At 41.1% G+C, this 132,724-nt stretch overlaps 4 protein-coding genes and 1 long non-coding RNA gene across 5 annotated transcripts; 2 read left to right on the top strand and 3 right to left on the bottom strand.

Annotated features, from left to right (window-relative positions):
• Nucleotides 1-62,219: 62,219 nt before the first annotated feature.
• Nucleotides 62,220-63,164, bottom strand: LOC121683445 (olfactory receptor 52N5-like). The gene is made up of 2 exons (XM_042063081.1): nt 62,972-63,164; nt 62,220-62,701 (listed from the first exon to the last, which is right to left on the bottom strand). Exons 1-2 carry the CDS (start codon nt 63,162-63,164, stop codon nt 62,220-62,222), a joined length of 675 nt encoding a protein of 224 aa, XP_041919015.1.
• A 3,647-nt stretch (nt 63,165-66,811) lies between these two features.
• LOC121683444 (olfactory receptor 2C3-like) lies at nt 66,812-78,948 on the bottom strand. The gene is made up of 7 exons (XM_042063080.1): nt 78,877-78,948; nt 77,423-77,482; nt 72,153-72,920; nt 71,882-71,925; nt 68,335-68,696; nt 67,043-67,155; nt 66,812-66,946 (listed from the first exon to the last, which is right to left on the bottom strand). The coding sequence occupies exons 1-7, from the start codon at nt 78,946-78,948 to the stop codon at nt 66,812-66,814; spliced, it is 1,554 nt and encodes a 517-aa protein (XP_041919014.1).
• Nucleotides 78,949-98,761: 19,813 nt separating this feature from the next.
• LOC121683443 (olfactory receptor 2J2-like) lies at nt 98,762-100,113 on the bottom strand. The gene is made up of 3 exons (XM_042063079.1): nt 99,685-100,113; nt 99,226-99,495; nt 98,762-98,776 (listed from the first exon to the last, which is right to left on the bottom strand). The coding sequence occupies exons 1-3, from the start codon at nt 100,111-100,113 to the stop codon at nt 98,762-98,764; spliced, it is 714 nt and encodes a 237-aa protein (XP_041919013.1).
• Nucleotides 100,114-104,378: 4,265 nt separating this feature from the next.
• On the top strand, nt 104,379-123,688 carry LOC121683244. Its single transcript, XR_006022711.1, has 3 exons — nt 104,379-104,532; nt 116,455-116,460; nt 123,678-123,688. It is a non-coding gene; the product is annotated as an uncharacterized LOC121683244 (long non-coding RNA).
• Nucleotides 123,689-125,893: 2,205 nt separating this feature from the next.
• LOC121683442 (olfactory receptor 52L1-like) lies at nt 125,894-126,851 on the top strand. The gene is made up of 2 exons (XM_042063078.1): nt 125,894-126,334; nt 126,524-126,851. The coding sequence occupies exons 1-2, from the start codon at nt 125,894-125,896 to the stop codon at nt 126,848-126,850; spliced, it is 768 nt and encodes a 255-aa protein (XP_041919012.1). The 3' UTR covers nt 126,851.
• Nucleotides 126,852-132,724: the final 5,873 nt, after the last annotated feature.

Genomic DNA, 132,724 nt, shown 5'->3' with positions numbered 1-132,724 from the left:
GTTCATTCCCAAACACCCATATACTGTAGGCTACTTCAATCCTCTATTTTCAAAGGTGATTCAAGTAAGAAAGAGCATGGCTCAAAGTAAAGTAACTGAAACTACATAAATTCGTCAAAGTGAATAATTTGTGTCAACTCGCCGCAATGTAGATTTATTAACGCACCCGTGATCTACATCTCCAAAATGCGTCAGCCTAATGTAATGTACATTTAAACCAGATGTTTTAGAGCGCACGTTGAGATGTATTCAGGGCAGGGCTGTACCTACACATATTTGTTGCATGTGCTACAAAAATCATTCTTTGCGATGGATGATTTAGTACCAACGTTACACCGGTCAGATACAGTTTTGCCTATGGCTATACCGTGAGACTGAGGCGCTTTTTGTTTGTTCGAAGTGCGTGTTTAGGGTGTGAGAGGGGAGTCGATGTGCTTTGATTCCAGCTTGGTAGTTGTAGTCTATGCGATTAAAAACACGTGTGTGTGAAGTATCTAAACAATGATAACGCTTTAATTATGGCTGCTTTAGCCACAGACCTTGAGCTACTGTACAGTGGGTTGGGTTCCATTTAGAAGTGTCCACTTCGTTCACCCTTTCCGTGATTCACACAGCTACGTGAATGTATAAGCCTACTACTGATATGCAAAACTATTAACTTTCCGCCAAGTGGTGGCAGCTTAAGTCCGCTTGATACTGTAAGCCATTGGTTCCCAAAGGAGATTTTCTTTGGGTCGCCAGCATAGCCTAGTGACAATTTGTGTTGTGTAATAGGCCTAGCATAGGGCCTACCTATAGCTTATAGTTTGTTAACAGCCACAGTTTTGTTCCTCTATGCATTTTTGCATTTAGAATAGGTCTGAAACCGGGGGGCGAACACGTCGCAGGGGGGGCGCCAGTGTGTGGATATCTCAATCGCAAAATTAAACAATATTTCTATCGGGCGCCTACCATGGAGTAGGCTGGGTGAAAATCAAAAGATTGCGTCAAAAGATTGAGCTTGGTCTGGCGAAAGCCAGACTAACCATGGACCTCACAGTTGCAAAATGCAAGGGAACATAAATCAGCATATTATTTGCACAAACAATAACGGACAGTAGCTCTTCAACTTGGCCCGTTAAAATGTGTATGAACAGTCTCACAACTCATTTCATGAAGGCCCTTTTGGATATGTCAGTTATTTGCACCACTGGGTAAAACGGCATTTTGTTTTAGACTACTGGTATTTAATTTGTGCATTGACAATAAAGCTGAATATCATGTGAACTAGATGACTAAACTTATGAATATGTAGAAGAAGAAACATTCACAAAAATCCATGACATGACCTCTCTTCTTGATAGCTGTTGAAAACTGCATGGAACTGACAGGGATTGTTTTGTTTAATAATTAATAGATAAATAAATAAATACATACATACATACATTATGCTGCTACCTCTGCTTTTCCCAAATACAATGTAGCCTACAGGTGTACCTTTCATCAGTCCAGTTGCAATGGATGGACTGTGATGAACTGCCCTTGTGACTTGTGATTAAAATCTCTAAACAAAGGTTTTATAACAATGCTACAAATTTTTTGGCAAGTGCTACAAATCTATTCACCTTTGCAGCGCCAGTGCAAACACACATTCCAAACAAGCATACACAAAAGTTTCAAGAGTGGGGTATGGAGTAGAAGATGGAGACAAATTCATTAATATGATTTATTTTCGCGGAATGGATGTACAGGACTGAGCGGCGGTCATATTTTGTACCGCTATGCGGTACATCTAGTTAATAAAGTAAGTGAACATTGTAACTTTATTTTGGCATTTTCTAGAAGAAACACTACTTTTTTCTCATTCAATGAATGTTCCTAGATCAACTTTAGCTTGTGTGAGCAGCTTGACATAAAGAGGAGTCTGTGTTCACCATACCACCCACAAACAAATGGCTTGGTGGAGAAGGTGAACGGAACCATTCAAGGGTGAATATGGACTTATTTCATGGTATATCATGTCATATAATGTGTATGCGTTCTATAACAATTGTTTTCGATTTCAGAGCCTTGAGGAAAATGGTGAAGGATCATCCACATAATTGGGACCTTTATATCAAGCCCACAGTTTTTGGGCTTTGCACCAAAAAGCAGTGCACGACAAAATACGCCCCATTTTATTTACTATACGGGAGGGAGGCTTGTTATCCTCCTGAGATACCAGACAAGTGGCATGTAGGAGCATTTTATTTCTCTTGCACCAGTTGCCAGTAACCAGTTTGTTTTTCACAATGTTATTGTCATACTTTTGCAGATAAGCCACGACAAAAGGTCTATCCTAAGGTCAGGGCAAATATAAAGGCTTCCCAAGACCGAGTGAGGAAGAAGAAATTGTCTGTGGGAATGGATGACTAATTTCAGGTTGGGAACAAAGTCCTCCGGAAGAACATCCGTGAAGAGCAGCGGAAGGGAGGGAAGGTGGAGAGTGAGCTCCTGGGGCCATACACAGTCACAAATATTGAGGGCAAAGGTGTAGACCTGCTGGCCTCCAATGGGAGAGAAATCAAAAAAATAAATCTGGACCAACTCAAAAAGTTTATTGAGCCCCAGCCACGGATCCCGCGTAAGTGGGTCTCCAGTCCACAGCCTGAGCCCTACCCTCCATTCGCCAGTCCTCAGTCCCCCTTGTCTGCCAGTCCTCAGCCTGACCCCATCCTTCCATTCGCCAGTCCTCAGTCCCTCCCATCCACCATGCAGTCCTCACTCCCCCTTGTCTACCAGTCCTCAGCCTGACCCCATCCTTCCATCTGCCAGTCCTCAGTCCCCCTTGTCTACCAGTCCTCAGCCTGACCCCATCCTTCCATCCGCCAGTCCTCAGTCCCCCTTGTCTGCCAGTCCTCAGCCTGACCCCATCCTTCCATCCGCCAGTCCTCAGTCCCTCCCATCCACCATGCAGTCCTCACTCCCCCTTGTCTACCAGTCCTCAGCCTGACCCCATCCTTCCATCCGCCAGTCCTCAGTCCCTCCCATCCACCATGCAGTCCTCAGTCCCCCTTGTCTACCAGTCCTCAGCCTGACCCCATATAATGACCCCTCCATCTGCCATTCCTTAGTGCCTCTCAGCCCTCGGTGTCTCCCCAGAGGAATGTAAGTATATATTAGTTGTACTCTAATTTGTGTTATTTCTCCATGCCAAATGCATAACCCCTTCTAAATATCAGTGAATGTCGGATATGTGACTATATGCATTGCAAGCTAAGGTCATAAACGACAAGGTGTGCTGTGGAGCAAGGTGGGGCCTTATAAAATCTTCTCCAGGGATCTGAGCAATCTGGCCCCAGGAAAGGAGGTTGAAAGTGAGGTAAATGCATGTGTCAAATGCAGTGTTGGGAACGTTACTTTAAAAAAGTAATTAGTTATAGTTACTCACTACTTGTTCCAAAAAGTAACTGAGTTAGTAACTGAACTAGAAAATGTAATTTCGAGGAAATTACCAGTGCATGAAAATATAAACATACTGTATACAAACAAACTTTTATTTGGAAACAGTTGGCAGGAGTCATAGTTGATAACAACTGACAGTTGAAATGGCTGAACAGTTAAATAGTTGATTGTTTAAATAGTTAAATTATTTTGAAACAGTTGTGGGCAGAGGAAATAGTAGTCTTAAGAGAGCCAGATTGTATGCTTAAAGCCTGAGACAGAGTATATAGTTTAAAAGTTGAATGTAGAAAGTGTAATGGATGTTGATAGACAGAAAGTTGAATGGATGTTGATAGGCAGATTGTTTAATGGATGTTGATGGATAGTTTAATGGGTGGATGAGTGAATGGTTTGAAGAGGATGAATGGATAGAAAGTTGGATGGAATGTGCCTTATATCCTTGTAGAATGGAGAGACACAGAGAGTTGGCCTAGGTAAGCAGAAAGCAGTTGATACAGGTGCAATCAGTTTAACTGGCCCTTTGATGGTCCTAGTTGAGCAGCTGGAAGTTGATACAGGTGCAAATCAAGTTAATTGGTCCATTGTGATGTCATAGTGCTAATGTAAAGTCTATGGGGAAAAATAAGCTTGTTTTTTGTTAATATCTCAAAAAGTATAAAGTTTACAAAAGTGAAAAATACATTCCTCAAGTGTCCTTTTCAAGACCTAAGTTACAAAGTTTGAACGAAGTTTCTACGTTAAACGGTTGAAGCTGAATTAGACGCAGAAATTTGGTGGGAAGAATAACTAGAAATGCAATTCCAAGGAATTACCAGTGCATGAAAATGCTAAAGTTGTGATGTAAAATATCATGTATAGTTAAAACATAATACAGAGATGGTTACTACGGTGATGCTAGGATAGACATGGTGGTTGCATAGCTTAATAAAAGTTTAAAAGTAGACTGTTTAAAAGCTGAATGTAGATAGTTTAAAAGTTGTTGATAGACAGCTAGTTTAATAGATAGTTTAATGATAGTTTAAAAGTAGACCGTTTAAAAGTTGAAGGTAAATAGTTTAAAAGTTGTTGACAGACTGGAAGTTTAATGAATGTTGATATTCAAATAGTTTAATGGCTGTGTATAGGTAGATATTTGACGATAACTGAAAGTTGGAATGGCTCTAATGTTTGCTAGCAGTTATGCTAAGATTTTTAATTCTGCTAACCATGCTACTTAGCTAATGTCTTATAGCAGTACTAGCAATGCTAACATGCTAACCATGCTACTTAGCTAACATTTTCTAGCAGTTTTGCTAAACATGCTAACTATATTAGCAATGCTAACCATGCTACTTAGCTAACTTAACTAACATGTTCTAGCAGTTTTGCTAAACATGCTTACTATGCTAGCAATGTTAACATGCTGACTATGTTAACTATGTGACTTAGCTAACCTAGCTTATCATTTTTAGTAGTTATGTTAACTATGCTAACTAGCATGTTAACAATGCTAACATGCTAACTATGCTAACCATGTGACTTAGCTAACCTAGCTAATCATTTTTAGTAGTTATGCTAACTATGCTAACTAGCATGTTAACAATGCTAACCATGTGACTTAGCTAACCTAGCTAATCATTTTTAGTTGTTATGCTAACTAGCATGCTAACTATTCTAACCATGTGACTTAGCTAACCTAGCTAATCATTTTTAGCAGTTTTGTTAACAATGCTAACATGCTAACCATGCTAACTAGCTACAGTGGGTAGGAGTCATAGTTGATGACAAGTGTTGACATAGTTGATGACAAGTTAAAAGTTGTTGATAGACAGCTAGTGAATGTATATAGTTTAAAAGTTTAAAAGTTGAATGTAGATAGTTTAAAAGTTGTTGATAGCTAGTTTAATAGATATATAGTTTAAAAGTAGACCATAGTAGTAGTAGTAGTTTAAAAGTTGAATGTAAAAAGTTCAGTAGTTTAATGGGTTACATTGTTTAACAGTGGATTATTGTAGTGAGGACTTTTATTTTGAAACAGTTTTGGGCAGAGGAAACAGTTGAATAGGATGTGTAGTCTTAATTGACCCAGATTGTATGCTTAAAGCCTGAGGCTGCAGGTGGCCTGAACACCTGCCATAGGATTCTAATTGCTTAATGGCCGTATTATGATGTCATAATCGGCAATGTTAAGTCTATGGGGATTTTTAAAAAGTTTTTCTTTAATAGTTTAAAAAGTATAAAAGTTTCAAAGTTGAAAAGACATAGCAGCTTGTTCCGTTTGAAGACCTACGTTACAAAGTTTGAACGAAGTTTCTAAGTTAAACTGTTCAAGAGAAATTGCGTACGGAAAAAGTGGTAGCGGAATAATAATAATAAGTTGTTGTTGTTGCCTTGGAAGAACAGTACAGTGCATTTTCATGCACTGTAATAAGAAGAAGAATACTTCGGATAACAGTAATTACTCTATGATAAGAGTAACTCGTTACCAGGGAAAGTAACTATTTGCGTTACTGTTACAAAAAAAAAAGTTGCTATATGTCAAAGAATTTGGATTTTTTTGAGCAGTTTTGAGCAGCCAGTTGAAATGAGTAGAACAGACAGGTGTTTGTAGGCTACATAACTTTCAATATTTATTAGATAGATAGATAGATAGATGCTTTATTGATCCCCAAGGGGAAATTCAAAGATATTGCACATCCACAGACGTACGGTTGACTTCAGCCTGTGTCATAGGTTTCTGTTGTGAGGCAGAAAGATCTAGTTTTTGCTGCTTGGAGGACTTTGCTCCGAGTCCTTCTTTGCTAGTGGATGGCGAGCTATCATATGTGGTGGAGGTATCGGTGTTTTTGGCCACTAGCTTTAGATGCGTGTGTGAGATGCTTCATTAAATTACGGATTACAACGGATGTCGACAAAGTCTTCGCTTCGACATAATGTACACATTACATGCACGTTCTTGCCTTTGACCAGAATGAATTTGAAGTAGTGCTTATATCTCCACCTTGAAAATGCCAACTTTTCATCGTCGGATTGCTCCTGACCTCTGCTGTTTCGTCGAATCTCTTTTAGCTGTTGCGTGTGTGTGGCGCGTGTGTTGGCAAGTGTGTAAAAACACTGGCTCTGATTGGCTATCATGAAACATGACTCTGCCTTAGCCAATTATAATCGCCTACGTCGTTATTAACCCACCTCCTCACTAGCTGTGAGCCAGGGGTGCGTTCCATGGAGGTATTATTTATAACTGGAGAGAGTGACTAAGTCCCGCCCTCCATACAAATGAATGGTGGAGGCTAGGCTAGTAAATCCGGCCAATTCATAGTCAACGCCATCTTGAACACTGGGGTTTGGATCCAGCGCCAGTCTGCTCTGACCATGCACCAAGTTACAAAGCTGGAAATGACGCATGGACCAACGTCGATTTTTATTGGATATTCTGTAAAAAGAATGTCGTCCTCCAGTAAGAGGGTGGCGATAATGCAAATAAAGTCCTTGCCTCATAAGAAGAAGAAAAGTTGCTCGGAAACGCGCATGGAGTCCGAGTGGAGTCGCCCTGAAGCGCAACTTAATTTCATTGGATTACACAGCGGCTCTAACTAAGAGCGGTCTGCCTGCTGTCCTGCTGCAAATATTCATTCGAACATGACATGAAATATCCGTAGTCGAACTATACATAAACTATTCAGTTTTTAGTGCCAAGTGTAGCGCATTTTTACAGTCTATGATTAGTTTGTTTTTTTATTTTATTGTTTGCCATCTCATAGCGGGTGCTCTAAACGTATTCTAGCGTTGGCCCATGACCAAATCAAGCCAATAATAGCCAGTAGCCACAATAATGACTGGAGCCAGAGCCCTCAATAGCCACCCTGTTTTGAAAATAATATTGAAGATAGTATTGAAGATAAAGCACAGAACGGTCAGCCTGAGCGGACAATTACGTCCCCAACTCATCTAAAATGTGGTGTCTTTACTTTGAGTTGTACACCGCAGATGGTAACGCATAGCTGCCAACTCTCATGCATTGGCCGTGAGACACACGCATTTGATTAGTTTCACACACTCACATGCCACACCCCCGATTTCTCACGCTGAAGTGTCAACCCGGTCGGTCAGATGCCTGAAAAATGAGTTTAGCCTATCTACAGATCTACCTATTGAGCCAACGTTATGCTTTCAGAGACGGGGAGAGGGTTCAAGAGCACCCCCTGTCTGTGGAATTTTCTAAATTTTCTCTCATTTGCGATGCTAGGCTACTTCAGAAGCCATCCCAGGAGTGTTTCAGGTAGTGAGTATTTGAGTATTTTTCACGCTGAAGTGTCAACCTGGTAGGTCAAATACCTGGCAGATGAGGTTCAACTCAACTAAACCAAAGCAAATTAATAAAATAAATAAAATAAATACGAAACCAAAACGTGGGTCATAGTTGTCTAAGCTCGCGTAGCCTGTTAAAAACGTCGCCAGATAGTATTAAATCGGCAACAACATTGTTTTCTGCAGAAGCCTACCCAAGGCTACAGATTAATTCTGAACAGTTATTTCTCTACTGGCTCAATTATCACACCACTGTTTTGATTTGCGTAGTTGCGTTAACCCCAACACTGACAATAATGTAGACAGCAAATTTCGATTTCGATTTTCGTTACCACCGTGTAGTCAAGCCTTAAGCCATACCCAAGTAGCCTAAATCGAGGTAATGTTTAATTATGCATGATTTATTTTGTTATTGAATTCGTAGGCTGGGATTACTCTCGGCAACAATTATGTTTAATGGTAGATCCTGCTTTTTCAAAAGGGACGGCAGGCAGAGCGATGTACAGTGGCAGAGCGACGCACAGTGGCTGAAAGTGGTACTAAAGCTTCATGCAGCTTCACGCCGCGTAATGCGCGAATGAAGTGGTCATTTGAAAGCGATGCCCACTGTATACATATGATATCACACATCATGCGAACGAGCGGAATCTAAGCTTTCCAATGATATTAGTGCCAAGTTGCTGTGATAAATGGTTCGCGAGACAATTATAATTGAACCGACGTGCAATTTAGCTAATCATATTTGCATTTTGCACACAGTGCACACCCATTACTCTCGGTTTAATATCTCACTAACCCTTCACACAACACGTGGCAAACCCAATATCACTCACAATAAACAGCAAACCATACCGAATACGAGGATATAAAGCATGCCTCTGTGCAATAAGTGGTTCTTGAGTAATCCGGTTTTGAAATTGCAACACATTTCTACATAAGTATAAGTATATATACGTATAAGTATAAGTATATATACTTTTTTGACCAATGACCAATATATTATCTTAAATGAACTAGCTGAATAACACAGGTGACCACTTCTGCATAATTTCATGGAGTGCTGAAATGTACACACATTTTTGAACATTTCTGAACTGTGAAATGTAGCATATGTTTTAGTGGTTGTGAACTTATTGCAATATCACCATAACTATTCCACCTGTGAATGTATGGTTATAATTCTGAAGTGCAAAATAGCTTAGGCTACAGCACAAATATTTCCATATATATATACAAACATTTCTTAAATTCTTACAAAACACCCTAACCTGGCAATAGCCAGATGAATTTCGCTCCGCCTAGCTCCACTCATCCATCTGGAACCGATCCAAGTGTTGCTTCAGAAGGCTGGGCCTAATCAAAAAATGCTTGCATATGATTGAATAAGCCACTTGTCCGTCATCTATTGACGTGCTACTTCAACCACTCACATCGAAGCCAACCCATGACGCTAATAACAGACTCACAGTCGCTTCTACGCTATGTCACATCTATGAAACTCCCGCCAATCAGGACGCCCTGCGTCCTGATTGGCTAAACCATAAAGTTGGTTGGAGAAATCACTCTCAATGGAAGAGGTCCCAGATGGATGTGAGTGAAGCTAGGCGGAGCTAAGCGGAACGACATTCATCTGGCTAGGGTCAGGTTAAAAACACCCACCAACTTTTTAAAATTGTTAGTTTGGACCCCCCCACTTTTGCCGTGCGAAATACCAGTGCTGTTTTCAGCATCTGTTTAGTGCTTCATTGTCATTTTCATTGGATTCTCCCATTTGCGCGTAAATCGCTCATAAACTTTTTTTTTGTTACACGCATTCTCCCATTCCTCTTCTGTCACACACACAGTGACAAGCGCCAAATCCCCCACAGTGTTGAAGAGATCAGTCGTCCCCCTCACTTTTGATGTAGGTATAAGGTAAGGTAAAAAGCCTTATAGGTACGCCAAATAAATAATAACCTATAGGTTTACGCTAGGCTATGTAAAACTCCCCATTAACAGCATCACATCACTAACCACAGCGACTGTTGTTGACAGCACAATCTCGTATTCACTCTGTTGGATATCTGAAGCCAGTTTGTCTGCTTGGATACTGTAAATCCTCAAATTATGGCCGGGGTCTTAAGACAAAGTACAGGCCTTTAGGGGCAGGATTGTATTCGAGACAGCTCTTTATTTCTTATGCGGGGCTTTTTTTGAGACAGGCGTTTCTTGGAGCGGCATACTGGTAGGCCTTCAAAAGCATGACATTTTCGGTTTAGTTTGATATGTAATTTACTTTTGGACTGTTTGATTATATTGTTAAATGTTGGGACTGATGGGCACTGAAATCTGGGGAGGTATTTGATGATCACTATTACATATGTAGTTGAAAGAGTGTTGGGATTTCAAACAAACCTTTCATGCGTTCATTGAAGGTCCACGGTGCTATAATGGAAACCTTATTGCGTAGCCAAGTAGCCTATATATTGAGTTATTTTTAAATTATGCATGATTTACTTTTTATTAATTTCGTAGGCTGGCTTTATTTTGTTATATAGAAGTATCTAAATAACCTGTTAAAATGTACCAGAATTCAGGAAATTGCATCTAGTCCAAAAAAAAATTTCTGGGGGAGGACCCCCATACCCACCCTCTGAAATGTCCCACCCACTTTTACAATGCCTCTGACGCCCATGGTCCTAGTAGTAGGCTAGATCCATTTGATACCAATGTTCATTTAACTCTGGGACCCTGGTCCCAGGGATGGATTACTGCACGGGCCTTCCGGGCCCGGGCCCAGACCCAGGGGCCCAAGGTGTCAGGGGGCCCTGAAGCCCATGCCTTTGCATGGAATCATTGCCTCAATATCAACACATCAGGATGTAGGCTATGAATCTGATTGAATTTATTGGCCAGATGTATTGGCCATCCCCAAAATGCTAGCCTGACGAGCCAGACCCACATTAAAATGTAGGGTCTGGGCACTCACCGTTCGCAGTGCTCAGTCCGAGGGGCGGGATAATCGGTTATCTTTCAAATTCCCTCTGCACGCAATAGGACAGCACTGAGTCCCATGCGTTTTCCCACCAGCGGAGCTAGTTGGCTAGTTCAAACTTTTGCCATCTCAAAACAAGCTTAACTCGCGTCACACTGTTGGCCAACAGCAATATCCATCTTCTTTGTTTTCAAGTAGCAGGGAATTCAAGCCAAACCGTTGCAACTCTGCCATCAATCATTATGTTATGCCCCCCTAACGACTCTATAGACGATTTGATTGGCCTGATAGAAGTTTAATTTTTCGAGCTCACAAGCCAACAGAGAGTTGCTAGACTAGCCCTGGAAGCAAATGTAATTTGCTGCCGCTAGGGTGTGTCTAGATTTCTAAGCTACCGAAATGCAGCAGAATACAGGAAATCACATCAAACAAATGAAAAAAATTCTGGGGGAGGACCCCCAAACCCCCCTTCCACATATGCGACAATTAGTGGGGAGCCCTTAATACATGTGGGCCCAGGGGCCCGAAAGTTCATAATCCGTCCATGCCTGGTCCCTACACCTGAGAACTACTGCTGTACGTTTTTTTTTACTGTACGGTATAATGCTGAATGAGCCAAACAAAAATTTCCGCAGCAAAATTTTGGTTGGCCCCACCAAATCTCACTCCAAGGTTTTTTGAAAAGTTGGCAGCCCTGCAGATAAATGGATCCCGAACCCACAAAAATGAGCAGTAGTCCTCCTTAAATAGGATGCAAACTGGTTCATCAGCGCAGACAGGTGATCTGCAGCTGATTGTAGGAGAGAGGAGAAATCAGTGCCACGTGCATCACTGATGAACTCGGCAAGGCTCGGGAACATTTCACAGTTACCGTTATTGATGCAGTCATGCCAGAGGGCAAGTTTTTGAACGAACGCATCCAGTCTGTCTGCAAGGAGCAAGACATTTGAATCTCGGCCTTGCAAGGACAGGTTCAAGCTATTCAGTCGCTCAAATATATCGACCAAATATATTTGAAGAAGCTATAGAAGCTAACCACAGAGTGTCTTCAAGGTGCTTTGCCAGTTCTGATTTCATTTCAGTTCAAAACAATTTGACCTCTTCGCGCAGGCGCGTAGCAAGCGTGGGGGATGTGGGTGTTATAACGTACACACTTTTGCTGGAACACGATTCTATCCCCCACACTTTTTGACAGATTAAAATGAAAGTAAAATATGGAAATAAACGCTCCCGTAAAGAGTTGGAACGGTATCTACCATAACACACACACAGAGAGACACAAATAGGTCTGTTGATTTGATTGAACGGTCATCCAGCCAATCACATCAAGTTAGCCAGTGAAGAACCAGAGCCGCTCTGATCAAATTCAAAGTGTGCGTCTTTCAAGGCTGTGCTGCTGCTTGGGTCTGCATTATAACATCTGCAGTGAGCAGATTTCAGGTTGAATTGAAATGATAATTGTTACCGCATTATGCTAATTTAGTAAACCAAAATTCACTGTCTGACTGACAGTTTTTGTCACAACGTAGAAATGCAGGGAGTCAAAGTGAAAGCGGGGGTGCGCGCACCAAGGCTTGTTGTTTCTGCAAAAAGACCTTTGGCTACTGTTCTCAGAGCATTATGCTTTTTCTGTCTATGATCTACAGCTTTTCTCAAACTATGGGCCTCCTCAACAATTAACACAGCCGCGAAATTAAGTTATGCCCGGTGCTTCACACGTCTGATCATTTGCAGCAAGATGGTATGGAACCGCGGACGGGAAAAAAAACTAGGCTAAAAGTTTCCCCAATCAGAAATACTTTTGGTGTCATCAACTATATAGAAATAGCCCAGTCAGCACACATACATCTCCAAGACGTTTGGAAAAGATCTGAACAGCTTAATTATCGCGTTCATCTCGTTCCATTTAGAACGTCTTATTTGATCTGATCACAAACGTCGGCGGCATTTCACTGTCAGTGTGTGTCGTAGTGCTACATCTATCGTAATATCTTAAATATATCTCAAATAGAACGATCGCGTTCCATTTAGAACATCTTAGAACTAAGATTTCCAGCATGTAGAACTCAAATAGTGTCATTTACATTTATTTAATAGATATTAGTGATACCTCGAAATTAGGCTGCTGTCTGTTAGGACAGAGAAGCTAACCACAGAGTGTCTTCAAGGTGCTTTGCCAGTTCTGATTTCATTTCAGTTCAAAACAATTTGACCTCTTCGCGCAGGCGCGTAGCAAGCGTGGGGGATGTGGGTGTTATAACGTACACACTTTTGCTGGAACACGATTCTATCCCCCACACTTTTTGACAGATTAAAATGAAAGTAAAATATGGAAATAAACGCTCCCGTAAAGAGTTGGAACGGTATCTACCATAACACACACACAGAGAGACACAAATAGGTCTGTTGATTTGATTGAACGGTCATCCAGCCAATCACATCAAGTTAGCCAGTGAAGAACCAGAGCCGCTCTGATCAAATTCAAAGTGTGCGTCTTTCAAGGCTGTGCTGCTGCTTGGGTCTGCATTATAACATCTGCAGTGAGCAGATTTCAGGTTGAATTGAAATGATAATTGTTACCGCATTATGCTAATTTAGTAAACCAAAATTCACTGTCTGACTGACAGTTTTTGTCACAACGTAGAAATGCAGGGAGTCAAAGTGAAAGCGGGGGTGCGCGCACCAAGGCTTGTTGTTTCTGCAAAAAGACCTTTGGCTACTGTTCTCAGAGCATTATGCTTTTTCTGTCTATGATCTACAGCTTTTCTCAAACTATGGGCCTCCTCAACAATTAACACAGCCGCGAAATTAAGTTATGCCCGGTGCTTCACACGTCTGATCATTTGCAGCAAGATGGTATGGAACCGCGGACGGGAAAAAAAACTAGGCTAAAAGTTTCCCCAATCAGAAATACTTTTGGTGTCATCAACTATATAGAAATAGCCCAGTCAGCACACATACATCTCCAAGACGTTTGGAAAAGATCTGAACAGCTTAATTATCGCGTTCATCTCGTTCCATTTAGAACGTCTTATTTGATCTGATCACAAACGTCGGCGGCATTTCACTGTCAGTGTGTGTCGTAGTGCTACATCTATCGTAATATCTTAAATATATCTCAAATAGAACGATCGCGTTCCATTTAGAACATCTTAGAACTAAGATTTCCAGCATGTAGAACTCAAATAGTGTCATTTACATTTATTTAATAGATATTAGTGATACCTCGAAATTAGGCTGCTGTCTGTTAGGACAGAGAAGCTAACCACAGAGTGTCTTCAAGGTGCTTTGCCAGTTCTGATTTCATTTCAGTTCAAAACAATTTGACCTCTTCGCGCAGGCGCGTAGCAAGCGTGGGGGATGTGGGTGTTATAACGTACACACTTTTGCTGGAACACGATTCTATCCCCCACACTTTTTGACAGATTAAAATGAAAGTAAAATATGGAAATAAACGCTCCCGTAAAGAGTTGGAACGGTATCTACCATAACACACACACAGAGAGACACAAATAGGTCTGTTGATTTGATTGAACGGTCATCCAGCCAATCACATCAAGTTAGCCAGTGAAGAACCAGAGCCGCTCTGATCAAATTCAAAGTGTGCGTCTTTCAAGGCTGTGCTGCTGCTTGGGTCTGCATTATAACATCTGCAGTGAGCAGATTTCAGGTTGAATTGAAATGATAATTGTTACCGCATTATGCTAATTTAGTAAACCAAAATTCACTGTCTGACTGACAGTTTTTGTCACAACGTAGAAATGCAGGGAGTCAAAGTGAAAGCGGGGGTGCGCGCACCAAGGCTTGTTGTTTCTGCAAAAAGACCTTTGGCTACTGTTCTCAGAGCATTATGCTTTTTCTGTCTATGATCTACAGCTTTTCTCAAACTATGGGCCTCCTCAACAATTAACACAGCCGCGAAATTAAGTTATGCCCGGTGTTACTTTTGGTGTCATCAACTATATAGAAATAGCCCAGTCAGCACACATACATCTCCAAGACGTTTGGAAAAGATCTGAACAGCTTAATTATCGCGTTCATCTCGTTCCATTTAGAACGTCTTATTTGATCTGATCACAAACGTCGGCGGCATTTCACTGTCAGTGTGTGTCGTAGTGCTACATCTATCGTAATATCTTAAATATATCTCAGATAGAACGATCGCGTTCCATTTAGAACATCTTAGAACTAAGATTTCCAGCATGTAGAACTCAAATAGAACGCTTATGAGCGCTCATGCAATGTGTGCGTCCCTGCAGCAAGTGAAACTGGAGGTAACGTGGACTAGAAGCAACAATAGTTTAAACAACAACGTGGCTTTCTGTAACTATCAATGAAAAAAGCATAGAAACGGCTAATCATAATCTTTAAATTTACATTAAGCTGGCTATATGCAACACAATTTATTTATATTCCCTTTGCATATGTTTGGGTAGACTTCAAACATTTTTGAATTTGAGCTTACAGTTCTGTCACTATTCTGTGTCATTTACATTTATTTAATAGATATTAGTGATACCTCGAAATTAGGCTGCTGTCTGTTAGGACAGAGAAGCTAACCACAGAGTGTCTTCAAGGTGCTTTGCCAGTTCTGATTTCATTTCAGTTCAAAACAATTTGACCTCTTCGCGCAGGCGCGTAGCAAGCGTGGGGGATGTGGGTGTTATAACGTACACACTTTTGCTGGAACACGATTCTATCCCCCACACTTTTTGACAGATTAAAATGAAAGTAAAATATGGAAATAAACGCTCCCGTAAAGAGTTGGAACGGTATCTACCATAACACACACACAGAGAGACACAAATAGGTCTGTTGATTTGATTGAACGGTCATCCAGCCAATCACATCAAGTTAGCCAGTGAAGAACCAGAGCCGCTCTGATCAAATTCAAAGTGTGCGTCTTTCAAGGCTGTGCTGCTGCTTGGGTCTGCATTATAACATCTGCAGTGAGCAGATTTCAGGTTGAATTGAAATGATAATTGTTACCGCATTATGCTAATTTAGTAAACCAAAATTCACTGTCTGACTGACAGTTTTTGTCACAACGTAGAAATGCAGGGAGTCAAAGTGAAAGCGGGGGTGCGCGCACCAAGGCTTGTTGTTTCTGCAAAAAGACCTTTGGCTACTGTTCTCAGAGCATTATGCTTTTTCTGTCTATGATCTACAGCTTTTCTCAAACTATGGGCCTCCTCAACAATTAACACAGCCGCGAAATTAAGTTATGCCCGGTGCTTCACACGTCTGATCATTTGCAGCAAGATGGTATGGAACCGCGGACGGGAAAAAAAACTAGGCTAAAAGTTTCCCCAATCAGAAATACTTTTGGTGTCATCAACTATATAGAAATAGCCCAGTCAGCACACATACATCTCCAAGACGTTTGGAAAAGATCTGAACAGCTTAATTATCGCGTTCATCTCGTTCCATTTAGAACGTCTTATTTGATCTGATCACAAACGTCGGCGGCATTTCACTGTCAGTGTGTGTCGTAGTGCTACATCTATCGTAATATCTTAAATATATCTCAAATAGAACGATCGCGTTCCATTTAGAACATCTTAGAACTAAGATTTCCAGCATGTAGAACTCAAATAGAACGCTTATGAGCGCTCATGCAATGTGTGCGTCCCTGCAGCAAGTGAAACTGGAGGTAACGTGGACTAGAAGCAACAATAGTTTAAACAACAACGTGGCTTTCTGTAACTATCAATGAAAAAAGCATAGAAACGGCTAATCATAATCTTTAAATTTACATTAAGCTGGCTATATGCAACACAATTTATTTATATTCCCTTTGCATATGTTTGGGTAGACTTCAAACATTTTTGAATTTGAGCTTACAGTTCTGTCACTATTCTGTGTCATTTACATTTATTTAATAGATATTAGTGATACCTCGAAATTAGGCTGCTGTCTGTTAGGCAATTTATTGTAGCCTGCTAACCCATATGCACAAAACATAATTTCTGAAATGATTTCTTGATTTATAACATGAGATATGTCTCCAGGTAGGTATAGTGTCAAATAGTGAAGTGATAGCAGGTAGATCATGTAGACCTACATGTCACATGAGCCACACATATAAGGGGCACTGCTTCTTCTGTCCCTCCCAAACAGGGATGGATTACTGCACGGGCCTACCGGGCCCAGGGGCCAGGGGGCCCTGAAGCCCAAACCTTTGCATGGAATCATTGCCTCAATATCAACAAATCAGGATGTAGGCTATGAATCTGATTGAATTTAGTATTGGCCATCCCCAAAATGCACCAGAATACAGGAAATCACATTTTCTGGGGGAGGACCCCCAAACCCCCCCTCCCACATATACAACAATAAGTGGGGGGGCCTTAATACATCTGGTCCCAGGGGCCCGAAATTTCATAATCCTCCCATGCTCCCAAACTGCATTAAAATGGTGTGTTTAGCAATCAGAATTTCATTTTTTTTTCGGGGGAGAATCTCCCGGACACCAATGTAGTCCGCACCCCTCTCAGAAAATACTTACAATGTCCCTGTAGGGAGTTATTTATAATTTGGCCGGATTGTTTCATTTTCCTATCCCACAACCCCCACACTTTTAAAAAGCTTGATACGCCTCTGCGCGCAGCTCATACAAGCGCTGTAATGAGAAAAAAATAAGAATAAAATTCTCACTTTAGAAGGTTTTTTGAGGGTTTTTGTATAGTCAGATTTTCTAGTTTATGTGTTGATCATCTTGGTCTCTAAGTTTCCCAGGTAAAACTAACATGGTCTCCATAAAAGTCAAGACATCACTTTGTTTAACACTGGAACGTCAAAAAGATGTTCTAGAACCCTAGACAACAATCAACAAGGACAAGGGAGACACAGCCACAGGTTCGCTTTATTAATAATAATCCTGGAAAGGAGCAGGCAGAATAAGGAGGTTCAAATGATGGTAATAACACAGTAATAGTAAGATCCTAATAAGGTAATACACTAGTAATACACTTGTAATTACACAGTAATAGTATGATCCTAATAAGGTAATACACTAGTCATACACTAGTAATTACACAGTAATAACATGATCTTAATACGGTAATACACTAGTCATACACTAGTAATTACATGAGGTGTAAATTACCATTTTTCATTTAAGCCCCATGGTTCAATTGTGTTAAGTTTTAACATCCACCTACGTTCAACATTCAGTCTATGTTGCTTGGTCCAGGAATGGTCTGATTGGAGGCCCATGATTCTAAGCTGATCAATGGAATGGATTTGAAAATGGTTGTACAGGTGTTGTCTGACTCGTATTTTCATGGAATGTTTGGTTTCACCAATGTATAGGGCACCACAAGTCATGCATTTAATGGCATAGACCAGATTTACAGAGTCAGGTTCAAGGCGTCTAACAATTGGCGCACCTTTCCTGTGAGGGAGTTAATTATGTAATGTGGGAACAGAAAAGGCCCATTTTCCCGCTGAGGACGGTCAAAACGTGTATGGACTAACAAGTCTTGTAAGTTCCTGTTTCTCCTATATGCAGAAACAAGGCGGAAGTCTTTGAGATCAGGAAGTTGGTGTTGTACTTGATTAAAGTGATTTTTTAATGCTCTGTTCAGACCTGACAACTGTGTATGAAAGGTGTGAACAAAAGGAATTAAGGTGGTCTGCCCAGAAAAATCTCTACGCACCTCCTGGTACCGATCAAAGGAACGCCTAACCTCAGACTTGATACCCCTCAAGAATCTCCTGCTATACCCACGGGGACGAAGAGCAGCAAAGAGCGTTCTAGTGGCCTTATCAACATCCTCCTCCAAGGAACAGATCCGTCTAAAGCGTATAATCTGGGATTTTATAATACCCCGAAAAGTATGTTTAGGATGGAATGATGATTTATGTAAGAGGGCATGTGTATCAGTACTTTTAAAGAATACACGGGTGGCCAATTTTCTCCTCCCCTCGCCCCCATCCTCAACCATGAAAACCTCAGTGTCCAGAAATTCTAATTTCTCGGTCTGAACATTGCTAGTAACCTTAATAGAAGGATGGTGTGTGTTAAGAACCTGTACAAAGTCCTGAAAAGCAGTCAAACCAGAGACCCCACACATCATCAAGGTACCTAAAGTACATATCTGGTAGGAAGCTGCACTTGGGGAAGGCCGTCTCCTCCCAAGATGCCATGTAAATATTGGCATACGAGGGAGCAAACGTCTTGCCCATTGCTGTGCCATGTATCTGTAAGTAATGTTTACCATTAAAACAAAAATCATTTCTAGTAAGGCCCAATCATAACAACTCCAGCACCGCTCCATCTGGCCGGTCAGGGTCAGGATATTTCCTAAAGGCCTCTTGTACAGCTATCAAGCCCAATTCTGTATCAATGTTAGTGTACAGTGATGTAATGTCAATGGTAAACAAAATAGCATTCTGCGGAATAACCAAGTCCCTAATCTTTGACACAAAGTCATAAGTATCTTTAACATAGCTTAGATGACGTTGTAAAATAGGATTAAGAAAGAATCCTATATACTGTGCTATGTGGTATGACTCTGACCCGCAGTCACTTACAATGGGACGTCCCGGAGGTATCCCTGGAAGAGGCCAGGTGTCTAGCTTTTTATGGACCTTGGGTTGACTCATCTAATTGCAATGCATAATATGGACTCAGTTTTAATATGGGTTATTAATTGCTCTTTGACATCGCTGGCCAGATCGGAAATTCTCCATCATATCAGTTGGTTTATCTTTTTTTTGTCGAACAAGGAATTTGTCCATTCTGTTTTGATGAGGTGAATTCAAAATTAATAAAGTTCTAAATATTAAGGTGTGTGTATTGTGTATGTTAATTTAATGAACAAATTAGAGGCTATTCCTTGTTGTAATGCTAGCTCAGAGACGATGGAATGAATGAATGAATGAATGAATGAATGCAAGCAGACAATCCAGGGACAAGCTTTGTTGAAATGAGTGGATCGGTAAGATATTGGATAAATGTGTGTTGCAATACGGTGTGGTTGAATCCTAAGCGTACGAATAGACAAGTATTAAAGTAAGTACAGTAGGAAGGGAAAAGGTAAGGGTAGGCTACAAGCAGTAAGAAGGGAAAGAAGGCAAGCCAGAAAAATAGGCTAGCATACTGCAGTTGCAGCGGCAAGAAAGGCACGCTTAGCAGGAAGAGAAAGAGGCAAATCTATTAAATTTGAAAGTAAAATTGAAAACAGAAATATGTCTTTACAAAGACAAAGCAATTTACTAAAATGGAACACTGAGATAGCCTTTAAAAAGGCTGTTGTGGTCAACTTGAAAACTGTCGAAATGAACGTGATCAAAGTAGGCTACCAGGCTACAACTTCATATGTTGCACAGTGGTCTGTGCAACATATGTCTGAGTGGTCTGTGCAACATATGTCTGCACTTTCTTATGTCTGCACTTTCTTAAGTACGTGTGGTGTCCGCGCCTTAAGGTCATCATTTGAGATTTCAAATGAATTGTAGTTTCTAATTGGTTGCCGTGAAACTGAATGTGTTTGTGATTTGTTGGTGCAGCTGTAGCCCACCCCCTTCCGTATTTTTATGTTTTTTTTTAGCTCCATGAGCAGCCAGTGACTGGTCCGTGACACGCCCGCCGCCCCGCCCCCCAAGCCCCCCCCCCCATGGGGTTTGTTTGCGCCCCCCCCAGTTTGAGAACCACTGACTTAGACAAACAGAGGGAGGATCCGACAAAGGACAAAGAGACAGGGGGGTAGAAATACACAGACCAATTAACAGAGAGACAGAGGACTGGACGAAACCAACGAGACAATAATGGGGAACAGGTGTGGAAGCAGAAAGGAGGGAAAACTAACAAGACAGGAAGCACAGACCAAATAAGGAGATGGGGCGGAGACAAAGACAGGTGACAGGCAGGTAACACAAAGCACATGGGGAACAGGCAAAAACAAACACAGGACAATACACAAAATGGCCACCAGGGTGGCACAAACTCCAACAGTCCGGGCCAGATCCTGACATTAGTTGCAATAAGCCAACATAACTCAGTCATAACAGATACAGTAACTTTGTTAGGTACCTTGATTTACACATGTGGGCTATAACATAAGTTCAAAAACGATAACCAAAATCAATTTGAGAAAACAAGGCTCCAAGTAATAGCAAAAGGAAGTTAGGGCCTACTGAGAAAGTGTGCATATGTGGCTCAACTTAGATTTGGCCATTTCTTAAGATTGCAGAATAAACTGCAAGCTAACTTTTTTTTACTGTAACTCAAGCTCTTAACTCTACATTCAAAGTACAGTAGCAAAGGCATACACAATGTCACTGTGCATGTGTGCACGTTTGCATCTTCATTGTTACTATTGTAACTTGATATTGATACTGTTAGCCTATCTAAGTATAGCTTACTGGAATTTGGTTATTCCAGTTAACCCATAGCTAAAAGGGAGCTATAAGCAAACTACTGTATGTCTCTGTTGCAGGGGTCTCCAACCTTTTTGGGAATGAGGGCTACATGAGGGACCCAAAATCATATGGAGGGCTACTCATTTGAGGCACCTCATCCCTTTTTTGTGAGAGTAATCCTCCTAAATAATAGGCCTATGTGATTTTGACATTTAAAATATAAATATTACGGTATGTAGGCCTAAAAGCCTTTATATATTAAGCAACTGTATTTTTTAACTGATTCTTCAATACTTCAATATCGATATGCAACACTACCAACAATTTTGTTCAGTTTGTTCATTTCAAAGTTTGCATGGGGAATCTAATCTAATTTTTCATGTGATTTTTACATTTAAATTATAAATATTACGGTATGTAGGCCTAAAAGCCTTTATATATTAAGCACCTGTATTTTTCTGATTCTTCAATACTTTAATATCAATATGCAACACTACCAACAATTTTGTTCAGTTTATTCATTTCAAAGTTTGCATGGGGAATCTAATCTAATTTCAACAAAAAAAGCTATCTTTTGTGCAATTAATAATTTAGATTACAATTTTTAGGACAAAACAGCAACCTTCTCACAGAATTTCCAATAAAGCCCTGCAAAAAGCCCAAATAAAAGCCCCAATAAAAGACAAACTCCTATAAAACAGCTCGGAATGCTAATTTAGTCCCAAACGTAAAAAGTGTCGTTATTTGCGCTCTTTGCTAAATGGAGTTGGCATACCACAGCAGTTAGCTAACTCACGAGTCACGACTAATCGTTAGTTAGCGTTAACTCATGCTGTGAACGTTTACAAGTCAAATACATAACATTAGACTAACATTAGCCAACTTATATTCAGTACGCTAGTTCGCAGTGTTTTTTTTTTTGCACTACAACTTTTGAATTTTTTGAACAAGAGTTATGTTGGTGCTGTAAAAGAGTAAACAGGCTGGCCTTTCATTTTGTATAACAGTACAAATGTTTTATTTATTTTATTTTGTGTAAAGCAGAAGTTTTTTGCTGTGCAAAACTGTTTATTAGTGATAATTATTTGGTATTTAATTGAGATACATTATGGTTTTTATTAACCAAGCAACAGAAAAATAATCATTAGATTAATCGTCTAATTAGACGTTAGATTAGTCGACTAGACTACTCGATAAAATAATCGCCCGATTAATCGTTTAATAACTAATCGTTTACCCCCAGGCCTACTACTTACATTCTTAAAATGGTTCTGGTCTGCAATTAATTATCAGGGTTTCCCACAGCACTTTGCAGTCAAGGCGGCCGCCTTGGCAAAACAAGCCTGCCGCCTTAACTACGTCGTCAAAAAAAACAAAAAAAAAAAACACGTGTTCTTTTTTCTCCCTTTCATTCCAAACTGTGACCAACGCCAATCTCCCTTCTCCGCAGAACGCATTAAAAATTACGTGTCATGAATCGAAAAATAATCAGATTTTATAATCTTTACATATGTGATATGCCTCCGAATCAGAGCTAGTGAGCGGAGCTGAGCGGTGCAAAAATATCGCTCCTCGTTCTCAAGAATCAGTCAAATCACGAACAGCCACAACTCGTTTAATTGTCAGGTGTGATGAAATGTGTTCATATTCCACTTTTTATGTCATAAACGTTGCAGGCCTATGGAAAGGTTTAGTGGTAGGGTTGTCCAATGATCAAGTTGTTGCTTCAATTCGTGTTTTAATTTATGCGATGCACCGATGCTGGGTTCATCCGTTTGGCGAAGGTTTAAAATATTTAGCCGACTGCGTGATTTGTCATTTTCGTTCTTTTGGCAATTAATCCCGACTGATCCCTTTAGTTAACGTTGCCAAGCTTGTTTGTCTTTTAAGTCTTTTAAAATAAATGTTCTGAGTGAAATATATTGCCGTTGCTCTTAGTTCAAGCGCGCAAGACTGACGATAGACGGGCCTAGGCCCGTCCAGGCCCATCCGTGCCTACGCACATGCTTTCTAAATTATTTAGCTAACTCCATCCCCATCAATGAACTTAGGCTATATGGCCAATATCTTTGAAATTTAACGGTCTTGGTTTATTAGTGGGCATGACTCAGACTCGTGGTGTGAGCGGTATGGGAGCGGAACAGAGCGGCCACTCCGGCCTCTAAATTAAAAAGCGCTCCGCGCTCAAATTCCATCCATATTACACAAAACTATAAAATGATCTAAACTTCATTCACTCTCGGTGTATAGATCAGGACAGACTTGCGGAACAGGCTCCAGGTCAACAGTCTGACAGCCTGCATGAAGATAAGCATTAATGGTCCAATAGTAAAACAGTGCAATTACCAAAGGGCCCTTGAAATGATCTTTTTCAAGCCAAGGAGGATGGCTTGTAACCATGCTAGTTGTCAGCTCTGCCATAAGTAGTACTTATACTGATCACATTTGCACATTTTGTTGTTTTGCACTTTCTTTTGCACTTGTTCTATAGTTTGTAATAGTCTTTGTTAAAATTGCACAAATATTTTGAAATATTTGTATACTATTGTTTAGTTTGTTTGGTGTTGTTACTTTGGTCTTTGTTAACTGTTATTTTGAGAAGCTAGTTATTTATTTATAATGTAGTGTTTAATAAATAATTGTTAAATATACAGAGTCTGTAGTGTATCACACAAACAAGACGCCAACACCCACACCCCCCTACCAACGCCAACCGATACAAGAACCCCTCCCCCCCCCCCCCCGGGAACACATTTCCTGCGGGAAACCCTGAATTATCTATTAAAAACTTCACAATGGAGGATGTTTTTACAGTGTGATCTGCAGGCGACTTTTTGACTATTTTAAGAAAATACGCTGCGGGTCATTGGGTCATGCTCAAGGTCCAGAAGTAGAGTGCTCAAAGCCCGTCAATGGCCTTGAAAGGCAAAGTATTTAACCAACTTTGGCTCCTTTATTCAGCCTATATTAAAATCTGCCTGGACTGTCTTTTGTTCAATAGAGGGACTCAGGAACTGGGAGCGTTAGACAGGTTGCTGTAAATGACACCTTTCAGTAAATTCCTTTGAAACCACTCTTGATCAAGGTCCTAGAAATGCCAGGCATATTACAGGCCATGTTGTCATGGCAGCAAATCTGCAGTAAAATGGTGGATGCAGTGGTGGAGTCAGCTGTTAGGTGAAGTCTGTTCAAAATGTATTTCCATAGACATTCTATGTAAATGAGCTTAAGGGGAGCACACTGTACCCTTTAAGCTCTTCACTACCATTAAATGTGTTAAAAATGTATGAATTGTATGAATGTATACTATATGCTTTTGCATGAACCGCTTCTGGATCCCAAGGGGGGTGATGTGTACCTATATCAGAATTTGAGGTAGATCAAACATGACTTTTGTTTTGACCAAATGTCATGGAAGCAGAAAGGGTCAAACTATCATAACATCAAAAAATATGGTGGTAGAGTGCTAAAGCGGTACTTTCACATTAGGACAGTGCAGTGTGACAAGGGTTCGTCTGAATTCAGAAAGATTGTGTTTTGTCTTCTGCAACCAGGTAAAGATACAAATCTGGCAAATTTGTATCTGATCTACTACTTGATGTGTCCATGTATGTGCCAAAGAAGCCTAGCAATGCAGTCAGATCGGATGTTCATTCCATCCAAAAAGGAGGTATTTTCAGAAATCCTTCAAAATGACCATCCATCGAATATATACTGATCCACCTTCTCTGGAGCCTCCAGTGGTAATGTAGAGCACATGCCTGTGAATAGCCCACGTCACCTCAAAGAGGTCAAAAACACTGTGTATGCTAGCACAAGTAGAGTCAGAATTTCACATGATAAAATGTTCAGTCTCCATGAGCTGGCATACCAGCTTCCAGGTTTTGTTTGGCACATTTCAAGCTTTCCAGACCTTCTGGTTTTTCAGGGATGCTAGAAATGATAGATTTAGCACGCACCAACGTGTAACAGAGGCGAACTGAGCTAGCATGCTAGTTGCGCGTGTAAATCCTCACACCCCTAACCTTTAGAATGCTTCGAACCGCTGAATTGGAAGCCTGGGCTTTTAGCTCAGTGGTTAGAGCATTCAACTCCCATGCCGGTGTGTGTTGAGGTGGCGAGTTCGAGGGCCGTGAGCGGCGGACGAACCTACCTCTGTTACAGTGGTGCCGTAGACCCGGATCATGGGAGGTGAGTGTAATGGAGGTGAACTGAGCTAGCATGCTAGTTGCGTGTGTCTCACCCTAACCTTAAGAATGCTTCTAACCACTGAGTTGGAAGCCTGGGCTTTTAGCTCAGTGGTTCGACTCCCATGCCGGTGTGTGTTGAGGTGGCAGGTTCGAGGCCCGTGTGCGGCAAACAAACCGACCTCCAACAGAAGCAATCAATTGTAGCTACCCTCAAATGCTGAGCTATGACACCACATTTCAAATGGGAGTTGTAATAACACCTCATCATGTAATAACACATTTTCACCTCCTCATGTAATAATTGGCACATTTTGTAATAATCTGCCGCATTCTGTAATAAACTTTGAATGCAATATGTAATACATTTTTAGTTGTTATTACAAAATGCAGGTGTTTCAAATGGATGAAAATGTAATAATATGGTGCATTATGTAATAATCACAACAGCCACAACTGCAACATTGTTACTAACGCTGACCTGGATTTCCTTATGGAGTCCAAATAATTTGTTGCAAATTCAACATCAGTGTTCTATTCTTTCCCCCTCTGTCGAACTGATATTACTAGAGCCCGTCTACAGTTTAATATCCTACAATTGCAGTGTTTAGTAGTTAGTTAATATGGATATAAGGAGCTATTTTTTTTTTGGGGGGGGGCAGCCAGTGCAAGAAGAGGTGGAGGGTGAGACATCATTTCCCCCAACCCCTGATAATACTTCCATCAGCTCAGGTTCATGAAAAAAGCAGTCAGTTCTAGCTTTGAATTAATGGTATGTATTACCAGCTAGCAAGCCTCTGCACCTTGTTAACTTTAAAGGGGTGGTTCAGGATTTTGGACATAGGACCTCATTAAGTTAGCAAGTGTGACATTTATCAGTGGAGACCATTTTCAACATCCAGTCCTTCTAGTTGCAGAGTTCGCAGTTGCTAGGCTAGCGCAAGTCATCAGTATGTGTTAGCCTGCCACTAAAAACAGTCTTACCCACTCCAAAGTACGCCCGAGGCAAATAAATAACGCCAGACAAACGATGCAAATGTCTGTGTTGATGTCAGTGTTTGTGTCAAGCATCTGATTATATTTGATCATGGAACTGTGGGCCGAAAGAAAAAAAAAAACGTTTCCCTAATCAGAAAATAATTCCTAATTTGGTGCCATCAAACATAGAGGCATAAAATTAAATGGTAGTGGTATGAGCATTAATTTAATGTCTGCATGATTAACAAAAACAATAAAAAAACTGAAACCACTATCACTAGATATCTAGATCAGTGATTCATGCCTATCTGCTCCGCCGTTTAGCCTACCATACACAAAAGCTGGTAATGTGTTTCCTAAATTTAGGCACAGTGCTTTTTAACAGACTTGTTAGCCTTCATATCTTATGCGCTTTGATTTAAGATACTTTTTAGGAAATTTGCTTTTTTAGAAATTAGTTTTTTTTTTTTCACAGAAACATACAGTTTCAAACAGAGGCAAACAGTTCACAAAACAAGAAGTGACTCCAGGATTCATTAGAGGCAAGTAAAGCACAAAGTAGTATGCAAACAAAAAAAAAACCCTCTAATTTATCTTGAAAATGCAAGTAGAATATCATTGAGTAAATTAAGGCTTTCTATTTTTTTATTTCCTTGATAGTAATAAGAACATTAGGAGGCTAGTTGTTTCTAAGTACAGCACCTGTATTGTCCCTCAAGGATTAGCTCCTGGCATTAATGTTTGTTATTGCAGGAGCCTTATGTGCTCTCTAGGGAATGCCTCAAAATTGCCCATCAAGGAATTACGCCACATGCAGTGGACTAATGACCTACCCCATAGGCATCACTGTCTGGATAAACAGATTGGTGTTTACTCAGATGGATATGTCTATCATTGTGTACTAGGCTGAAGTCCAGTATACCGCAATAATGATTGGTTAACAACATCAAAAACTTTTCATTTTACATCATACAAAAGTTTCATTGTATCGTGCTTAGCAGCCAAAGGCTGTATGAGGGTAGGCTTTTGATCATGTGATTTGCAAACATATTCAAACTGTAATAAATGCATTAGGAAATGCTACTTATGACAGCACTGGCTGCTCTTTATACAAGCATCAGTATAGTTTTCAAAACTAGTTAAAACAGTACACAAAATCCTTCAGACACCAATAACCAGAGGTGGTGATCCACCTGAAAAGACTATTGCTGCATTCCTGGATGTCGGAGGTTGTACTTTTAAGTCGGGATAGATCGACTTGCCCCAAGCTTAGAATTCGGAACACCGAGTGCAATTCTGTTGTAGCCTACTTTTTCCCAGTAGGTCAGAATCCTTCAGACACCAATAACCAGAGGTGGTGATCCACCTGAAAAGACTATTGCTGCATTCCTGGATGTCGGAGGTTGTACTTTTAAGTCGGGATAGATCGACTTGCCCCAAGCTTAGAATTCGGAACACCGAGTGCAATTCTGTTGTAGCCTACTTTTTCCCAGTAGGTCAGAATCCTTCAGACACCAATAACCAGAGGTGGTGATCCACCTGAAAAGACTATTGCTGCATTCCTGGATGTCGGAGGTTGTACTTTTAAGTCGGGATAGATCGACTTGCCCCAAGCTTAGAATTCGGAACACCGAGTGCAATTCTGTTGTAGCCTACTTTTTCCCAGTAGGTCAGAATTCTTGACTTCTGACTTTGTCATGTCAGTAGTCTCAAACTCCCAGTCTGTGGGTCAAATCCTGACCACTAAACATTGTGTGGTACCTTGGTTGATTTAACAGTCTCTCCAGGATTTTGCAATGTTTCAGTCGCAACAAAGGACTTTTCTGGTCTGTCAATGATAATAATAAAAAAAACAATCAAATTGCCTAATTTCTCCTTAAGCACCTCCAAACAAACAATGGCTCTGGTGGCGTGTAGATATCAGTCACAGTTGGGCAATACAGGGTTTGACATTTGAAATTCACTAATAAGAATTTTAGGCCATTAAAAAGTCATAAAAACGTACAGATTTTCCCTACAAGGTCATAAATTACATTTAACCATTCATTCATTCATTGGTTCTACCCTGCCTTTTTCGGTCTCGAGGCCTTACATTCTCATGTTTGATAAAAGCAAAACAGAAAAAAACAAAAAATGGTGTTTTTTTTGTTGTTCTTTCTGTAAAACCGAAATGGGGGGAAAAAAAAAAAAAAAAAAAAAACTTTCGGTGTCTGTTTCTGAAATCCGAAACGGGATAGTTTTAATGAAACAATGTTCGGTCGCCTAGGAGATGACCGAAACATTCTGGAGTGCGAGGTCAAGTCATTCATTCATTCACATCAATCAGTCAGTCGTCTGTCCCTCAGTCATCAGACAAATTAAACATTGTGAAATGGACAGCTACCTGCGAAAATTGACAAACATGGCGGAGTCTTTTACTGCCTATGGCGAAATGGTGAATAAAAACTTTCTAGACGAACATTGGTACTTGTATCAACAAGGATTGTGGTTTATATATCACACGAACTTAGTCAGGGCCAATACACCTTCAAATAGAACACTGGAAATGCTAGTTTGAACACTTAACTTTTCAGTTAGCCGACAGGCTAATCATTAGCCTTTCAGACATTAGAATGTCATTATAATGCTGCTAACATTAGCCTACATACTGCAACACAGGTATGAAATATATTATGTTTTAGTGACCTTGTTGTTTCTATGAATATGAATTGTTGTTTATATGAAACATCAACTTAGTCGAGGCATAAAAAGCCCTGTATATCCCCATTAAGTACTTAAACCTTTGAACTAGCTAGCTAGCTGATAGCACAGGCTGGATGCTACCACCGGCTAGACACTGCAGTAAAATGGTTAGCAAACCGTCCATGCCCCCGTGAATATTTCACTGTTTCAAGGACGAAATCAAGAGTGTCCAAAGGGGTGAAAACCACTTTAAATCGGGTCACATTATTGACTGTTGTGTGTCGAGGGTCAGTTTGTGGGTTTTATAAGGGCCAGCATGAGGGACAAGACCTATCAAACCTACGAAGTTGTGTGGCGAGTTTTGCAGGAAGGTTGGTAATGCTAGTTAACATTAGCTAGGCTACTGTAGCCTTCATACTGTACGAGCCATATCATCAATCATTAACCTAGAAATACTTCTTCGTACATTTAATGAACATTTTGTGTAATAATTCACAGCAAGTTGTTAAAGTGAATATGGTGGTCCAAGAGCAGACCATGCACCGGTCCATGCATCAGGATAGCAGTCAGATATGAAGCACTGCACAATGTTGCTAACGTTAACGTTAACCGGTTTCACACACACACAATATAAAATACACGATGGTAAATATAACATTCAATACCAAAACACTATTATTTACACGATTACTCCTGAAATAACTGCTATTAACTATATCAAAATCATTGTTTGGAGGAAAGGGTTCGCGTGCTGCCGCCGGTTGGAAACATGGTTGGAAATGATTTCGCGCTGGTTCGTGCTGCTTATATATTTTTCAGTGAGGCGCAATGGTTTATGGGATGAGTAGTTCCTTCGCTCGGAAATAAAAATATGTACACAGTCTTGTACCTTTGACTTTTTTTGGACTTTCTCTTCGAGTTTTCCAAAACGTCAATGGGAGAAATGAATGGGAAATTTACTTCCGGAAACTAAGCTCTCTCGGAGGAGGGGCGGGACTGATGCTCTATTGACCTAAAGTGAAGCCTGGTCGTTACCATTCTACGTACTTCAGCCCTAAATTTGATTTAGGTCTCGCACGTAGTCTGGCCCAACCCATATTATACGACTCGCGTGTAGCCGAGCCATTCAGCGAACTTGCCTGCCGAGTTGCTTGTAGTCCAGCGAAGCTTGTACAGTGGGCATCGCTTTCAAATGACCACTTCATTCGCGCATTACGCGGCGTGAAGCTGCGTGAAGCTTTAGTACCACTTTCAGCCACTGTGCGTCGCTCTGCCACTGTACATCGCTCTGCCTGCCGTCCCTTACATAATTGTTGCCGAGAGTAATCCCAGCCTACGAATTCAATAACAAAATAAATCATGCATAATTAAACATTACCTCGATTTAGGCTACTTGGGTATGGCTTAAGGCTTGACTACACGAAAATAGAAATCGAAATTTGCTGTCTACATTATTGTCAGTGTTGGGGTTAACGCAACTACGCAAATCAAAACAGTGGTGTGATAATTGAGCCAGTAGAGAAATAACTGTTCAGAATTAATCTGTAGCCTTGGGTAGGCTTCTGCAGAAAACAATGTTGTTGCCGATTTAATACTATCTGGCGACGTTTTTAACAGGCTACGCAATAGAGGCTTAGACAACTATGACCCACGTTTTGGTTTCGTAAATTAATTTGCCCTACTTCTTGACTGCAATGTAGTCAATTGACTGCTTGACATGTCATTTTTATTTTTCTGTACGATAAACAATTACATCTGCTTTATGCCGCAGAATTACATTCATATTTGGCTGACTGCAGACGCGCCACTTCCCTCCCCATATTCCAATATTAAGATAGTAGCCTATACAAAAAGCACTTTATACTATCATTAAAAAAAATAGTTAAAACGAATAGCTATTTGCAATTTGACAAAACACTGGTCCTCATTTTGCAAATGCGAGGACGATATGAACCTGTTGTCTTCCGATGATGACTGACAGGTGACAGGTCGGAGAATGCATGCGCTACACAAGTAGTGCGAAGGAAGGAAGATGATTAATAACTGAATAAAAAGGCCTAGCCTAAATGAATAAAGAGTAAGGCAAAACAAATAGTTTAGTAGCCTAATGAAACATAGGCCTATGGATTGATGCAGTAGCCTACCTTTGCAACATTATTAAATTAATCTGTCACCATATCCCTAGGCTACGTTTGCAAAGAGGAGAACATTTTAATTTGATTCACAATGAAACGTTACATTTCATTTCCATGTTAACAATGAGTAGTTTGTGTTGTTGTTGGTGGCGTTATTGCATCCCTTTTATGAATGCAAAAGTGTTCCCTCGCGATTGGAAGCTCCTGTTGCGTAGGCTATTTCAAAACATCGCAACGTAAAATGCCACAAAAAAGCTGTTTATGAATAGGTCTTAGTGAGTTAGGAGTCCTCTCGACTTAAGCTGTCCCAGACTTAGGTGCTACTTTTAGGTCTAAAATGCTTCGTGAATTACTTTTTGTGAAAAAATTAGGAGTCCTAAAGTTAGGAGTTTAGGAGTTGCTCCTAAATTCGCCTAAATTCGCCTAAATTCGCCAGTTAGGAGCTACTTTTAGCCTTAAAATTCTTTGTGAATATGGCCCCTGAATAAAAAGGCCTAGCCTAAATGAATCAAGGCAAAACAAATAGCCTAGTAGCCCAATGAAACATACGGATTGATGTAGTATCTTGTAACATTATTAAATTATTCTGTTACTATGCCTACGTTTGCAAAAGAGAACATTTTAATTTGATTCACAATAATGTTACATTTAATTTACATGTTGACAATGATTAGCCTAGTTTTGGTTGTTGTTGGCGGCGTTATTGCATGTTAGTTATGCCTACAATGCAAAATTGCTTCCTCGGGATTGGAAGCTCCTGTAGCTGCATAGGATTTCAAAACCGCAGGTTTGTGAATAGGTCTGTGAGTAAGGAGTCCTCTTGACTTCTTTTAAGCTGTCAGAGGTGGGAAGGTGTGATTTTTGGGGGGAAGGGCCGGATTAACTGGGCACAATTGTCTGATGGCCCCCCTTCCCCCCAGCCAACGTGAATCGGGTGGTTAGTTAATAGGCCTATCGTGAAGATTTTTCCTGCCATCTAAGGCACGAGCGCATCTGTGAGGCCAAGCCTCACCAAGTAGCTCGTTTGTTTACAACTAACATTCCATTTAATTAAACTGCTTTATATGCTATGCCGAAATAGTTTTCAACATTTTGAATATTAGTGTCGGGTGAATTGAAATGTTCTCAAAGTAGCCTTATGGCTGAAAGCTGCTTGGGACACCCCCCCCCCCCCCTCCGTCAAGCAATATAACCATACAAACGCGCTTCCTGCACTCATTGTTTCAAAAGGAGTAATTTTGGCTTTGTCAGAACTGAAGAGCTGTGGACGGCACGGCACGGTATGGCCAATGAAAATAAATTAACGCAACGCAACACAACACAACACAGACCCCGCTTCTCTCGCGTCAGTCACTGACATGAACGAAACACAGAACCCGCTTCTCTCACGGCAGTCACTGACAGTAACCTAGAATAAATGCATGGGGAAAAACACTTCCCCATGACAAAGACATCGTAAAACACTGAAAGTTAATATTTTGTCACTAGCAACATTCATCTGTCCTTTGTCAAATGTATTATGTTCCAAGTACCCTATGCGTAATTCTGCTTCATAAAGTTGAACAAATACATTTGTTTATTTCACAGAAAATATAAATAGCCAGTCTACAGTGCAGAGTTGGTAAGTTATGGTAGGCCAACTTGCAGTGAACATACAAAGAGGGGAAATTATTTCTCTTGCAGCTGAGTAGCCTCAGGTGCGCACGTAGACATAAGGCCGAACATGCAAGCGCCAATGAATCGTGCTCTCACGGCAATCGCGCCGTTAAACTTAAATAGGTTAACATCACTCTAAGTTCGCCTTCAAGCAAGGAAAACGATGATTTGAAGACATCTGTTTCGTTGGAAGGGCAAGGGGTAGCAACAGGGCAACACAGAGACAGGCCCGATGGCAGGGCTGTTATGAGAGTATTAAAATATAGGATATTCTACGGGAAAACATTAAAACGGCAAGTTAAAATACGTGATAAACACGGAAAAAGTTGGCATGCATTGTTTCGGTCCCCGTGCACAGGGATTATTTGTCATACTATTAATCACATATGATTATTTGTGAAATTGTGCAAACAGGCGCAACACATTTGAAAAGGAAGGACTGGTAGCATGCAAGCTCACGGGAAAGATTGATTTAAGAATGTTATCACAAAGTGTGTGGTTGTGGCGCGGGCGGAAGACAATTGGCAGGGGGAGGGTCATGTCTTTTTTTAACAATTCTGTCGGAGGGTCATTGAACAATTTCTAGCAGGCAAGAGAGGGTCATGCAACTTCCAACTGAAGCACTCAAAATTCCTCCGGTGGCCCCTTCAATAAATAACGATCAGTCCCTAGATTGCTGCTGGGCTATATGTCTTGGTTCTGTTAACAACTTATTGTCAAACGCATAGCCTATCTCGCGGTTGCATCCATTACAAACAAACATGCAATGTGAACGTCTGGGATTGGGGAGAGCACTAAATGCTCTACTGAATAAGCACGAAGTCAAACCTTTAAATGAAAAACACTCTTTAATAATCCAAAAAAATAAACCGCTAATGAAGTAAACTTGTGACCATCAAAATCGTTTATCGCTCGTAACTCCGTGACACCAGGACGTAACAGGAAGGCATTTGGCTGAGCAACGGAGGTTAATATGCTCCATGTTTTGTCCAAATGATGACTGTCTATCATCGTTGCACTCGGAGAAAACCGGAATGTTTCATTCGTCCCCGTTTCAATCGTCCCGGTTGTACCTACTCAAAACGCAGATAGAACCTTATTATTCTAAGGTAGCGAAATAGCGTTTAGCATGATTCATGCCCAATTAATTCCCCCTGTTAAAGTGTTCGCCTTTGTAGTTTGGTTTCGTGATAGCCTATGATAAACGGCTTATGGCCAAATATGTGAAAACGTTAAAATACAGTAGGCGATAAACCCGGAAAAAGTTGACAGTGATTTTTTCATAATCACTTTGGAGGGTCATAGAAAAATGTATTGCTGGCGAGGGAGGGTCACGTCTTTTTGGACTAATGCTCCCCAAACTCCTCCGGTAGCCCCTTAAATAAATAACGAACAGTCCCGTAAACTTGTGACCATCAAAAATCGTTTATCGCCTGTAGGCCTAACTCCGTGATAACAGGACGTAACAGGAAGGCATTTGGCTGAGCAACGGAGGTTAATACTCTATATTTTGTCCAAATGATGTCTGTCTATCATCGTTGCACTCGGAGAAAACCAGAATGTTTCATTTGGTGACGGAGGAAGAGACGCTAGAAGCTATCCGCGAAGTTGTCGCAACTCTCGAGGGCATCACGCAATTAAATCAGGAACAAGAGGCTTGTCTTGTCAATTTTATAAATGTCAAGGACGTCGTATAACTCTCCTTCCAACTGGCTTTGGGAAAAGTTTGATTTAACAGATGGTGATAACTAAACCTAAATGCACAAGTGTACTACATGCATCAGTACTTATCATGTTTTCAAATAAACGTTTGCTGCTCGTTATTCTCCCCCCTACTCTCAAATTACCTTTACAAAATCAATGCGGCAATGTTAGGCCTACTTAAGGAATGGAATGTTAGCTACTAGCTAGCCTACCAAGCGGGGCTCAAGGCGAGGCGGTGTGTCTTGACGTAAGCTAGCCGGTTACCGAGCGGGGCTCAAGGCAAGGCTGTTGTGATTGTGCTTGACTGGGACTAGCGGTTACCGAGCTGGGCTCAAGGTAAACCGCTCCGTGTTTGACAGACTGAGGCTAGCCTGTGGCCGAGCTGGGCTCAAGGCGAGGCTACCGTGCTTGTGGACAGTAACGTTAGCCACCGAGCGTGGCTCAAGGTGAGGCTGCGTTGTTTTATGCCGAACAACTGTTATTTAACCTGGAGCTTGCTCGGTTAAACTAACACGTAGGTCATCAGTACAATCCAACTTATCCGAGAGTGTAGTCTCGTGAGTGAAGTAAGCTCCGTAGCTCCGACGAAGTCACCGGGCTGCGTAAAACAACAATCGTCTGATAAGCGGAAAGAAGAGATAACTGGCGTGTGACAAGAGCCGATATAATCTCGGTGACGTGACGCTTTTGGTATACAACTGTCTGTGGCTGACTGAGCCTGAACTCCGGCGCACAGCATATGTCATTACCAAACGTTGCTGATTGGTTAAAGGAACTCCAATGATTTTAAACCTCAAAATAAGCATCCACCCATTACGGAGACAGATTCTTATTACATTGTTCCAGACTGTATGACGAAGAGAAACGTAGTCACAGGTGGTTAGGACCAGGCTACCTAAAGTGTGTTGAAACATGATACAGAGTCTGATCTTAAACTGATCCTGCTTCGGTCGGCGGGTAGGATACACCGAACTTGCAAGTGGGATATTCTTCCTACAGGCAGTAGGGGCGGGCGAGAGAGCCTTCATTCGCCCCGTAATGTCATTTAACCATATACCGACTTACGAAGATGATTAACACGAAAACGTTGCCTAGTGTCCCTTTAAAACAACCCTTAACATTCTTTTTCAAAACTGTGCAACTCACCGAGTGGTTAGTGGTGTTAGTTGGTTATTAAAATCAAATATGTCGGCGCAATGTATGATTTCCAGCCGTCTTATTTGCTATTGTGGAACTATTTTTTCAGGACACCTCACCAACCGCATATAAACTTATACTTATACTGTGATATCATAAGGCTACACGGCTCTCAGCGGGACAGTTCAGCAGTGCAAGGACACAATGTTATAATATAACGAAGGTTTGCATAGTCCAGGATGACCAGAATGTACTGATGTCCCCTGGAACTCTTCGGTAAGGGCCCAACGATGTCCAGTCCAATCCTCTCAAACGGGGTCTCGATAATGGGCAAGGGAATGAGCGGGTTTCTATATGTGGGCTTTGGCGCCACCCGCTGACACTCAGGGCAACCACGACAGTAGTTCTCGATCTCTTTGTGCACTCCTGGCCAAAAGAAGCGTCGCAAGATTCTTTCTTTCGTCTTCTCCACCCCTAGGTGAGCCCCTAGCGGGTGGGTGTGTGCTAGGTTGAGTACGGTGGCCCGGTGGGGCTGTGGTACGAGGAGCTGTTCATGCACCTCACCATTTTTCCGTACCACCTGATACACTAACCCCCGGTTTACTGCAAAATGGGGGTAGGTAGGGCTTGTCCTATCCCCTAGCACCACTCCCTCTATCACCTGCACATTTTTCAAAGCATTTGCAAGAGTGGGATCTTGTAACTGGGCTGTACCATACTGGCCTGTGAGAGGGGGAAGCTCTTTGGTGCCTTGGACGTCTTCCTCGCTTGAGATTGGAGCACTTCCTGGGACCATGTTCTCTTCCCCCGTGTCTGGACCAGTCTCTGAATCAGCCTGGGCACCTGCCATCCCTGCAAGAGCACAGGCTGGAGTGAGTGGTTCTGAGGGTTGTACTTGCGTATTCTCAGGATACGTCTTACCTCTCCGCTTCCGAGGTACTCGGGTCAGCCTCTCCTGAGTCTCCCTACACAGTGGGTGAAAGGCTGGGCAGTCTCGTCCAATTAGGACAGGAACAGGTAGGGAATCAACCACACCCGCCGTCGTGAGGATGGTTCCCCTGGTGGTGGTCATTGCGAGTTCAGTGGTGGGGTAGTCTCTGGTGTCTCCATGGACACAGGAAACCGTGAGGACTTTCCCTGGGGTCAGACACGATGCATCCACCAGATCCTTACGCGCCAGGGTGACCCGGCTACCGGAATCTAGCAGAGCTTCCACATCATGGTGATTCACAGTCACCGGGCAGGTGGGGGGTCGTTCTTGGGCGCCATCTACGACTCCCACGAGCGAAGCAAAAAGGTGGGCGGGTGGTGAGCTGGAGGACTCATCAGTGGGCATAGGCTCACCTGCCGGTTTCCCACACTGCCAGGAGATGTGTCCCATCTCCCCACACCGGTAACACTGTCGGGTTTCACTCTCCCGGTGTCCTCTTCCTGGTGCCGGCTGGTCTCTGGCTCCCCCTGGAGCCTGGACAGCTCCTGAAGTGGCTGGGTTGGAAACCCTGGGGTTCTTTGGACGGGCTCCTCCCGTCTGTGGCGGGGACGCACTCTGGGGCTCCTTTCTGGAAGCCCGAAGCATCTCTGCTGTGGCCTGGTACCTTTCCACAGCTTCCACGGTTAGGTCCGCTGTCGTCAAGGCCTGTTGACTGATGAGCCGTTTTGCCTCATAAGGCAGGGCCCGTAAGTACTTGTCCACCACAACGGCCTCCACTACTGCAGCTGCCGTACTCTTCTCCGGGTCCAGCCATTTCCGCGTGATCCGGACAAGTTCGTGCATCTGTGCACGAGGAGGCTGGTCTGGTTGAAAGGTCCAGCTGTGGAAACACTGGGCCATGCCAAACTTGGTGAGCCCACTTCTGCTGAGGATCTCCGCCTGGTCCCGGACAGCATTCAGCGATTCCCCCGACAGAAAGGGGGCTAACAGTCCAACCCACTGTACCTTGGGCCACGCTTCCCTAGTGGCTGTAGCTTCAAAGGCGTGCAGGTACGCCTCAACGTCATCTGTGGCCCCCATCTTAGATATAAAATCACTCGCCCTTATTGGGCGGACATTACGAACGGCCAACTGTCTCTGCAATTGCAGTTCCTCTGTCTTCAGGAGGTTGGCTCTCTTTTGCTCCTCCAAGAGAGCCACGTTCGCTTGCGTCTGGGCTTGCTGGCCAGCCACCAGGGCTTTCAAAATGGCCTCCATTTTGTTTTGTGGGAAGTCTACGGCCAATTTGGAAAATTGGGATATCAACTGTTCAGTGTCCTCCTCTGACATGCACTATTAGCGCTTGAACTATGCCCGCATTCTCCACCATATGTGATATCATGAGAGGCTACACGGCTCTCAGCGGGACAGTTCAGCAGTGCAAGGACACAATGTTATAATATAACGAAGGTTTTTAATAAAGTTCTTGGGAATTAACAAAAAGGTATGCCAAGTTTAAAAGGGTAACTAAGGATAAGGTTGATCTTTCAACAGTCAAAAACGTAATGTCTCTTCAAACGTGAAATCATAGTCCCATTCCCTCAGGAAAATATCTTCTTGGAAACCGGTCTTCAGCTTTACTTTAGTCAGCGCCGCAGCCCGTGGCCAATCCAGCGGTAAGTATTCCAGTCTTCAAGTACTTCACGTGGAAAGTGCTACTTCGACGGTCTGTAGCTTCTCTGAGCGCACAACTTGGAGCTTGTCTCCCAAACCCCAATCTGACGCCAACTGTGTCTCTGCGCCTTAAAAAGCCCTTCAGCTCATCAGGCCCTGATCGGTCTCAGGTGTGTTGGGATCTCGTGTGTTGAGGGGTGGAGTTTCCAACTCCACCAGCAGATGGAGCCAAAGCTGTCCGTGACTGCAGCCATCTCAGGGGAGTGTAGCGCCCCTCCAGGACGCAGCCTCTCGTGACATCACAATACTATATTATACTTAAAGGTGCCATGTGTAATGTCTGGCAAAAAATCAATTCATACTCCACATTCCATAAAAGATGGGGCAGTATACCTCCAGAAAGTGAGTTTGTCTACCCTAGAGTAACAACCGAGACACGTGTATTGCAGTTTGGCTGGCGGTTATGTTACCCGCATACTGCCTCTCATGGCTGAAACTGGTATTATGACACTTGTCGGGCTGTGGCTAGTAATTTAGCATGCTAATTCAGGTTGATATCTCTTCAGCACTATACCTTGTCATTTTTTTAATGACATCATCACCCTTATTTCCTTGCATTCTTTTGATGCGTGTAGCTCATTTTTTGGATATTTTTACCTCAATTCTTACACATGGCACCTTTAAGCCTGAAGCATAGACGGTGGCGCAGTAATATCAACGTGCAATGAGTCTTCCAACAGAAATCAATGGGATTTTACAAAATGCCAAATAAAACACGACAGAAACTGTATTTCGCTACGCTACTTGTTTTGGAACATCAACAAACACCACTAACCACTCGGTGAGTTGCAGTTTTAAAAACGAATGTTAAGGGTAGTTTTAGGACATGTTTGAGCATGCCTGTAGGCAGCCACTCTGACTAGTCAAAGGCGATTCAAAACGAGTCGAGACAGGAGAGAGGAGAGTTTGCCATCGTTGCGAGAAGTTTTTGTCTCACGCTTTGTGCTGCTGCAGTCAGCCTGGGCTAACCGAAGGATAACGCGAAGAGAAAACAGAAGTCGCCAGACACACGAAAAATTCGCCAGATTTGTGTCAGTCGCTAGATAGATTTAGGTAATCTAAAGTGTAGACTGTAGCTTGAAATAAAAATGTACAAAGTAGACACTTTAAAAAGTAAAAATGCTTTTTACTGTTTCCCTAATTTACCTTTATTTATCTAACAGGTCCTGCATTCACAGCGGCTCAGTGAGCCTCCTCTTACTCCATAGGTGATCTTAACACCATCGGGGCAAGTGTGTTTGGCTCACTGCACCTGTATGGCCGGCGTAGCGGAGTCGTGCACCCACGTTGGAGCCCTGCTCTTCATGGTCGATGCCTGTGTCCGGCTAAAGGAGAAGGCCAGGGTCACAGATGAGCCGGCGTACTGGAAGCTCCCAAGCAGCATCAACAAGGTGCAACCAGAGGTTGGTCACCAGATCAATTTTATATCTGCAGCAGCTGCAGAGGTGGATTTTATCATTCGTTCTCATGACACTGTTCGCGTCGTTCAGTTCGCCAAGATGATTCGTTCTGAATTGTTCGTTCGGTCGCATTTACGGTACAACGTAGTTCAGCGGTGAATCATGGAATGCAGGGGCCATATTACAGAAACTTCCTATCTTAAAGGAGCGATTTGTAGGTTACCGAAAGTTCTGTAGGCCAAAATCAAAACACTGGTGAACGTTCTCAAGACTACCAGACGCGAGCCTCTTCTGGGTTGCCAGATGTAATTAAGACTTAGCTAACGTTAGTTGACCTGCAGCTGCTTTAACGTTTCTCCAACCATGACCCAGCTACACATTACGGAAACAGTGAAAACAAAAAATACCTCTCTAACCAACGTAACATATTTAGCTGAAGTTAGCGATGCAGATGAAGTTTAGCCTAGGTTACCTGTCGTGGAGAAATATGGCCAGACTTGATATTCTTCGTTTGACGAAGACGTCGCCATATCAGGAAGCTCCTCCGATGTCCACTCAATTTGTTTCTTGTTTTAATTTTGGAAATTTGCCTGCCTCTCGTATAGGGCTGAATGATTTATTGCATTTGCGATAGTATCGCGATATGATGAAACAAGATTTTCAAACCGCAAAGGCTGCGATTACGCTTCGTAATATGTGACATCACCAAAACGCATTTATACTTGCGCTTGCCGACGCACCACTGACTCTTCACACCGACCACTGAAGAAGCAAAAAACGTAAACAAGAGGACCAGCTAACAGTGTCAAGAAAGGTCTGATCAGTAGAGCTACTTTTAAAAATAAACCTCTGGTTAAATGGTTAAAAATAAACCTCTTCATTACCTTTTTTTCGAACCTGTCCCTGGTTCTAGTTCATAATTCCCCTGTGCTGCTACTCTGGCTGGAAACTTCGTTCACTTGTCCAGCTGACGATTAAAACTCCACGACTGTTTAGGCTGCACAGCAGCCATTCACCTGTGCACTAGGGACTTTGTTTATTGGAGTACAGTGACAGTGAGGCATTTGCGATATCCAAGGGGGTTGGCGGCGCAAACATTTCATCTCACAGGTAAATGAATTGATGCATAAGGTTATCCGCAAGTAGTTGACACAGCTAACCACCAAAACCCCAGCTGTTCTAACATTAGCTTACCAGCTAAGGCTCTAGGTTACATACACATGCTGCTAACTGCTGATAACTTTGCCTGTTTAAAGAGTTTTGTCTCCGCGATTGGCTTTGTGATATGAACAAACTAGTTAAATTGCATGCATGTGTATTGTGCTGCGGTGTTGATGATGCAAACCTTTAGTTAACAGGCTGGAAGTTCAACAAATATAGGTCTACTAATGTGGTTAAAATAGTTAAATAAAAAATATTTCATTCATCAATCTTATTCAATGACCTAATGCCATCATAACATAGGCCTGGGCTCCAGGAAAGAACAGTTTATGTTTAACTTATGTAATTTTGTGTTGGTCATACTATAGAATAATATATTGCTTGTCTTTGTTGAATAAGACAGAAGATAAAGAGCTTAAAAATAATCGCATATCGCATCGCAATCTTGGTAAGAAAAATCGCAATTAGATTTTTTTCCAAAATCGTTCACCCCTAGCTTTTAAAGGGGTGATATAGGGTATTTTGTGCTGGTCCTTAAGGTCTCTGAATAGGGTGTGTAACATTGGTTGGGCTGAAAATGGCATATGTGCTGTTCTATGTGCCCTAATGCAAGCCTGGTTAAAAGCCCTAGAATGAAACGAGAGGTTTTATTTCTTTTATGGTATGCTCATAAATATTTAGATGAACTGCGTGCTGATTGGTTGGTTTACAACGAGCGAAGCTCCAGAGCAAAGATGCAAACATGGCCGACAGCACTCACTGAAACAGCCAAGGTGGAAATAGGCCTACTATGGAGACATAGGTGTTGAACAGCATATTTGACCCTGAATCAAAGGAAGAATCTGAAATAGAGGAGCAACCAGTCGCCCATAGATTGGAAATGACTACTTCAGAGTGGTAAGTTTTGTCATTTACTTGAGTTTGCCACACGTAGCCCAGTTAACTAGCTGTAATACTAGTGCAATACTCGCACGTTAGTGTCATAGACTAAGTTAAACATTGTATTAGGTTCGTTTTTAGCATTGTAAGCAACAGAAGTTATTAATTTGCACACAAACAAATGTTTTACAACTTGTACCCTTGTGCAATTTTTGTCAAGATGTCCAGTTAGAAGCTAGCTGAAAAGTTTGTAGCCAGTCGTGGGCAGTTCAGGCTATTCTGTAGTGAAAGGAGTGCTGCTTGCAAGGAAAGTAGCTGCTACTCGTTTTAGTCAGTAAGTATATTCTCCTGCTGAATAGGTCATCTGATTAGGAGTTACATACATTATTGTAATGGTAATATGCGATCTTACAACAGGACGTCCAGTTAGCTGGGCAGGAGCTCTGTGCAGTTCGTAGGCTATATGGCTGAAGTGAAACGAGTAGCCTACTGTAAACTTGATGAGTCTCAATTTGTGATGGGGCACTTATTCTTAGGGCCATTTGAGTTGCCAATCCTGTTATCTGCACTCCTGATGGGGAACACTCAATTTGGAGTCTCAAGTTGCACAGTGCATCCCGCCCCAACAGGTTGACAGGTGTGTGCTCTGCTATCAAGACTGGTATTCTGATTTCCTTGTCCTCTATTTGAACTGATACTGGGGCTGTCATTGGTATCAGCTGCGTTTTTCCCGAGAAACCCAGTCTTCATACATTTTCCTGAGGACCTGGGGAGGTGTTGGGCATCTCTTGGGTGAAGACAAGTGTACGTTGCCCCTGTATGTACTAAGCATTTAACTTTGATACCCTCTATCAGAACCTGCAGCATCGGCTCTGTGTCAGCTACCCTTGTCAGGGCGGGGAACTGACCCTCCCCTGGGTTTCCTGGGCCTCATCAATACCAATTTCCCCCATAGGGCTGTGGGGCTCCTCCTTGTTGGGGAACATTATTTTCCTCTTGCACTTGTCCTTGGTATGCTCGCCCTCTTTGGTTATTCTGGCCTCTGGATCTTGTTGGGCATTCCCTGGAGACGTGTCCTGTTCCTCCGCACGTCCAACATTGTATGCTATTTCCTTGATTCTGTTGGTCTTGGTACTGTCCTCTTCCATAACCTCCTCTACCTTGTCCACCTCTTCCTGGGCGGAATCCTCCTCTGCCTCTCGGTTGTTGCCACTGTTGTTGTGGGGGTTCATATGGCATTCGTTGCCATGTCTGCATCATGGGCTGCACAGGTTGTGGTTGTATCCCCGTGGGCTGCTGTGTCATAGGCTGCTGCACCATTGGCTGTTGTACTATTGGTTGTTGTACTGCTGGCTGTTGTGGCTGTGTGGCAGGAGCCGTGGCTTGCATCACTGGAGCTTGGGTAGCTGCTTTCTTTGTATTCTTTGCTTCCTGGAGCTGCACCTGGGACAGCTTACGTGCAACCTCCTTTTTCTGTTGGTCCTCCTTATCCTTTCCTTGCCTATACGGAGTTACATAGTGTGCCACTGCCAGCCTGAACTCATCTTTAGTCATGATTCCCAGATGCCAATCGCTCTCCAACTGCGTTTTAACTGTCTTTGGCAGCGCATCCATGACTGCTTTCCTAAAGTGCATGGTGTTGGCACCTGAGTCCTCCGGTCTCTGTTCCATTCTTATCGTCCATTCTGTGCTGCCTTTTCCACGAAGGCTGCTGGGTTTTCATCATCCTTGAGTCTTTCTATCCAGACGGCTGAGGGGCTGTACTGGTTGTGATAAGCTGCCCTTAGGGCCTTCCATATTTTCACAGAACAGCAGTGCTTCTTCCAGTAGTTTCCCTGTTTCTGATGGCTCATCATCTTCACTCCTAGGAGTGTTTACCTGCTCCTCTTCTTCATCTGAGCTGGCCTGACCGTACTCTTCATCTGTGAACATCTCCTCTTCTTGTTCCGTCTCTGAACCGGGGTTTACCTCAAAGGTCAATAGGCATGGCTTTCCACCCTTTCTTCTTTGTTCCAGTTTGGCGAGGGTCTCCTGCAGGAGTTTCCTGTATTCTTCCTCCATTACGCCCCCATTCTTACAGTGAGACAGGCGACTCTTCCCCTAATTGCCGGTTCCTCCTCGTAAATGATCTCTCACTTGCTTCTTCTTTTCTTCTCATCTCCCATTGTCTTTTCTGCTTTTCTTCTCTTCTGATATCCTCCTCTAATTCTCTCCGCAGTCTCTCCTGGTTCACCCTCATTTCGTTATGCTCCAGGATTTCCATCATTTCATCTTGCATTCTCTTGACGAATCTTCTACACTCTTCCCTGTATTCTGCGTGCTCTGGGGTGTTATCCCCGTTTCCTTTCTCACTTATCCATACCCTCATTTCTTCCAGTTCTTTCAAGATTCCTTCTGCCAGGACCCTCTGCTCTGACTCAAACTGTTTGGCGGTTTTCAACTTTTGGACATTCTGTTCCAATACGGTCTTCTTTTTGTCATTCCATTTCTCAACCTTTTGCTCAGCTTCTCGCTTGCTTTGGTGCATTTCCATAGCTTGTCTAGTCGTTTCCTCTATCTCCTTTTCACACTTCTGGATGTGTTTCATGAACCTCTGCCAGAGTTCTCTGCACCTTTCCGTCATTGGTTCTTCGCCTGCCTGTGACTTTGCCCACGTCAAGGTCTCTAGAGCCACCTTCCTTTGGCTCTTCTTTTCCTCTTTTTCTGTTGCCTTACTCCAACCTTCCATGACTGTTTCTATGTTGTACCTAGGTCTATGCACCTTTCTCTCTTTACTTCTTCTCCGTTGTCTGGAGTCTGTTCCACTTCTTGGTCCTCTTCGCCCACTCCTCCTGGGACGGTCGTGAGGAGTTTATCGTTTCTCCAGTGGTACCTTCTGGCTGCTTGGTGCTTTTCCACTACCTGTTCCTCTGTGTCTCTTACAGCTTGATCCCCTTTGTTCCCTTCGCCCTGTGTACCCTAGAGGGAGTCCTGGGGGCGCTGGCTCTGTGGGGGATACCCTTGACAAATCGATGAGGGATGATGTTGATTGCACGGACGCCGGTGAGGGTGGTGGCGGCCCCGGCCGGGGGTTAGCCTGTTCCCTTCTGATTCTCTTCACTTCTTTCAGCACTTCTGCGCAGATCCCTTCCAGCGTGATTCCTCTGATCACCAGTGGGGCTTGCACGGCCAGGGGTACTGCCGGTGCCTCTCCTCGTGGCACTTCAGGATACAGCTTGTCCTTTTCCACATATGGAGGTGGACGAGTCTTCTCCATGGGTGGAGCTCCTGGTTCTGGTGTTTGGGCTGAGATGTCCTCTTCTTTTCTTGTGGGTGGTGAGGGGGCGATGTGTCATTTTTGTCAGCCCTCTGTTTCTTCTTTCTCTCAGATATTTTGGCAAAGGCTTCCAAAACTTTCAGTTCCTTTTCTCTCTTCTCTTGCCTTTGTGTGCTTTCGTCACAGCCCTTGTAATTCATAATTTTCTCCTTCATTAGTGCAATTGTTTTTGGGTTGAATGATCCTTCTTTTGGCCATGCCGTGTGATCTCCCTTATATCTCAAGAACCACTTATAGTTGATGTTCTTTATATCCTTTTCTGCAATGGCGTTCTCCCTCGCCACTTCCTCCAGGGGTGTCGTCACCCTGGTTGCCATCCTTCTCAGAAGTTGTCGCTGTTTGCGGGCGAGCCTCTTTTATAATCTTCTCCATAGGTCTCGCAAAACCAGTTATTTTCTAGTTCGTCTATGTCTTCTCGGGGACTGCAGAACATACGATAGTGCTCTTCAAAGTGTCTGTCTCTTTCCCTTTGACACCTGTTCTGATCCTTTTCTTCCCAGTCCAAACGCAGGTCGCTTGTTGTGTATAGTATGGCGTCCGCTACGTCTCCCCAATCGTCGAGGACAGTATTCAGTTCAGCTCTTCTTCCTTCGAATGCCTCTCCCTTGTCATTTACAGCGCTCACGCTCCACCTGCTATTTCCGTGTTTGTTGATCTTTATTGTCCACCTCTCCTTTATTTCCGGATCGCCAGACATTCCACCATCCTTCCACCAGGGGAAGTGTTGCCACCATGTCTATTTCGTCCCGGTATCTGCACCTGAAAGGGAAACTGCACCCAAAGGGGTACCGACCCACGTACCCCACGTGTTCCTGATCTCGGTTTCTGATGCTTATTTCCCAGTCGTGTTCGTCGTATTCAGTAATATCTATGGTCCAGATCACGTTCTGTTGTCCCTGTTCCATATACTTCTTTTAAAATCTCTCTTGGTCCTACCTAGTTAATTTCTGAGTCTTTTACTTTCAGTTCTTTTCCAACTACTCCGATGTATCGCTATCGTCACATCTTGTGTCCATAGGTGTCCCTAACACTGATGGGTAAACTCATCAAGTGCCCTACCTCTAATAATTCTATATAGTTATCACACCGATAGAGACTACCTACACGGCCCTCTGAATTTATTGCATAAATGTACCATCTATTCTCCTGCAGTTGGGTGAAAACTATATGCCAATGTCCTTCTAGGTTCATTCGCTATTGGTGGGCCCTATTGTGTTAATTTCCCTCTCTCTTTTCTTTTTACTTTTATTGTTTTATCACTTTATTTTAGGTATTGTCCTATTGATAGTACTTTTGTGTCCCTATTTTTCTTTAATACTGTCTCTTTACTTAAAATTACCTTTTAACCTTTTATTTCAGTAAAGTATGTTTATTGGTTTTATTTTTCCTTTATTTATTAGAGCAGGCACAATATTTTATTTAAGCAAAGTTAGCAGATTACAGTTTTATTCATTCAGCTATTTCTTATGTTCAAGCCGTGGTTATATTGTAATTTCCTTATGAATATTGCGATGGCGGTTTCCCCGTCGAGCTTCTCAATTTCAATTGTGTGTATGCGCTTTCCTGGCATCTATTGTGGGTCCATGCCCATGCAAAAAAGAAAAACACAGCGCACACTGTTAGTTATTACAGAAACAACAGATTACCATAAAATATATTTTGTTCATTACTCCTTGTTCAGAACAGTTTACACACTTAACTCACAGTTACTATTGTAATTCACTTATTAGCTCATTTTTACACATTTGAAAAATACAACACTATTTTAGTTTTCTCCCATACAAGAGATCTCGAAAACTAAGTACGACACTGTTTCAGGGCACCGCATGCTCCTTTTACCCACATTTAACTCACGGTTAACGATGCAATTTTCCGACTAGCCTTAACACATTTAACTCAGGGCGGCCCATGCTCCCTTTACACACAACAGTTTTCTCCTTAACTTCGTCCTTAGAAACTAAGCACACATTTACTTTAGGGACCCCGTGAACCCGTGTCTCCCTATTTCACAAAACGCTATTTTAAGGGCCTCCGTGCCACCCCTTTTCACAAAACACTATTATTAAGGGCCACCGTGCCACCCTTTTTTATAAAACACTAGGGGCCCCCGTGCCACCCCTTTTCAGTTTTCTTCTTGAAAATTACTTTTTACCGGTTTTAAAATAATAAAAGAAAATAAAAACGCTTTTAGGATCAACAGTACAACCCAATCTCTGTCTCCACTATTCTTTTGAGGACTCAGGCAAAACAGCCCTTCCTGGCCTACCCACCGACTCCACCAGTACAGCCTTCCCTAATGCAAGCAAAACGCTTACCTTTGGGCCCTTTGGAACGCTGCACTGGAGAAGTCTGCTTCACCCGGGACGAATCTGCTTCACCCGGGACGGAACCGCTTCCCTTGTTGAAACCTTTCAAATCTCGGTAGAGAACCTCCAGATCTGTCGTGGAAAATTAACCACTTTCTCGAACCTCCAATCTCAATAAGCACTCTGATGTCAAAGGACCCGAAAGAGAACACCAAGACGAGAGATGCTGAAGACTGTTGATTTTTTATTTGCCGTCTTGCAGTGAAGATACAATTCTAACAGCGTCAGGACTGGACCGTCAGGCAAGAGAGCGATGGGTAACAGCTGCTTCCCCGATGAGATCTGATCTGAATGTGCCTGCGCTCTGCCTTTTATGCTTCTAGGGGCCTGGGAGATGTCTCTTTACTTGTTGCTAGGCAGGGCATGTATTTATTTTGGTTCTGTGTGTCACTGTCACCTAATCTTACTTCCTCTTTTTGGACCTATTTACCTGCCTTGACATTTCAATCTAATGGCAGTGGTGGACGCACACTACAGATTTACTGTAGTGGATGTAGGTGCCTACTTTAGGAGCAGTGATGGCGGAATCCTGGTCACTTCTGCCTTTGGGACAGCTCTGCAGCTTGGGAACCTCCATCTTCCTGAAGACAGGCCATTACCTAATGCAGACCATCTTGGACCCTTGCCACATGTCTTTGTTGGCGATAAGGCGTTTCCACTTCAGCGAAACATCATGAGACCCTACCCTGTCTAACAACTGTCAGCAGAGAAAAGGGTCTTCAAATGTCGGCTTACTCATGACAGGCGTATGGTGGAATGCACGTTTGGTATTCGGTCAAACCAATGGAGGCTGTACAGAAGGGTGCGGGCTTGAGCCTTCTTTAACCCTTAGAACCCGATTGACGCAAAGTGCGTCAAAAAACACACCCTTTCTTCTCTGTTACATTGCTCCGCGGCTGTTCATCGCAGCGAGATGAAACCTTTATAGCATCACCGAGAAGAAGTGGGGCTTTCCAACGAGACCACGCACTTGTCTGTACGATCAAGTATGAAAATTTAAAAAAATCATGAAATTAAATCAAATAGCATCATATTTACAGTCTATACTTCTCTGCGTTCACCTGCGCACCCATTACTCTCGTTTGAATTACTCGCGAACCCGTGATCACATAGATATGGCAAGCATATCAGATGAAAGAGGAGAAACAGGGCTATCCATTGGTACCATGTATATTGATCCTTCTGGCTTATAAAATTAGACAAAGTGACTGCAAAATATTAACGTCATGTACACAAACCAACGCTGCACACCCATTACTCTCGTTTGAGTTACTCGCGGACCCGTGATCTGATAGATATGCCACGCATGTCAGATGAAAGAGGAGACACAGAGCTATCATTACATCCTTCTGGGTTATAAAACAGACGAAGTGACAGCAAAATAATAACTTCATATAGCTTTTTTGTCTGTTTTTGTGGCAAAGCATGTTTATAATTCAACACTATCGTGTGTTTCTCTACGGCAAAGCATGTTCATAATCCGGTTTTGAGATCCTAGCAAATTCCTGCATGGCATCCAATTCAAGGCTCACATTGCATCCCAATTTGTTGAACAAAGAAACACCTTTTTTGCCTTTACTTTGTTCATGGCAATGCAGTAAAAAGTTGAGAATCATTATGGCACACATGCTAACACGCAAACTTGGGTCAAGTCAGGTCAGATCAGTTCGTGTCATAGATATGGAGCGCAGAAAGGTAATTTTTCATCACTAAATAAAAAATGGCATTTATTTCCATAAATCACACACTACATATTTCTGTAAGTTGCTCAGTCCCAGAGTATCCCTCCAACATGGCAATTATATTGCCTGATTCAGGACAGTCTGCCCTACACACACATGAAATGCATGTAGAGCTATGAGCTTGCTATGGTGAGATACAGGTCAAAATATAAGATTTTTTATAATACGCTTTTTATATTTTAATTCTTTAAAAATCAAAATAAAATCAATGCTATTACTAATACATGATATGATGGCAGATCTGGATAGCCTAGACTCTGCTGAAAAAAGCAATATATGTGTGTGTGGCACTCACAATGACCAGAATAAATCCTTATGAATAAAGGTAGTGAAAATGCCCTAAAAACAGCTTAGGGTTCTAAGGGTTAAGTTGGAGAGGCGTTTCAAAGCAGGTGCCAGGGACAGCAAGAAATATTCATCCTCATCTGTTTTTATTGATACAGTAGCAGCAATTATTGACTCCTGATAATCAGTCAATGCTGGTGTGGATTTAGCTGGCCTTCTATTCCTTTTCTCAATGCCGGTGTGGATTTAGCCAGAGACTTTCTAATGTGGAGACACAACACTCAAAAAATACTCCATAGAAATGCATGGGGCTAGTTTGTCATGCCAATATGGCCGTTGTCTACACATATCCCACCCCTTCCTCGGCAAAACGTCGACATGTGAATACATTGAGCCAATCATATGGTGTGTTGTGAAGACATCGTGCCAATCATGTGTTGTGATCTCGCCGCTGGAGCAAGATTGGTGTCGTGAAGCCTTGCGCACGCGCAGTTCGACCCAAAGACTGTGCCCGATGAGTGCCCATAAAACGTTGGCATATGGCCGCCGAGTGGAGGGACTTGCCTAAAAGGACTGATTTAGCTGGCCTTTTTTTCCTTTTCTCTATGGGTGGGTCTACCTGTGTGGGTGGGTCTACCTGAGTCTGAGACAGCTCTTCATCACTCTCCAAAATCTGTAGAAACACAAGTACAATGTCATAAAATGTATCATGTAATTTCCATTCAGATGATAGGCTATTACTACTGCTCATTATGTAGCCTGAATTGAATAAAATGTCAGCCCAAAGTTTAAACTGACCTCAGTCTGAGGAGACATCATTGGCCTTAGAAGAGCCATCGCCCCCTTTGACACTTCAGGCTCAGGGGCCGTATTCACAAAGAATTTTAAGGCTAAAAGTAGCTCCTAACTGCTGAATTTAGGAGCAACTCCTAAAAATAATGGGCGTGTCACTCCTAACTTCAGGACTCCTAATTTTTTTCACTAAAAGTAATTCACGAAGCATTTTAGACCTAAAAGTAGCACCTAAGTCTGGGACAGCTTAAGTCGAGAGGACTCCTAACTCACAAAGACCTATTCACAAACCGCTTTTTGTGGCATTTCACGTCGCAATGTTTTGAAATGCGTATGCGGCTACAGGAGCTTTCAATCGCGAGGGAAGAATTTTGCATTGTAGGCATAAAAGGGGTGCAATAACGCCACCAACAACAACCAAAACTACTCATTGTCAACATGCAAATTAACTGTAACGTTTCATTGTGAATCAAATTAAAATGTTCTCCTCTTTGCAAACGTAGGCATATGGTGACAAATTAATTTAATAATGTTGCAAAGATACTGCATCAATCCGTATGTTTCATTAGGCTACTAGGCTATTTGTTTTGCCTTACTCTTTATTCATTTAGGCTAGGCCTTTTTATTTAGTTATTCATCATCTTCCGTCCTTCGCACTACTTGTGTAGCGCACGCATTCTCAGACCTGTCACCTGTCACTCATCATCGTAAGGGAGGTGTTTGGAATCATTCCCGCGTTACAATCATCAGCCAATCAAGGTGGTCACTTCAGTCAATCTCGTGCATGAGTAATGACGTCATCCATAGCAACGAAGACTCACTCTTAGTTTAGGAGTTGTCATTTTTCCTTACTAAGAGTAGGTCTGAAAGACTTTGTGAATAACTTTTAAGAGAAAACTCCTAGCTAAAATCTTTTAGTGCGATATAGGAGTACTCCTAGTGGTAAGATAAAAGGCTTTGTGAATACAGCCCCTGATCAGTTTTGAGCACTGAAGTTGGAAGTAGTTGGTAGTAAATGGGGTTCAAGGAAGCTGAGCACCGCCATGTACTTCCAGTTTTTTTTAAAACTACTGGCTGACCCACTCTTCTTAAACATGTCCTGACGCCTCTCCTTGGCATACCTGTCTCTTAGATACTTCCACTTTTTTTGCAGTCATCCTCTGTACAAATTCACAAACGTCATTAGCTAGACTGCTGTAATGTTAGATTCAGCTGTTTGTCTCCATAGTGATGTTGACGTTAAGTTAGTTACACTGCAACAGGACGTTAGCTAGAAGTTAGCTAGCTCAAACCAGAGATGTTTCGGTTAAACGGGCTGTGCTCAAACTTAACTATGACTGTTTAAAAATACAATACACACCTGTTATCCCGACAGACGTGGCAACATCCCTCCATGCTTTTGCTTTCAACAGCGCTGTTCTAACGGCTCCCACACACAGCATGCGTGCGTTGCAGTGCTGGAGATGCATCCCATTCACTTTACATGGGCTTACGTCATCCCTTGCCAAACTGAATTGTGGGTCCGTTGTGTTGCATTGCTCCCGTCGCTCAACTTTTGCTGCACTGACGGACAGCCGCCGCCAATCAAATTACGAACAAGCGAACAACAGACGACACCAGCCAACGCAACTGTGTGAGGGAGCCGTAAAAGTTAAGTTTCCGCCGAGGGTGCTGAGCACTGTGAACGCTGAACTTCATAGGATTTGCATTGAAAATAGCCGCCGTCGGCCCAAAAAACGTGTTTGGTGGATTCAGGCCCTTATCTCAACAAGATTCTACAAGACATTTTCATCTGGCTATTAGCCTACCCAATGTTTCGCTCCGTTGTGGTATTTATGCAAATTAGCTATATGTAAACATCCTGTTTGCCCATGTTAACAAACAATTAAAAAAACAAAAAAAAACTTAATACATTTTTGTTTGTCTTGATGTAAATAATCAACTCAGTAATTTTCATGGTGATATGTGAAGGTTCAATTTTTTTCCCCTATTTGCGTGAGAAAAATACTGAATAGGTGCATGAATAGGGTATATTTGGGTCTTTTTCGAAACTTTCCCCTATTGGGATTCTTCTTGGCTTTTTTTACTTTACTCAGGACATATTGAGGATACAAAATCAGTTAAGTTTGCTTCTGTTGCAATTTGTTCAACCTTTTTTCATAAAATTACTGGACTATAGGAGCATTTTCAAACTCGTGGTAATCGCGGTTGAGAAAGCTGAAGCAGCAGCAGTGGAAAAACACTTTACAGTGGCACAATAATAATATTAATAATACCTTAAATTTATATAGCACCTTTAAGGCTTCAGAGAACAGATGTGTTTTTAGGTGTGTTTTGAGGGGCCAGTGTATAAATGGAGGGGTAGCTTGTTTCATAAACTGGGGACAGCAGGACAGAAGGCTCTGTCCCGAATGGTCCATAGTCTGTAGCGGGGAGTGGCAAGCTGATCTTTGTCAGAGGAACGCATGGACCGTTGTAGCACTGCCACATAAGTTTACACAGGAGTCACTTTATTAAAGCCCGGTTATAAAAATAAAATGGGTAACCTATATAACTGTATTTCCTGTCATTTGTTTTCCATCTTGTTTATGCCCCTGTTGCCCTATATTGAATATCTAATTGGATATTTAATCTGTATGGACATTTTTACATATGTTATGGGTGTGGGAGAATGGATCAGCTGGTTGTCAAACCAGTCAGCTGATTGCCATAGCCGTCAGCTGACGGCCCTATCAGCTGATGCGCCAAATTTGAAAGTCTTTAAAATCGCGGAAGCGAGAGGGAAAGGGAGACGATCCTGTGCTATGTTTAGAGGATGAAATTAGGAAGGCTCAGGCTAAAAAGGAACTGGTAGCTGCTGTCTTCTTTGATGTGGAGAAGGCGTATGATATGTTATGGAAAGAGGGTCTTCTTATTAAATTAGAATCCATGGGTATTGGTGGAAGAATGTTCAACTGGATTATGAATTTTTTGAAGGACAGGACTATAGAGGTAAGAGTTGGGCTATCCCACTCCAGGATTTACTCTATAGAAAATGGGGTACCGCAAGGGAGTGTATGCAGTCCTATTTTATTTAATATCATGATTAATGAGGTTTTTTCAGAGGTTGATGCTAGACTTGGGAGGTCTTTATATGCAGATGATGGGGCATTGTGGGTGAGTGGGCGTAGTGAAGTATTTGTTGGGAAAAAGCTACAGGCAGCAGTCAGCATTGTTGAGAAGTGGGGAAACAGGTGGGGTTTCCGGTTTTCTGTGGACAAGACACAGGTTATTTGTTTTTCTAAGAAGCGCAATAACCCTACAATACAAGTCACTCTTTATGGGCAATTAGTTAAGCAGGTTCAAAATATAAGGTTTTTAGGTGTGTGGATGGACCATAAACTAACATTTAGAGATCATATTCAGAAAACTGTCACCAAGTGCAAGAAGGCAATCAATGTTATAAGATGCTTGGTAGGAAGTGGTTGGGGTGCTAGCATGAACTCTCTTAAACATATTTATACTGGCATAGTCAGATCTACATTGGATTATGCATGTATTGTATTTAGTTCAGCTGCAAAATCCCACTTGCAAAAGCTTGACTTGGTTCAGGCACAAGCCCTTCGTCTGTGTTGTGGTGCAGTCAAGACTTCTTCAATCCCAGCTCTCCAGGTGGAGGGTGGGGAGATGCCTTTATCTATGAGACGTCTACAGCTTGCCATGGGGTATTGGGTGAATCTGCAGGGGCATAAGCAGGATCATCCAACCAAACCTGTGTTGAACTCTAGCTGGGAACATGGAAGGAAACAATTTAGCAGTTTTGGATGGGTGGGAAACAGTCAAGCTGAGAAACTGGGTTTTTAAAATTAAGTCACAGCTGTACAGTGGCATTACTCGTCATTCCCCCTTGGATATTTCTCATATATAGAAATATAATACTCATGCGGTATTTAAAGGAAACAGGTCTTTTCAATAGAATTTAATATTACACCCACATTCTTTTTTTTATGGTATGCCAACCGCCATTAAATTTAAGGAAGAAGAAGAAGAAGGAGGAAAGGGAGACGAGTATTACGCTCAGGGAGACCACGGGAGACCACTGGAGACCTGGCGATTTCGTGAATGCAAGTGCACTGGGTTAAGCTAGTGGTGGAAGTAGCTAAAGGCCACCGTTTACCGGACTCAAGGATTACTCGGAAATTGAACAACAACCGATATCCGTACGACAAGCCGGTGAGACTGATCAGTTCGTGACCTGGAGTCATCTTTTTCTTTTTTGAAGAACTTCATTTGCTCTTTTCGGGTGGATAATTAAGACTGGTGTCGGGATTCTTCAGTTATCGTTTCTTGCTGGATTTGTGGATTACCTTTTTCGTTTGGAGTATCTAGGCGTGCGTCATGGGTGCGCATACTCAACCTACAAACTGAACAGACGTGCGCGCTGGGAGTGCGCATATATCTGGCTTGCAGCTTATGGAACAATTAAGAACTGTTCATTTTGAATTGTAAATTGTTTGAAAATGATTATGGTTTAAGTGTATGTAAAATATATGGTGAAACAAGCTTCTTCTATTGCCTGTGCTTTCTGAAAGGAACATATCAGTATTTTATAGCATGATCAGAGAACCCGTGTTTTAGTAAGTCACTGTTTACCAGTCTGATTGTTACACTGTGATTGACTGTGGAGATGAAAGAGATGCCATTGTTGATAATTGTTGCCCTTTAGGATATAACAAACTTTGTAAAGGAAATTATGAAGGCAACAAACACGAGGCTAGAGGAGATTTCGGAATTATCCGGTTTCCACTACTTACCATTTATAAACTATGAGAGGGCACTTTAACATAGCCTGCACTCACTGTGATTTGGAAAATGGACAAGAATATAAAGAGTGGTCTTTGCCTTTGTGTAATGGAATTGGTGAGTCTTCAATAATTATTTTCCCTTAAACTAAGCATTTTCATTTAATTTGACAACAGACCACACTTCCAGACAGTCACTGTACCATTCAGTAACTCCTGCTGTTTACATTGTTAATTAAATGACTGGACAGGCTTTTACCTGGCATGCCCTCTAAATAATCTATTAGAAGTGAGGTCACTTTTGAAGATTTTTTGGGGGACTTGGTGACCCCAAAATGATACCTTTGTCTGTAACTCTCCAACAGATTTTTTGCCATCATCCATACTGTACGTGGAGGCAAGATAACCATGGGTCTTTAACCAAGCATGTTTGTCACATTTCCAGATGATTAGAACCTTTTAATCATTGTTTTTTAATCGTAAATATAGGCATTTTCAACAAAGTACCTAGTTTTCAAAGACATTCTCTGACTTACAAATGTCAACACACTTTCTTTTTAGGGCAATTCCATGGAAAATTGACTTTTTGTCACATACATGACGTCAGTGAAATGCCTTGGCATTTGTATGACATAAATGATAACATTCATTTTTTGTGCATTTTTTTCTCCTTTGCATTCTTCAGCCAAAAATAGCCAATGCTCAAATTTCATGTAATCATTAACATCATACCATACCATCACATTTTATTGTTGTTATGGATGTTACAAAAAATTTAATTTTCCATGGAATTGCCCTTTATTTAAATTTAGTGTATTCTCTTGTCTTTCCGATGTTGGAAAATGACTAGAGGATTTAGCCTAGAGTTGGAACATAGGCACGCAATTAATTAATTTATTAAATATTTAAATGTTGCGATTGTCATTTCCATTAAGTGCAAAGTTGGTGTTCGATATGATACGACATTATTCTGTTAAAACACTGTAAAATCCAATAAGTAAACCTTACTTAAAAAAACCATGGAAACCGATTGCCTTGAAAAATCAGACTAAAGTGGACTAGGATTCTAAAACTGAGCTTACAAGCAATTCCTTAGTGTAGTGTATTAACACTACAGCAAATTCCTCTTTAACCTACCTAGGTATTGCAAGTGAAGTGTACTTTAGTTTTCATTCATAAAACTCATGTTCTGAAGTTGAGGTAACTAATCAACCAATTCCTCATATCTGGAATATGTAGTAACAGTTACTTGAACAGCAAGTTAATCTTACTTGGTGAAACCATGGAAACCGATTGCCTTCAATTTAGCAAGTAAATATTACTCATATACACAAGTTTGAATACAAATAGGCTAAAATAATGACATTTACAACTGCATCAAGGTACAAATACGGCTTTGAATTATTTATTATTCTTGTAAAAACAACAAAATTGTGTCGTTTTAATAAAAAATAAAAAAAAACATCTTAAAATGTCTTAAATGGCAGCAACAACCTACATCTTCCTTTTTTTCTCCTTGAACATTTTATAAAAATCTTTTTTAAAAGGCCTGAAACTAAAATATACACACTTTAAGTATCTCAGTAGCCTGTACCAAATAAAAATCAACACAGTAGTCTAACGTAAATTAACACAATACATGAAAAATACTGTCTTCTTAAAGGGATATTAGACCATTTGGAGAATTACACTCATTTTCCACCTCTCCGTGAGTTACCTTTCTCCAGTTCATCCAGCCATTCTCTAAGACTGGCGATACCACTTTTAGCTCCAGCCTAGCATAGATCATTGAATCGAATTAGTCCATTAGCATCTCGCCTGCTAGCATCACGTTTAAAAGTGACTAAGATTCCCGGTAATTTTCCTATTTAAAACTTGTCTCCTTTCAAGTAAGAAAGTGTAATAAGACCAATGGAAAATCAAATGTAGAGATTGTCTAGGCTGATTTGACATGGAACTATACTCTCATTCAGGCGTAATAATCCAGTCACTAACCGATTCGTCTGCTGCAGCTCAACTTTGTTGCTGGAAGTTAGCCTACAGGGACTATTTTCAGGTGCTGCATGATATCATTGTGCTGCTGTGCCCATGGTGTTCCTTGATTATTACGCTGGAATGAGAGTATAGTTCCATGTCAAATCAGCCTAGAAAATCGCCACGTTTAATTTTCCGAAATGAGCTATGAGACATACGTTCACACTCGGCATCATGTTTCAACACACTTTAAGTCAATATCACACCAGAATTCTCCTTTCAGTTTAGAACCATATAAGCTCAAAAAATAGAAAACATCTCAGCAGAATATTTTAAAGACTTTTGAGACCATCCATTACCAGCCTCCCCTCAATGATGATGGCTGTAGACACTGGCTCCAGGTGGATAAGAGTTAGATCAACCGGTGTGTCATCATCACTGACCGTCAGCAGCCCAAAGGAGACTTGTGCCCACACGTTCTCACCATCAGTAACCTGTACAACAAATAGAAACACAAAGGCAACAGTTAAATATATGACTGATTAGTTATTAGCATCCAAACTGTACCTTGCTGAAATATAAAATAAATTAAACGGTAAACGGTAATGCTGCTGCAAGTAATCCAAGCTTTGTGTTGATCTCTTGAGGATGTCATCAGCATGAAATGATACAAAAGATTTAGAAACTTAGAATTTTCAGCATTGAATTACATCCATGGAAACTTACCACTTACCGTAAATGGTGTAAACCAGTGATTTATTTGCATGGATAGGCCGATGCCCGAGGCACCCACATCGGAAACCTGTTGGTAGCATCAGCTAATAGCGCCAGATTTCGGAGTACAGGGGACAAGCCGAGATGAGCTATGAGACAAAAGTTCAAGGTATCATGTTTCAACACACTTTAGGTCAATATCATACCAAACTTCTCCTTTAAATGTTGAATACACACTAGTATGAAAATCACAGCCTTAATATGGGCATGGAATGTTAATTTCAAATGACTATGCACATGTGTGAAAAAAATCTGCTTCAGTGCAGGGCTCCCCATATGACTGAAAAGTGCATAAACAGTCCATATGAAGACAAAGTTGTTGCCGAATAAACCCGCCATGTCTTAGACGATAATGCTTAAATAACTGACCTCTTTTGTCTGCCGAAAAAATGCAATGTGTACATTTCCACTGCATGCTTACACTACCATCTTCTAAATTCGCAGCTAACCTTAACTTTGATTCCTGTATTCACTACCTCCTGCTTTAAAATTCTAAATTAGCTGCCAACTTCGAATTGGACAGTAATTTACTAGTAGTTAAAGTTACACATTAATTTATCCAACTGTTAAGGCAAAACATCTGTGGTGTGGTGGGGGGAAGGGGGGCCATCGATCTAACGTTAGCTCCTTCGAACCCAAAACATGCCTGGGCAAAATAAAAACAGTTCACCAACATGTATATCCTTACAGCTTACCACAAAGTCTTCCGAAAGGAAAAGGTCTGATGTTTATTTTTTATCTTCTGAATGCTTTCAACAACGATTCTTCGGAAGAGCAAACTGAGAGGGCGAAAATTCAAATCACTCCAGCACCGTAACGTTAACGTCTTCCTTGCATGCTCCCACTTCTTCTTCTTCTTCTTCCCTGCAGAAATACGCGCAAGGGCGCCTCCTAATGGTAGAAATTTGTCACTGTTGAGGTTACTTGTCTCAGACAAGTTGACCTCAGTCTTATTATGAAGTAACATGCTTTTTTCAACATGGAAGTAACTGTTACTTTACTCTAATCATTAAGATGCACACATTTGTTGCTGAAAGTAAAGTGAACAAGGTTAATGCAAGTTTACACAAGTGTTAGATTTTACAGTGAATTTACGCACTCCGCCAATAAACACACAGTGAGCTGCATGAAAGTGTACTCGCGAAAGTATTCCAATTGAGACAGTGTTGTAATAAAGCTTGTTAGCGTTAATGTTAACTTCATTACATTACATTTAGCAGACACTTCTTGACCAAAGTGACTTACATATGTCAGCTATATTACAAGGGATTACATTGTCCTCGGAGCAACTTGGGGTCAAGTGCCTTGCTCAAGGGCACAACAGTGGAAGCCGGGAATTGAACCGACAACTTTCAGGCTACTGCACGCTTGCCCAGCTCCTTAACCACTACACTACCACCGCTCATATCACTTACAGTGGGGAAAATAAGTATTGAACACGTCAACATTTTTTTCAGTAAGTATACTTCCAGTGAGGCTATTCGCATGACATTTTCACCGGACATTAGTATTAACTTAGGTAATCCACACATATATAAAAATCCAAACATCAATGTCTAAAAGTAGAGTTATGAGTAAAAAAAGTGGAATGGCACAGGGAAAAAGTATTGAACACGCTAAGAAAAAGCAGTACACAAAGGCAAGGAATGGCAAGGAACAAACTGGATTTTATCAGTAATTAGATAAATTATCCCTCCAATTTGTGCAAATTGATATAAGCTGGGTTAGTACATACTGGTGGGCTATAAAAAGGTTTTTTGTTACCAAGGTGTCACACAAGAAACATTTCATGATGGGTAAAAGCAAAGAGCCCTCCCAAGACCTTTGCAACCTTATTGTTGCAAAACATATCAATGGAACTGGTTACAGATGCACTTCAAAACTTCTGAATCATCCAGCAAGCAGTATTGGAGCCATTATCTGCAAGTGGAAGGAACATCACTGCATCATCAACTGGCCATGCACAGGAACTCCTTGCAAGATTTCTGACCAGGAAGTCAGAAGGATAGTCAGAAGAGTAGCCCAAGATCCAAGGACCACTCAGAGAAAGCTCCAGAAAGACTTGGAGGCAGCAGGTACAACTGTTACAGAGAAAATCATAGGTAATACATTCCACCGCCATGGCCTCTATGCACGCTCATCCCGCATGACTCTATTGCTGAAGAAAAACATGTCAAACCTCGTTGAAAGTTTGCTACACAACATTTGGACAATCCTATGAAATACTGAGAGAATGTATTCTGGTCTGGTGAGAGCAAAATTGAACTTTTCTGATGTCTACATACACACCATATTTGGAGGAGAAATGGCACTGTGCGTCACCCTAAAAATACTATACCAGGTTTGGAGGTTGTGGCATCATGGTGTGGGCTGTTTTTCATCTCATGGTACTAGCAGACTTTATTCAGTTGAAGGAATGATGAATGGAGTCATTTTGTTCCGGGAGAATCTTTACATCCACCAGGATGATGAGGATGAGACATGGCTAGACCTTCCAGCAGGACAATGATCCAAACCATTCAGCAAAGGAAACTCTCAATTGGTTTCAGAGAAAGGAAATCTAGGCCCTGACTTCAATTCAATTGAACAGTTTTGGACGTTAACTAAAGATCAGGATTCACAAGAGGGACCCCTGGAATCTTCAATATTAAAGGACTATCTGTTTAAAAGAATGGGCCAAAATCAGCCAGAATACTGTGACTGATTAGTTTTCGTCATACAGGAAATGCCTTAAAGCTGTCATTACGAATAAAGGCTTTTCCACAAAGTATTTAAGAAATTTCAGCAGGCGTGTTCAATACTTTTTTCCTGTGTCATTCCACTTTATTACACATAACTCTACCTATGGACTTTAATGTTTGTATTTTTTTATATGGGTGGATTACTATTATTAATAGTAATGTCTGGTGAAAATTTCATGCAAATAGCCTCATTGGAAGTATACTTACTGAAAAAAATGTTGACGTGTGCAATACTTATTTTCCCCGCTGTATATCAATACATAACCCCATTAAACCACTTAATACAGGATTTACAGTAAGTTGAGGAACTGACTCTAAATATACCTCCTCAGAGGCACTGTAGCTGCCTGGCTGCTCTAGCGGTTCAGGGCTTAAATTTCACTGCGGGATTGCGGGTATTGCGCATAATTTGTTCAAGTCCCGCAACTCTAGCCATCATAATGCGAGAAATTCCCGCATACACTTTTACAGCCTGTCTGATGACGTTAATATAGCCAATCATTAAGTGGCGTGAATGCGGTGCTATTGACCGGACTGATCAACTACCGAGTTGAATCGAACATAGCCTCATGCAGACGCACACACACACGGAGAGAGAGAGAGAGAGAGAACCACTTTGCGCTTACGCAAATAGGCTACGCTACCATGGCAAACTTTTACATCTGGAAAGAGCTCCTTGGTAACTATCCTGCTAGCTCAGGTCACGTCAACACTTGATCCCAGAAAGATTGTCTTCGACATGTTAGTTTTTTGAACATTTATTGTATCTAATGACATAGAAAACATAATGATTTGCATACACATACCGCACTATGCACAACTTTTATTCACTAGCGACTATAGCCTAAAACGTCAGGTTGAAGGGGGGCTAATTACTCCATAGAATTACTCTCACGTATTTTCTTAAAGTGACAGGCACTCAATTACGCCTACTCATCAGCAATGTGCACTCAATTGGACCTACACACCACATTAAAGATATGCCTAAGTGTTATAGGTTAAACGTCAATATGAGGCATTCAAATTACTAAATATGTTTAGCTACTAGTAATTACTAGTAAAATGCTATACTTAAAAAAAATGCATTATTAAATAAATACACTCTATATGAATTCAAAAATATATGATAGAAACATATCACATAAGCTATCATTTTCAGTGTGTGTTTGTGTGTGTGGAGAGAGTCAAGCAGAATCTAGGATGTCCACTGTTGTGAATGATCCCACTACAGTATATATTACTGATGACGTCAGGGTGGTGGGGGCCCCAAAATCAAACACTTTTTTTAAAAAAGTATCGAAGTATTGAAATCGCAATTCTTGACTTGGTATCAGAATCGACCCCCCCTCCCCCCTAAATTGTGTAAATCCCCCCTACATGAATAACCTAAGGGGGGAATTCCCCCCCATTTTGAAAAATGAATTTTAAGCCCTGTAACATATTCAATATATGGACAAAGTACATAATTCAAGACAATTTATGTCTTATTGTTATTAGAAAGTAAATATAGGCCAAAACAACATCAATTTGTTGACAATGCATTAAGCTCTTATATAAATGTGGCCAACTTGCTTTGTCTCTGCTTTAATACATTTCATAACTTCTGTTGTCCAAAGTAGGCTATATTAATTCCACATTGTGATCAAGTAACATGAATAAATATAGTAACTATAGTGATGGTAGATAAAGAGTAGAAGAAAAGTAAAAGCAAGAGTAAATAAATAATAATGAAATAAAATATATTTACAGTCACAGTGTCCACACAGGTAAAGCTGTTCGTATATTTCATTTAAGACCAGGATTAATCAAACTAGGACATGGTTCAAACAACAATCATGCATTATTTCTAAGACAACACACTTTGTGTTTACAACTTCGTCTACATAGTACTTTTCGAATCTTTGGAAGTTGGAGGCCATAAATTAATGGGTTTAATAGTGGGGGAAGAATCAGAAATTGTATAGCCAACGCATTACGTACACCAATTGGAAGATTTACTGAACCATCCCAGCTGTAAAATACATCAAACAATGCAGTCACAATATATATGACCATAACTACAATATGAGGCACACAAGTTTTACTGAACTTTGCTCTACCCTCACTAGATGATATACAAACATGGACAATATGAGCATAAGAAATTGAAATTAAAACAAACTGTATAAGATATACTGAAATAATCACCATACTCCATACCTGGTTGGCTATTGCTCGATAACACCCCAACATTAACATTGAAGGATTGTCACAGAATAGTTTATGGATGTGTGATCCACAAAAGGGTATTCTAGAAGTAAGGATAATAGCTATTGCTGTTACCAAATGAGAATAAAACCAGGCTAATACAAGCAACTTTAACACAGCACGTGGGAACATAATGCTGTGGTATTGCAGTGGTCTGCAAATTGCCACATAGCGGTCATATGATATCACTGTTAAAACTGTCATTTCACTTAATCCAGAGCAATAAATAACATACGTTTGAATCATGCACCAACTGTGGGCTATTGTGTGAATATCAGATTGCAAGTCCAGCAAAAATTTAGGGTAAAAACCAACAGTCCCGTAAAGTCCGTTTGCACACAGATTGCAGATGAAAATGTACATGGGCTCATGGAGGCTTCTATCCACTGTCACAATAAAAATCAAAGTTAAGTTGACTATAATAATGAGGGTGTAAAGGACAAACACCAACAAGAAGTATTGATGCTTGTAAACTCCTGAGTCCTGCAGCCCAGAAAGAATAAAGAATTTAGAAGTAGATAAGTTCCCCATTACTTCAGGCATGTTATTGTATGTGGATGCTACATGTATAATATACCAAGTAACATTTTATATTGTAAGACATAAAAGTATTTTTGATCAGTTATATTCACATATTGATGTTTAAAGCTGTATCTGAGAGTTGCAGTTCAGTGCCTACCTTTTGTTTTATGGTGAACACATAGCATGGCTAATTTATACCTTAACCTCCACCTTAGAGACCTACCATATTTGGGTTTCCACTGATGAACACGGAAATACCACTGAAAGTACATGTACCATAGAGCAGTACATGACATGACCGTCACATGGTGTTGCCACCTGCTATGTGAATAAAAATAAAGCATTCCATCTCCATCCACTACAATTCCTATAAACAACACATCACATCTCTAGTAATATTTAGGCTACTTCAACATGGATGAACGTATTAATAGCATACGTAGATAAAAATTAGAAATGATATGATCTACCCTTAATTAACAAAGTTTTCATGAAGTCTGGAGGGGCAAGCGATCTGCAATCTGTCGATATGACCAGCTATAACCCCCTAACACCTTTACCCATTACGCCATCCTTCATCACTCCATATAACAAACATATCTGAACAATTTTATGATGTCATAGTAGTATTTAATTGTTTTTTAATCACGGCTGAATGACCAGCAGCCTCATTTAATTACTGACGTAACTCAGTCTTTTGTGCCATTGGTTAACTTTGTCAATGAAAGCAACATCCCACATTAAACATAGAAGATGGTAGAGAAAAAAGCAAGAAAGAGGAGAATAAAGCTTTTAATTAAATTCAAATGGACATTTTATTATTTGTGGGAAAACATTTCCTTAATTAGCCTTCTTACATAAAATCATTGGTGAACCAAAACAGTGATATTGTACGATATTTGAGATGCATGCGCAACAGTTATCTCTAAAGATTGCTGTAGCCTACAGTGGTGGCGACTAGAGTTGCGAGTCAAAACATTGCTACGGTGCAGCTAGAGAGTTCAGAGTGCTCCTGACCACTCTTACCAACGAATGACATACAAAAGACATTCGTAGCAAAGTACCTTTTGGGAAATTCATGAAAATGTTAAGGTAGAGTTTAATGTTGAGCTTAAAAACTACATAGCGCTAAGGCTTCGGGAAACCAGCCCCATGGTTTTTCTTGGTCAGTGGTGTTATCATTTTTAGCGCCATTAAAATAGTATTTTCTTGACTACACGTCAGACCAAACCTATTTTGACTTTGAAACCCGCTTGTGGGTGCGCAATTGGCGAAATGCAATCACTGCGTTTGGTATAAAATAGTAACTAGACTTGTGTCTGGCTTGACGCCAGGTGTAAGATAGCAAATGCAGTTTGAAATGTAGCTTTTTAAAGGAGAATTCCGGTGTGATATTGACCTAAAGTGTGTTGAAACATGATACCGAGTGTGAACGTATGTCTCATAGCCCATCTCGGCTTGTCCCCTGCACTCCAAAATCTGGCGCTAGTTAGCCGATGCTACCAACAGCTTTTTCAATGGTGGTGCTTCGGCATCGGGCTAGCGATGCAAATAAATCACTGTTTTACACCATTTACGAGGCTCAATGTATTTCCACACTTGGTAGACTTCCGAGGGCCATGACATTTAAAACGAGACATTGAGATTGAATGAAGGGTGGCTCCCGTCTGATGACCCATTATCAGTATGTAAAGGTTGGCCTAGTTAGTTAGAATTAGTTACAGGGATGCAAACTGTGAATAAAATTATTTTAATAAAATTATTCCACCTTTGAGCCTATCAGTAACAAAGTTCGATCTACCTATAGACGGACAACATTTTAATGTAACCTAAGCCTTGTATCTAATGTTATGTGGGAATTGTAAGAACATAAGTGAAAACAATTCCTTACTTTAACCACGCAAGTGCATGTGTCGTTTATTAAAACGGTAGGAAAATTTCAATCAAAGACCGCGCTGTCCATCAACAAAAACAGCATGGTGTTAAAATGTCATTTAAAGTCTCGGACATATTAAAAGGGACAGCGATCACACAATGCATACAGTAGGCCCAAATGACAATTGAGTGAACGTAAAATGCTTTGACTAGCCTGCAAAATACTACATTTAGATAACAACTGTGTGTAGAACCACGCTAATGTAGTTAATGGTGAATTTATTACACAGCGTTCACATATAAAGCATTGAATAGGCTGATGAAATCTTGATCAGTTAGTTTAAGAGTTCTCATAAAAGGAACAGAAGGCCTACAGAATATTCCAAATGCACTACACCGTGTTCCAAATTATTATGCAAATTGGATTTTGAATAAACATTTATTTTTTTGTTTTTTAATTAAAGTCATGGATGGTATTGTGTCTCAGGGCTCTTTGGATCATTGGAATCAATCTCAGACACCTGTGATAATTAGTTTGCCAGGTGAGCCCAATCAAAGGAAAACTACTTAAGAAGAATGTTCCACATTATTAAGCATGCCACAGGTTTCAAGCAATATGGGAAAGAAAAAGGATCTCTGCTGCTGAAAAGCATGAAATTGTGCACTCCCTTGGACAAGGTATGAAAACATTGGATATTTCACGAAAACTGGTGCGTGATCATCGTACTGTGAAGAAATTTGTCGCCGATTCAGAGCACAGGCGGGTATGTTGAGTTTCTGACTGACCACTTTCTTCCGTGGTACAAAAAGAAGAACCGTGCCTTCCGTAGCAATATCATCTTTATGCATGACAATGCACCATCTCATGCTGCAAAAATACTTCTGGGTCATTGGCTGCTATGGTCATAAAGGAGAGAAACTCATGGTGTGGCCCCCCATCTTCCCCTGTCCTCAACCCTATTGAGAACCTTTGGAGCATCATCAAGCAAAAGATCTAGGAGTGTGGGAGGCAGTTCGCATCCAAGCAGCAGCTCTGGGAGGCTATTCTGACATTACTGCAAAGACATTAAAGCAGAAACTCTCCAAGAACTCACAAGTTCAATTGATGCAAGAATTGTGAAGGTGACATCAATAAAAGGGTCCTATGTTAACATGTAACTTGGCCTGTTAAGATGTTTTTGATTGAAATAACTTTGATTTAATTTATATGACCTAATGCTGCAAATGTAACAAATGACCATTTTTAGTTCTTTACAACCTATAAAATGTTTTGAAACTCTGTGCATAATAATTTGGAACAGTGCATTTTGAGAAAATTACTGTTATCATTCGGAGGTTTGTTCAACGGTTGACTTGAAAATTATACTGACTGTCATTTGCATCAACTATTTAGGAAAATCTGAGAAAAATGTAATTTGCATAATTTGGAACGCAGTGTAGTTTCCTTTCACAGTGACAAGTCACTTCCACTGCAACATAAAAGTTGAAACCATGTTCTATTAGAAAGCATCTAGCTTGTGACATGAAGTTTTAGGAGGTAAAAGGGAACAAACTGTGTAACCTAACCTTCCAAAGTCAATGTATTTGACTTATAATTCAAATATTCCTGTCAATAGCAGACCCCAGTATCGCATCGAATCGCTACAAATTTTTAAGTAGTGAAAATAATCAAATCATGTCGTGTTACTCTCTTTTGCATCCCTGTACTTAGGAATCCCTGATCAATGTGATTGGCTAGGTTGGACAAAGTAGTGAGTCTGGAAACCAAGCTAGCTATTTACCTACCCTGTGAGCCATTGGTGGGGTTGAAGGGACAGGAGGTTCGCCTGACGGACCACGCACGTAGCCTTCTTGTCTGCAGACTTCATAACTGCTACAACAAGCTCCCCATGTGTTTCACTCCAGAGTTGTTGTATCTTCAACAGAAGTAAATATTTGTTAGCGATTATGCATTTTTAAAAACAGACGGTTGCATTTGTTCTGAAATGTGTTTGTTACAGTAACCTATGTACCTTCTTGTCCTTGCAGTTGGTGTCAGCAGAGCAAGAAGAACTGCAGTCGTCTTCGTCAGGCACAGGAGGTTGCACGGGACTCCCTGGTGTTTCTTGGCTCTCGGTTTTTCTAGCTGGACAGGGGGATGTGGCTGGGCGCATGATAAAACCCCTGACTTGTTTCTGTTGGGTTTTTTTTTTTTGGCCCATTGTTCTTGACTTTGGTCAAGATTTTTTTTTTTCTGACAAAGCCCACAGAATGTAGATCTAGGTTATACCGCATACAGTGTTCGATATACCTCCCCCCTCAGTGAGTGGTGAAGTTCCTGTACGAAGGCTGCTGCTCTGAGGGAATGCTTCCCCTGTAGGATCTTGTGTTTTACCAGGTTGAACCACAATTCAACGGGGCAGTTAGATTGCCTTGTACAATTTGATAGAAGTAGCAGACCCCTCCAAAGGGGGGATATGCCCAGATAATTGTGGAAGAGGTTATTGATGAATCCTGGGCAGTAGTATAAGTTTTGCACGTTGCCTTCACTGCGGTCTAATTGGGAAAACTCTACGTAAATCTCCCTAAAAAGGTTGAAAATAGGGATCTTCCCATGATGAAGGTGGCACTTTGGTCCTCGTTTTTGCCATTTGGGCTCCTCTCAGGGTTATCAGGTCGTTGGCTTTGTGGTGATTTTTGCCTAGAAATGAAGCCAGTAAGTTCATCTACACTGGCTTGGACCATGGTGTTTGTCCTTAATGGTGTAAAGACTATGGCCTGGCTAACGTCAGACCTCATCTCATTGAGATGGGGTCTGGGAACTACAAGTTCATTTTCTCGTATTTGAAACGTGGTTTACGAATGCCCAGAGCCGTTTATTGGGCGCTACAAATGTCTATCAAATGCGTCTATACGTAGCTCATAACCTCGTCGGTGTCTCGTCATCGTCTTGCTGTCCCCCCTCCGTTCTGTTATTGCTTCCTTCGTTGAGGTGAAAACGAAGTCCATGGAATCCAGGCTGCCTAGCAGTGTGAATAAAATTGCGCGCAAGGCAGCATGGGAAAACCCAGGCTATAAAGACTATGCACATATGAGAGAAAATGGTCTTGGCTGCCTGCAGAGTTTTTGCAGTTCTGGAGAAGTGCAAAAACAAAAAGTTGCGAAGTCAAGTAAGCCCTTATCGTTGGTACACTTGCTAAAGCCATTGCGGACAGCCTTCAGAATGTGCACCGCACACAGATGTGTCATTACTCACCATGTCCGTGATGGGAAGTGGAGGCGAATTACGGCTATTCCCAGGTAGCACCAGTGAGTAATACAATACCCTTCTGCTCTGTAGGGGGATTTTTGCGACTACGCCTCCAGTTGCATCCAGGTGAAAAACTGTTCGTGAACTTCTCTTGGTTCTCCTGGAGGTGCGCAGCCAAGATTTGTAGACCAGTTTCACTGTATAAATGGACCCCGAGAGGATCTATTTGTAGGTGCTGGATGTATCCCAGGATGTGTTTGTAGCCAGTGTCGGCATCTCTGAGAACCTGCTGGGTGAGTGAAAGCTCCACCAAGTAGTCACTGTGGAATCGGCCCTGTTGCCTCACCTCGGAGGAGATAACTTTTAAAATATCCCGAGTAAGGCTCCTGGTGATGTTTCCAGCAATGATCTCCTCTGTAGGGGTTTTGACTAGTCGCCTGCATGCATCATGCATACGTTTTCGGGAAATATCATACCTAGGTAGTGCACAATTTCACGCTTTTCAGCAGCAGAGAGATCCTTTTTCTTTCCCATATTGCTTGAAACCTATTGCTTGAAAATATCATACCTTACAAATTTCATACCTTGTCCAAGGTAGTGCACAATTTCATGCTTTTTCAGCAGCAGAAAGATCCTTTTTCTTTCCCATATTGCTTGAAACCTGTGGCATGCTTAATAATGTGGAACATTCTTCTTAAGTAGTTTTCCTTTGATTGGACTCATCTGGCAAACTAATTATCACAGGTGTCAGATTGATTTCAATGATCCAAAGAGCCCTGAGACACAATACCATCTATGAGTTTAATTGAAAAACAAAAAAATAAATGTTCATGACACTTAAATCCAATTTGCATAATAAGTATATTATATATGACGTTTGCCAGTTTTGATTGAATTGAGTAGAAACTGACATTAAATCATGTTGAAGTAAAGGAAATGTATGAGTTTGGGCTTACAGTGTGTCACAACAATTAATAAAGCAGTTTGAAAATGAGTATGCACTTCTAGTCTAATAAAAAATATAAGCTATGCGTTGGAGCTATTTGTGGTTTAAATTTCTTTAGTATTAACATCCTTGATTTATTATTATTATTATTATTATTATTATTATTATTATTATTATTAATAATAATATTATTATTATTTGTTATTATTATTATTTGTTAATGTTAAACTGGGTTTATGTTTCTTTATTATTTGTATTTTGTTTTCCATTATGGGACTTTGATTTAAGCTTACGTTAATTGAATGGGCCATCAGGTGTAAAATTTGCATATGTACAGTGGGCAGTGCTTGGACTTGGCCAGCTTCCCTCACAGTCCGCATGCAGGATCACGCGACTTTAATTTGTATTTTTCCAGTGATGCTGCAACAACCCAAACAACCGGCAGATGTCTCAAGTGAGCAGGGTGTCTCGTAAAAAGAAATGGAGCCTGGAAAACCCTACACAGGCTTGACTACAGACTTTAGCAGACTGGTTTAGAAATAATTTAATAGCCAGAAATATGCCTGCCCTGCCCTAATAAAGACATATTTGGTTAATTGCAAGTGAATCCCGTTTGCAGCCGTAGAAGAAACGCAGGACAAATTAAACATTCTGGTTTTCTCCGAGTGCAACGATGATAGACAGACATCATTTGGACAAAATATAGAGCATATTAACCTCCATTGCTCAGCCAAATGCCTTCCTGTTACGTCCTGTTATCGCGGAGTTACAGGCGATAAACGATTTTTGATGGTCACAAGTTTACTTCATTAGGGACTGTTCGTTATTTATTTAACCGGAGGAGTTTTGGGAGTATTAGTCAAAAAAGACGTGACCCTCCCTCGTCAGCAAGTAATTTTTTTATGACCCTCCAAAGTGATTATGAAAAAACGCATGACCCTCCCCTTCAATTTATTGATGCCTTCTGTAGGCTACTGGGTCAATTTGGGAGCTTGCATGCTACCACTCCTTTCTTAAAATGCCTTGAAAAGGCTGTCGTTTGCACAATTTCATAAATAATCACCGGGACCGAAACGGCCTACCTGTCAACTTTTTCCGGGTTTATCACGTACTGTATTTTAAGTTTTTTCCCCGTCTTAGGAGGAGCTGCAGGGCCGTCGCAATCCAACTGTCGTGTGTTAAATTATTGTGATTACGAGCCAGTGGTTTTAAAACATTGTGTGACTCGGACATCTAACGAAATGCAACAGACTCATATCGTCCTCGCATTCGCAAAATGAGGACATACAGACTGCTCAGATAACAGGTGTACCTCCAGTTATGCACGGTTTTAGTCAAGTCATTTAAATGTGCTGGTGAAACAGTTGTGTACTCTATTGTTATTTATCCCCTATTCACCCACGCCGTCAATTCTGTGGCGCAGTGCGTTAAGGCCGGCTGATGACCGCCGCCGTTACGCAGCAGTTATCTGTCCCCTGTCCAAGAGTTCGAATCTGGGTTAAGCGTAGTTAGCTTTTGGGAAACGCACCCCTGATGTCTGATGTGTGATCAGTGGAATATGGGGAGGGAAGTGGCAGTGTTTTTTTGCGCGTCTGCAGAAGTCCGCCAAATATGAATGTAATTCTGCGGCATAAAGCAGATGTATTTGTTAATTGTACAGAAAAATAAAAATGACATGTCAAACAGTCAATTGACTACATTGCAGTCAAGAAGTAGGGAAAATGAATTTACGAAATCAAAACGTGGGTCATAGTTGTCTAAGCCTCTATTGCGTAGCCTGTTAAAAACGTCGCCAGATAGTATTAAATCGGCAACAACATTGTTTTCTGCAGAAGCCTACAGATTAATTCTGAACAGTTATTTCTCTACTGGCTCAATTATCACACAAGACACTGTTTTGATTTGCGTAGTTGCGTTACCCCCAACACTGACAATAATGTAGACAGCAAATTTCGATTTTGATTTTCGTTACCACCGTGTAGTCAAGCCTTAAGCCGTATATACCCAAGTAGCCTAAATCGAGGTAATGTTTAATTATTACCCAATAGTTACATGATTTATTTTGTTATTGAATTCGTAGGCTGGGATTCCTCTCGGCAACAATTATGTTTAATGGTAGCCTCCTGCTTTTTCAGAAGGGGCGGCAGGCAGAGCGATGTACAGTGGCAGAGCAACGCACAGTGGCTGAAAGTGGTACTAAAGCTTCACACAGCTTCACGCCTCGTAATGCGCGACTGAAGTGGCCATTTGAAACTGGCGCCCACTGTAGGTCAAGTGGGATGGGTCTGAAAGGGCACCGGGGCATATATTTTTTTACCAGGGATCAGAGAGGTGAAGGCTGTGTTTGCTGGCTGTAACTTGCTGACGAAAATGGTGAAGAATAAACCAACATTGAAATGCCTTTTTTGTTATGGACATTGATTTTGTTTTTGTTAACGAAAGGACACATAGCCAATACACTATGTTTCTGGTGAGGTACAGAGGCAGGCCTGGGAAGCAATAAGACACAGTTGTATGTTCTCAAAAACATCAAACTTTATTACAGGAATATATTAGAATGATTGGCCTTTACATGTATGAAACTAATGCTTGATATTTGAGTGTATCAAAATGGATCGATGAAGAAAAGTCATGCATTGTACATTCGAAGCAAAAAGGGCAGGGCAGCACATATACTTGGTTACTTGTTTCAGTGTTTGTGTGTCTAAGAGCAGGCTGTACTGTAAGTAAGAAGGAAAGTAACACAATTCACACGAGCAGAGTAATGCCAGGTACAGCTCAATACAAATATCAGAGAAAAACAATTACCATGTTACTGTTTATCAATTAATATTTAATTCCATTTTAGAGCAAAATATCCAAAGAGGTTAATGAAGCAGGACAACAATCATCTGTTATTTCTAAGATAACACACACTTTTTTGTTTGCGACTTTGTTTGCATAGTACTTTTCGAATCTGTGGAAGTTGTAGGCCATAAATTATTGGGTTTAGTAGTGGAGGAAGAATCAGAAATTGTATAGCCAATGCATTACGTACACCAATAGGAAGATTTACTGAACCATCCCAGCTGTAAAATACATCAAACAATGCAGTCATGATGTAAATTACCATAACTACAATATGAGGCACACAAGTTTTACTAAACTTTTTTCTACCGTCACTGATTGATATACAAACATGGATAATATTAGCAGAAGAAATTAAAATGAAAACTAACTGTACAAGATAAACTGCGATTGCCATCATACTCCATACCTGGTTGGCTATGACTCGATAACATCCCAGTTTTAGTATTGAAGGATTGTCACAGAATAGTTTATAGATGTAAGATCCACAAATGGGTACTTTAGAAGTAAGGAGTATACCTATTGCTTTTGCCAAAAGAGGACAGGCCCAGGCTAGTACAAGCAACTTTAACACAGCATGTGGAGTCAAAATGCTATGGTATTGCAGTGGTCTGCAAATTGCCACATAGCGGTCATAAGACATCACTGTTAAAACTGACATTTCACACAGTGCAGAGCTATAAATCACATACGTTTGAATCATGCACCAACTGTAGCTTATCATGTGAATATCAGATCGCAGGTCAAGCAAAATTTTGGGATAAAAACCAACAGTCCCATAAAGTCCGTTTGCACACAGATTAGAGATGAAAATGTACATAGGCTCATGGAGGCTTTTATCCACTGTCACAATAAAGATCAAAGTTGACTATAATAATGAGGATGTAAAGGATAACCACCAACAAGAAGTACAGAGGCTTGTAAACTCCTGATTCCTGCAGCCCAAAAAGAATAAAGAACTTAAAAGTAGAGATATTTCCCATTATCTCAGGCATATTTCATGTATTATAATGCTATAATCTGTTGGAACATCATGAAGTAGCAATTAAAAACATCCTCATACAATCACATCACACCGAGTAACATCTCATATTGTAACATTACATCATAATTAAGTATTTTTTATTAACATATTCAGATATTGGTGTTTAAAGCTATCTTATGGCTACCTTTTGTTGTACTGTGAACACAGGCACTAGATAGATAGCTCATTTATACCTTAACCTCCACCTTAGGGACCTGATGAACAGCAATGCAAGTCTGGTGCAATGCCATTCACATAGCTGCCAACTCTCACGCATTGGCCGTGAGACACACGCATTTGATTAGTTTCACACACTCACACGCCACACCCCCGATTTCTCACGCTGAAGTGTTAACCCGGTCGGTCAGATGCCTGAAAAATGAGTTTAGCCTATCTACAGATACCTGTTGAGCCAACGTTATGCTTTCAGAGACGGGGAGAGGGTTCAAGAGCACCCCCTGTCTGTGGAATTTTCTAAAATTTCGCTCATTTGCGATGCTAGGCTACTTCAGAAGCCATCCCAGGAGCGTTTCAGGTAGTGCTATGCTTTGAGTATTATTGAGTATTTTTCACGCTGAAGTGTTAACCTGGTAGGTCAAATACCTGGCAGATGAGGTTCAACTCAACTAAACCTATATGATATCACACATCATGCGAACGAGCGGAATCTAAGCTTTCCAATGATATTAGTGCCAAGTTGCTGTAATAAATGGTTCGCGAGAAAATTATAATTGAACCGACGTGCAATTTAGCTAATCATATTTGCATTTTGCACACAGTGCACACCCATTACTCTCGGTTTAATATCTCACTAACCCTTCACACAACACGTGGCAAACCCAATATCACTCACAATAAACAGCAAACCATACCGAATATGAGGATATAAAGCATGCCTCTGTGCAATAAGTGGTTCTTGAGTAATCCGGTTTTGAAATTGCAACACATTTCTACATAGCCTCATTGGGGCGAAATCATAATGTATTCTAATGTAAACTATTTGTCAGTAGGCCTACATACATTTTTGTAAATTGCTCAGCCATAGATTATCCCACTATCATGTTGTATATTGTCAGGTTCCAGCCAATCCCACTTAAATGAATATATTTATATTGGCATGCTTCCTAGTGACATTAATGCAAAAATATGAAGAAAAGTGCAACATATGTCTGAGTGGTCTGTGCAACATATGTCTGCACTTTCTTATGTCTGCACTTTCTTAAGTACGTGTGGTGTCCGCGCATTAAGGTCATCATTTGAGATTTCAAATGAATTGTAGTTTCTAATTGGTTGGCGTGAAACTGAATGTGTTTGTGATTTGTTGGTGCAGCTGTAGCCCACCCCCTTCCGTATTTTTATGTTTTTTTTAGCTCCATGAGCAGCCAGTGACTGGTCCGTGACACACGCGCCAGTTTGCGAACCACTGACTTAGACAAACAGAGGGAGGATCCGACAAAGGACAAAGAGACAGGGGGGTAGAAATACACAGACCAATTAACAGAGAGACAGAGGACTGGACGAAACCAACGAGACAATAATGGGGAACAGGTGTGGAAGCAGAAAGGAGGGAAAACTAACAAGACAGGAAGCACAGACCAAATAAGGAGATGGGGCGGAGACAAAGACAGGTGACAGGCAGGTAACACAAAGCACATGGGGAACAGGCAAAAACAAACACAGGACAATACACAAAATGGCCACCAGGGTGGCACAAACTCCAACAGTCCGGGCCAGATCCTGACATTAGTTGCAATAAGCCAACATAACTCAGTCATAACAGATACAGTAACTTTGTTAGGTACCTTGATTTACACATGTGGGCTATAACATAAGTTCAAAAACGATAACCAAAATCAATTTGAGAAAACAAGGCTCCAAGTAATAGCAAAAGGAAGTTAGGGCCTACTGAGAAAGTGTGCATATGTGGCTCAACTTAGATTTGGCCATTTCTTAAGATTGCAGAATAAACTGCAAGCTAACTTTTTTTTACTGTAACTCAAGCCCTTAACTCTACATTCAAAGTACAGTAGCAAAGGCATACACAATGTCACTGTGCATGTGTGCATGTTTGCATCTTCATTGTTACTATTGTAACTTGATATTGATACTGTTAGCCTATCTAAGTATAGCTTACTGGAATTTGGTTATTCCAGTTAACCCATAGCTAAAAGGGAGCTATAAGCAAACTACTGTATGTCTCTGTTGCAGGGGTCTCCAACCTTTTTGGGAATGAGGGCTACATGAGGGACCCAAAATCATATGGAGGGCTACTCATTTCAGGCACCTCATCCCTTTTTTGTGAGAGTAATCCTCCTAAATAATAGGCCTATGTGATTTTGACATTTAAAATATAAATATTACGGTATGTAGGCCTAAAAGCCTTTATATATTAAGCAACTGTATTTTTTAACTGATTCTTCAATACTTCAATATCGATATGCAACACTACCAACAATTTTGTTCAGTTTGTTCATTTCAAAGTTTGCATGGGGAATCTAATCAAATTTTTCATGTGATTTTTACATTTAAATTATAAATATTACGGTATGTAGGTCTAAAAGCCTTTATATATTAAGCAACTGTATTTTTCTGATTCTTCAATACTTTAATATCAATATGCAACACTACCAACAATTTTGTTCAGTTTATTCATTTCAAAGTTTGCATGGGGAATCTAATCTAATTTTAACAAAAAAAGCTATCTTTTGTGCAATTAATAATTTAGATTACAATTTTTAGGACAAAACAGCAACCTTCTCACAGAATTTCCAACAAAGCCCTGCAAAAAGCCCAAATAAAAGCCCCAATAAAAGACAAACTCCTATAAAACAGCTCGGAATACTAATTTAGTCCCAAACGTAAAAAGTGACGTTATTTGCGCTCTTTGCTAAATGGAGTTGGCATACCACAGCAGTTAGCTAACTCACGAGTCACGACTAATCGTTAGTTAGCGTTAACTCATGCTGTGAACGTTTACAAGTCAAATACATAACATTAGACTAACGTTAGCCAACTTATATTCAGTACGCTAGTTCGCAGTGTTGTTTTTTTTGCACTACAACTTTTGAATTTTTTGAACAAGAGTTATGTTGGTGCTGTAAAAGAGTAAACAGGCTGGCCTTTCATTTTGTATAACAGTACAAATGTTTTATTTATTTTATTTTGTGTAAAGCAGAAGTTTTTTGCTGTGCAAAACTGTTTATTAGTGATAATTATTTGGTATTTAATTGAGATACATTATGGTTTTTATTAACCAAGCAACAGAAAAATAATCATTAGATTAATCGTCTAATTAGTCGTTAGATTAGTCGACTACTCGATAAAATAATCGCCCGATTAATCGTTTAATAACTAATCGTTTACCCCCAGGCCTACTACTTACATTCTTAAAATGGTTCTGGTCTGCAATTAATTATCAGGGTTTCCCGCAGCACTTTGCAGTCAAGGCGGCCGCCTTGGCAAAACAAGCCTGCCGCCTTAACTACGTCGTCAAAAAAAAAAAAAAAAAAAATACCTGTTCTTTTTCCTCCCTTTCATTCCAAACCGTGACCAACGCCAATCTCGCCAAAATTAAGAAGAAATGAATCGAAAAATAATCAGATTTTATAATCTTTACATATGTGATATGCCTCCGAATCAGAGCTAGTGAGCGGAGCTGAGCGGTGCAAAAATATCGCTCCTCGTTCTCAAGAATCAGTCAAATCACGAACAGCCACAACTCGTTTAATTGTCAGGTGTGATGAAATGTGTTCATATTCCACTTTTTATGTCATAAACGTTGCAGGCCTATGGAAAGGTTTAGTGGTAGGGTTGTCCAATGATCAAGTTGTTGCTTCAATTTGTGTTTTAATTTATGCGATGCACCGATGCTGGGTTCATCCGTTTGGCGAAGGTTTAAAATATTTAGCCGACTGCGTGATTTGTCATTTTCGTTCTTTTGGCAATTGATCCCGACTGATCCCTTTAGTTAACGTTGCCAAGCTTGTTTGTCTTTTAAGTCTTTTAAAATAAATGTTCTGAGTGAAATATATTGCCGTTGCTCTTAGTTCAAGCGCGCAAGACTGACGATAGACGGGCCTAGGCCCGTCCAGGCCCATCCGTGCCTACGCACATGCTTTCTAAATTATTTAGCTAACTCCATCCCCATCAATGAACTTAGGCTATATGGCCAATATCTTTGAAATTTAACGGTCTTGGTTTTATTAGTGGGCATGCCTCAGACTCGTGGTGTGAGCGGTATGGGAGCGGAACAGAGCGGCCACTCCGGCCTCTAAATTAAAAAGCGCTCCGCGCTCAAATTCCATCCATATTACACAAAACTATAAAATGATCTAAACTTCATTCACTCTCGGTGTATAGATCAGGACAGACTTGCGGAACAGGCTCCAGGTCAACAGTCTGCCAGCCTGCATGAAGATAAGCATTAATGGTCCAATAGTAAAACAGTGCAATTACCAAAGGGCCCTTGAAATGATCTTTTTCAAGCCAAGGAGGATGACTTGTAACCATGCTAGTTGTCAGCTCTGCCATAAGTAGTGACTGATCACATTTGCACATTTTGTTGTTTTGCACTTTCTTTTGCACTTGTTCTATAGTTTGTAATAGTCTTTGTTAAAATTGCACAAATATTTTGAAATATTTGTATACTATTGTATAGTTTGTTTGGTGTTGTTACTTTGTTCTTTGTTAACTGTTATTTTGAGAAGCTAGTTATTTATTTATAATGTAGTGTTTAATAAATAATTGTTAAATATACAGAGTCTGTAGTGCATCACACAAACAAGACGCCAACACCCACACCCCCCTACCAACGCCAACCGATACAAGAACCCCTCCCCCCCCCCCCCGGGAACACATTTCCTGCGGGAAACCCTGAATTATCTATTAAAAACTTCACAATGGAGGATGTTTTTACAGTGTGATCTGCAGGCGACTTTTTGACTATTTTAAGAAAATACGCTGCGGGTCATTGGGTCATGCTCAAGGTCCAGAAGTAGAGTGCTCAAAGCCCGTCAATGGCCTTGAAAGGCAAAGTATTTAACCAACTTTGGCTCCTTTATTCAGCCTATATTAAAATCTGCCTGGACTGTCTTTTGTTCAATAGAGGGACTCAGGAACTTGGAGCGTTAGACAGGTTGCTGTAAATGACACCTTTCAGTAAATTCCTTTGAAACCACTCTTGATCAAGGTCTTAGAAATGCCAGGCATATTACAGGCCATGTCATGGCAGCAAATCTGCAGTAAAATGGTGGATGCAGTGGTGGAGTCAGCTGTTAGGTGAAGTCTGTTCAAAATGTATTTCCATAGACATTCTATGTAAATGAGCTTAAGGGGAGCACACTGTACCCTTTAAGCTCTTCACTGTACCCATTAAATGTGTTAAAAATGTATGAATTGTATGAATGTATACTATATGCTTTTGCATGAACCGCTTCTGGATCCCAAGGGGGGTGATGTGTACCTATATCAGAATTTGAGGTAGATCAAACATGACTTTTGTTTTGACCAAATGTCATGGAAGCAGAAAGGGTCAAACTATCATAACATCAAAAATTATGGTGGTAGAGTGCTAAAGCGGTACTTTCACATTAGGACAGTGCAGTGTGACAAGGGTTCGTCTGAATTCAGAAAGATTGTGTTTTGTCTTCTGCAACCAGGTAAAGATACAAATCTGGCAAATTTGTATCTGATCTACTACTTGATGTGTCCATGTATGTGCCAAAGAAGCCTAGCAATGCAGTCAGATCGGATGTTCATTCCATCCAAAAAGGAGGTATTTTCAGAAATCCTTCAAAATTACCATCCATCGAATTGTGATCAGGTCAGGATCACGACTAATTGCAATCACCTGGGCGTGCGGGCTGGGGGTCATGGGTACGTAACTTCCTTCCCGACAAACACAAAAGAAGCTCTCCCAAATTGTTTAGTACGCAAGTTGCTTGTCGCTGGTCGGTACAAACCGCGCACTTCATGCTGGGTTTTGGTTGCGAACAACTCCCTCGCTGTGGTCTGGGTAGGTGGAATGTTTCATGTACTCCTTACACTTTTAATGTGAGTTGTTGCCACTGCCGTAGACCACGAACATTTGTCTGACATGTAGGTAATATCATAAAGTGAGTTTGTGTTTAGCCACGTAGTTTGAACACGGGGCAGGTGGTTGTAGTGTCGTAACGTTTGGCTCATCTTGCTATAGACTGTCATCTCCTCCCTACTCCTCCTGTTTCCCTGTGACTACCAATGCGAATGCTGGACGTGGAGGTAGGCCTCTTACAATAGCAACATTGCAATAGCTATGGTCAAACACTCAACTAATGTGAGCAGACTAAGTTAGCTATACGGGCCAAACAACAGCATGCAGCGTCTGTAATTTTCGCTCCCTTGTTTTTATAGCTGACACACTTCCCTCCTCTGCTCCTGTTACCCTGGGCTAGCTCGCATTGTGGAAAAGGCCGAGGTAGGCATTGGTTATTGTTCTAACAGTGTAACGGTCCTATTTTAAATATGTATCTGGTACAATGTTTTCTTTTTTTTACATGTCGCTTGACTTATGAACAATTAAACTTCATAAAAACTGTTGTGTGTTGTTATGAAATGCGACATAACCATGGACCAGGGTGTTAAATGTTTCTCCACAGTTTGACCACTGTTTTCCCCCATTAGAGTTTCTTTTGGTATTAGTCAGTGTTAAACTAACAGCACGTCAAAGTTGGATGTACGGTATGCTTGTTTGTGTTGGTTTATTTTCTTTGTGTTGTATGCTTGTCTGAGTGTGATACACTGGTGCATTTACACTGTTTGCCAGGGTCTGTTACACGACCAGGTGTAGTGCTGTTGCCATCCCTGAGCTCATATTAGCAGCCAGTTAGCGATTTCAGACTGTTACTCCGAGGCTATTGAGACTTATCCCTCCCCCCGGCAGTATTAGTTTTTAATGGGTTCTTGTAACCCCTGACTTAGCTTATCCATAGGGGTCTATCTATGCCCCAGGTGGTATTAGTTCATATTGAGTTCTTTGTGACTCCCAACCTAGTTTCTCCACACAGTAGACTGTTACTCTTGGGCCATAGGGGTCTATGTCCCAGGTAGTATTAGTTCATTATAGCTTCTGCTATTCATGGTAGCTGTATCGGTAGCACTCCACTGGCGCTGAATAGCGTGTTTGTCTTGTTTTTGTTTTGTCTTGTATTGTTTCCTTTATTGAATGCCCCCTCCTTCCCCCTGTTTGCTAGTATGGCCTGCTAGGTCTCTTAGGTAACGCAGTTAAGGTACTCTAGGACTGCCACCTTCCCCTAGTTTGCGGTGAGGGCACATTCTAGTGGTTGAGCGTGTACTGAACACCTATTTATACTCGTGTGGGTTGTATTTAGAAAGCTTGAGTGTTACACTCGTGTTGGTGTGTGTGTGTATGGCCATAGATCACTTTTGGGGCTGGGCAGCCATCCGAGGGTTACTGTACCTGTGTTAATTCAGGCCGTGTAGCAGCCATCAATCCACTGGGCATTTAATCTATGGTTATGTGTATTACATTTTGTTTTCTTTGATTATTTTGTATTGTGATTTTGTTTTTATCGGATTTACCTACTGTACGCCCCTGCCATCCGTTTTAAACAAAGAAAAGAAATAATAAATATAACATTGTTTATACTACTGCCTCTGTCCTCATCCATTTAGTTGGATAAACCTGAGGGCCCTGTCACAGAATATATACTGATCCACCTTCTCTGGAGCCTCCAGTGGTAATGTAGAGCACATGCCTGTGAATAGCCCACGTCACCTCAAAGAGGTCAAAAACACTGTGTATGCTAGCACAAGTAGAGTCAGAATTTCACATGATAAAATGTTCAGTCTCCATGAGCTGGCATACCAGCTTCCAGGTTTTGTTTGGCACATTTCAAGCTTTCCAGACCTTCTGGTTTTTCAGGGATGCTAGAAATGATAGATTTAGCACGCACCAACGTGTAACAGAGGCGAACTGAGCTAGCATGCTAGTTGCGCGTGTAAATCTTCACACCCCTAACCTTTAGAATGCTTCGAACCGCTGAATTGGAAGCCTGGGCTTTTAGCTCAGTGGTTAGAGCATTCGACTCCCATGCCGGTGTGTGTTGAGGTGGCGAGTTCGAGGGCCGCGAGCGGCGGACGAACCTACCTCTGTTACAGTGGTGCCGTAGACCCGGATCATGGGAGGTGAGTGTAATGGAGGTGAACTGAGCTAGCATGCTAGTTGCGTGTGTCTCACCCTAACCTTAAGAATGCTTCTAACCACTGAGTTGGAAGCCTGGGCTTTTAGCTCAGTGGTTAGAGTGTTCGACTCCCATGCCGGTGTGTGTTGAGGTGGCAGGTTCGAGGCCCGTGTGCGGCAAACAAACCGACCTCCGACAGAAGCAATCAATTGTAGCTACCCTCAAATGCTGAGCTATGACACCACATTTCAAATGGGAGTTGTAATAACACCTCATCATGTAATAACACATTTTCACGTCCTCATGTAATAATTGGCACATTTTGTAATAATCTGCCGCATTCTATAATAAACTTTGAATGCAATATGTAATACATTTTTAGTTGTTATTACAAAATGCAGGTGTTTCAAATGGATGAAAATGTAATATGGTGCATTATGTAATAATCACAACAGCCACAACTGCAACATTGTTACTAACGCTGACCTGGATTTCCTTATGGAGTCCAAATAATTTGTTGCAAATTCAACATCAGTGTTCTATTCTTTCCCCCTCTGTCGAACTGATATTACTAGAGCCCGTCTACAGTTTAATATCCTACAATTGCAGCGTTTAGTAGTTAGTTAATATGGATATAAGGAGCTATTTTTTTTTTTGGGGGGGGGCAGCCAGTGCAAGAAGAGGTGGAGGGTGAGACATCATTTCCCCCAACCCCTGATAATACTTCCATCAGCTCAGGTTCATGAAAAAAGCAGTCAGTTCTAGCTTTGAATTAATGGTATGTATTACCAGCTAGCCAGCCTCTGCACCTTGTTAACTTTAAAGGGGTGGTTCAGGATTTTGGACATAGGACCTCATTAAGTTAGCAAGTGTGACATTTATCAGTGGAGACCATTTTCAACACGTTTCATCCAGTCCTTCTAGTTGCAGAGTTCGCAGTTGCTAGGCTAGCGCAAGTCATCAGTATGTGTTAGCCTGCCACTAAAAACAGTCTTACCCACTCCAAAGTACGCCCGAGGCAAATAAATAACGCCAGACAAACGATGCAAATGTCTGTGTTGATGTCAGTGTTTGTGTCACGCATCTGATTATATTTGATCATGGAACTGTGGGCCGATAGAAAAAAGAAAAAAAAAAACGTTTCCCTAATCAGAAAATAATTCCTAATTTGGTGCCATCAAACATAGAGGCATACAATTAAATGGTAGTGGTATGAGCATTAATTTAATGTCTGCATGATTAACAAAAACAATAAAAAAACTGAAACCACTATCACTAGATATCTAGATCAGTGATTCATGCCTATCTGCTCCGCCGTTTAGCCTACCATACACAAAAGCTGGTAATGTGTTTCCTAAATTTAGGCACAGTGCTTTTTAACAGACTTGTTAGCCTTCATATATGCGCTTTGATTTAAGCTACTTTTTAGGAAATTTGCTTTTTTAGAAATTAGTTTTTTTTTCCACAGAAACATAAGGCAAACAGTTCACAAAACAAGAAGTGACTCCAGGATTCATTAGAGGCAAGTAAAGCACAAAGTAGTATGCAAACAAAAAAAAAACCCTCTAATTTATCTTGAAAATGCAAGTAGAATATCATTGAGTAAATTAAGGCTTTCTATTTTTTTATTTCCTTGATAGTAATAAGAACATTAGGAGGCTAGTTGTTTCTAAGTACAGCACCTGTATTGTCCCTCAAGGGTTAGCTCCTGGCATTAATGTTTGTTATTGCAGGAGCCTTATGTGCTCTCTAGGGAATGCCTCAAAATTGCCCATCAAGGAATTACGCCACATGCAGTGGACTAATGACCTACCCCATAGGCATCACTGTCTGAATAAACAGATTGGTGTTTACTCAGATGGATATGTCTATCATTGTGTACTAGGCTGAAGTCCAGTATACCGCAATAATGATTGGTTAACAACATCAAAAACTTTTCATTTTACATCATACAAAAGTTTCATTGTATCGTGCTTAGCAGCCAAAGGCTGTATGAGGGTAGGCTTTTGATCATGTGATTTGCAAACATATTCAAACTGTAATAAATGCATTAGGAAATGCTACTTATGACAGCACTGGCTGCTCTTTATACAAGCATCAGTATAGTTTTCAAAACTAGTTAAAACAGTACACAAAATCCTTCAGACACCAATAACCAGAGGTGGTGATCCACCTGAAAAGACTATTGCTGCATTCCTGGATGTCGGAGGTTGTACTTTTAAGTCGGGATAGATCGACTTGCCCCAAGCTTAGAATTCGGAACACCGAGTGCAATTCTGTTGTAGCCTACTTTTTCCCAGTAGGTCAGAATTCTTGACTTCTGACTTTGTCATGTCAGTAGTCTCAAACTCCCAGTCTGTGGGTCAAATCCTGACCACTAAACATTGTGTGGTACCTTGGTTGATTTAACAGTCCCTCCAGGATTGTGCAATGTTTCAGTCGCAACAAAGGACTTTTCTGGTTATGATAATAATCTAAAAAACAATCAAATTGTCTAATTTCTCCTGAAGCACCTCCAAACAAACAATGGCTCTGGTGGCGTGTAGATATCAGTCACAGTTGGGCAAAACAGGGTTTGACATTTGAAATTCACTAATAAGAATTTTAGGCCATTAAAAAGTCATAAAAACGTACAGATTTTCCCTACAAGGTCATAAATTACATTTAACCATTCATTCATTCATTGGTTCTACCCTGCCTTTTTCGGTCTCGAGGCCTTACATTCTCATGTTTGATAAAAGCAAAACAGAAAAAAACAAAAAAATTTTGTTCTTTCTGTAAAACCGAAATGGGGAAAACTTTCGGTGTCTGTTTCTGAAATCCGAAACGGGATAGTTTTAATGAAACAATGTTCGGTCGCCTAGGAGATGACCGAAACATTCTGGAGTGCGAGGTCAAGTCATTCATTCATTCACATCAATCAGTCAGTCGTCTGTCCCTCAGTCATCAGACAAATTAAACATTGTGAAATGGACAGCTACCTGCTTTTTCGAGGCACATGGCGGCTGCATTTCAGGCCAGATGACCTGTCAGTGGGGAAAATCACCCTCATTTTCAAGGTAAGACTTAAATTGTTACTGTTGTTAAAGGAGAATTCCGGTGTGATATAGAGCATCACAGTCCCGCCCACAGGAGTTTCCGGAAGTAAGAATTCAATGCAATTTCTCCATTGACAATTCGGGTATAAGCCATAAAAACTTAACTGCACATGGTAGACTCATAACCAGCTACGGCTGTACTAAGCGATTGTGTATGCTCATATAGACGCCAAAAGTTCACGGGGCACTAACCTTGTTTTGAGAGAAATGTATTTTATTCGCGATGTCTTGGATAAGTACTTCATTAACCACAATCTTGAACAATCCCACAGTGATGCCTCTGATTGGTGGAAAGGCCGTTAGGGTCATAGTTTGAAACTTAATCAGCGAAAATTGACAAACATGGCGGAGTCTTTTACTGCCTATGCCGAAATTCTTAATGTGAATAAAAACTTTCTAGACGAACATTGGTACTTGTATCAACAAGGATTGTGGTTTATATATCACACGAACTTAGTCAGGGCCAATACACCATCAAATAGAACACTGGAAATGCTAGTTTGAACACTTAACTTTTCAGTTAGCCGACAGGCTAATCATTAGCCTTTCAGACATTAGAATGTCATTATAATGCTGCTAACATTAGCCTACATACTGCAACACAGGTATGAAATATATTATGTTTTAGTGACCTTGTTGTTTCTATGAATATGAATTGTTGTTTATATGAAACATCAACTTAGTCGAGGCATAAAAAGCCCTGTATATCCCCATTAAGTACTAGGCTGGATGCTACCACCGGCTAGACACTGCAGTAAAATGGTTAGCAAACCGTCCATGCCCTCGTGAATATTTCACTGTTTCAAGGACGAAATCAAGAGTGTCCAAAGGGGTGAAAACCACTTTAAATCGGGTCACATTATTGACTGTTGTGTGTCGAGGGTCAGCTTGTGGGTTTTATAAGGGCCAGCATGAGGGACAAGACCTATCAAACCTACGAAGTTGTGTGGCGAGTTTTGCAGGAAGGTTGGTAATGCTAGTTAACATTAGCTAGGCTACTGTAGCCTTCATACTGTACGAGCCATATCATCAATCATTAACCTAGAAATACTTCTTCGTACATTTAATGAACATTTTGTGTAATAATTCACAGCAAGTTGTTAAAGTGAATATGGTGGTCCAAGAGCAGACCATGCACCGGTCCATGCATCAGGATGGCAGTCAGATATGAAGCACTGCACAATGTTGCTAACGTTAACGTTAACCGGTTTCACACACACACAATATAAAATACACGATGGTAAATATAACATTCAATACCAAAACACTATTATTTACACGATTACTCCTGAAATAACTGCTATTAACTATATCAAAATCATTGTTTGGAGGAAAGGGTTCGTGTGCTGCCGCCGGTTGGAAACATGGTTGGAAATGATTTCGCGCTGGTTCGTGCTGCTTATATATTTTTCAGTGAGGCGCAGTGGTTCCTTCGCTCGGAAATAAAAATATGTACACAGTCTTGTACCTTTGACTTTTTTTGGACTTTCTCTTCGAGTTTTCCAAAACGTCAATGGGAGAAATTAATGGGAAATTTACTTCCGGAAACTAAGCTCTCTCGGAGGAGGGGCGGGACTGTGATGCTCTATTGACCTAAAGTGTAGCCTGGTCGTTACCATCCTACGTACTTCCGCCCTAAATTTGATTTAGGTCTTGCACGTAGTCTTGCCCAACCCATATTATACGACTCGCGTGTAGCCGAGCCATTCAGCGAACTTGCCTGCCGAGTTGCTTGTAGTCCAGCGAAGCTTGTAGTTCAACAGCATAGTAACAATGGTGACGGAGGAAGAGACGCTAGAAGCTATCCGCGAAGTTGTCTCAACTCTCGAGGGCATCACACAATTAAAGCAGGAACAAGAGGCTTGTCTTGTCAATTTTATAAATGGCAAGGACGTCGTATAACTCTCCTTCCAACTGGCTTTGGGAAAAGTTTGATTTAACAGATGGTGATAACTAAACCTAAATGCACAAGTGTACTACATGCATCAGTACTTATCATGTTTTCAAATAAACGTTTGCTGCTTGTTATTCTCCCCCCTACTCTCAAATTACCTTTACAAAATCAATGCGCCAATGTTAGGCCTACTTAAGGAATGGAATGTTAGCTACTAGCTAGCCTACCGAGCGGGGCTCAAGGCGAGGCGGTGTGTCTCCGTGTTTGTGTTTGACAGACTGAGGCTAGCCTGTGGCCGAGCTGGGCTCAAGGCGAGGCTACCGTGCTTGTGGACAGTAACGTTAGCCACCGAGCGTGGCTCAAGGTGAGGCTGCGTTGTTTTATGCCGAACAACTGTTATTTAACCTGGAGCTTGCTCGGTTAAACTAACACGTAGGTCATCAGTACAATCCAACTTATCCGAGAGTGTAGTCTGAACAGCCCGTGGAGGACGAAGTAAGCTCCGTAGCTTCGACGAAGTCACCGGGCTGCGTAAAACAACAATCGTCTGATAAGCGGAAAGAAGAGATAACTGGCGTGTGACAAGAGCCGATATAATCTCGGTGACGTGACGCTTTTGGTATACAACTGTCTGTGGCTGACTGAGCCTGAACTCCGGCGCACAGCATATGTCATTACCAAACGTTGCTGATTGGTTAAAGGAACTCCAATGATTTTAAACCTCAAAATAAGCATCCACCCATTACGGAGACAGATTCTTATTACATTGTTCCAGACTGTATGACGAAGAGAAACGTAGTCACAGGCGGTTAGGACCAGGCTACCTAAAGTGTGTTGAAACATGATACAGAGTCTGATCTTAAACTGATCCTAAACTGATCCTGCTTCGGTCAGCGGGTAGGATACACCGAACTTGCAAGTGGGATATTCTTCCTACAGGCAGTAGGGGCGGGCGAGAGAGCCTTCATTCGCCCCGTAATGTCATTTAACCATATACCGACTTACGAAGATGATTAACACGAAAACGTTGCCTAGTGTCCCTTTAAAACAACCCTTAACATTCTTTTTCAAAACTGTGCAACTCACCGAGTGGTTAGTGGTGTTAGTTGGTTATTAAAATCAAATATGTCGGCGCAATGTATGATTTCCAGCCGTCTTATTTGCTATTGTGGAACTATTTTTTCAGACACCTCACCAACCGCGTATAAACTTATACTTATACTGTGATATCATGAGGCTACACGGCTCTCAGCGGGACAGTTCAGCAGTGCAAGGACACAATGTTATAATATAACGAAGGTTTGCATAGTCCAGGATGACCAGAATGTACTGATGTCCCCTGGAACTCTTCGGTAAGGGCCCAACGATGTCCAGTCCAATCCTCTCAAACGGGGTCTCGATAATGGGCAAGGGAATGAGCGGGTTTCTATATGTGGGCTTTGGCGCCACCCGCTGACACTCAGGGCAACCACGACAGTAGTTCTCGATCTCTTTGTGCACTCCTGGCCAAAAGAAGCGTCGCAAGATTCTTTCTTTCGTCTTCTCTACCCCTAGGTGAGCCCCTAGCGGGTGGGTGTGTGCTAGGTTGAGTACGGTGGCCCGGTGGGGCTGTGGTACGAGGAGCTGTTCATGCACCTCACCATTTTTCCGTACCACCTGATACACTAACCCCCGGTTTACTGCAAAATGGGGGTAGGTAGGGCTTGTCCTATCCCCTAGCACCACTCCCTCTATCACCTGCACATTTTTCAAAGCATTTGCAAGAGTGGGATCTTGTAACTGGGCTGTACCATACTGGCCTGTGAGAGGGGGAAGCTCTTTGGTGCCTTGGACGTCTTCCTCGCTGGAGATTGGAGCACTTCCTGGGACCATGTTCTCTTCCCCCGTGTCTGGACCAGTCTCTGAATCAGCCTGGGCACCTGCCATCCCTGCAAGAGCACAGGCTGGAGTGAGTGGTTCTGAGGGTTGTACTTGCGTATTCTCAGGATACGTCTTACCTCTCCGCTTCCGAGGTACTCGGGTCAGCCTCTCCTGAGTCTCCCTCCACAGTGGGTGAAAGGCTGGGCAGTCTCGTCCAATTAGGACAGGAACAGGTAGGGAATCAACCACACCCGCCGTCGTGAGGATGGTTCCCCTGGTGGTGGTCATTGCGAGTTCAGTGGTGGGGTAGTCTCTGGTGTATCCATGGACACAGGAAACCGTGAGGACTTTCCCTGGGGTCAGACACGATGCATCCACCAGATCCTTACGCACCAGGGTGACCCGGCTACCGGAATCTAGCAGAGCTTCCACATCATGGTGATTCACAGTCACCGGGCAGGTGGGGGGTCGTTCTTGGGCGCCATCTACGACTCCCACGAGCGAAGCAAAAAGGTGGGCGGGTGGTGAGCTGGAGGACTCATCAGTGGGCATAGGCTCACCTGCCGGTTTCCCACACTGCCAGGAGATGTGTCCCATCTCCCCACACCGGTAACACTGTCGGGTTTCACACTCCCGGTGTCCTCTTCCTGGTGCCGGCTGGTCTCTGGCTCCCCCTGGAGCCTGGACAGCTCCTGAAGTGGCTGGGTTGGAAACCTTGGGGCTCTTTGGACGGGCTCCTGCCGTCTGTGGCGGGGACGCACTCTGGGGCTCCTTTCTGGAAGCCCGAAGCATCTCTGCTGTGGCCTGGTACCTTTCCACAGCTTCCACGGTTAGGTCCGCTGTCGTCAAGGCCTGTTGACTGATGAGCCGTTTTGCCGCATAAGGCAGGGCCCGTAAGTACTTGTCCACCACAACGGCCTCCACTACTGCAGCTGCCGTACTCTTCTCCGGGTCCAGCCATTTCCGCGTGATCCGGACAAGTTCGTGCATCTGTGCACGAGGAGGCTGGTCTGGTTGAAAGGTCCAGCTGTGGAAACGCTGGGCCATGCCAAACTTGGTGAGCCCACTTCTGCTGAGGATCTCCGCCTGGTCCCGGACAGCATTCAGCGATTCCCCCGACAGAAAGGGGGCTAACAGTCCAACCCACTGTACCTTGGGCCACGCTTCCCTAGTGGCTGTAGCTTCAAAGGCGTGCAGGTACACCTCAACGTCATCTGTGGCCCCCCATCTTAGATATAAAATCACTCGCCCTTATTGGGCGGACATTACGAACGGCCAACTGTCTCTGCAATTGCAGTTCCTCGGTCTTCAGGAGGTTGGCTCTCTTTTGCTCCTCCGAGAGAGCCACGTTCGCTTGCGTCTGGGCTTGCTGGCCAGCCACCAGGGCTTTCAAAATGGCCTCCATTTTGTTTTGTGGGAGGTCTACGGCCAATTTGGAAAATTGGGATATCAACTGTTCAGTGTCCTCCTTTGACATGCACTATTAGCGCTTGAACTATGCCCGCATTCTCCACCATATGTGATATCATGAGAGGCTACACGGCTCTCAGCGGGACAGTTCAGCAGTGCAAGGACACAATGTTATAATATAACGAAGGTTTTTAATAAAGTTCTTGGGAATTAACAAAAAGGTATGCCAAGTTTAAAAGGGTAACTAAGGATAAGGTTGATCTTTCAACAGTCAAAAACTTAATGTCTCTTCAAACGTGAAATCATAGTCCCATTCCCTCAGGAAAATATCTTCTTGGAAACCGGTCTTCAGCTTTACTTTAGTCAGCGCCGCAGCCCGTGGCCAATCCAGCGGTAAGTATTCCAGTCTTCAAGTACTTGACGTGGAAAGTGCTACTTCGACGGTCTGTAGCTTCTCTGAGAGCACAACTTGGAGCTTGTCTCCCAAACCCCACTCTGACGCCAACTGTGTCTCTGCGCCTTAAAAAAGCCCTTCAGCTCATCAGGCCCTGATCGGTCTCAGGTGTGTTGGGATCTCGTGTGTTGAGGGGTGGAGTTTCCAACTCCACCAGCAGATGGAGCCAAAGCTGTCCGTGACTGCAGCCATCTCAGGGGAGTGTAGCGCCCCTCCAGGACGCAGCCTCTCGTGACATCACAATACTATATTATACTTAAAGGTGCCATGTGTAATGTCTGGCAAAAAATCAATTCATACTCCACATTCCATAAAAGATGGGGCAGTATACCTCCAGAAAGTGAGTTTGTCTACCCTAGAGTAACAACTGAGACACGTGTATTGCAGTTTGGCTGGCGGTTATGTTACCTGCATACTGCCTCCCATGGCTGAAACTGGTATTATGACACTTGTCGGGCTGTGGCTAGTAATTTAGCATGCTAATTCAGGTTGATATCTCTTCAGCACTATACCTTGTCATTTTTTTAATGACATCATCACCCTTATTTCCTTCCATTCTTTTGATGCGTGTAGCTCATTTTTTGGATATTTTTACCTCAATTCTTACACATGGCACCTTTAAGCCTGAAGCATAGACGGTGGCGCAGTAATATCAACGTGCAATGAGTCTTCCAACAGAAATCAATGGGATTTTACAAAATGCCAAATAAAACACGACAGAAACTGTATTTCGCTACGCTACTTGTTTTGGAACATCAACAAACACCACTAACCACTCGGTGAGTTGCAGTTTTAAAAACGAACGTTAAGGGTAGTTTTAGGACATGTTTGAGCATGCCTGTAGGCAGCCACTCTGACTAGTCAAAGGCGATTCAAAACGAGTCGAGACAGGACCAATCATCAAAATTTCGGTGTCCACCACTCTAGTTCATCCAAAACAAACCAGAAAAGGGACTCAAAGTGCTAAATACCGGAACACTTTTCCTTTAAGAGTGGAGAGGCTCTCCGTAGACGGGCTCTGGTGTTGCCAACTATTTAAAATGGAAAGTAGCTAAAGCCAGCTCCAAAAGTCGCTAAATGTCGGTAGATGACTCAATGTACCCTTTACGACAATGGCTATATTTTGGATATATTTAGTCTACATAATATAGACTTAAATGTCACTCGGACAGGCCGATAGATTTTTTTTTTTACTTTTAAGCTATGTGGCAGTGAAGCTACATAGCTTAAACGAATGCTAGGTTTTTCTAACATGTATGTTCGATTTTTAACTATATGCTTTGCTTGTGAATGAAGTTGTAGCCTACTTCCTTTGTTCAATGTTATTGTTAAACGATGCTGGCAAGCATGTCCCTGTTTCCCTGTCATCATTGCTCTCTCTCGTTGACTCTCTCGTTGTAATTTCACCCGAAGTTGCTGCACCTTCCAATGAGCGTTGTCTGAGCTGTAATAGTAAAAGTATTCTTTGCAATAAAACGGGCTGATACTACATACAGTGAGCAGTGCTTCGAATTGGCCAGCTTCACTCGCGGTCCGCACGTGGGATCACGCGGTATCACGCGACTTTAATTTGTATTTTTCCAGTGAGACGCTGCAACAACCCAAACAACCGGTAGATGGCTCAAGTGAGCAGGGTGTGTCGTAAAAAGAAATGGAGCCTGGAAAACCCTACACAGACTTCACTACAGACTTTAGCAGACTGGTTTAGAAATAATGTAATAGCCAGAAATATGCCTGCCCTAATAAAGAAATATTTGGTTAACTGCGAGTGAATCCCGTTTGCAGCCGTAGAGACGCAGGACAAATTAAACATTCTGGTTTTCTCCGAGTGCAACGATGATAGACAGACATCATTTGGACAAAATATAGAGTATTAACCTCCGTTGCTCAGCCAAATGCCTTCCTGTTACGTCCTGTTATCACGGAGTTAGGCCTACAGGCGATAAACGATTTTTGATGGTCACAAGTTTACTTCATTAGGGACTGTTCGTTATTTATTTAAGGGGCTACCGGAGGAGTTTGGGGAGCATTAGTCCAAAAAGACGTGACCCTCCCTCGCCAGCAATACATTGTTCTATGACCCTCCAAAGTGATTATGAAAAAATCACTGTCAACTTTTTCCGGGTTTATCGCCTACTGTATTTTAACGTTTTCACATATTTGGCCATAAGCCGTTTATCATAGGCTATCACGAAACCAAACTACAAAGGCGAACACTTTAACAGGGGGAATTAATTGGGCATGAATCATGCTGAACGCTATTTCGCTACCTTAGAATAATAAGGTTCTATCTGCGTTTTGAGTAGGTACAACCGGGACGATTGAAACGGGGACGAATGAAACATTCCGGTTTTCTCCGAGTGCAACGATGATAGACAGTCATCATTTGGACAAAACATGGAGCATATTAACCTCCGTTGCTCAGCCAAATGCCTTCCTGTTACGTCCTGGTATCACGGAGTTACGAGCGATAAACGATTTTTGATGGTCACAAGTTTACTTCATTAGCGGTTTATTTTTTTGGATTATTAAAGAGTGTTTTTCATTTAAAGGTTTGACTTCGTGCTTATTCAGTAGAGCATTTAGTGCTCTCCCCAATCCCAGACGTTCACATTGCATGTTTGTTTGTAATGGATGCAACCGCGAGATAGGCTATGCGTTTGACAATAAGTTGTTAACAGAACCAAGACATATAGCCCAGCAGCAATCTAGGGACTGATCGTTATTTATTGAAGGGGCCACCGGAGGAATTTTGAGTGCTTCAGTTGGAAGTTGCATGACCCTCTCTTGCCTGCTAGAAATTGTTCAATGACCCTCCGACAGAATTGTTAAAAAAAGACATGACCCTCCCCTGCCAATTGTCTTCCGCCCGCGCCACAACCACACACTTTGTGATAACATTCTTAAATCAATCTTTCCCGTGAGCTTGCATGCTACCAGTCCTTCCTTTTCAAATGTGTTGCGCCTGTTTGCACAATTTCACAAATAATCATATGTGATTAATAGTATGACAAATAATCCCTGTGCACGGGGACCGAAACAATGCATGCCAACTTTTTCCGTGTTTATCACGTATTTTAACTTTCCCCGCTGTCTTGCCGTTTTAATGTTTTCCCGTAGAATATCCTATATTTTAATACTCTCATAACAGCCCTGCCATCGGGCCTGTCTCTGTGTTGCCCTGTTGCTACCCCTTGCCCTTCCAACGAAACAGATGTCTTCAAATCATCGTTTTCCTTGCTTGAAGGCGAACTTAGAGTGATGTTAACCTATTTAAGTTTAACGGCGCGATTGCCGTGAGCGCACGATTCATTGGCGCTTGCATGTTCGGCCTTATGTCTACGTGCGCACCTGAGGCTACTCAGCTGCAAGAGAAATAATTTCCCCTCTTTGTATGTTCACTGCAAGTTGGCCTACCATAACTTACCAACTCTGCACTGTAGACTGGCTATTTATATTTTTCTGTGAAATAAGCAAATGTATTTGTTCAACTTTATGAAGCAGAATTACGCATAGGGTACTTGGAACATAATACATTTGACAAAGGACAGATGAATGTTGCTAGTGACAAAATATTAACTTTCAGTGTTTTACGATGTCTTTGTCATGGGGAAGTGTTTTTCCCCATGCATTTATTCTAGGTTACTGCCGTGAGAAGCGGGTTCTGTGTTTCGTTCATGTCAGTGACTGACGCGAGAGAAGCGGGGTCTGTGTTGTGTTGTGTTGCGTTGCGTTAATTTATTTTCATTGGGCATACCGTGCCGTGCCGTCCACAGCTCTTCAGTTCTGACAAAGCCAAAATTACTCCTTTTGAAACAATGAGTGCAGGGGGGGGGGGGTCCCAAGCAGCTTTCAGCCATAAGGCTACTTTGAGAACATTTCAATTCACCCGACACTAATATTCAAAATGTTAAACTATTTCGGCATAGCCTATAAAGCAGTTTAATTAAATGGAATGTTAGTTGTAAACAAACGAGCTACTTGGTGAGGCTTGGCCTCACAGATGCGCTCGTGCCTTAGATGGCAGGAAAAATCTTCACGATAGGCCTATTAACTAACCACCCGATTCACGTTGGCTGGGGGGAAGGGGGGCCATCAGACAATTGTGCCCAGTTAATCCGGCCCTTCCCCCAAAAAATCACACCTTCCCACCTCTGACAGCTTAAAAGAAGTCAAGAGGACTCCTTACTCACAGACCTATTCACAAACCTGCGGTTTTGAAATCCTATGCAGCTACAGGAGCTTCCAATCGCGAGGAAGCAATTTTGCATTGTAGGCATAACTAACATGCAATAACGCCGCCAACAACAACCAAAACTAGGCTAATCATTGTCAACATGTAAATTAAATGTAACATTATTGTGAATCAAATTAAAATGTTCTCTTTTGCAAACGTAGGCATAGTAACAGAATAATTTAATAATGTTACAAGATACTACATCAATCCGTATGTTTCATTGGGCTACTAGGCTATTTGTTTTGCCTTGATTCATTTAAGCTAGGCCTTTTTATTCAGGGGCCATATTCACAAAGAATTTTAAGGCTAAAAGTAGCTCCTAACTGGCGAATTTAGGAGCAACTCCTAAAAATAATGGGCGTGTCACTCCTAACTTTAGGACTCCTAATTTTTTCACAAAAAGTAATTCACGAAGCATTTTAGACCTAAAAGTAGCACCTAAGTCTGGGACAGCTTAAGTCGAGAGGACTCCTAACTCACTAAGACCTATTCATAAACAGCTTTTTTGTGGCATTTTACGTTGTGATGTTTTGAAATAGCCTATGCGCAACAGGAGCTTCCAATTGCGGGGGAACAATTTTGCATTCATAAAAGGGATGCAATAACGCCACCAACAACAACACAAACTACTCATTGTTAACATGGAAATGAAATGTAACGTTTCATTGTGAATCAAATTAAAATGTTCTCCTCTTTGCAAACGTAGCCTAGGGATATGGTGACAGATTAATTTAATAATGTTGCAAAGGTAGGCTACTGCATCAATCCATAGGCCCATGTTTCATTAGGCTACTAAGCTATTTGTTTTGCCTTACTCTTTATTCATTTAGGCTAGGCCTTTTTATTCAGTTATTAATCATCTTCCGTCCTTTGCACTACTTGTGTAGCGCACGCATTCTCCGACCTGTCACCTGTCAGTCATCATCGGAAGAGAGGTGTTTGGAATTACCGCGTTACAATCGTCAGCCAATCAAGGTGGTCACTTCAGTCAAGCTCGTGCATGAGTAATGACGTCACCCATAGCCACGAAGACTCACTCCTAGTTTAGGAGTTGTCTGAAAGGCTTTGTGAATAACTTTTAAGAGAAAACTCCAATCTAAAATCTTTAAGTGCAATTTAGGAGTAGCCTACTCCTAGTAGTAAGATAAAAGCCTTTGTGAATAGCCTACGACCCCAGTTATTCATCATCTTCCGTCCTTGTGTAGCGCACGCATTCTGAGACCTGTCACTCATCATCGTAAGGGAGGTGTTTGGAATCATGCCCGCGTTACAATCATCAGCCAATCAAGGTGGTCACGCTTGCCCATTTACCCAAATTAATGGTCGAATATTACTGATGATCATTGTTATTTAAGAACATGCAGTGTGCGTAGGGTACCAAAACATCTTGCTCGTAAAAAAGCATCATAACGCACATTCTGGCGGGTCTGTTATTTACTGTAGGCTGCGCAAACCACATGCCTTTATTTTGGGCAAGCCTGCATTCATTCAACCTTTATTTATTCTCGGAGGGTCATTGAGGGAAGCCCTCATTTTCAATGAAGCCGAAATTACAGAAGCGAAGCAAAGCGCTCCACAAACAAGACAACATTCGAGGCCTTCTGTTGAAGAATTGTATATAAAGCCTGCGCTGACAGTAATCCTCCTGCCCCTGATAGGCCTTCCACAGCTGTGGATAGTGTGGAATGTTCAAGTAATAACACAATCCAATGTGTGTCTCAATTGTCCCCCGCTGACCACCTCACACATTTCTCTAGATTTTGCAACGAACTTACATGACACAATGCCATAAAATATGCCAGTTTTAGGACACAGAATAATGTTTGTAATGATACCAGGTAGGCCAGGTATTGTCGAAGGTGCATGGTGAAGTGAAATTCTTACTTTGGAAAACAAACATTTGCCGATATCATCGCCGATCATCAGAATATTACAACAGATTCTATGTTCTGGACTGTAGGTAACTTGTTAAGCCAGTGGTTCTCAAACTTTTATTTCATTCCCCACTTTGATCAAGGGGCATGACTGATGATAGTGGAGATAACGTGTTAAGCCAGTGGTTCTCAAACTTTTATTTCATTCCCCACTTTGATCAAGGGGCATGACTGATGATAGTGGAGATAACGTGTTATCCCGAGGCTTTTGCAAGTCAGCATCTTCGACGGTAGTCTATTAAAAATATAAGTTTTCGATGTCCCAAACGGAGAGCCATACTTTATTGTTTTTAACGATCTCTGTTACTCACAAAAATGTAGGCATGGGGACATGATGAAGTAGGTTATCAAACTGTCGTGTGTTAAATTATTGTGATTACGAGCCAGTGGTTTTCAAACATTATGCGTGACTCGGACATCTAACTAAATGCAACAGGCTCATATCGTCCTCGCATTCGCAAAATGAGGACCAGTGTTTTGTCAAATTGCAAATAGCTATTCGTTTTAACTATGTTTTTACAAAAAGCACTTCATACTATCTTAATCTTGGAATATGGGGAGGGAAGTGGCGCCTCTGCAGTCAGCCAAATATGAATGTAATTCTGCGGCATAAAGCAGATGTAATTGTTTATTGTACAAAAAAATAAAAATGACATGTCAAGCAGTCAATTGACTACATTGCAGTCAAGAAGTAGGCCAAATTAATTTACGAAACCAAAACGTGGGTCATAGTTGTCTAAGCCTCTATTGCGTAGCCTGTTAAAAACGTAGCCAGATAGTATTAAATCGGCAACAATATTGTTTTCTGCAGAAGCCTACCCAAGGCTACAGATTAATTCTGAACAGTTATTTCTCTACTGGCTCAATTATCACACCACTGTTTTGATTTGCGTAGTTGCGTTAACCCAAACACTGACAATAATGTAGACAGCAAATTTCGATTTTCGTGTAGTCAAGCCTTAAGCCATACCCAAGTAGCCTAAATCGAGGTAATGTTTAATTATGCCTGATTTATTTTGTTATTGAATTCGTAGGCTGGGATTACTCTCGGCAACAATTATGTAAGGGACGGCAGGCAGAGCGATGTACAGTGGCAGAGCGACGCACAGTGGCTGAAAGTGGTACTAAAGCTTCACGCAGCTTCACGCAGGATATTAAGTGACACATACACGCAAGACGGTGGAAATACGGGACCGGTGGAAATAGGGGGAGTTACGATAGCAGCTATAGCAGCTAACTTATATTTAAAGTGGCTGCTAAAAACCATGCAGGCTAACGTGAATGTTAGTAGGCCTAAATGGATCTTTAGTTTGTGAAGGGTAGTGTTAAGCCATCCTTACAACAGAAGACTTTGAAGATTTGGGAAAGATTCTTGAAAGATAGTATTTTGAGTAAAGCTTGAATGGGGGGCATTAGTTAAAAGACTCCAATCTTTCAAGAATCTTTCCCAAATCTTGACAAAGTATTCTGATGTATGGATCATTAGGCTACATGTTCTTCATCTCATAGCCCTTATTTAAGCTTACTTGTGCCAAGGTGTGTGTTTATTAAAGATGCATGTGAAGGTAGTAGTGCTTCAGTGATGGTCTTTTTATGTTATGTGTGTTTTACAGCATATTAATCTTCTCTGTTCCCTGTTTGCAGGTGGTGATTTGTGAGGACTGCTGCCCTGAGAACACAGAGTACATTCTGCATATGCCAAATCAATGTGTGCCACTTCCATAAAGGGGAAAAAAGTTTCTACCTGGAGAGTGTACTCACTGTTTGTGTGGAAAAACTAAACTTTAATGAAAGGTTGAACACATATTTTGTGTTTTCTTTGGAACATCAACAATGTTATATTTCTGATACAGATATTGTGACATATTTCTATAAATGTGACATAGCAGAACATTACATACATTTTGCAATATATTTACCTTATATGAGTGCAAATATATGTCCATAGACATATATTTGCAATATATTGGTATCCCTAGTATGCGTACAAATACATAACTTATCATATATTAACATACTGTATATGCAACTAACATATATTTGTAATATATTTGTATATCTGGGAAAATATATGTGACATATATAAAAACGGCCAATTTTGCTATATTTTGAAATATATTTGACATGTATGTGTATATATGTGACTTATATGTGTGAAGCATACATTGACATATAGATAATATATGTGATTTACATATATTGCCATATATCACATTTTTGTATGGGTATATTTTCTGCTAAAACATTAGGCTACATATTACGTCCAATGTAGGCTACTAAAGGACAATTAGGCTACACATTCACATCACAGTCAGGAATTATTTGAATAAGAGGGTAGACTAATAAGTCTTTTATTTAACAAGACGGTAGACTAATATGTGATAACTGTTTGGCTGACAGCCTTTAAAGTAGGCTCAATTTCATTTTCAGGGAAAGGTTTTTTTTATGTTTTAGCCTGTTACAGCAGGAATTAGTGACTGGCATGTGGGGGCGTGGCATCACGATGGTTGCTTTCCATCGTGATGCCTGTCAACCATCACGATGTCCATCGGCACAACCCTAAGGTAGCACTGACTTTTTTCTTTTCTTTTTTTCCATTCCAACACTACTCGGTGACCTCAAGAAATAGAGATCTATGAGAAAAATGGCCGGAGTTCACAAAATTCAGCCAATATGGAGAAATAATAATATATAACATATTCAATATATGGACAAAGTACATAATTCAAGACAATTTATGTCTTATTGTTATTAGAAAGTAAATATAGGCCAAAACAACATCAATTTGTTGACAATCCAAAGTAGGCTATATTAATTCCACATTGTGATCAAGTAACATGAATAAATATAGTAACTATAGTGATGGTAGATAAATAGTAGAAGAAAAGTAAAAGCAAGAGTAAATAAATAATAATGAAATAAAATATATTTACAGTCACAATGTGTCCACACAGGTAAAGCTGTTTGTATATTTCATTTCATTTAAGACCAGGATAATCAAACTAGGACATGGTTCAAACAACAATCATGCATTATTTCTAAGACAACACACTTTGTGTTTACAACTTTGTCTACATAGTACTTTTCGAATCTTTGGAAGTTGGAGGCCATAAATGAATGGGTTTAATAGTGGGGGAAGAATCAGAAATTGTATAGCCAACACATTACGTACACCAATTGGAAGATTTACTGAACCATCCCAGCTGTAAAATACATCAAACAATCCAGTCACAATATATATGACCATAACTACAATATGAGGCACACAAGTTTTACTGAACTTTGCTCTACCCTCACTAGATGATATACAAACATGGACAATATGAGCATAAGAAATTGAAATTAAAACAAACTGTATAAGATATACTGAAATAATCACCATACTCCATACCTGGTTGGCTATTGCTCGATAACACCCCAACATTAACATTGAAGGATTGTCACAGAATAGTTTATGGATGTGTGATCCACAAAAGGGTATTCTAGAAGTAAGGATAACAGCTATTGCTGTTACCAAATGAGAATAACCCCAGGCTAATACAAGCAACTTTAACACAGCACGTGGGAACATAATGCTGTGGTATTGCAGTGGTCTGCAAATTGCCACATAGCGGTCATATGACATCACTGTTAAAACTGTAATTTCACTTAATCCAGAGCAATAAATAACATACGTTTGAATCATGCACCAACTGTGGGCTATTGTGTGAATATCAGATTGCAAGTCCAGCAAAAATTTAGGGTAAAAACCAACAGTCCCGTAGAGTCCGTTTGCACACAGATTGCAGATGAAAATGTACATGGGCTCATGGAGACTTCTATCCACTGTCACAATACAAATCAAAGTTAAGTTGACTGTAATAATGAGGGTGTAAAGGACAAACACCAACAAGAAGTATTGATGCTTGTAAACTCCTGAGTCCTGCAGCCCAGAAAGAATAAAGAATTTAGAAGTAGATAAGTTCCCCATTACTTCAGGCATGTTTCACATGTAGCATCCACATACAATAATATACCAAGTAACATTTTATATTGTAAGACATAAAAGTATTTTTGATCAGTTATATTCACATATTGATGTTTGAAGCTGTATCTGAGAGTTGCAGTTCAGTGTCTACCTTTTGTTTTATGGTGAACACAGCATGGCTAATTTATACCTTAACCTCCACCTTAGAGACCTACCATATTTGGGTTTCCACTGATGAACACGGAAATACCACTGAAAGTACATGTACCATAGAGCAGTACATGACATGACCGTCACATGGTGTTGCCACCTGCTATGTGAATAAAAATAAAGCATTCCATCTCCATCCACTACAATTCCTATAAACAACACATCACATCTCTAGTAATATTTAGGCTACTTCAACATGGATGAACGTATTAATAGCATACGTAGATAAAAATTAGAAATGATATGATCTACCCTTAATTAACAAAGTTTTCATGAAGTCTGGAGGGGCATGCAATCTGTCGATATGACCAGCTATAACCCCCTAACACCTTTACCCATTACGCCATTCTTCATTACTTCATATAACAAACATATCTGAACAATTTTATGATGTCATAGTAGTATTTAATTGTTTTTTAATCACGGCTGAATGACCAGCAGCCTCATTTAATTACTGACGTAACTCAGTCTTTTGTGCCATTGGTTAACATTGTCAATGAAAGCAACGTCCCACATTAAACATAGAAGATGGTGGAGAAAAAAGCAAGAAAGAGGAGAATAAAGCTTTTAATTAAATTCAAATGGACATTTTATTATTTGTGTGAAAACATTTCCTTAATTAGCCTTCTTACATAAAATCATTGGTGAACCAAAACAGTGATATTGTACCATATTTGAGATGCATGCGCAACAGTTATCTCTAAAGATTGCTGTAGCCTACAGTGGTGGCAACTAGAGTTGCGAGTCAAGACATTGCTAAGGTGCAACTAGAGAGTTCAGAGTGCTCCAGACCACTCTTACCAACGAATGACATACAAAAGACATTCGTAGCAAAGTACCTTTTGGGAAATTCATGAAAATGTTAAGGTAGAGTTTAATGTTGAGCTTACAAACTACATAGCGCTACATAAGGCTTTGGGAAACCAGCCCATGTTTTTTTTCGGTCAGTGGTGTTATCATTTTTAGTCCGATTAAAATAGTATTTTCTTGACTACACGTCAGACCAAACATATTTTGACTTTGAAACCCGCTTGTGGGTGCGCAATTGGCGAAACGCAATCACTGCGTTTGGTATAAAATAGGAACTAGACTTGTGTCTGGCTTGATGCCAGGTGTAAGATAGCAAATGCAGTTTGAAATGTAGCTTTTGTAAATGGGTGTAAAACGTAAGTAAGGATGTAAGGAATTCTGTATGTAAGGAATTGTTTTCACTTATGTTCTTACAATTCCCACATAACATTAGATACAAGGCTTAGGTTACATTAAAATGTTGTCCGTCTATAGGTAGATCGAACTTTGTTACTGATAGGCTCAAAGGTGGAATAATTTTATTAAAATAATTTTATTCACAGTTTGCATCCCTGTAACTAATTCTAACTAACTAGGCCAACCTTTACATACTGATAATGGGTCATCAGCCGGGAGCCACCCTTCATTCAATCTCAATGTCTCGTTTTAAATGTCATGGCCCTCGGAAGTCTACCAAGTGTGGAAATACATTGAGCCTCGTAAATGGTGTAAAACAGTGATTTATTTGCATGGCTAGCCCGATGCCGAAGCACCACTATTGAAAAAGCTGTTGGTAGCATCGGCTAACTAGCGCCAGATTTTGGAGTGCAGGGGACAAGCCGAGATGGGCTATGAGACATACGTTCACACTCGGCATCATGTTTCAATACACTTTAGGTCAATATCACACCGGAATTCTCCTTTAAAGTAACTTTGGTTACATGCTGCTATTCCGACATGCCGCTACTTAGACATTGGCGTCTAATTGTCGAAGTGGCGGCATTAACATTAATTTTCAAGCGTCCCACTACTGCAACATTTTTTTTCCATTGTCAGAGTAGCGACACTTGACCTTTTTTCAAACGTCCTGCCATTCCGACACGAGGTCATTAACAGTGGCGTAGCCAGGATTTGTCAACGGAGTGGACTTTTGCGAAGTAGGCTAGGCCTAGGGTGGGCCTTTATTTTTTTATTCCAATATGGGTAGTATAGCCTAGACCTACAGTAATCGTCCCAACTTTAAACAACACACGATTTCATCACAGATGACCATCAGACGATTCATGGCAAAAAAACAATAAAAGGCTACATTGATAAATAGCAGGGGCAACAGGATTGGATTCTATAATAGCCTACACACAAGAACTTCAACCGAAAGGTTAGTCGCGTCTCAAGGAGTCCAAGAGTGCGCCTCACACAAACCAGCTCCGTTGAACAGTGTATTTTTCGTGTTTAAGAGCTAAAAAAGTTGATTAGAGAGTCACATTTGAAATGTTGGGTAGCCTAAATTATATAGCCTATAGCGCGTGCATCTCAGAGGAAGAGATTTTGGAGAGAGAGAGGATTTAACCTAGGTGATCATTATTTGTGTCTGGTGGTAATTAGACTTGAGTATTTTCACTTTTATCACTTAACTACTTACTAATTAGCACTCTGGAACAAAGCGTCCGAAGGAGACAATGCAGACAGGAGATCTCTGAAGACTGTTGAATCTTTATTCACCGTATTGCAGTGATAATCCAGCCTAAACTATGTCCAGACCAGGTGTCAAGCAATAGGGTGATGTGAGATGTCATCAGCTGGTGCCCCCGATGAGATCTGACTAACAGGTGGCTGCGACCTATCTTTTATACTCCTTAACCTTGGGGTTGAGCCCTCTCGCCACCCTCGAAAGACACCTGCTGGCCTATCAGCATCCACCAAGGTTACGACTATTGGTGGAACCCATTGTCTCATCATGCATAAATTATATGCAAAACTGTCTTCTTCTGGGTTTTTCCCAGATTCTGTTTTTTTCCCAGTTGTAACAGGGCTTCTTATTTTGCCACGTGTTACTTGGCCTTGCTGTTACCACCATTACATCATCCAATTACATCATCCTCTCGCTCTCGACCATCTAGTTCACTGTGAACTCCTTCACCTCGACTATCTAGCCAGGTGTCACTGTGAACTCCTTCACCCCACTCCTTGACTGCTGGTCTGGTCTGTTTAAGATGTGTACAGGCCTTGAAGTCTCATAATAATTGCAGTAATATCACAGTTTATAAAAACCATACATGCATCCGTTAAGTCATAGTAATCCACCACAGATGCTTTGCTTTGGTCGGCAGTAAGATACACTGAACTTGCAAGCGGGATATTCTTCCTAAAGGCAGTAGGGGCGGGCGAGAGAGTCTTCATTCGCCCTGTAATGAGTCATTTAACCATATACCGACTTACGAAGATGAGTAATTAACACGAAAACGTTGCCTGGTGTCCCTTTAAGACATGTTTGAGCAGCAACTGGAATCAGAATTATTTTTGGAATCTGATCCCTTATCATACCTGTTCGTTCGTACTCGTCACTCGACTTATCGTGACTAAATTCAAGATGGCGGCGAACGGTAAACTTCCTCAAGGTACTTGTAAATAAACTACCAGTGCTCAAAGTTCTCAATGTCTCATTTTAAATGTCAAGGCCCTCGGAAGTCTACCACTGAAGTATGGAGCTACTTTGAGCCTTGTAAATAGTAGGCCGATGCCCGAGGCACCCCCGTCAAAAAACTGTTGGTAGCATTGGCTAACTAGCGCCAGATGGGACCAGCCGAGATGAACTATGAGACATACGTTCAGACTCTGTATCATGTTTCAACACACTTTAGGTAGCCTGGTCCTAACCACCTGTGACTACGTTTCTCTTCGTCATACAGTCTGGAACAATGTAATAAGAATCTGTCTCCGTAATGGGCGGATGCTTATTTTGAAGTTTAAAATCATTGGAGTTCCTTTAACCAATCAGCAACGTTTGGTAATGACGTATGCTGTGCGCCGGAGTTCAGGCTCTTACGCTTCCAGTTTAGGCTCTTACGCTTCCCACTTCTGCTCTCAGTAGTAAACAGACGGCTGGCTAGTTTGTAGGCTCCCTGACCGCCAGGGCAGTCTCTTCGTAGTGGATATATCTCTGTTGTGCCAGCCACAGACAGTTGTATACCAAAAGCATCACGTCACCGAGATTATATCAGCTCTTATCACACGCCAGTTTTCCTCCTATCTCTTCTCGCCGCTTATCAGACGATTGTTGTTCTACGCAGCCAGGTGACTTCGTCGGAGCTACGGAGCTTACTTCGTCCTCCACGGGCTGTTCAGACTACACTCTCGGATAAATTGGATTGTACTGACGACCTACGTGTTATTTAACCTGGAGCTTGCTCGGTTAAACTAACAGTTGTTCGGCATAAAACAACGCAGCCTCGCCTTGAGCCCAGCTCGGCCACAGGCTAGCCTCAGTCTGTCAAACACGGAGCGGTTTACCTTGAGCCCAGCTCGGTAACCGCTAGTCCCAGTCAAGCACAATCACAACAGCCTTGCCTTGAGCCCCGCTCGGTAACCGGCTAGCTCACGTCAAGACACACCGCCTCACCTTGAGCCCCGCTCGGCAGGCTAGCTAGTAGCTAACATTCCATTCCTTAAGTAGGCCTAACATTGCCGCATTGATTTTTGTAAAGGTAATTTGAGAGTAGGGGGGAGAATAACGAGCAGCAAACGTTTATTTGAAAACATGATAAGTACTGATGCATGTAGTACACTTGTGTGTTTAAGTTTAGTTATCACCATCTTTTAAATCAAACTTTTCCCAAAGCCAGTTGGAAGGAGAGTTATACGACGTCCTTGACATTTATAAAATTGACAAGACAAGCCTCTTGTTCCTGCTTTAATTGCGTGATGCCCTCGAGAGTTAAGACAACTTCGCGGATAGCTTCTAGCGTCTCTTCCTCCGTCGCCATTGTTGCTATGTTGTTGAACTACAAGCTTCGCTGGACTACAAGCAACTCAGCAGGCAAGTTCCGCATCATCACTCAACTGTTCGCTGAATGGCTCGGCTACACGCGAGCCGTATAATATGGGTTGGGCCAGACTACGTGCGAGACCTAAATCAAATTTAGGGCGGAAGTACGTAGAATGGTAACGACCAGGCTTCACTTTAGGTCAATATCACACCGGAATTGACCTGTCGCTAAGCGCCACCCTTAGAACGCTGATGAGCCAATGACAGTCCAGCCTCAACGGGACTCGGACATCAGCTCGGACAACTCCATAGGAAACAACAGGGAGGAGGCATAAAATGATAAATTAATGGTTATTAATGGAGTTTATTAACTCAAAAAACCCAGACGGATAACCATGGTCAAACATTTTGCAGGGGGACGTGTAATACTGATAGCCGGTACCCCGAGAGGCTAGAAAACGGGGTATATTTTCATCAACAGTAGCCTACAGGATGTCTCTCGCGTTTGCAACAGCTCGACGTAATGTAGGCTACAAAGCCAACAACGTGGGCACAGGTTCCCTGTTAAATCCCAAGATGAAAAAGCTCATTAACCAACTACTATATTCTTACTACATCAAATATTAACGTAACCTAACATATCTCGAGTATCAATCTTCCACTAGCTAGCTAGCTAGCATTAACGTCAGTGGTTTTTGCACAGTGATTTTCACGCCTACCCGCCACAACTGCTTGTCACCTTGTATGTATTCTAAAGTTTTGAATACACCCCTACATAGCATAATTAAGTCCCTTTTGATAGCTTCTGGAGGAATGTAAATCCTTTTTCGACCAAAACGTCCTCAAAGCCTGCTTTCATATACCGTCATCTGCCATTGCCCACAATGTATTTCTAATCAAGTCTTGTTTGTTTGTCCGAGTTCACACGGTAACAATGGGGGGCGTGGCTTAGCGACAGGTCAATTCTCCTTTAACAACAGTAACAATTTAAGTCTTACCTTGAAAATTAGGGTGATTTTCCCCACTGACAGGTCATCTGGCCTGAAATGCAGCCGCCATGTGCCTTAAAAAAGCAGGTAGCTGTCCATTTCACAATGTTTAATTTGTCTGATGACTGAGGGACAGACGACTGACTGATTGATGTGAATGAATGAATGGATGACTTGACCTCGCACTCCAGAATATTTCGGTCATCTCCTAGGCGACATTGTTTCATTAAAACTATCCCGTTTTGGATTTCAGAAACAGACACCGAAAGTTTGGGTTTTTATGGGGTTTTTTTCCCATTTCGGTTTTAAAACAGAAAGAACAAAAAAACCACCATTTTTTGTTTTTTTCTGTTTTGGTTTAAAAAGCTTTTATCAAACATGAGAATGTAAGGCCTCGAGACCGGAAAAGGCAGGGTAGAACCAATTTTTTTAGATTATTATCATTGACAGACCAGAAAAGTCCTTTGTTGCGACTGAAACATTGCAAAATCCTGGAGGGACTGTTAAATCAACCAAGGTTACAACAGAATTGCACTCTAAGTCGGTGTTCCGAATTCTAAGCTTGGGGCAAGTCGATCTATCCCGACTTAAAAGTACAACCTCCGACATCCAGGAATGCAGCAATAGTCTTTTCAGGTGGATCACCACCTCTGGTTATTGGTGTCTGAAGGATTTTGTGTACTGTTTTAACTAGTTTTGAAAACTATACTGATGCTTGTATAAAGAGCAGCCAGTGCTGTCATATGTAGCATTTCCTAATGCATTTATTACAGTTTGAATATGTTTGCAAATCACATGATCAAAAGCCTACCCTCATACAGCCTTTGGCTGCTAAGCATGATACAATGAAACAGTTTTTGATGTTGTTAATCAATCATTATTGCGGTATACTGGACTTCAGCCAAGTACACAATGATAGACATATCCATCTGAGTAAACACCAATCTGTTTATCCAGACAGTGATGCCTATGGGGTAGGTCATTAGTCCACTGCATGTGGCGTAATTCCTTGATGGGCAATTTGGAGGCATTCCCTAGAGAGCACATAAGGCTCCTGCAATAACAAACATTAATGCCAGGAGCTAATCCTTGAGGGACAATACAGGTGCTGTACTTAGAAACAACTAGCCTCCTAATGTTCTTATTACTATCAAGGAAATAAAAAATAGAAAGCTTTAATTTACACTCAATGATATTCTACTTGCATTTTCAAGATAAATTAGAGGGTTTTTTTTGTTTGCATACTTAGTCCATGAGCCACAGGCCCAAAAAGGGGTGTGTCACTACCACTTGGGGGGGGGCAAATTCTCACTATATTGTTCTGAAAGCGACATATCTCTGGAGTATAAAATGGTATGATAGCAAGTTGGATCTTGTAGCTTTGTGGCTGTACAGGCCTTCAAAGTTGACCTCTGATTTGAAAAAAGGAAATTCCGCCTATTGGCTTTTTTTTGTTAAACCACTCATAAGAGCCCAGAAAATAATCCAAACCTTATTATTACTGATGCATATGTGGTGTTTGATGTTGGCATACATATTTTGAATCATTATGTGATTTTGCCCTTCATTTTGGTTGATAAAATTCAAGATTTATGTGTGATAATGAGCAAATCTACGTTTTCAGACACAGGTTGCAGCACTAATTGAAATGCCCAATACCTCATTAATCAATGTATTTATACCCTCCTACCTCCCAGCAGAGACTTGAAATACAAATGATTACATAAGTCTGCATTGCTATGCTATTTACTATTTGTAAATGTACTATTTGGAAACACCCCAAAATTCAGTAAATTAGTATTTTATTGAAACTACCCACAGAGATCAAAACATTATGATTACCAATCACATATTACCTTTACATTCAAGGAATACCATATGAAAATTGTTCACATCACCACATGTCCAGGGCACATGAAATACATACAGTAATATAGGTTTAGTCAGATTTTTTCTTTTTCTTTTTCGCATGCCCAAATTTCCGTCAATGATTCCCGGGACACTGAAAGACCGGGGTACACGAAACTTGGTGGGCATATAACCCCACATGGATAGCATGGAACCATCGTTTTTCGTTTTGATCTGTAGCCCCCCCGCTGGACTGGACCCCCCGAAAGGAGGGTAGGGCAGACACAGTTTTCTGTGAATATCTCGAAAACCGTAGGGTTTAGGAGGACCTTTTTTTTTTTTGTATGTTGATCTCAAGGGGCCATGTCAACCCATTCCATAACCACTCATTTCATGTATAGCGCCACCTAGTTAAACACAAAAAAGTAAAAATGAGGTGTTGTAATTGAAGGTATCTGTGACCTAACATAGTCAAAACTGCACGAAATTGGAAGTGTAGGATCATTATGACACCCTCTGTATGCACGCCAAGTTTTGTGGAATTCCGTTCATGGGGGGCCACACAATAAATTAATTTATGTTACTATACACCAACTGGCCTGTAGGTGGCCGGAGACAGTTTTCTGTGAATATCTCGAGAACTGTAGGGCCTAGGAGGTCCACCTTTTTTATGTATGTTGGTCTTAAGGGGGCATGTCAACCCATCCCATTACCACTTATTTCATGTATAGCGCCACCTAGTTAAAAATTAAAAAGCAAAAAATTAGGTGTTTTCATCACAATATCACTATATATATATAATATATAGTGATATATATTATAATATATATATATATAATATATATTATATATATATAATATAAACTATACTGATGCTTGTATAAAGAGCAGCCAGTGCTGTCATATGTAGCATTTCCTAATGCATTTATTACAGTTTGAATATGTTTGCAAATCACATGATCAAAAGCCTACCCTCATACAGCCTTTGGCTGCTAAGCACGATACAATGAAACAGTTTTTGATGTTGTTAACCAATCATTATTGCGGTATCAAGGATTCCCGGGACACTGAAAGACCGGGGTACACAAAACTTGGTGGGCATGTACCCCCACATGGATAGCATGGAACCGTCATTTTTCGTTTTGATCTGTAGCCCCCCCGCTGGACTGGACCCCCCGAAAGGAGGGTAGGACAGACACAGTTCTCTGTGAATATCTTGAGAACTGTAGGGCCTAGAATGACCATTTTTTTCCGTATGTTTGCCTCCAGGGGTCATGTTAACCCATTTCATGTGCACACATGTGCACAAACAGATACACACACACACACAGTAATCATATGTATGACACATACTCACACAGTAGACATATGTACGCTTGCATGCACAGGCACATACGCAGGCACACACACAAGCACGCACACACACACACACACACACATCCACACACATAACATAAACATAACACAAACAATCAAGAATTTCTCAGAATTATGAACAGGCAAGATGGCGGTGGGGTAGTATAAAATGAATTTTACATGTGAAATCTATGAACTAATCATGTGCTAAAATGATCTACATTATACATTTCAGTTGTACTTTTGACTAGTAAGAATGTGGGAATGAGATGTAGATGAACTGGTTGGTGAAAATATTCATACTTTACACATTATCATTATGTACAACTAGATGTACCGCATAGCGGTACAAAATATGACCGCCGCTCAGTCCTGTACATCCGTTCCGCGAAAATAAATCACACTTCAATTTGTCTCCATATTTTACTCCATCCCCCACTCTTGAAACTTTTGTGTATGCTTGTTTGGCATGCCTGAGTGTGTGTGTGCGGCTGCACAGAAAGTACCCTACTGGTGCTGAAAAGGTGAATAGATTGTAGAATAGCCAAAGAAGATGTAGAATTGTTATAAAACCTTTAAAATCTCTAAACAATCTCAAGTAGGGCAGTTCATCACAGTTCATCCATTGCAACTGGATTGATGAAAGGTCACTTACACCTGTAGGCTACATTGTATTTGGGAAAAGCAAAAGGTATCAGCATAATGTTATTTATTTATTTATTTATTTATTTATTTTTTATGTATTTTTAAACAAAAACATCTCTGTCAGTTCCATGCCGTTTTCAACAGCTATCAAAAACAAAGGTCATTTTTGGATGGATGGATTTTTTGTGAATGTTTCTTCTTCTACATAAGATTTTAGTCATCTTTAGTTCATGTAATACTTTATTGTCAATGCACAAATTAAGTAACAGTAGTCTGAAACGTTATTGTTAATGCACAAATTAAGTAACAGTAGCCTAGTCTGAAACGAAATGCTGTTTTACATCTAACCAGTGGTGCAAATAACTGACATGTCCAAATGGGCCTTGATGAAATGCGTCGCTAGACTGTTCATACACATTTTAACGGGCCAAAGTTGAAGAGCTTTTGTCCGTTATTGTTAGTGCAAATATAGGCTGATTCATGTTCCCTTGCATTGTTTAACTGAGGTCCATGGCTAGTCTGGCTTTCATCAGACCAAGCTCAATCTTTTAAGAAATCAAAAAATAAATAGCGGGCAGATCAGGCTGGGTTCACCCAGCCTAGTCCATAGGCACCCGATATTGTTTAATTTTCCGATTGAGATATACACGCTCTGGCTATTCTAAATGCAAAAATGCATCAGGGAGTTATGACAAAACGGTAACTAACAAACTAGATCCTAATAGAAAGCTTCCCTAAGCTACAGGTAGGATTATAAGGTAGGCCTATTTACAACATAAATTGTCAATAGGCTATGCTGGCGACACAAATAAAATCTCCTTTGGAAACCAATGGCTTACGCCTTACAGTATCAAGCGGACTTAAACTGTCATATCGTGGCGAAAAGTTGTAATAACATTCACGCAGCTCCATGAGTCAAGGAAAGCGCGAATGAAGTAGCCACTTCTAAATGGGACCCACTACACAGTAGCTTAAGGTGTTTTGCTAAAGCAGCCATAATGAAATGAAGGTGTCATTGTTTGGATACTTCACACACACGTGCTTTTTAATTTCACAGACTACAACTACCAAGCTGTAATCAAAGCACATCGATTCCCCTCTCACACCCTGCACGCACTTAAAACAAAATAAACAGGCGTCTCAGTCTCAGCATGTATAGGCAAAACTGTATCAGACCGGTGTAACGTTGGTAAATCTTCCATTGCACAGAATGATTTTGTAGCACGTGCAATAAATGACAGTCGAAAGATACAAACAGTGCTGCTATACATTTGCTTGGTATAACCGCATGTATAGTTTTCTACAAATGCAATAAATCAAATGCCTCCATCACTCAACCAACGCTAACGGTAACATTACCTAGGTCCTTATTGATATTACAAGATTAACGTACCTGCAGTAAAAACCAAGCATGTCCGATAAACATCCTCAGATTTATTTCGGCTTCAAGAAGAAATGGGAATTACACTTCATGTGAACATCGTCCTATCCTTATTAGATGTTCGCTGCGGTAAATTACAGTCCTTGTATGAAGAGTCCATTGTTTTTTCCAACCCACTTTTAACTTCCAACAAAATTACGTCTCACTGCAACGATGCGCCATCTAGTGGACAAACGACTACTTCTCGCCAATACTGAAAATGCAGCCATGATGATGATGATGAATATTTATTTTGGCTTTCTTTTAATCCTACTGATTTTCATTTTTTACCGGGGGGGGGGGGGGGGGGGGGGGCAAATCACAAATGAGTGATTATGAGCCAGGTTGATGTGGACCCTTGAGACCAACATACCATAAAAGATTCACAGAGAACTGTGTCTGCCCTACCCTCCTTTCGGGGGGTCCAGTCCAGCGGGGGGGCTGCAGATGAAAACGAAAAATGACGGTTCCATGCTATCCATGTGGGGGTACATGCCCACCAAGTTTTGTGTACCCCGGTCTTTCAGTGTCCCGGGAATCCTTGTTGGTGTACGTCACTAAATGTACACATAAATTATTTTATTGTAAGGCCCCCCATGAACGAAAGTACACAAAACTTGGCATGCATTCAGAGGGTGTCATAATGATCCTACACTTTTAATTTCGTGCAGTTTTGACCTTGTCAGCCAGAGATATTGAGATGAAAACACCTAATTTTTTGCTTTTTAATTTTTAACTAGGTGGCGCTATACATGAAATAAGTGGTAATGGGATAGGTTGACATGCCCCCTTAAGACCAACATACATAAAAAAGGTGGACCTCCTAGGCCCTACGGTTCTCGAGATATTCACAGAAAACTGTCTCCGGCCACCTACAGGCCAGTTGGTGTATAGTAACATAAATTAATTTATTGTGTGGCCCCCCATGAACGGAATTCCACGAAACTTGGCGTGCATACAGAGGGTGTCATAATGATCCTACACTTCCAATTTCGTGCAGTTTTGACTATGTTAGGTCACAGATACCTTCAATTACAACACCTCATTTTTACTTTTTTGTGTTTAACTAGGTGGCGCTATACATGAAATGAGTGGTTATGGAATGGGTTGACATGGCCCCTTGAGATCAACATACAAAAAAAAAATGGTCCTCCTAAACCCTACGGTTTTCGAGATATTCACAGAAAACTGTGTCTGCCCTACCCTCCTTTCGGGGGGTCCAGTCCAGCGGGGGGGCTACAGATCAAAACGAAAAACGATGGTTCCATGCTATCCATGTGGGGTTACATGCCCACCAAGTTTCGTGTACCCCGGTCTTTCAGTGTCCCGGGACTCATTGACGGAAATTTGGGCATGCGAAAAAGAAAAAAAAAAAAAAAAATCTGACTAAACCTATATGACCGCCGCGCAGCGAAGCGGCGGTCATATAGGTTTAGTCAGATTTTTTTTTTTTTTTTTTTTTTCTTTTTTTTTTTTTTTTTCTTTTTCGCATGCCCAAATTTCCGGGGTCATAATTATTATTATTATTATTATCCTCATACATAAAATTGGCTTTCATCTGATGTTAAAATCATTTCCATTGAAAAGAAATAATAACTATTTTCCAAGACTTGATCTACAAGTACATGCATTTACAACAGTTTTAAAAATTCTACACAGTTAGATCTGATGAGACAGAAACTGAAATTGGATCAATCCATTTTCAGAGGAACATGAGTTAATTTGCATATCTACAGCAGGCAAAGCAACACAAGAGGTTAGGGATGATCTGATTCAGGCTCATACTACAGGCAAAGATCATGACATAGAGGCTGGAGTCAGATACACCTAAGCACAAATTCCATGATACATTGACAAAGCAAAAATTAAAGACATCTACGAGCATGAGTCAAAAAAGAAAATACAGGCACATGGCAAGACCATCATGTTAAAGACTGGACATGAGAAGTCTTTTGTCACCCTCTTGGACCTTAACCATGGTCATTGGCAACACCTGAGGGGACCCCAAGGTCTAAAGCAGCACTTGCAAAGCATTTGCAGAAACTTGCATCACTATCAGATAATCTTCCAGATGAATATAATACAGCAACAATCATTGATGGAACTCAATTGATGTCTCAACTTATGCAGACATTGCTGCTGCTATTCATAGCATGATCCGTAAAGAGGCAAAGCAGAGGCAGATCATTTTTTAGATTAAATTAGATTAGATTTAACTTTATTGTCATTGTGCAGAGAACAAGTACAGAGACAACAAAATGCAGTTTGCGTCTAACCAGAAGTGCAAAAAAGCAGAAAAGTGCAATGTGATATACACAGTATAGGCAGGTGGTGCATAGACAGGACAAGAAATATAGTGCAGTGTAGACAGTAGTATACAGTTGTTTTGCAGAAGGTGGTTTAGAGTAGCATAAATCAAATATAAATATGTGCAGTGTATTAGCAGTTACCTTATAAGAGCAGAATAAATATGGCTATGTACTGTAATATGAACAATGTATGAACAACATGTACAGGTATGTGCAATGTAGTGGCGGTACCATTATAGTAGTAGTAAGAACAATATAGATATATGCAGTGTATTAACAGAATATATTACAGAAGAACTGAATAAATATGGATATTTAGTATGAACCATATAGACAGATATGTACAGTATGTACAACTATGTGCAGTGTGGTAACAGTACCATTGTAGTGCAGAAACAGTAACATTACAATAGTATTAATAATAAGTGTATGTGCAGGATGAAAAGCAGTAGAATATGGCTATGTACAGTATAAGTGTAACTACAGTCTGTACATTTGTAAATAAATAGATGGGTGGGATAGGGTAGTGCAGTTGTGAGGGGGGGCTAGGGGATGTCCGCCTCCTTGTTGTCCCTGTCAAGGTTGCCATGGTCGTGGACACCTCAACAGGCACAGACAAGGAGGCATCAGGCGGGGGCGGGGCAGGGGGTGATGGGGGCTTAGTTCGTTGGATGTCACCGGGATGCAGAGCTAGAGTTCAGTAGGGTGACAGCCGCAGGAAAGAAGCTTCCTCTAAACCTGCTGGTTTGGATGCGGAGAGACCTGTAACGCCTCCTGGAGGAGAGTGGGGTGAATAGTCTGTGGTTGGGGTGAGAACAGTCTTTGATGATGCGTGCCTTACGCAAACATCGCTTGCCCTGGATGGCCTCGATGGAGGGGAGTGAGGAACTGGTGATGTGTTGGGCAGTTTTCACCACCCTCTGCAGTGCTTTCCGGTCGTGGGCAGAGCAGTTGCCATACCAAACTGTGACACAGTTGGTGAGGATGCTCTCGATGTTGCAGCGGTAGACGTTCACAAGGATCTGAGGAGACAGATGGACCTCAGAAAGAAGAGACGCTGGTGAGCCTTTTTGATCAGGGTAGAGGTGTTGAGGGTCCAAGAGAGGTCCTCAGAGATGTGGACACCCAGAAACTTGAAGCTGGTGACATGCTCCACCTCAGTCCTGTTGATGAGAATGGGTGTGTGTGTGCTAGCTTTAGACTGCTGCTTTTCTTATTTTTAGTTAAAAAGCTCTGTATCTGACATCATCAATAGTGGTCAATGTTTTGTGTCTTATGGTGTGACATTATTTACATAAAAATGTAACATTTTTCACAAATTTAACTAATTAATTCTTAAAAAGCATTACTGCCATGTGGCAGATTATATGTTGAGTAAAGGCTATCGATTTTTAGTTGGCTAACAGATTAGCTTTACTGATGAAAATGTCATATGGTGTGATGCTGTGTCATATGGTGTGACAGTTTTTCGAAGTCACACCGAATATGACATACACTTTATTTTATATATATTTAAAAACATAAATGGAAAAATATATTATCTATACAATTAATGTTTCCCTTTTCTATCAAAATATAGAAAATGTTCCCTTTTTATATTTTACGTAGCCATGTTTTACTCCGCTAGCGCATCGTGCCTAACAACACCCCTTAGCTGTTGTAGAATCAGCGTAACCTACGGCTTCTCGGGGCTTATTGCTTAATAATATGTGAATGATTTTTACTGTTTGCTGAAAAGGTACCTTGTTATAACCCAATTAGTTTGTGTGATTTCTTTAACTGTTTTTAACTTGAATGTTACATGTATAAAACACTTTTTTGCCTTGACAAATTATGTTGTGGTGCAGTTCATCATATGGTGTGACACCATGTCATTTGGTGTGACATTCACATTTGTGAGAAAAAATGGCTTTGTTACTGATAAATCATGAAAATGTCAATAGAGCACAAAGGAAATAGTGTTAGCAAAAGTCTCAAGCATTTTGATAAGATTATTACAAGGTTTATCAGAATTAATCTAAAATACTTTGAAAGATTAAGGAGATATGCTGTATTCTGCGTGATGATTTAGAAGAATAATGTAAAATATACCATATTTTAACAAGGAAATGTTAAATATCAAAGCAGTCATAATAAAAATATATGGTGAAGTGAGTAAAATAAGAAAGAAAATACTCATTTTCAATTTATATAAAATAGCTTTCACGTCACACCGTATGACAATTTTGGGTACTGTCAAAGTCAAAGTCAGCTTTATTGTCAATTTCTTCACATGTTCCAGACATACAAAGAGATCGAAATTACGTTTCTCACTATCCCACGGTGAAGACAAGACATATTTTACCAATTTAAGTCCACAGACAAACATAACATTCAAGTAAACAAAAAAGTAAGTAAATAAGTAAATAAGAGGGCACATATAATGAAAAAATAAGAGCAGCAAAATTTGGTTGAAATTGTGCATAGACAGTCAATAAAATACTAGTGCAAAGTCAGGCCAATAAAAGGCTGGGGTAGTTCTGTTTGACCTAAGTAAGAAAGAAAGTGGCATAGTGGTGCAAGTTATGTAAGAGCAGCAGAAGTGTTGTGTTTTCAGGACAACAACAACAAGTTGTAAAGTGTACAAGTGTGCAAGTGGAGTAGTGCAGGCGGCCATTGTGGGTCCAATGTCCAGGATGTTATGTAGCTGAGGGGGGAGAGGAGGGAGAGAGTTCAGCATCCTTACAGCTTGGTGTATGAAGCTGTTGGTGAGTCTGGTAGTGCGGGAGCGGGAGCTTCTGTACCTCTTCCCAGAGGGCAGTAGATCAAACAGATTGTGAGCGGGGTGACTTGCATCACTCACAATTTTGGTCGCCTTGCGGGTGAGGTGGGTGGTGTAAATGTCCTTCAGGGAGGGGAGTGAAGCACCAATAATCCTTCCAGCTGTGTTCACTATGCGCTGCAGGGCTTTCCTGTTGTATTCAGTGCAGCTTCCGCCCCACACAGTGATACAGCTGGAGAGGATGCTCTCAATGGTGCCTCGGTAGAATGTGGTCATGATGGCTGGTGGAGCACTTGCTCGCCTGAGTTTCTGCAGGAAGTACAGGCGGCGCTGAGCTCTCTTCGCCAGTGATGCAGTGTTGGTGGTCCAGGAGAGGTCTTCACTGATGTGCACCCCCAGGAATTTGGTGCTGCTCGCTCTCTCCACCACAGCACCGTCGATGGTCAGTGGCAGGTGTTGGGTGTGACCTCTCCGGAAGTCAACAACAATCTCTTTGGTCTTGCTGACGTTCAGCAGGATGTTGTTGTCCCTGCACCACGTGGTCAGATGGTCGACCTCCAACCTGTATTGAGTCTCGTCGCCCTTGGTGATGAGACCCACCAGAGTTGTGTCGTCAGCAAATTTCACTATGTGATTGTTGCTGTAGGTTGCAGTGCAGTCATGCGTCAGCAGGGTGAAGAGCAGCGGACTGAGCACGCAGCCTTGGGGGGCCCCTGTGCTCAGTGTGATGCTGCTTGAGGTATTGTTGCCAACACGTACTACTTGAGGCCTCTGACAGAGGAAGTCCAGTAGCCAGTTGCAGAGGTAGGTACTGAGTCCCAGTTTGTCAAGTTTGCAGATGAGTTGTTGTGGTATTATGGTGTTGAATGCAGAACTGAAGTCTATAAACAGCAATCTCACATATGAGTCTCTTTTTTCCAGGTGGGTGAGGGCTGGGTGGAGGGCAGAGCAGATTGCATCCTCTGTAGACCGTTTGGCTCGGTATGCAAACTGGAAGGGGTCCAGGGTGGGGGGGAGAATGGATTTGATATGTGACATGACAAGCCGCTCAAAGCACTTCATGATGATGGGTGTCAGTGCCACAGGGCGGTAGTCATTGAAGCAGGATGGAGCAGTTTTCTTCGGCACAGGTATGATGGTGGCAGCTTTGAAACATGATGGGACGATGGCTTGCTTCAGGGAAGTGTTAAAGATGTCTGTGAAGACATCCTTAAGCTCCCCTGCGCAGTCCTTCAGCGCACGACCTGGGATGTTGTCTGGACCTGTTGCCTTACGGGTGTTGATAGCAGCAAGTGTCCTCTTCACGCTGTCGGCAGAGAGGCACAGGGGCTGCTCATGTAGAGGGGGATGGGTCTTCTGTGGGCAGGTGCTGTTTTGTGCTTCAAAGCGAGCAAAGAAGCGGTTCAGGTTGTTGAGCAGAGGGATGTTGCTCTCACAGCTCTGTGGCGCGGGCTTGTAGTCTGTGAGGGCCTGAATGCCCTGCCATAGGCTTTGTGCGTTCCTGCTGTCCTTGAAGTGGGTGGTTATCTTGTGAGTGTATTCCTTTTTTGCTTCCTTGATGCCACGGGACAGGTTGGCTCTCGCTGTTCTCATGCCAGCTTCATCCCCAGCTCTGTAGGCTTTGTCTGATACAGCAAATTGTTGAATATATAGAGATTTCGTTAAAAATTCTAAAAGACCACATATATATTTGAAAATTCCAGAGTCACAGCAACACAAATAAAACAATTTCAGGGGTAATATGTCAAGTTTTTTAAAAATGGGCTTATTTTGGGCTTATATGTCAACCACCCACATACCATTAATTCAAAGCTAGAACTGGCTGCTTTTTTCATGAACCTGAGCTGGTGGAAGTATTATCAGGGGTTGGGGGAAATGATGTCTCACCCTCCACCTCTTCTTGCACTGGCTGCCCCCCCCCCCCCCCAAAAAAAAAATAGCTCCTTATATCCATATTAAGTAACTATAAACGCTGCAATTGTAGGATATTAAACTGTAGACGGGCTCTAGTAATATCAGTTCGACAGAGGGGGAAAGAATAGAACACTGATGAATTTGCAACAAATTATTTGGACTCCATAAGGAAAGCCAGGTCAGCGTTAGTAACAATGTTGCAGTTGTGGCTGTTGTGATTATTACATAATGCACCATATTACATTTTCATCCATTTGAAACACCCGCATTTTGTAATAACAATTAAAATGTATTACATCAGTGTTTCTCAAACTGTGGGTTGCGACCCACTACTGGGTCGCGGAGACATGCCAGGTGGGGCGCAAACTGACGTGAAAAACAGGAGTTTTTTATTTATTTTTTTATCTGTAGCCTGGGCCCAGGTAGCACCCGATGCACAATGGACGCACTGTGTTATTCACAAGGAATCGCTCATGTCAAGGCAGCTTACATGAGATTTTGAACGTTGTTGTGAGAGTGGTCTATTCCACACTTTGCGAAGAGATGGTAGCTGACCAAAAGGCTGTACTGTTTCACAGCGAGGCAAGGTGGCTTTCCCGAGGTAAAGTGCTGTCGCCCGTGTTTGAGCTCCGAGTCGCCTCTTCTTGGAGGAAGAGCGCATGTTTGAATCTGCAAGCACGTTCACTAATGAACTTTTCTTGACGAAGCTGGCCTATCTTAGCGATATATTTGATATATCTTAGCGATACATTTGAGTTAAATGTCCAGTTACAAGGCAAAGACAAGCACCTACCTCACCTAGCAAATAAGATTACTGGGTAACACACCATAATAAGGTGCCATAATAAATAGCAAACTAGTAATTACCTAACCCTTTGTTAATATTTGTTAATTGTTACTAAAATATCTATTTGGCACAAGTTAATAGTTTTTTCATCATTAATTCAATATTAGTTATTATTTTATTTTATTATTACATAAAATCTGTATGTTAATATTTTAACAAATCTATTAACTAATATTGTATTAATATTTGTTAATAGTTAACTAAATGTCTTTTTGGCACTAATTAACAGTTATCTCTTACATCATTTAAATGTTAACTGTTTATTTACAAACTATACTAATATAAAAGTTAATGACATTATTATTTATCTAGCTTTTCTGATTAGCTTTGTGGAGAATTTATGGAATTTATGGTTTATGGTCTTATGGGGTGTATAAGGCACCCTACTGCCAGTGGTTGGTTGTGTGAGAGTTTGCACACCTCTTCTTCCACTTCATCCTTATTGGATACCTTTGTGGTTGGCTGTCCTGTAATTGGTGACCCTGTGTAGTGTTTGAAAGTAGTGTACTCTTTGCCTTTGGAAGTACTATTTGGTTGCTGCTTGAATTTGGTGAAATTCAGGGGAGGGGTGTAACAGAGTTAGAAATATAGTTTAGTGTTTGTATGTGATTTTCGCCGTAATTAAGCAGCTTTTTTGAGATTGGTGTTTTGGAGCCCCCTTTGGAGAAACGGGGTATACTGCAGCTCTGCTGCGTTTTGTCCTTGCATTGTTGCCATAGCTGATCAGAAGCGCTATGCTTTGCATTGGGTAGGTTGACTGTATGAAGCACTCTCCACTTTGTTTTAATTTTGTAACTGTAAAATGTTGTTTACGTTAAAAACTTCGATATACCACCTGTATTATATTACTTTACATGTATTGTTAGGATTTGGTAGCAATTCTAGCAACTTAGAGAACGTTTATTAATGTTTTCATTATGACCACGACCACCAATATTAATAAACTCGTTCTGTGCACCTGAACATTCCATGTCGCACGTCTCCCTTGCTAGTAGGGCTGACAGTGATGGTATAGGAATCATGCATGTAATATAGCCCATTCAACTACTTCTTTTTATTTTGCTTGTGCAGATGCTGTTTTATGTATGCCAATGTCTGAAGGCATGTTTTGTTTGAACTTTTCCTAAAGGAATAAAAGTGATAAGCCAGTTTTGGTCTCAGTCCCTTCACTGTCTGACTAATAGTTATATATTACTAATATATTAATAAAGCTTAACCAACTTTATTATAAGGGTCCCCCATACTGATAGTTATATATTACTAATATATTAATTAAGCTTAACCAACTTTATTATACGGGTCCCCCATACTGATAGTTATATATTACTAATATATTAATTAAGCTCAACCAACTTTATCATAAGGGGCCCCACGCTTATAGCTATATACTACTAATATATTAATTAAGCTTAACCAACTTTATTGCAAGCGTTTCTGGCGCCGACAAGAGTGGCGGCATGTCAAGGTAGCTCCGTGTTTTTTCTTTCTTGAATTTCCCCTTCGGGATCAATAAAGTATCTATCTGTCTATCTATTGTAAGGGTCCTATGGGGAGTGGTTCATATTGGGATAGGCAGAAGCACAGTTTAATATCAATTAGTTAAAAAATAATAAGTCATTAACTTTTCTATTAACATATAGTTTGTAAATAAACATTTAAATGATGTAAGAAATAACTGTTAATTAGTGCCAAAAGTACATTTAGTTAACTATTAACACATATTAATAAAATATTAGTTAATAGATTTGCTAAAACATTAACATACAGATTTTATGCAAACAACAAATATTTAATTGATGATGAAAAAACTATTAACTTGTGCCAAATAGATATGTTAGTAACAATTAACAAATATTAACAAAGGGTTAGGTAATTACTATTTTCCTATTTATTATGGCACCTTATTATGGAGTGTTACCGATTACTGCATTCACCAAAAAAACTTGAGTATGGGACAGGCGCCTCGATCGTGACAGTATTATGCCTTTGAGATTTCTGAGCGAAATCGCTGAATTGTCTGATTGGGAGCCACTCTTGTGATCCCATGTATTAAACAGTAGGCCTACATCACATCCCTGCAAAGTTTATTTCAAAAATATTTCCCAACCAGCAGTGCTCAGTATGACTGGATTATGGATCCATTTAATGCAGCATGTTGATATTTCATTGAATATATTGTACAATGCTGTAAAATGGCCTATGCTTCCTAATATGTTGCTGGAAAACAGAAATATATGTGTTATGTATTTATTTATTACTATATCTGCAGCACCAGCTGATTTCGACTCTGTTGAAGAGGATATATTTAGAACTTGTCATTTTTTAAATAATTTTGACAATTTTAAGCTTGACCTACCACTTTCTTAGAGCAATGAGGGACCCAACACAGCAGTAGACTCCTAGGCGGATCCGCCTTGAAGTCGCCAAACCCGCGTGACTGTCGCATTCGTTTTGGTGCCGCAGAGGATCAGCTCCGCCTCCAGGCAGCTCCGTAAATTCTACTGTCAAACAGCGGATCCTGAGTGGACCCATGTCGGATCCGCGGGCGCGAACGCGCCTTTACTGTAACGGTTGAACATGACTGTACACCAAGAGCCGAGAAGAGTCATACTAGTGGATATTTTCTTTGCTGGGACGCGGTTGCGCTGAACCCTCTCGAGTAAGTGATATTTATTAATATATTGCGACATTCACAATAGCTAAACACTGGCCTTTGTGGTTTTATACTTATCATGTTTATTGATTGTAATGACCTTGTTTGATATTAGGACTAACGTTAACGTTAGTGCAACCAGAGACGTTTGTAATTTTGTGCAACAGGCTAAGTTAACGCTATTGTTAGCTGTGATGCTCATATGAGTCTGTAGCCTATTTGATTTAAAATGGGTTAGCAATTTCGGCAGAATATGTTATGGTAGTGTGATTTAAAAACACACATTGTTATTTAACGTTAGTCTGGTCTTGTCTGTTTTAATGTGTTGCTGTTGTCCATAGTCCATAGTGCTACTATGCTAGCGGCATATAGCTGCTAGCTAGCATGCTGCTAGGCGCAATTGCATAAGTTATTGCTAATGTCTATTATACATATATATGTATGAGATCACATTTGCGATGCAAACCTTGATTAAGCTGATACATTGGCACTGGTATTTCAGTCAATGAAGTCAGTGAAGCACTCGTCTGCTATGAAAGCTACCTAGCTACAACTTTAGTATGTTGACTCACTGATAATGGTTTAGCCCTAGCTTCTAGCTAGCTGTGCATTAACGTTTGCATTTTGCCAAGTTTGGTCTCATACGTAACTTTAGTGTCCTTCTGCCATCTTTGTAATGAAAGCCTCGGCATTTTAATCACTGTTTAAGTCGGTTCAGACAACTAATGGGTATTGGCGTCTGTTTGTGATTTATCATGCTAACATAACTTAACTGTATGGAACTTGGTCCCCATCTTCTATTTTGTTTGTTCTGCAGTGTCAACTTTTATCGGCTGGATTCTACCATCTAACGTTACGATTGCCTCTGTTGGGTTCGCTTGATTAAGATACTTTCTGGGTTGTTAAAATGTAATGTGAACACATTCCCGTAGCATTCCAAAATAGACCAGAGATGCTTGTACTATATGTACAATATGGTTATTTAACAGCCATCGTTTTGGGGACTCTGATGAGAGTGAAGAAGAGCCAGAAAATGGTGACTTTGCATCTCTGAGGTACCTTCCAACTCGCCTGGTATATCAGTTGAAGCCTCAAGCCCAAGCCAATTGCACTGGCAAAGTAAGTAATAATCTCTTAACATTGAAATAACTCAATCATAATATTAATATTAGAGATATGGTTAACATTCTTAGTACTAAAGACATTCCCCTCTCCTTGTATCTATTCCTCCAGCTCCACCATCTTGCCGAGTGCCAGGCAGCCGATTCACTACCCCTCAACCTGGAGAAAACTGTTAAGGTAAAGACTGATCTCTGAAATAAAATTGAATACAGTGGCCCCATCTATATTAACACAGCAGTAGTCACTCTATTTCAAATCAACAGATTGCATCTGCATTACCATCTCAGATTTTCTGCATACTTCATACATTACTTTCAAAATCTCAGCCAAATATTTTGTCAGTTAAAACATCTGCATTCATGCAATATTGCCTGAAAAGTTCATTCATTATTATCAGATTGTATTGAAACACATTGATTTCAATGTCAATCCATTCATGGAGTTGATATAGATAGTGCATACCAAAATGTTGAAACATACAAATTCATGTCCAGTATGACCAGAGATTTGTTTTTGTTTTCCATTGTTTGGCCCTGTAACTCTCAGCCTACCATGGTTAACAGAGCACCTTAGCACCTCACCATGGGGCAGGACCGCAACACTCTTCACCACCTCAACTCCCTGCACCTGCACCCGCATTTAACATACGGAGAGTTACTCAAGGTAGGGACTGATCTCTGAAATATTAGTGAGTATATTAGAATATTAGTAAGTAGTAGAAAGGCCCCATGTGTATTATCAATGATGACTACCATTTAATACATTTTTTCCCCCTCTCGCACACCGCCCACCTCACTATGGGCCAGGAACGGCAGTCCCTCCTCAACTCCCTCCACCCCCACACCAGCCCTCAACGTGCAGCGAACAGAGGAGCTTTGTAAGTCATGTTTCTTTTTAAATTTAATCTCCTTAATACCTATCTCATATATTGTATTGTGTAAGCATACTTGGCTTTGGATGCTACATACCATAAACATAAACATATCTGTCTGTTTGATTACAGGTGCTGTGAGGAAAAACATGGTGACACAGTCAGCCACGGACGCTGAGGTCACCAAGCACGCAATTAGGTGTTTCAACCGGCGGTGGATCAGGCAACGAGGAGACGTGTTCCGCCTCCATCCACACAAATGGAGTAATAGGAGAAATAAGCATTAAACAATCTTTTTACTGAACTTCTTGTCATTCACCAGTTATTCATTTTCTGATATTTTAGATGTGCATAGCGCAGCATTTCGATGGTTCCATGCTATCCATGTGGGGTTACATGCCCACCAAGTTTCGTGTACCCGGGTCTTACACGGGAAACCTTGACGGAAATTTGGACATGCGAAAAAAAAAAAAATCTGACTAAACCTATATGACCGCCGCTTCGCTGCGCGGCGGTCATAATAATATACTTTATTAGACAGTTTTGCACAGCAAAAAACTTCTGCTTTACACAAAATAAAATAAATAAAACATTTGTACTGTTATACAAAATGAAAGGCCAGCCTGTTTACTCTTTTACAGCACCAACATAACTCTTGTTCAAAAAAGTTGTAGTGAAAAAAAAAAACACTGCAAACGAACTAGCGTACTGAATATAAGTTGGCTAACGTTAGTCTAATGTTATATTTGACTCGTAAACGTTCACAACATGAGTTAACGCTAACTAACGATAAGTCGTGACTCGTGAGTTAGCTAACTGCTGTGATATGCCAACTCCATTTAGCAAAGAGCGCAAATAATGACACCTTTTACGTTTGGGACTAAATTAGTATTCCGAGCTGTTTTATAGGAGTTTTTCTTTTATTGGGGCTTTTTGCAGGGCTTTGTTGGAAATTCTGTGAGAAGGTTGCTGTTTCGTCCTAAAAATTGTAAGCTAAATTATTAATTGCGCAATAAGATAGCTTTTTTTGTTAAAATTAGATTAGATTCCCCATGCAAAATTTGAAATGAATAAACTGAACAAAATTGTTGGCAGTTTTGCATATTGATATTGAAGTATTAAAGAATCAGAAAAAATACAGTTGCTTATATATAAAGGCGTTTAGGCCTACATACCGTAATATTTATAATTTAAATGTAAAAATCACATAGGCCTATTATCTAGGAGGATCTGTTTGTTTCAAATGAGTAGCCCTCCATATGATTTTGGGTCCCTCAGGTAGCCATCATTCCCAAAAAGGTTGAAGACCCCTGCAACAGAGCCATACAGTAGTTAGCTTATAGCTCCCTTTTAGCTATGGGTTAACTGGAATAACCAAATTCCAGTAAGCAGTATCAGTATCAATATCAAGTTACAATAGTAACAATGAAGATGCAAACGTGCACACATGCACAGTGACATTGTGTATGCCTTTGCTACTGTACTTTGAATGTAGTTAAGAGCTTGAGTTACAGTAAAAAAGTTAGCTTGCAGTTTATCCTGCAAACTTAAGACATGGCCAAATCTAAGTTGAGCCACATACAGTATGCACACTTTCTCAGTAGGCCCTACCTTCCTTTTGCTATTACTTGGAGCCTTGTTTTCTCAAATTGATTTTGGTTATCGTTTTTGAACTGAACTTATGTTATAGCCCACATGTATAAATCAAGGTAACTAAGTTACTGTATCTGTTATGACTGAGTTATGTTGGCTTATTGCAATTAATGCAATTAATGAATTGGGGAGGGTCTGGTGTCAACGAGTTTCAGTAGGGTTGTGGTTCATCAGTGGACATGATATAGGTCCCTAAGGTGGAGGTTAGGGTATAAATCTAGTGCTTGTGATCACAGTACAACAAAAGGTAGACAGAGCATACAGCTGGAAGATTCAGTTTCAAACAATACTATGTGAATACCCTTTAAAAAATTCTAAGATATAATGCTACAATATGATATGTTACTTCCTGTATGATGTGATTATATGTGGATGTGTTCTTAAATGCTACTTAATGATTATAGCATTACAATGCCTGAGATGATGGAAAACGTTTCTACTTTTAAATTCTTTATTCTTTCTGGGCTGCAGGACTCAGGAGTTTACAAGCCTCTGTACTTCTTATTGGCGTTTGTCCTTTACATCCTTATTATTATAGTCAACTTAACTTTGATCTTTATTGTGGCAGTGGATAAAAGCCTCCATGAGCCCATGTACATTTTCATTTGTAATCTGTGTGCAAATGGACTTTACGGGACTGTTGGTTTTTATCCCAAATTTTTGCTGGACTTGCAATCTGATATTCACATTATAAGCTACAGTTGGTGCCTGCTTCAAACTTATGTGATTTATAACTCTGCGCTGTGTGAAATGTCAGTTTTAACAGTAATGTCTTATGATCGCTATGTGGCAATTTGCAGACCACTGCAATACCACAGCATTTTGACTCCACGTGCCGTGTCAAAGTTGCTTGTATTAACCTGGTCCTTCCCTCTTTTGTCGTCAGCAATAATTTTTGTCCTTACTTCTAGAATACCCATTTGTAGATCTTACATCCATAAACTATTCTGTGACAATCCTTCAATACTAATGCTGGGGTGTTATCAAGCAATAGCCAACCAGGTATGGAGCATGGTGGTTATTACAGCATATCTTGTACAGTTTGTCTTAACTTTAGTTTCTTATGCTCATATTGTCAAAGTTTGTATATCATCCAGTGAGGGTAGAAAAAAATTCAGTAAAACTTGTGTTCCGCATATAGTGGTTATGGTCATATATATTGTGACTGCATTGTTTGATGTATTTTACAGCTGGGCTGGTTCACTACATCTTCCAATTGGTGTACGTAATGCATTGGCTATACAATTTCTGATTTTTCCCCCACTATTAAACCCATTAATTTATGGCCTCCAACTTCCACGGATTCGAAAAGTACTATGTAGACAAAGTTGTAGACATAAAGTGTGTTATCTTAGAAATAATGCATGATTGTTGTTTGAACCATGTCCTAGTTTGATTATCCTGGTCTTAAATGAAATGAAATATAAGAACGGCTTTATTAGTTGAGGGGACACTGTGACTAAAATGTATTGTTTCACAATTATTTATTTATCATTGCTTTTACTTTTCCTCTAATATTTATCTACCCATCAATATTAGTTACTATATTTACTCAGTTTACTTGATCATGATTTGATATCTAACAATTGAAATTAATATGGCCTACAACAGAAGTTATGAAATGTATTAAGGCAGAGTAAAGTAAAGTTGGCCATATTTAAATAAGAGCTTACATTATTGTATTGGCCTATATTTACCTTCCAATATAAGAAGACATAAAATTGTCTTGAATTACTTTGTTGAATAGGTAATTTATTATTTGTCCATATCGGCTGAATTTTGTGAATAAACAGTACTATGCAAAATATGAATCATTATTACTATTAAGGACACTTTAACAAGACAAATTCAGTTCATAAATACCAAGCGGTTCTACTGTATTCATACTGAGGCCAAAAGACCTCTCTACGGAGCAATGAGTTAACCATATCCCGGGATGAGATCTTTTTCTATGCCTTAAAACTTAGGTGATGGTGCTGTGATTAGCATGTACATGACGTTGCGCAATGGCATAGTTTATGTTATGTGTATGTATTGCAGTCTTGTGTTCAGAGATGTGAGTCTTTAAATACAGTATGTTTTACTTTGACCAACATACACCAAACCACAAGGACATTTCAATATATTTAAGCACTAAATGAGTGGGAGTGGGGTTGGTAAAGGACATCCCCACGGCTATTATTTTGCCATACTGTAGGTACGAGGCCAGTGGTGAAAGAAGTACTGGTGTCTTTATGATAAGGTTCAGTTTCACTTGCGCAGACGCGTAAGCTACATTGAATGAGTGCTCACATTACTACCGCCGTAGGCTATGCCTCTTTATGTGATCACACACAATTCAGAAATATTTCCTAATCTGGAAAACATTTTTTTCAGCCAGCGGTTCTATAATAGTTTACAATCTGTACACGAATCCGGCGAAACTACCGGAAGTAAGCGGGCGCCATTACTGAGCTGTTGCTGGGTAGCATTGCGCCAGTGACTCCTATTGGATTGGTTGCGTCCACTGGGACCGTGTTCCGTTTTCCGTGTTCCGTTTTCAATTGTTCCAATAGCAGCAATAAAATTACCAGTTGAAAGAAAAAAACAATGTAAGATACACAAAATACCCCGGGTCGACTGCCCCTGTCTGGTAGCCTAACGTTACCATACGGTTTGCACTAGAAAATGCTACTTCCAGTAGCAGCAACTGGAATCCATGCATTTCCACGGGATTATTTTTGGAATCTGATCCCTTATCATACCTGTTCATTTGTGCTCGTCGCCCGACTTATCGTGACTAAATTCAAGATGGCGGCAAACGGTAAACTTCCTGAAGGTACTGTCTGTATAAATCGTCTTGTAAATAAACTACCAGTGCTTTTTCAAAGTTCTTAATGTCTCGTTTTGAATGTCAAGGCCCTCGGAAGTCTACCAATGAAGTGTGGAGCTACTTTGAGCCTCGTAAATGGTGTAAAACAGTGATTTATTTGCATGGCTAGGCCGACGCCTGAGGCACCCCATCAAAAAACTGTTGATAGCATCGGCTAACTAGCGACCTGATCATGTTTCAACACACATAAGGTCAATATCACACCGGAATTCTCCTTTAAGATGCTCTCAAGGGGAGCTGTCCACGTTAATAGTTCTAAAATATACTCTAATTTGATGGTGATGTCAGGTGACTGCAGGTCACAGCTATAGGCTTACTGTTTAAACTTCGGAATTACACTTTAATTCACATCAATACGAAAATAGAAAAAACTTTGACATCCGCATGTAATCATCCCAAGTAGGCTATATACCACACACAGACATAAATAATAATTATTTAAGATTGGATTGCTGCACCGTTTATGTCTGTGTCACTTAAGAAAGTGAGGAAATGTGTAGGCTTAAATAACATATAAGCCTAGAATAGGCTTAGATTTTGTAGCAGCACAGACTAAACCACATGTTCCTTTCTCTGTTTTTACCTATAGGCCTAATAAAATATAGCCTTCACTTAGCAAAGATAATGGCAAACTATTCTGGCAACATCTCACTTGATTGCATTTTTGTCCGCTTTTAATCACATTATTATGACCATTAAATGTGTGCTATTTTGCACGCTAAAATCTGATTCATCACAAGTAGGCCTAAACACAATAAAGAATGGGAATGTAAGTTGGTTAATGTATTCTAAGTTGTAATGCCCCTGTATGTCCTGTTGGTGACCTCAGTGAGAAGTGCCTGTTAAGATGCTCTTAGCCGGTAACGAGAACTCTGGAGCACACGTAGATCTACGAGTGTTTTCACGATGCTCTTAAGCTACGATGGTTTCAGGAAACAGTTAGCAAATCTTAAGACGTTCGTAAGAGGGACTTTACGATGCTCTTAGGCTTACAATGCTTTTGGGGAACAGGGCCCTGGGCCCAGTTTCCCGATAACGACGGAGACACGCTCTTAAGAGGGTTTTCTACGATTCATCTTACGATCGTTCGTTTGGTTTTTCCAACTGTTTCCCAAACATGCTCGTAGCGTGAACGCGCATGCACTGCTCTTAAGACACTCTTAAAGGGGTGGTTCAGGATTTTGGACATAGGACCTCATTTCCAAGTAAGCAAGTGTGATATTTATCAGTGGAGACCGTTTTCAACACGTTTTATCCAGTCCTTCTAATTGCAGAGTTCGCAGGTGCTAGGCTAGCGCAAGTCAACGGTATGTGCTAGCCTGCCACTAAAAACAGTCTTACCCACTCCAAAGTACACCCAAGGCAAATAAATTATAACGCCAGACTATCGATGTAAATGTCTGTATTGATAGTTTTATTTCTAACATTATTCTATCCTTGCATTTCAACGATCGCATTACATTTTTAGGGACTAGTGTCTTAGCAGCGGCGGAATTATACTTGCTTCAGTTAGTAGTACTGCGCCAAAAAGTAAACAGTAAAGCGCACTCCAATGGGGATACCTAGTAGTAGCCTTGGTAATATCAGTCCGCCGCTGAGATTACACTATTCTATCAACACAGACATTTACATCGATTGTCTGGAATTTGCCTCGAGTGTCCTTTGGAGTAGGTAAGACTGTTTTAGTGGCAGGCTAGCACATACCGTTGACTTGCGCTAGCCTAGCACCTGCGAACTCTGCAATTAGAACGACTGGATGAAACGTGTTGAAAACGGTCTCCACTGATAAATATCACACTTGCTTACTTGGAAATGAGGTCCTATGTCCAAAATCCTGAACCACCCCTTTAAGGGGAACTGTCCACCGAAGCAGTACTGAATATATCGCGACTCTGTTCGTAGGCGGAAGACACGTGTCAACGGAAGAAAGTGTCCTAAATAAAACAGGAATTTCCTTCTAAAATTAATGCATATCTCCGTTATCACATGTCCTTTCACAACAGCATGCTAAATTAAAACATTATTTTGGGATGAAAAGTAGGTGGTTTAATTTTACACCTCCCTCTCATCTTAATTATCATGTACCACGCCACACTGGCAGGGGAGGGGGAGTAGCTACAATTTATCAATCTAGTCTACTCACATCTCCCAAGCTTACACACAAGTTTAAATCTTCTGAAGTTCTAGTCCTAAATTTTTTACCCCCAGATTGGAAAGATATAGCCTTATCACCTACAAAGTCAACCTACTATTCCTTGCTGATCGAAGAAAACAAAAATAATATAAAATTTCTCTTTACCACAATTTCCCGCCTGACAAAGAGCCACACTGAAGTAACCGAATCTATCCCTATATGCCTAAACAGTAATGACTTCATGAATTTTTTCAATGACAAAATTGAAACAATTGAGAAGATTAATAACCAATCAGTCTCACCAGATATTCGTACTCCATTGCTGAACGGTAGCGAAAACATAATTGAATCACAGATGAGACGAACAACTTTGAATTCATTTACACCTATCGACATATTAGACCTCACTTCCACAATTTCCTAATCAAAATCTACAACTAGTCTATTAGATCCTATCCATACTCATCTTCTGAAAACTGCTCTCCCTTTCTTGGATAATGCTTCCCTCTCCCTTAAGCCATCCCTCAAAAAACCTACCCTTGACCCTAACAGCCTGGCTAACTATAGGCCTATATCTAATCGCCCTTTTCTGTCGAAAATACTAGAAAAAATAGTGTCCAAACAAATTAGTGCCTTCTTACATATGAATAAAATCCAAGAATTATATCAGTCTGGTTTCAGAGCTCACCACAGTACTGAATCAGCCTTAGTTAAAGTTTTTAACGACCTCCTCATTGCTGCCGATAATGGACATATATCAATTTTAGTCCTCCTGGACCTCAGTGCTGCCTTCGACACCATAGACCATGACATACTACTTCGCAGGCTTGAACATTTGATAGGCATTAAAGACTCAGCACTCGCTTGGTTTAGATCATACCTTTCTCACCGCAGACAATTTGTACCTCAAGGATTGATTATTGCAATGCTCTGTATGCTGGCTGCAATAACACCTGTCTAAAGAGCTTACAGCTTATTCAAAATGCAGCTGCTCGCACACTCACTAGAACTAAAAAATATGAACATACAGTGGGCATCGCTTTTAAATGGCCACTTCAGTCGCGCATTACGAGGCGTGAAGCTGCGTGAAGCTTTAGTACCACTTTCAGCCACTGTGCGTCGCTCTGCCACTGTACATCACTCTGCCTGCTGCCCCTTCTAAAAAAGCTCGATTTACCTTGATTTAGGCTACTTGGGTATGGCTTAAGGCTTGACTACACGGTGGTAACGAAAATCGAAATTTGCTGTCTACATTATTGTCAGTGTTGAGGTAACGCAACTACGCAAATCAAAACAGTGGTGTGATAATAACTGTTCAGAATTCATCTGTAGCCTTGGGTAGGCTTCTGCGACGTTTTTAACAGGCTACGCAATAGAGGCTTAGACAACTACAGTATGACCCACGTTTTGGTTTCGTAAATTAATTTGCCCTACTTCTTGACTGCAATGTAGTCAATTGACTGTTTGACATGTCATTTTTATTTTTCTGTACAATAAACAAATACATCTGCTTTATGCCGGAGAATTACATTCATATTTGGAACTTACATAGTCCAATGCATCGTTACACTACGTTAGTGTTTCCCAAAACCATAGTAGCAACGAACGTTCGCAACCACTATCGTAAAGTGGTGTAGTTACAACTACACCTCTCGACCTGTGGTAGAATGCTAGTAGAAGCATAGTTCCAGGGATCTTCATGTCAAAGACGTCACTGACGCCAGTTATTTGTTTGCAAATTAACAATTATGAATATATTTAGGTTTCTAACTGATATTTACACTTCTAACCACCATACATCCATATTTTAAAATGCCCAAGGCAGAAAATACATAAATTAAAAGTCAATTTGCAGCCATGTGCACATAAGTAAAAGTCACACACCTGCAGATAATAATAAGGTGGTGCACACTTTTTGACAAGTCAGCTGAGAATATGTAGCCTTTGGTTTTCATGGAGGGGGGGTCCTTGTTAGTTTACGCAAACCAAGCCAAGAAGGCTGATTCTGATTGTGATAATATGATCTGCACAAAAGATAAACTTAGGTAAACAACGATGTCAATATTGTTTTCAAAATCTTAACCCAGATTCGAACTCTTGGACAGGTGTCTGGTAACTGCTGTGCAACGGCGGCTGTCATCTGACCCCAACGCAATGCGCCACAGAGGTATGTGCAGATGCCCGTTCACGTGCTACTAAACGTCATTAACTACCTTAGTCCAGACTACTGAAGTTT

This window comes from Alosa sapidissima, chromosome 15 (assembly GCF_018492685.1).
Source record: "Alosa sapidissima isolate fAloSap1 chromosome 15, fAloSap1.pri, whole genome shotgun sequence".
NCBI lineage: Eukaryota > Metazoa > Chordata > Actinopteri > Clupeiformes > Clupeidae > Alosa > Alosa sapidissima.
The sequence above is the reverse complement of the archived record's forward strand: the minus strand, read 5'-3'. Positions and strand labels throughout refer to the sequence as shown.

Bases quoted from the DNA above. Each gene is read 5' to 3' on its own strand.
- LOC121683445 (XM_042063081.1), bottom strand. From the start codon at position 63,164: ATGGGGAACTTATCTACTTCTAAATTCTTTATTCTTTCTGGGCTGCAG. The intron at 62,702-62,971 runs GTGCAAACGGAC...ATTTGGTAACAG, and splicing joins CATTTTCATCTGCAATCTGT to CAATAGCTATTATCCTTACT.
- LOC121683444 (XM_042063080.1), bottom strand. From the start codon at position 78,948: ATGACCCCCAGCCCGCACGCCCAGGTGATTGCAATTAGTCGTGATCCT. The intron at 71,926-72,152 runs GTACTATGCAAA...TCTTACTTACAG, and splicing joins AACTTCCACAGATTCGAAAA to TACAGCCTGCTCTTAGACAC. The intron at 67,156-68,334 runs GTATTGTATTAC...CCCCCTGTCCAG, and splicing joins TCCCCCTACAGAGCAGAAGG to CTAGAAAAACCGAGAGCCAA.
- LOC121683443 (XM_042063079.1), bottom strand. From the start codon at position 100,113: ATGGGGAACTTATCTACTTCTAAATTCTTTATTCTTTCTGGGCTGCAG. The intron at 99,496-99,684 runs GTATTAGCCTGG...TATCTTATACAG, and splicing joins GTGCTGTGTTAAAGTTGCTT to TTTGTTTTAATTTCAATTTC.
- LOC121683442 (XM_042063078.1), top strand. From the start codon at position 125,894: ATGCCTGAGATGATGGAAAACGTTTCTACTTTTAAATTCTTTATTCTT. The intron at 126,335-126,523 runs GTATTAACCTGG...TATCTTGTACAG, and splicing joins GTGCCGTGTCAAAGTTGCTT to TTTGTCTTAACTTTAGTTTC.